At 42.9% G+C, this 144,179-nt stretch overlaps 2 protein-coding genes, 2 long non-coding RNA genes and 2 pseudogenes across 5 annotated transcripts; 3 read left to right on the forward strand and 3 right to left on the reverse strand.

Moving 5' to 3' along the window:
* Positions 1 to 3,296: 3,296 nt before the first annotated feature.
* LOC144369120 (uncharacterized) lies at positions 3,297 to 15,342 on the reverse strand. The gene is made up of 3 exons (XR_013428574.1): positions 15,183 to 15,342; positions 5,783 to 5,890; positions 3,297 to 3,582 (listed from the first exon to the last, which is right to left on the reverse strand). It is a non-coding gene; the product is annotated as an uncharacterized LOC144369120 (long non-coding RNA).
* Positions 15,343 to 48,352: 33,010 nt separating this feature from the next.
* On the reverse strand, positions 48,353 to 48,556 carry LOC144369635 (small nucleolar RNA U3; annotated as a pseudogene).
* Positions 48,557 to 52,354: 3,798 nt separating this feature from the next.
* Positions 52,355 to 82,546, forward strand: LOC144369121 (mitochondrial enolase superfamily member 1-like; annotated as a pseudogene). Its single transcript, XR_013428575.1, has 13 exons — positions 52,355 to 52,553; positions 56,415 to 56,594; positions 65,154 to 65,269; positions 67,625 to 67,711; positions 68,094 to 68,120; positions 70,306 to 70,378; positions 70,497 to 70,544; positions 71,046 to 71,128; positions 73,036 to 73,070; positions 75,550 to 75,637; positions 77,287 to 77,421; positions 81,369 to 81,410; positions 82,177 to 82,546. The product of XR_013428575.1 is annotated as a mitochondrial enolase superfamily member 1-like (transcript).
* Positions 82,547 to 87,286: 4,740 nt separating this feature from the next.
* On the reverse strand, positions 87,287 to 97,179 carry LOC144368927 (thymidylate synthase-like). The gene is made up of 8 exons (XM_078027887.1): positions 97,152 to 97,179; positions 96,079 to 96,166; positions 94,116 to 94,173; positions 93,015 to 93,189; positions 90,311 to 90,412; positions 89,380 to 89,555; positions 88,930 to 89,001; positions 87,287 to 87,591 (listed from the first exon to the last, which is right to left on the reverse strand). The coding sequence occupies exons 1-8, from the start codon at positions 97,177 to 97,179 to the stop codon at positions 87,454 to 87,456; spliced, it is 837 nt and encodes a 278-aa protein (XP_077884013.1). The 3' UTR covers positions 87,287 to 87,453.
* A 3,692-nt stretch (positions 97,180 to 100,871) lies between these two features.
* Positions 100,872 to 105,867, forward strand: LOC144369557 (uncharacterized). The gene is made up of 4 exons (XM_078029797.1): positions 100,872 to 101,001; positions 103,209 to 103,396; positions 104,881 to 105,089; positions 105,326 to 105,867. The coding sequence occupies exons 1-4, from the start codon at positions 100,954 to 100,956 to the stop codon at positions 105,625 to 105,627; spliced, it is 747 nt and encodes a 248-aa protein (XP_077885923.1). The 5' UTR covers positions 100,872 to 100,953; the 3' UTR covers positions 105,628 to 105,867.
* Positions 105,868 to 106,000: 133 nt separating this feature from the next.
* On the forward strand, positions 106,001 to 110,381 carry LOC144369122 (uncharacterized). Its single transcript, XR_013428576.1, has 4 exons — positions 106,001 to 106,718; positions 108,039 to 108,154; positions 108,321 to 109,474; positions 109,669 to 110,381. It is a non-coding gene; the product is annotated as an uncharacterized LOC144369122 (long non-coding RNA).
* Positions 110,382 to 144,179: the final 33,798 nt, after the last annotated feature.

Raw genomic sequence — 144,179 nt, forward strand, 5'->3', positions numbered from 1 at the left:
CTGTGGAGACTGGGGTATGACCTAGACTGCACAGGTGACCTTTCTGTTCTCTTTCCATCTCAGGTACCATAGGAGTAATTGTGGTGTCACTGACTCCAGCCTCTGTGGCTTTGTCTCCAGGGGAAAGAGCCACCCTCACCTGCAGGGCCAGTCAGACTGTTGGCAGCTCCTTCTCCTGGTGCCAAAAGAGGCCTGGGAAGGCTCCCAGATGCCTCTTCTAGAGTGCATCCAGCATGGACAGTGGCATCCCAGCCCAGTGGCAGTGGGTCAGGGACAGACTATACCCTCTCCATCAGCAGCTTGGAGCCTGGGGATGCTTCAGTTTATTATTGTGTGAAAAAACATACAGATTACCACAGTGGTTCAGTCTCCAACAAAAACCTCACCAGCCCCGCTGCCACCATCTTTCCCTGGGGCACAGAGGCTGCCCCCAGAGGCACCTAATCAGATATTTAGCACTTTTCGTTTTCCCCACATCTGCAAAGTTTGTGAAGGTGAGAAAATAAAACTTAATTCAAGTCTGAAATGTTCATAGTCTCCTTCACCCTCTTTTGCTTACCTGGAAAACATATGAGAGATTAAAGATGATGGGAACACTTGGTATTATTTCCCTACTTCACCAGGTGAGGATGGTGTCTCCAAAAGAGTCATAATATCCCAAACACAGGTGGAGTTAAAGGTGAATCTCTAAGTGTAATTGATTTTTAGATATTTATTTTCTATTGATTTTGACATCAACAACATCTTGCTAAATCTGTCAATGCATACACACTGTCAAACAAGGCTCCAGAAATAGCTCCAGGTTCTGCTCACATTTATTTCATAACAAAGCCAGGATAAGATGGGGGAATCTTGAACACTGTTTTTTTGCTTGTGTCCACACAAAGCCTCTCAGTTATTCCTGCTTCTCCACCTATAGAGAGCCCAGGTTTTAAAGTAGGTGGAAATTGGTGGAAGGTCAGGCTTTCTGATGAGCACATTCCTCCATCCTTCTTAAGGAGCTAACATCTGAGTGATTTGTCAGTGATTTGTCTTTTTCCTGTCACAATCCTGCATCCTGATGTTTGAAACTGAATAATGAAGAGTGTGAATACAACTGTAGCTTAACACATCTGAACATAAATTTCTTAAATAGTCAATCACTTAGGGAGTTATTTAGGAAAAATCTCCAGATCCTATTGAAGTACAATTTGCAATAAGTTATTTCAACAATGAAATGCCAAGAAAATTCCAGCTGTCCTAGCCAACAAACCTTTTTCTTCTTTTATTCCTCCCTTTGGCCAATGAACTTTTAAAGTTGCAAGCTCAGTATCTCACATGCAGAACCTAATAACTACCCTCAAAGGAGCATGTTCCTGTGAAGAGGCACCATGACCTCCTCCACCTGCATGAAGGGCCTCAGACTCCCCTTCTCACCTCCCAGTCCCCGGGGAGCCTCCTCCCCTTCCTGGAATCCTTCTGCTTCCAGTGCTGGGTAGGCAGATGTTAGCTGAGGCCTCCTGACCTCCATGCCAGCTGGTCTCACAGGAAATCTCACTCTTTTTGCAAGCATGGGTGTCCCCATTTGGCTTCCATTTGTATAAGGATTAAGGCCTGGTTGGTGTTGATTACTTTCATGAAAATGTTTGGAATCCCAGACCAGCCCATCTCCAGAGCTCATCTTTGCTAACAAGACCCCTTCCACTACTTGGCTTCCTCATGAATCTCTTCCACTATCTCCAGGACAAAGTGTCCTTGTGCAACTTCTGCCATTGTACATTTCTCATTCAGCACAGATGATGGAAACTTGTCCCTCTAGTGCTCTTCTCATGTTTGGTGAAGGAAACTGTGATATTTTTGCACAGACTCTTGTACTTGAATTTTAACATTTGATAAACCTGCCAGGTGTTTCATGATTTCACAACAGAGTCCTGGTATTTATCATTGCCACTCTGAGTTCACACAAACATCAGCTGTTTATTATATTCTGTTACCTGGGAAGTGGAAGAAACACATTTTACTTTCCTTCTGAGGCATCAAGGAGATTATGGGTTCTAAGATGTGAAGAGCAGAGCAATGACCAGGAGCACTGACTGCAGAGCTCACTCTGGGCTCCTCCTGGGCACACTTTTATTAGATCCTTAACTTCCTTTATTGCACAATAAAGATAAGAAATTTATTTTGCACAGGCTCCTGTACTGAATGTTACAGAATAATATTAAAGGAGACTGTCAAAAACAAATATATCTTTGTCTGCTTGTTTTTAGTTTGAAAAGCATAGCAGTCCATCCCAGTGTCTTGCAAGGCTGAGGCAGGAGAATCACAAGATCAAAGCCACCTTCATCAACAGGAAGTCACTAAGCAAATCAGGGAGACCCTGTCTCAAAATAAAATACAAAAGAGAGCTGGGGATGTGGCTCCCTGGCTGACTGCCCTTGAGATCTATCCGTGGAACCAAAAATATAAATAACAAAAACTAAAAGTAAAATAAGATAGCAGTCCATCTCAAATTTGTAAGTAAACACAATGCAATAATTATCAAAAGTACAATTGAGTCTTCGTTTTTTCCTTTTATTTATTTATTTTTTTGCATAATTGTCAATCACTTTTTACATTGAAAACAATAATGCAGGGGACACAGAGAGACTGAATAATCTTGCAAAACAGAAGTGTACTGAGAGGCCTCAGTTTCTGATTTCTGATGTTTTTAATTTAATTTTGTTGGCTGTTTCTCTGTGGTGCTGGGGACAGAACCCAGGCCTCCCCCATGCTTCCACTGCTCTCATGGTGACCTGACCTCAGACCCTCTCTTCTCCCTACCACAGTGCTGAGGAATGAGAGTTCACTGTTCCATGCAGACATAGCAAGAGCATTAGCATCATCCAGCCTGGCATCATCAGGACCAGACCTGGCTGCTGAGCTCCTGCTATCTCCTGCTTCCCTCTGCACATTCTGCCTGCCTGGGAGGGCTGTGGGGCAGGGACACAAGTCATTCTGGCACCAGTAGCTATACTTCTTTCAAGGAACTTGAACTTCTTACTGTCCCCACTAGGGGGCAAACCTCCCTTCAGATGCTGCTTGTGCACAGGGCTGCTGACAGTCTGAAGACCCTCAGAGAGGCAGGTTTGGGAATGCTCTGAATTCACACCCTCCCTCCCCCCCATCCCTTCTCCCTGGATCCTGGGCTCCTCCAGTGTCTCTCCTCTGCCCTCTGCCCTCCTGCCTTGGTCTTCTCTGTCCTGTCCCCTCCTAGTCTGAGTTCACCCCTGTTACTCCTCCCTTCCCACATGGCTGAACTCATGTGGGTCACAACCCTGTTTTCCTGCATAGCCTGGTTCTTGGCCTGCCTCTGACTCTACGCTTAGATTTTCATGGGAGAGTCAAAGGTGGTGCTTGGTGGTATTTAGAGACCAGAAAGGAGAGCAGCAAGTATTCAGGGCTGTACATCTGTCCACCATGGTCCACTGTGAGCAGAGTCCCTGCATCATATGAACTGTGGAGCTACCACAGGCACTTGTGTCTTTCTTCTCAGAGGAGTGGCAACCAGCATGTGTGGATAGTTTTGTCCTGTGGCCATGCAGTCCCTGAGCCATTTCTTCTGCCCTGTTTGAGGAAGCAAGCATATAGGAGCTGCCCATGCCATGCTTTAAACATAGAAATAACTGCCCATTTCTATGACACTTGCTTCTCTCTGTCACTGGAGCTCGTCACATCCCCCAGTGTCCTGAGCAATGGGAAGGTCACTGTTACAGGCAGCAGGAGGACCCTGTGCAGGTCTTAAACTTTATGGTGCACATGCTCAGTCCTGAGAGTGAAAATGCAGCCATGGGTTTAGGCAAGAGATGCCAGCTTTACCTGCCCAGCTCAAGGTGTCTGAACTTAGAGTCCCATGGGCAGGATGGCACACACCCATAGTCTTGGATACCTTGAGACTGAGGGAGGAGGACTGTAGGATCAAGTGCATCCCAGGAAAATTATAGAACCTCCCCTGACCATGGTCTCTCTGCTTGGCTCAGCCCCAGGGTGTGGAGCACCTTCCTCCCCTGTCTCACCTGCCAAGCAGCCTAAGGGCAGGGCCTCTGTTTCCCCAGGTCCTCACCACACTGCTCAGGAGAAACTCTTCTTAAGAGCCCAGGGCCAGAGCCTGCAGCTCTCAGGCAGCTCCAGCCTGAGATCATCCTGCATGAGCCCCTTCCCCAGCCTCTCCCATCTATGTCACCAGTAAAGTTTTTTCTTCATCAGATGCTCTGCACACATTACCACAATTGTCCACCTGCACATTGTCATCTTGCTAAGGAGAAACTTGACCTGAATGTACTTTTTCCAGCCCCATAGTAAAAATTTCATTGTCATCTCTCTTTTTTAAAGAACTTTGCACACGCACAGGGATATTTAATACAGGGTAAAGCTTTTAAAACTCCCCCTTTTTCATTCAGTTTACTTCTCACCAGCACCATCCTGCTGTTTGTGGTAGGAACAGGTGAGCCCTCCCAGACCAGGGCAGGAGGAAGTATCAGGGGACAGCTGATGATTACAGAAATGATGTGTAACTGAGGGAGGGAGGGAGGTGTTTGGGCTCTGACTCAGAGGTAGAGAACTGTGCAGCATGCACCAGGCCTTGAGTTCAGACATCAGCACCAAAGGGAGAAATTCAAGGGAAAAAAAGAAAGAAAAGAAAAAAAGAAGAAAAAAGAAAGAAAAGGAAAGAAAAAAAGACTATCAACATTCATTTCGATGGTTCTTCATAACTCTGAGAAAAACAAGGGTGTAAAACTTTGACTTGATTTATTTCTGTAAAAGTTACAAGAGGACCTGATGGAGGACATGAAGTTTAAATTATACGGCAGCCCTCTTGAGGTCATGAGGCATTACTAGACTTAAAAACACATGTAGTAATACTGGTAAAGCAGAATTATATACAGAATCTTGATCTTCACCATGGTTACTAAGAAGCTGACTATACCCTATATTCTCCAAACTGCAATCTCTAAAATACCTTTATTTTTTATAAAATTATTCTTTCTTCTTTCATATGATAGGTTAAGAGTCAGAGCCTGACTGGCCTTAGACCTGCTGGTCTGGAGAAGATGGGCATCATGATGGTTTTGAGTGAGCTCTGTGGGACTCTGAGGCAGGAAGGGCTGAGTCCATGGGTGGGTCCCTCCTCCCTGCCTCTTACCCATGCTGTGCCAATGTCCAGAAACCCCAAACACCTCAGTGAGTTTACACATCTTCCTCTCTTTCTGCCTTTATTTCTGTTTTTACTTCCAAAGCATAAACTATCCCCTTGTTCTGTAATGCCTCCCCCTCCTACAAGGTTCACCAACACAGAACTGTGTTTAACACACAAGGACAGGCTGTCCAGAACCAGAAAGTGACTACAGATTACCCCTCACAGCTCAGTGGGCTGACTGTGTTTTGTGGCCCCAGGGAACCATGTTCCCTCAAGCAAATCTGAGTTGCCCTGGTCTGACCTAGTACACCTGGACACACTGAGCCTGTGTTGATTGACCAGGAGGAGCCCACTCTGCAGGTGTGCCAAGCCTGCCCAGCCCTGCTGATTTACATGTGCCCAGAGCACAGCCCATTGCCCTGAGGACTTCTTAAGAGGCTGCTCACACCCTGTGCAGGAGTCAGTCTCTGTCAGGAGACAGCATGGCCATGAGTGTCCCTGCTCACCTCCTGAGGCTCCTGATGCTTTGCATCCCAGGTAAGGAGGGACAGTACTGGGAATTTACTAATCACAGTGTGGTCAGTGCTGCCTGGCTACTCAGAAAATTCCTCTTGTTACATCACTACTTACATTGATATTTCTTTTTATGTTTCCAATGTCAGGTGTGAGATGTGACATCATGATGACCCAGTTTCCATCCTCCTTGATTGTGTCTCATGGAGACAGAGTCACCATCACCTGTAGGGCCAGTGAGAACATTTAAGATTATTTACACTGGTATCAGCAGAAACCAGTATAAGCTCCTAAGCTCCTGATATATCGTACAGGCATATTGCAATCTGGGGTCCCCTCGAGGTTCAGTGGCATTGGATCTGAGACAGATTTCACTTTCACTATCAGCAGCCTGGAGCCTGAGGATGTTGCCACTTATTACTGTCACCAAGATAGCAGTTCCCCTCCCACAGTGATACAGGCCATGACAAAAACCTCTCAGGGAGCAGAAATGTGAGGCTGGGCTGTCCCAGCTGCTCCTCTTGCTGCCTCCACCTGCTGAGGGCACTGCTTGGAGGCACCAGGGTCTGAAGATCACTGGGGGTTTTGCTGAAAGGGCTCAGGGAGCTCCTGTCCACCCTCACTCTCTTTCTTCCTCCTCAGCCCCAGAGGCACTGACCTGACAATGCATCTACTGATTGAATTGGGGACATATCAGTTCACTTTTGGGATTATGGTCTCAGTCACAGAATTTACAGTTTCAAGAATGTATCTGGATTTTTCTATAAATATTGGCTGAAGTGCTTATAAAATCCAGGGTTTGATTGAGGTAGAAAGAGAGGAGAATCTGTCCCTCCTTCCACAATACCTGCAGGCTCAACCTGGTCCCAGGAAGATATTCAGGGGACTAAAGTGAGACTCAGCCAGAACTGTCAACTTGAGAGCCATTCTTTATGTGACTCTCACGCCTGTCCTCCTGATATAGTCCAAGAATTCTGCAGATGCTAAGGCAGGGAAAAGGGCCACTGCCTGTGACAGCAAAGTGCTGGAGAAACGGATTTCATTGAAATGAAGGGCATTGAACTTGCACAGGTCCTTCTATGGACAGCACCATCTCCTTAAATTAGCTCCTTCAGTGACCAGTGTCAAAGCTCCAAGGCAGCAGAAAACACGCCCAGTGAACATTGTATTGTTGTAATGAAAATTGGGGAAGGGAAGGGTGAACCATTTGCCCTGAGCCCACAGGACTATGAATGAGAGGGTGACACTATATAGGATGGGGATCCCTGGGGTACAGGGTGGCCTTCAGGACAAGCACTTGGTCTTTACGGTACCTGTTGAGTGGGACTCAGTGGCCACATTCCTCTAGGGGTGTGTTTATGATTTCAGCAAACATTGAAGGATACAGAAGTTGCTTTTGCTGGTTGTGTCCAGTAGCTGTTAACTGATGACTCCCTCATCTCCTTGCATCCTGCAGCCCTAGTAATTAAATTGATAACATCTCACAATTTCTATTGATCATACCCCACAGATCATGACTGGATGAGGTCACAAAACGTGTTCTCCAAACCAAGATTCACCCAATTGCCTGGCCTCCAAGCAACATGACTCTACAGTCCCTCCACTGCCACCTAGAGTGTGTTGACTGGCAAAACATTGTGTGGCATCTGAACTCCAGATGCGATGCTGAATCCCAATTTCTAGGTAGCTAACATCTCACTAAAAATCATTTGCAAATGTAACCACAGTCCTTCAGAGTGCATCAAAATCACATGTGATTTTTCTATCTAAATAAGCACAACAGTAGCAGAAGGTGTTTCGAATGTGCAAGACAGTACACAGCACTCTAAAACCACCAGGTGGACTGGAAACCCACAGCGTGCCTCTCCACACATGGCCACAAGAGGGCACCAGTGCACAACAGGGATGGCAGACAGCCTTCAATCATGTCCCTGGAAATCAGAGTTCATAAGGACCCTGGTGTTATAACTGTCACCACTTCACCACCTCCTGTCACACTCACACTTTCCATTGGGGAGCCATTTCACCTCCTCTTACTGCTTGTTTTTCCAGTAGACTGTCTGTAGGGCAATGAGCACTCAGGAAAGACTCAGAGAGTACTTAATGATAATTGGTGAAAACCAATAATTCTAACACAGCTAGGCAGAAGCAGCAGCTGTGTGTGTCTGAGCAGGTGCCTCTCTGAGAAACTTCACTTGAAAGATGTAGTGAAGGACTAGGAATGAGGACAAGGTCCCTGGAGTTTGGTCTGTCCTGTCCCCTTCTACTCTGAGTCCACACCTGTCACTCCTCACTTTCCACATGGCTGTTCTCATATGGGTCACAACCCTGTCCTCCTGCACATCCTGGCCCTTGGCCTGCCTGTGATTCCACCCCTTGGGTTTTCATTGGAGAGTCAAAGGTGGTGCCTGGTGGTGTATAGAGAGCAGAAAGGAGAGCTGTTCAGGGACTGTTCATGAGGCCAACAAGGTCCATTGTGAGCAGAGTCCCTGCGTCATGTGAACTATGAAGTTGCCAGAGGCACCTCTACCTCTCCAGTAGAGGAGTGTCCACCAACAGCTGTGGCAGGGTTTGTCCTGTGGCCATGCAGTCACTGTGCCAGCTCTTCTGCCCTTTGTGAGAGAAAAAACCATACAGGGGCTTACCATGCCCAGCTCTGGACATAGAAATTTTATTTGCTCCACAGAACAACTGCCCATCTCTATTACACTTGCTTCTCTCTGTCACTGGAGCCAGTCACGTCCCCCAGCGTCCTGAGCAATGAGAAGGTAACTGTTCCAGGCAGCAGGAGGACCCTGTGCAGGTCCTGAACTCCATGGTGCTCATGCTCAGTCCTGAGAGTGGACAGGCAGCCATGCCTCCAACTGCTGAGGGCACTTTTCAGAGGAAGCCAGGCCCTGAGCACTACAAGGAGGGTCAGTCAGAGGATCCAGGGGGACTCCTCTGTACCCTGACCCTTCAGCTCAGCCTCAGCAGGCAATTAGCTCACTGTATGATAAGGAAAATAATTTATTACCTGAAGAGCATAAATTAGGCAGTATCAGGGGTTGTGCAGCAAAGATAGCCTCTCCATGTATTCTACATGAGAATGTTTTAGACTTTTTTTTTTGAGTGTTGTTTAAGCATCCAGGAACATTGGAGTAAAGTGCAGCATTCTCCTGTGTCCCCTCTGCTCCCAAAGCCCCTCCACCACCAACCCCAGACACTGTTGCTTTTGTTACAATTCATCAGCCTCTGCCCATGTCTACAGGTCACACTAGGCTCACTTTGTGCATTCTGTGGAACTAGACAAGTGGACAGTGAGCTGTGTCCAACAGTGTGGCCTGGCACCGTGCAGGTCCCACCCTCACAGTGTCTGAGCTTCAGCTGCTCCTCACCCCCTTCTCTGATGCAGACCTTCATGATTTTCCATCCTGTAGTTTCACCTGGGCTGAGTGACAGGGCCTGGAATTTACAGCTTTTGTGATGTTCAGACTGGCTCTCTCCTGAGTGCTGTGCATGTAAGTTTTCTTCCTTCATGAATTTTCATTAAATGATAACTATTTACTTTTTTTTTCTGTTTTTACTTTTTTCTTCAAACTTGGTACTTAATACAGGCATGTGCAACCACTTAACTACATTCACAGTCCTCTTTTTTTGTTGTTGTTGGTTTGTTTGGTTGGTTTGATTTGATTTTTTGTTTGTTTGTTTGGTTGGTTTTGATTTTTTGTTTTTGTTTTGTTTTGCTTTGTTCTCTCTGAGTTTTTAGGTCCTGGCTAAGTTGCTGAACCTGGCCTTAAACTTGTGCTCCTCCTGCCTCAGCCTCCCAGTTGCTGGGGTTAGAGCCAAGAATCACTGCAGACTTCTTGATAGCTATGTTCTTTTCAATTCTGAGTACAACTCTATTTTCTGGCTCTTGGACAGTATTGATCCATTCCCCTAGTAAAGGGCAGGCTTGTGTCCTCCAAGTTTTCAATGCTGAACACAGTTCCTATAGGTTTTCCTGGGTAGGTTTTTTGGTTTTGTTTTTTTAGATTTGTGTTGACACATAGCACATGTTTAACATGTGTATTAAAAACAAGGAGCATGATTGCTGCATGTTTGGTAGCAAAATGCCTAGCGTTATCAGAATCTGTCATTCTGTTTTGCATGTCCTGTCTTTATCTTGGAGACAGCTTTTGGACACCCCTCAGAACACTCAGCATCGGGGGAGTGGCTTATGACTGCAGCCAGGACCAGCTCAGCTGCAGGAATGAGGCCTGGTTTCCCCTCCTGCTGCCCATGGGGTGTTTGTCCCCTCCTGGACTTCGCCATCCCTCAGGGGGGTGTTTTCTCATGTGTTTTAATTTGCATTTCCCTGGTGACCTGGGGTGTCACAGTGTTGTTTGGACAGATATCCACAATGTGCAATGGTCAGACCAAGCTCTCAATTGCTTGTCATCTGTCTCTCCTTTATGGTCCTTCTTCATTCCTGTGTTCCAAGGTCTATACTCCTATCACACATTATTTCTTTATAGAGCACTTTGCCCCCACTTTAGGGTTAGCTATGTATTATTCTCTTTTTTTTCTACACCTGAGGGGCTCTTGATTTTGCCTTTATTTCTGAAGTACATTTCCTTGGATCTAGAGCTTTAGGTCAACAGAATTTTCCTTCAGCACTTGAAAGTGTGTCCTTTCATTTGTCCTCCCTGTTTTCTGGGGAGAAATTACTGGTGATCCTCGTTGCTTCTCCCATACAGCTAAGGATTCTGTCTCTGTCTTCAGAAGCTGGCAGTCTGACTGTGAGGGGAGCTGAGAGGCACTTTCTGGTTCATTCTGAGTCCCTGTGCATTTGCCTTCTCAGGGTTCTCCCAGGGTTCTCTAGCTGGTGTGACATTTGCTGTTCCTCCTGCTGCCTCCTTCCTCTGTCTGCTCCATTAACCTTCTCAGCTCCCCACTGGGCTTTCATTGTAGTGGATGTATTTTTCAGTTCTGTAACTTTCATTTTTTGCCTCTGAACAGTTTCAATACTCTTGTTGATGCTTTCTGACTGTTTTTTATTTCTTTCAAACACATTTGCAGGTGCTCATTGATGCACTTTTATGGTGGCTGCTTTAAAATCTGTTCATATAATCCTTAGATGCATTTCAACTCAGTATTAATATGAATTGACTGAACTTTCTCATTCACATGAGTTTATCCAGGTTTTCATATAATGAAGGATGTTTTCTTTTTTACCTGGTATTGGGTCCCCTCATAGGTCTAAAATTCTTAATTTCTAGCAAGCTCCTATTTAGTGCTATTGCTTTGACTTCTGGTCAACAGAGGGCCACAGCTCACCCCAAAGAAAGGTTTCTTATCCTGCTAGGCCCAGGAAGCACATTCTCCTTGGAAGCACTTAGTCCTCACAAAAGCCTGAATTCAAGGCAAATCCTCTTAATCACTTGTGGTCAGTTTCATATCAGTGGGAAAACAATCATCTTACTTAGAGGAGAAAAAGTTTATTTAACTACATTGGTTCAGAAAATCAGTCCATGGTCAGCTGAACCCATTACTCTGCGTTCAGGTTGGCAGAACATCAGGGCAGAAGTGTGTGGGGGAGTAGAGCTGCTTCACTCTTGGTGGCCAGGAAGTACAAGCAGAGAGGGTAGGGGCCTCAGGGAGGGTTCACCTTCCAGGGCTCACCACTAGTGACCACATGCTCCAGCCACACCCCCCTGCCCTCAGTCACTACCCAGTTAGTCCGCTCAGGCCAGGAAGGACTGAATAACCTCAGCTCTCCTAGTCTTGTCAGTTCACCTCTGAATATTCCGGCATTTACACAGTAGGGGTAGAGGGTCACCTGAAATTGGAACCAAAGCAGACACTTCTGTAGACACAGAAGTGCACATGCAATGACATCAATATAGCTGTTTTGATTCTAGCAGATTCTTTTTTTCTTAAAACAGTGACTCATGGTCTAGAAACAAATACCATGCATGGCACATGATCTGAGGAAAGTATATCATGGAGCAGAAAACTAAGAAGTCCGCACTGTGCCCTTTCCCTTTCCTCTTTCCACCATTAGCCTGCCATAGCAAAGCTACAGCCTCTGCTGAGCCCTGTGTTTACAGGGACAGGAATTAAAATATCCTCCCTATTTTTGTTTCTTTTGATTGTTTCCAATTTCACTCTATCTTCCTTTGAAGCAGTTATCACCAGCTTTTGACAAGTGCATATCTTCTCAGGATCACTTGGACTCTGATTTCTTTCTTCTCCCTCCATACCCTGAACCAACCTGCTTTCCAGGAATGCATGCACACATCTTTGATAAGGACACATATCTCTTCACACAGAGCTTCACCACACACTCTTCTTAAATATGGGCTTGATAAAACATATCACAGCCACCCATCATTCTGGCTAGACTGTGGGGGCAATCACGTTATCTGTGCCATGTTATGATGCTAATGCAGCCAAATCAAAGCCTATCCATGTCCCCCTACCCCTTGGAATTAACTGATGAGGACAATCCTTGTAGTTGCCAGAATGAGCTCATGATGAGGTATAGGGTAAGAGAGAAACTTGGTACTGGACACCCGATCTCTGTACATGAATTATAAATTTGCTCTGGATCTGCTGATTCCTAGAGGTGTCATGTGTCATCTTCATGTTAGAATAAAGTGTTTTCTATCTCCTCTTTCAGTTTTTCAAAATGATATTTGGCATAAGACACCAACACTGAAAATACAAATTTGGATCTCAGTTTATGACATTTGTTAATAATTTTCACAAAGTAGTTTATAAAATTATATCACTTTTTAGTCATTTATTTTTCAGCAATGCATAGATTATGTCCCAAACATTGCAAAAAATTAATAAAAGTGTATTTTTACACTGTGGCTTCTGATAGACACACTCAACAGTTATTGCCACAAAACAATTTTATACAGGAGAACATCACATTTATAGCCTGGAATTGTGCCAAGAGTATTGAATTCAAATGTGAAAATAAGCTGAGTGAGGGGGAGCTTCTACAGGACACCAGATCTGCATGTGTGTGAGCTCTGTGCACTGGATTGGAAGCACAATATTTTCAAGTCCTATTCCACGTACTCTAGGTCAATGTAGAGCGCTTCCCCACTCCCTTCAGGTCAAAACTCAAGGAAAGAGAGCTGGAATTAGTCACCTAGTCTTGAGGCTGCTACTCAGTTCCAACTGCCTTCCCAAGATTGACCCTTGCATGAAGCACCACCCTTCTGGGTCTCTCCCTCCTCTACTTGGGATACATTAAAATTTTATTGATATTTTACACACAAGCTATCTCTGTATTACTTTTTAAAAAATCCTTGTTGCTCTTATAACCATCTTTTCCATTCCCCAATAGATATTTTTTCAACTGTAAAGGTTACTGTACCTGAAGTTTAATAGAATTCACCATATTTTTCAATATAAAGCCCAGACATTCTCTGATGTTTGAGGGTTTTAAGGTTTATGGCAGAGTTTGCTGGAACTAGTTACAGCTCTCAAATGAGGTCCAGTGCACTTGAGCCAGTGTGTGATCTAGGCTTTTATGTCCTTGTTGTTGTGGGTACCAAGCCATGAAGGAAAGAGTGGCTGCAGGAGTTAAAGTGGGCAGAATCATTTCAACCCTAATGAACTACTTGTGTGTCTGCTGTGGTGTGTGGGGTATGGAGGGTGTGGCTCTTCCCCTCTGGGAATCCAGGAAGGCACAGGGGCATCTAGAGATGTATCTGAGATGGGAGTTGGGATACCCATGACCAATAAAGAACAGCAAAAGAAAAGACCACAAGGTGCCCCTGGGAACAGCAGGGGCCCCAAGATTTCAGAAGAATATTATTTGTTGAAAAGCCTATATATATACATTTTTTTTACTTCTGCAGTGTGCAAAATAAACCAGGTCTACAGTAATTGATAACCTTTTTAAAATAATTCAAATAGAAATCACTAGTTAATTGACCAGAGTCCCCAGGTAGAAGAGCCAACATTAAAAATGCTGAAAAGTCATAAATATGCATTATATTCCTTACTTATCATTCTCTTCGTCCCTCTTCACAAGTGACTTTCTGATCGGTTTTTTAGGGTTGCCAAAAAATCTGTTTTCTTCTTTATCTTGACCTCTGCAGAGGGTTCCTGTGTAGGTGACCTTGGACACCTTCCCTTCCCCCTCCTATTTCCATGTCCTCTTTCCCCATATTATTGGCTGGGATGAGTCACAGCTATGATGTGCTGAACCTCCCCACCCACAGCAGATTCTAGAGCTCAGCCAGGGAACAAGCTCCTGACACATCCTCCCCTGCAGAGCCCCAGGCTCACCATCCTCCTGGCCTGCCTCCAAGTGAGTCTGTTCTTGATATAAAAATAATCCAATAAACCTGTTTTTGATTAAGAAAAAAATATATAAGCCACTCTCACCTGGGCAGAGAATACACTAGTCACAGGTGACCCTGGAGCCCCAGGACTCCTACAGGGAAGGTGGGGGTCTGAGCAGGGTCCTCACAGTGCCAGGAGTAGGTGCCTCCCTCGCTCAGTAGCTGCAGAGGCTGAGGAGAGAGGCCAGTATCTGGTGGCACCTGGAGATGCAGCACCTCTGGGACCTTCCCTGCTACTCCCTAGGGTCCCTGGATGACTCCACCCAACTGCTGAGTGCTGGCCCTGGACTTGAGAGCCCCTGGGATCTGCTAAGACTCATAAATTTTTTTAAATATCCCACTACTCATGTTAGACATTCACCATTTATTTTTAGTGAGTCTTTCAAAGCGCTGTGCATTTTGCAAGAGAAGGCACAGATTTTAGACATAGAGAGGCTGTGGTCCTCCCCAGCCATTAATGTCATCTGCCACAGAAGGTGGAAACCTTTACCAATGATGCCCTCAACTCTCTGGGACACGAGGGTTTGGGTGGAGATGCCCTCAGTGCTTACCCCTCCCAGGGCTCCTCTGCCCCCCCTATGGGCACAGGTCTTAGCACAGGTGCTGGGGCTGCACATAATTCACTCTACTTGGTCCCTCCTGAGCAACCCACCAGAAAAAAAGGACTGGTCAGTGTTAATGTCAGATGTCCTTCAGGAATGAAACTGATGAATAGGGTTGACAGCTGGTGGCCCAGGGTGGTAGTGAACTTTTCACATTGTGACCAAAAGAACTGAGAAGAACAGATTCAGAGGAGGGAAATTTACTTTACTCCTTCCTCTAACAATTTACTTAAGAGTCTTTTGGTTTGTTTTTTACTAATTTCTGATCCCATATTTCTACTATAATACAACCCAACAAGATGACGCCAAACAAAACCGAAACAGAATGAAACAAAAATGGAACAACAAAAAATCATTATAATAGCCCTTCTATCCTCCTGAAATGTCCATCTTTCCTTTATCCCTATCTGTTCCTCAGACACAAATAGTTTTTTTTCAGATGTGAGTGGTTTTTCTTTCGTCCTACACATCTCCAGGGACAGGCAACTTAAAACAAAAGTGAAACTAAATGAAACAAGAATCTTAAAATGGCTACCCATCCTCTCGCCCTTCCCTCAGGGGTGAGCAGTTTTCCTTATCACTTACCCTCAGTTGTTCCCCATGCAGGCCACCAAATGCCACAGTCTGACTGGGCACAATTCAGGAGCCACTTATCAAGCAGAAACGAACTTTATTTTTAGAACACACAGGAGCTCTTCAGGAATTCCCTCAGAGCCCAACTGCCACCACCGGCTTCTCACAAGCCTCTCAACTACCCCCCCCTCCTGCTCTTGATGCCAATTGGCTGGGTCATGTGGGTGGAGCCAAAAAAAGTCCCCCAATGAGCAGCTCCATGGTCTGAAAAGGCAGGGAAACAGCCCAATGAGGATCACCGCAGAGAAGTCAATCAGCTGGCAGCTGGAAGTTTGCTGGGGCTGCTTTGAGCCAATCATCAGCTGGCAGCTGGAAGTTTGCTGGGGCCCCTTCGGCTGTGGCTATCAACAACCCTCATTGTTATACAAAATTACATATAATAGGATGTGAGGGAAAAGGGAAAAAAAGCAAGAGAGAGAAATGAGTTATAATAGATGGGGTAGAGAGACAGGAGGGGAGGGGGAATAGGAAGGGGATAGGAAGGGCAGCAGAATACAACAGACACTAGTATGACATTATGTAAAAACGTGTATGTGAAACCAATGTGATTCTGCAATCTGTATACAGGGTAAAAATGGCAGTTCATAATCCACTTGAATCAAATGTATGAAATCTCATATGTCAAGAGCTTTGTAATGTTTTGAACAACTAATAATAAAAAATATTCTGTTTTAATAAAACAGTAATCAAGTCATTAGGAGATAATAAAAATGTAAAGTAAGTAATAATTGAATACAAGTGTACAAAACATGTAAGTTCTAGAAATTTTCCTGTATGCTCGTAATATCAGTGTTGGTGCAATTAATCTTGAGAATCCTGAGAACTAAGATTGTAAACAGGAAAGTGTCCCTCAGTGTTTGGAGCACAGCAGTCCCTGGCTCCCTGCACCAGGCATGTCCATGAATTGACCCTCAGTGAGTGGTGACAGGCTGTGGCTTAGAGAAGGTAGCTGGCTTACCTCAGGGGCCTCAGGACTCAGGACACACCCTGACACCTGGGTTTGGAGGAGCCCCTCTGGAGGATGGGTCTCTAGACTCAATAGGAACACATTCTCAGAAGAGACATCCCTTTGGACCCAGGCAGGGGCAGAGGTCTGTGTCTCTCCTCCTGGCCACGCAGGGGTGTGTGTGCCACTGAAAACAGTGCCAGGTCCTCAGAACACAGCCTGGTGCTGGAGTGACATTGCCAACTCTGCATTCAGCACTCTGACCTGACCACACCCACACAGGTCCAGTGCCCAACAGCCTCCCAACCCCCAGGGGTCACACACAGGCTTGGAGTTTTATAAAGGCATCTGGCATCAGAGTCAAAACCACTTTCACTGACTTTTGCAAATCCCCACATGTTCGACCTCCTTGACTTATTTGTTAAACCATCCCTAGAGTGATGCAAGAGACTAAAACTTCCTTCCCAACTCACTCTTACTTCTCCAGAAAGGACACATGGGGGAAAGAGCCTGTCTGGGCTTGAGCCCTGCTGCTCTGGAAAGAGAGGGAGCATCCTGTGTTTGTGTTGGAGAGACCAAGGAGAGAAGGACTGGATTCACAATAGGACTTCTCCTCCTCTGACTGCTCAGTCAGCCTAAGCCACTGTCAACTGAAACCCCAAATCTTCAAAGACTTACAAGTTCACTGTTTTTATCTTCATTGGTCTGTTTATACCCTTTATCTGAAATATTCTTCCTCTTATTCTAAATTCTTCCCTTATCAAGAGAATATAATAGAATTGTCCTTAGGAAAATATTAGAGCTGGGTCCAGTTGTACATGCTTGTACTCCCAGCAGCCAGGGAAGTTGAGGAAGGAGAATCTCAAGTTCAAAGCCAGCTTCAGCAATTTAGCAAGGACTTAAATAACTTAGAAAGACCCTGTCTCAAAACAATATATATGGCTTGGAATGTTGCTCAGTGGTTAAGAGCCCCTGGGTTCAATCTGTGAAACTCCAAAAAGAAAGGAAAAAGAAAGAAAGAAAGAAAGAAAGAAAGAAAGAAAGAAAGAAAGAAAGAAAGAAAGAAAGAAAGAAAGAAAGAAAGAAAGAAAGAAAGAAAAAAAGAAAGAAAGAAAGAAAGAATAAAAGAAAAGAAAAGAAAAGAAAAGAAAAGAAAGAAAGAAAGGGAGGAAGAAAAGAAGGAAGGAAAAATAAGGGAAGGAGTTAGAAAGGGAAGGAAAGAAAAAGAAGGCGAGAAAAATAATTACTATAAACCATTTTCAGAAACATAAAGACAGCAATAGGTGACTACTCAGAGGACAATAAAATGAATCTTTCCTGTGGACCCTGAGGGAAACATTTTCTGCAGGCAAATTTATACTGTTCCTGAAGACATGGGACCTGTACTGAATGACAGATGAGCCAGCTCTGTAGCTGTGCCCAGCCTGCTCAACCCTGCTTATTTGCATTTGTCCACAGTACAGCCTCCTGCCCTGAGGACTTCTTAAGACGCTTCTCACACCCTGTGCAGGAGTCAGTCCCCGTCAGGACACAGCATGGCCATGAGGGCCCCTGCTCAGCTCCTGGGGCTCCTGCTTCTCTAAAACCCCAGGTAAGAAAGGACATCACTGAGAATGTACTCAATGCACTATTGTCACTGCTACCAGCCTCTTCCCAGAAGTCCTCATCAGGCATCTTTAATTGTGTGCATCTTTGTTTTATTTTCTTGTTTCCAATATCAGGTGCCAGATGTGACATCCAGATGACTCAATCTCCATCCTCCCTATCTAAATCTGTAGGGGACAGAGTCACCATCACTTGCCGGGCAAATCAGGGCATTAGCATTAATTTACACTGGTGCCAGTAGTAACCAAGGCAAGCTCCTAAGCTCCTCATTCATTGGGCAACTAGTATGGGATATGGGGTCCCATCGAGGTTCAGTGGCAGTGGATATGGCAAAGATTTCACTCTCACCATCAGGAGCCTGGAGCCTGAAGGTGTTGCCACTTATTACTGTGTACAAGGCTAAAGTGACCCTCCCACAGTGATACAGGCCATGACAGAAACCTCCCAGGGAGCAGAAGTGTGAGGCTGGGCTGCCCCAGCTGCTCCTCCTGCTGCTTCCACCTGCTGAGGGCACTGCTCAGAGGCAGCTGGGCTCTGAAGGGCACTGAGAGGTTTTGGTAGAAGGAACCAGGAGCTCTTCTGAAGCCTCACTCTTTTCTCTGCTCAGCACTAGCAGGCAGGAAGGGAAATGCATCACCTTCTTTAATAAAGGACTTGGACCACTACAACTGAGGACATGAGTTATGGCATTGGTTTAGATTCATGCAGCACAGATGAAGTTGCTATAAGTATTCCAAGCAGAATTTTTAAAATTAAGATAATGGGAGTCTAAGTGACAGTTTCTTGTATTTTTGGATGGAACTAATAATTGTATGCATTTGTGGGTTGCAATGTGAGGTTTCTATACCTATGCACATTGTGTGACGATGTGGAAAGTCCAAGTCAAAACCATAGCAACACTGTATTTCTTTTACCATTTTTTAAGAGGAAGGTGCTTTGGGGATATCCACAATTAAACCCACGGGCACTCAACCACTGAGCCACATCCCCAACCCTATTTTGTATTTTATTTAGAGACAGGGTCTCATGGAAGTGCTTAGCACCTTCCCATTGATGAGGCTGGCTTTGAACTCTTGATCCTCCTGCCTCAGCCTCCCAAGCTTCTGGGATTACAGGCATGTAACATTGTACCCAGTAGCAATGCCTGCATTTATATTAATTATTAATTTTTATTTTTTTAAAGCCAGGGATTGAACCATGGGGCATTTAACCATGGAGCCACATATCTAGCCCTCTTAATGTTTTACTTTAAAAATGGTCATGCTAAGTTGCTAAGGGCCTCACAAAATGCTGTAAAGTTTGTTCTTCATGGTAACACAGGGCTTAGCTGGTCCATCTGGTCCTCCTCCCCTGGGTGTAAAGCTAGCTGTTTGAACATCTTTCCTGTTTTCAATGAAGGCAGCTACTGTTGTAAACCTTCCTCTTTGAACAGCCTTTGATGCACCCCATAGGCTCAGGTGTGTTATTAGTAATCTCATTTGTCTCAGCACAAAAACTTTTATTTCATTTCTTCTTTGACCATTTGGTACTTCAGGACAATATTTTAAAATCTGCACCCATTTGTGATTGTGCTACAATTATTCTGTACTGAGCTCTATTTTTATGGTATTGTGTCAGGAGAAGACACTTGGTGATTTTTCAGTCTTATTAAGTAGCCATGGTGTGTTTAGTGGTCTAATGTATGCTCAGGAGAATGGTCCATGTTTTATTGAAAAAGAATGTGTGTTCTGTTGCTGTTGGAAATGAGGTCTGGTAGATGTCCATTGGGTCCATTTGTCTACAATGGTGGTTCCTGTTTATTCATTGCTGAAAGTAGGGAACCCATGTGCCCTGGTATTATTGTATTGCTGTCTTCATTTCCCTGTGGATCTATTAATGTTTGATTTCTATGATTAGTTGCTCCAGTGTTGGGTGCATACACACTCATAATCCCAGCTTCTTTATGAACTGGCTCCAGTGTCTTCTGTAATGACCTTTCATTTCATTCCCTGTTCAGTTTTGTGCTGAAGTCTAGTTTACCTGCTGTGACTGCTGTGGTCCTTCCTCTCTTATGGTTTCTGAAGACTGCTTTCTGAGAAGAGTTGCTATTTAAAAGTGCATTTAAACCAAAATAATGATCATCCTCAAGAGCACCAGTGAGTTCAGGTTGTATAAATTAGTGTCACTGAACATAATAATGGGTTACAGTACAAAAGCCCAACCATATTGATAGATGATGTAAAATATGTGTTAATTTTTACATGTATTAATAATTTTTAGTTAAGAAATATCTTAGTGTACTTAGAGAAAGGAGAATCAGAAAGCAGAGTGACCAAAATGTTTCACTGTGAGGACAGAAAGGGAGTGCTGTTAATGATCATCCAAGAACCCTCTCAGGCCAAGAAAACACACTCTAAAGTATGACAGTGCTATCAGAGAAATGGTTAAAAAATGATATAGAAAACAAGAAAAAGTTAAGAAACAAAATCCATTAGTCTCCCAAACAAGGGATCACACTGGCCATGAAAATATGCTCTAATAATCTGGGTCTTTTCTGCTGCACAGCACCCCCAAGAGGTATACTATGCATTTGCTCCAAGGATTCCCCTTGCCCCGGGCACCTTGTGTCTCCTCTAAGCCACATGTCAACCAGAGCCACTTTCCCCATCATTTCTAGAAGTTGATATTTCATGGGATTTGGGGGAAATGATCACATGTATTTCAGCAAGAACACCCTTCTTAGCTTAAACCAATCAGTTCAAATGAATTTCTCTCTTTTAGTAACCAATCACCCCTACCCAAATTGTTCCCACCAGTGAATGTGCTAATCAGGTTTTAGAGTTGTTATTTGATTTTCCCACGGTGTGTGATGATTTGCTAAGAGATGCTATGATGCATGTGGGGGTCCCTGACTTCTCTAAAGAATGTGTAAAACTGCTGCAAACCCTGGACTCTGGGCCTCTCAGAGTCACCAGTTGCTGTTTGCTCGTGGAGGACCAAGCTAGCTTGCAATAAACACCACTTTGCTGCTTACATTGATCTTGGTCTCTGGTGGTCTTTTGGGGGTCCCGAATTTGAGCATAACACCACACCATACCTGCCGGTGTTACCCCCCTGTTAATCCATTGCAGTGGATTAACCCACTCTTCTTATTGCACCTCTCATGATATGATCATATCATCTCTGGACATTCTTGCATTTTCTCACACTTGAGCTTCTGGGGGACACCTGCTATCTAAATCACAAAAATGTCAACACTATTTTGGATAAAATGGAAAAATTCCCTTTAATTTTCATGGGGGAATCATCAGAGAACTTAATATTAAATGGATCTTGAAAAAACACAACAAACTTGAATGTCTCAATGCTGTTTTCTTTCAAAATTTGCTTCATGCCTCATATCAACACTCTCTGGTGCTGGTTCAAATGCACATATATGATCCATGGGATACAAAAGGATTTCTGTGTGGACAACTTTCATTTCATTGGGGGCAGCAAGCCAAAAAATTAGGGATGGACACTGTTTGAAAAACAGTGATCAGAAAACTGAATATCCACTGGAAAAGAAGGAGGATGGACCTTACCCCAAAACCTCCACAAAGATTGACTCCAAATTTATGAAAGATCTAAATTAAAATTCAAAATCAATAAAACTTCAAACAGAAAACACAGAAGGAAGCTTCATGGCTTTCAACTTGTCAACGAGTTCTTGGAAATGACATCAAAAGTGCAGGCAGAAAAAGAAAACACGATAAATAGGATTCTTCACACACACACACACGCACACACACACGCACACATGCACACACACACGCACACACACACACACACACTCACACACACACACACACACTCACACACACACACACACACACACACTGAATCCACATCTATGTGCACTGTGGACAGAGTGAAAAAGAAGCCAGAGACTGAAAGAAATAGCATAAGTGAAGCATTTGGTAAGGGACAGATGCTCACAATACATGAAGAGTTTCAGTTCTATAACAAACCCAGTTAAGTTGGCAACATATCCAACAGTGCATCAGACTCACAAAGTCCTAATAAATACATGAACAATGTGCAGCATCACTCATCTTTAGGAAGCTCAGATTGCAGCCTCTGTGGGATCCCATGGCACCAGAGTTAGCACGACTTATTCAAACTCCACCTAATCATCAAGCTTAGGCAGGGTGTGTGTTACTTGGAAGCCTCGGGCACGCTGTAAGTGTAAGGGTCCAGCCACAGTGGACACAGCCTGCTGTTCCTGCAGTGTTGAACTCATAACCATCACAGCCTCCTGTAAATGCTCTTCTGAGGAAGCTCCAGAGGTGGGAAGCTGAGCCTTGGGCACATTTTATACCTCTGTTCATAGCATCATCCACAACAGCCAAAGGGGAACAGAAAAAAAATCCCACGCATGGCTGAGGAGGTCAGCTACAGCAGTATGCACATCAGGCAGAGCATCACTAAGCCTGGGGAGGAAGAGAATCCTGGTACACACTACACCTGGGTGAGAGCTAGAGACAGAGAGTGAGTGAGGAGCACTCTGCCAGTCACAGGAAGATTTCCACTGAGTGACCCCACTTTTATAAGAAAATTAACCTGAAATTCCAGAGATAGATAGCTATGATAATTGTACAACGTTATTTACAACAGATGTGCTACAAGGTGTATCTTTAAAATGTTTAAAACATCAAAAGTTCTATTATTTTTAACTCATCATAATAATTAAAAAAAAAACTTAAGAAGGGGAATGATACTGCTCCATGTGTAGAACAATGGTCTAGAGCTGAGTAACTCTTACAAAGAGTTACTTAATGCATTTCAGATAATTTGCATAGCTTTTTGATCATTCACAAAAAACCCAACACCATCTTTCCCTGTGGAGCTTCTGTTATAGTGGTGACAACCAACATTTGTGCAATACTGACCTTCAGCAGATGCCGTCTTCAAAGCTCAACACCTGGTAAACTAACTACGAGGTCATCAACCCATGATGAGGACCCCAAGACGAGTGGCTTGGAGACACTTTGAAGGGGCAGATTTGTAGCAGCTGGGTTAATGGCCACTCACTTCATAACTGTGATGATCAGGCTTCTGTGTCCACTTACTTTGGTTATAAGGTGCCCAAGGATCTGGCATACCCTGGGAATGCCCATGAGGGTTTTGGATCAGATCAGCCTTTGACTTTGTGGGCTGAATTAAGCCAGCCTGCCTTTCCTCATGTGGGAGGACCTCACAATTGGGCCTAATAGAACACAGCCCACCTTCCTGGAAGTAGGGAAGGACCCCTGCTGCCTGACTGGGTCTACATTGGTGTTGCTCTGCTGAGGAACCAGCCCAGAAACAAGGGTTTCATGGACCTGGAATCTGCTGACATCAGGCTGGATCCCACCATTGGGTCTCCTGGGTCCACTGCTTGCCCACTGCTTATTGTGGGACTGCTAGGCCTCCTGAAAACTGTGTATGAAATTCTCATAAGATGACCCACACCCGTGACCACATACACAGTCCTCTGGCTCCCGTTGGTTTCCTTCTCTGGAGAACTCTTACTGACCACACACAGATGCACTGAGGGTTTCTGAGGTGTCTGACTGAAAGTAGGTGTAGGTCAATGTGATTCCTCTGGTGACCCTGGCCTTCTGAGACTCAGCCTCTGACTCAGGGAACAAGTATCTTGATCATCCAGGCAGCAAAACTTAAGCACTTATGGACCTTACCTTCTGTTCCAGGAGTTCCCTGGGGATTCCATGCTTTATCTTTTCTGATAGAGTAGTTCACCAAAGCTGTGTTTTACTGGACCATCTGCCACTTCAAAGATACAACTTTCAATTTTCTATTTCAGTAAATTGACCACCTTAAGTTTTACATTCAAAAGCAAGAAAAAAAATATATGTCTTCTTAAGGAAGTAAGAAAATAGACCTGCTGTCCTTGTATTCATCTTATGTTTCTCTGCTCAACCCTAATAGTACAGTCTCTGTAAAATGAAAAGTTCATGTAGATGTGCTGGGACACCCGTGGGCTGTGTGTGAGCTGTGAGCACTGAGGACATAAGGGTGGACTGAGAGTGCCTCTGGTTGGGCTGAAGCAATCTGTGTCCTTTCCTCACTCTGCCCATGACCCCCACATAGCACCTGGGATTGGTGTGGCCTCCAAGATGTCAATCGAGCTGCTGACTTCAGACATCAGGAAGCCAGGCTCAGCCTTCCGATTCCTACCTCCTGCCTTATTTGGAAAAAATATTCGATTGAACCTCCTTTAGTGTGCCCCCTCTATAAACATAAAGAATCCAGGTGCAAGCTCTCTCTTTCCAACAGACCCCTAAGTTAGAGAGCCATCCTGGATTTCAAAAAGGTATTTCTGTGTGTTGTATGCTTCTTTCTCCATTTTCTCAGTTATGGATCTAGCCAGACTTGGTGAACCCAGCAGAGGTGGCCAGCCAAACCAGCTGGTGATATAGATAATTTTGATGTTCAGAAGAAATTATATTGTAATGAATTTTATATATTAGTGGATATAGACAATAGATTTTTTTGCATTTGTATTTCTTTCCATAAAAGGATGTAAGGTCATCTCCTGAATAGGAAAAACACACCCAGCATACATTTTTGTCTGAGGCTCGGCTGGTGATACCCACACGGAAACTCCTTCCAATCCACCTTCTCAGCCAGGTCCAGGAGCTTATTACACTAAAAGCTGAATCACATCCCCAGATGCACCTCCTGAGGCAGTGGCCTCAGCTATCCAGGACCAGGACGTAGGTGGATACTCACTCCATTTTCCTCTGGACAATGTCAGTAGAGAATCCTCCTGGCTCAGGCCTTCAGATGGGGAGAGTGGCTGAAAAGTGTGTGCTCCATGTTGTGTCTTCTCATGGCCTCCTGAGACTTGGGAGGCTTCTGCAGACCCTGGGAAAGGGAGTCCTCCCACCTCCCTCTCTGAGGATATCTGCAAAGGCAAGCAGGTACAGGGCAGGGACAGAAGGCCCAGAGTTCACAGCCTCCAGGCTGTGTTCACACGAATCTCCCGAGCTCCTGCATCTTCTCTCTAAGTTCCGCCAGTTTTGCTGCACTTCATTTTACATGACTATAATGAAACACCATGGTAATTAACTTACAAAGAGGACAGTTTTTTTTGGCTTCATTTCTGGAGGTTCCTGTTCAAGGCCACATGGCCCCACTGTCTTGACCCCTGGGCAGAAACAGCACATCATTGGAGGTTTTGAGACAAAGCCAATCACTTACCTCAGGAACCAGGAAACAAAGAGGAGCAGGAAGACAAAAGATTGGGGTCACCAAGGTCCCTTCCTCAAGGTCCATGGCACCTCCCAACAGAACCACCCTGTGCTCAAGCCTTTAGCTCATGGTCCTGTGGGGACACCTGGTACTCACAATAGCAGATACAGATTGGAAATGTACCTAGACAGTGTCCAACAGACCTCGGGTCAGCCTGGCTCACCAGGTATCCATTTAGTCCCAGGATTCCCTGTTGTTCCCATACCATGGGTCTGGCAGTGACATCAATCTTGACATAGCAGCTTGGAGGCTGAGGATGCCACTGTCCATCACTATTGCCATGGCATGGGGCAGAATGTGTGCCTGTAAATTAGCATCCTGGTGGCCACAGATATTGTGCTGATGCTGCTTTTAGAGCTGTGCTACTCAGCTCATGTGGAGCACACTAGCCACAGGGACTCTATAAACTCAGATTCAGTTAAATTTTACAATGAACATTTCCTTTGCACTTGGTTCTTTCCCATGTTGAATCTTCCAGGCCATGTGTGGCTAAACAGCTGCCAAATGGGACAGCTCAGATACAGATCTCTTTATCATGGCAGGAGATTCTGTCGGTCAGTGTTGGTTTAAAAGTTTCACAAGGTCTTTCATGGAGCTGCAGCTCAGAACACAAATCTCCCCAGCCACTGGGCACAATCCTGTCCTTCCTCAGCTTGTATAGCTGCTGTGGTCCAGAGTCTGCTCTGGAAGGGTTCTGGGATGATGGGAATGGGGATGCATGGCCAGATCTAGACCAGGATAAAAGGGTTCCAGCCACCTCTGACAGTATTGTTCTGCAACCCTCAGGAGCCTTTGTAAATCCACACCTGTGGCTTCTCACCTGGATCAAAGTGTTCAGACCCTATTGTCCTAGGACTATTACGTCTTCTGAATATAAAATGGTCTGTTGATATTGTCTTCAATTGATGTCTGCATCAGAGGAGGGATAATTTTCTGTTCTCTACAGAATCCCTCTGGTGATGGAAGCAATAGAATGAGCTCCATCAGGAAGAAAGAAAAGATGCCAGGAAGCCCCCTTGGTACCATCTCTGATCCTGTGAAATGCAATACCAATAGTCAACCAGTAGATGTCAGAACAGACCACAATTTGCAAAGAGAAGCTTGCTCTTAGAAATGCTAGGTAAGTAATAGAGTGATACTGTCCTTTACCTACAGGGAGATCCCCAGGCTTTAATGGGGACTCTGTGTGGCCAGGAACATGTGGAGGACCTGCCTGGGAGCTTAGGTGTGGACAAATCTCTCTGTGTTGGTGCTCTGAGAGTGGATGCCCAGCCCTGCCTTTGTACCCCTCCACATAGTCACAAAGGCCACTTCTTTAGAATTAGTAAAACTGCCCCATTCATATGTTGATGCCTCACCTCATTGTAGGTGTGTTTGAAGAAGTAATCTATAAGAAGGGATGGAGGTTAAACAAGGTCATCCAGGTGAGGCTGATCCCACAGGAACCATGTCCTCCTAAATAGAGGTCCAGGGAGCTCTCTGTCCAGGGAGCCTCTCCATCTCTCTCAGGCCACACGGAGAAGCCTGTGAGGACAGAAAAGAAGGGAGCACAAGGAAGAGAGCCTACAACAAAGCTGTCATCTTCTGCCCCTTGACTTTGGAACTTCAGGCTGCAGAACATTGAGAGGACACATCTTTACTATCAGAGCCACTGAGACCAGGGTGATGTGTCTCCCTGTGACAGTCCCTGAATATTACTTCAGAATCTCGACCTTCCCTGAGCAGGAGCAGCCTCAGGACCAATCTCATGGATATGGACCTGCTGGGCTCCTCTCTCTCCTGCTCATCTGACTCATGAGGAAGGAGGACCCTCATCCTCAGTGTGTGACATGTGATGTTTCTTTGCACATGATGTTGTCCACCTGTTTGGTGTCTGATCAGAGTCAAAGCACATGGAGTGAACACTTGCTTGCTGTTGATAGTTGAGGGTCTTCATGTTACTTCTGACTTGAAGGCTAGTGGAATCCTAAAATGGACCATGTCTCTAGCTTCCCTCCTTCTGTCCCAGAAGAGAGGATCTCTATCCTCTCTAGCACCTGCCTGAGGACCAACAGGTCTCAGCCTGGCAGCAACACAAACCAGGCCTTGCTCCCAGCTCCTGCTGGCTCTCACTGCCCTGACCATGGTGCCTGTGCATCTGGACAGAGGCTACTCTGCCAGTAGCTGTGCTGTTTTCAGGGCATGTGCCTCCTCTGTCACCTCAAAGACATCAATCTCACCCAGCTGCTGCTCCACCAGGAGGCTGCCGAAGGTCTCAGGCCATCCCAGGAGGCAGGCTGGGGTCAGCTCTGACAGCCCCCCTCGTCCACCCATCTCTCCATGTGGCTCTGGGCAAATGACCCATCCTGTGAATGTCCCCTCATCTGTGAATGGAACACTAAAGATTCCAAGGTTGCCTGCAGCTGGACCATACCATGAACCATGAGATATACACACAAATTTGAGAAAATCCCCAGAGCTGTTTTGTGCACCCCTGAATATCTTAGAATGAAGACACTACATAAGATATTCCTAGTGTGTTTTCATTCTTAACTGAAAGTCCTCAGTGTCACCTAATTCTCTGGAGCCTGCTCCTGCTCTAGGCCAAGCCTTCTCCTGGGTACCACTAAGGCCTACAGTGCAAATGTAAGCCTTTTGCAACACAGAAGCATCCCTCAAGGACCCGAGTGCATTTGCCATGAGTGGAATCATCAAAGGAATAGGAACTTTGTTTCCAGGACTCCACTGGAGGCAGAATCCTGGCTTTGGTCATGCCAGCCAAAGTCACTGACCTCCTCATGTTTCTTTGCTCTCTGCCTCTCCTGGGCATCCACATGCCCTTGCCTCATAATCATTCCAATCAGAGTGGAGTTATGTCCTCTCCCCTACTGCTCATATTCCAAATAACTGTCTCATCTCTAGCTGTTGTGTGATATTTTATAGAACATGCACTGGGACAAACCTAGAAGTCTGACCTAAGGTTGACCCTGAGCCTGAAAGAACCAAAATCCTCAAACCAACAGAATATTAGACCCATAACTGTAAGCTCAGCCCCCTAAAATCAAGAGCTGGAGTGCTGACCATGAAATCAGAACACAGAAAACAATAGTAATAACTTTCAAAGATACAACTGCAGCCAATAAAGACCACCCAGGACATCATTGACTCCCCATAACCCTTAGAATCCCACTGGACAGGCCAGCAGGAAATGTACGTGTAAGCTGTCCTCCTGTCTCTATGTGGGTTGATCTGAAGTGAAGTCCTTCTCTTTGCTACATCCCCAGGCCATGTTGTGTACATGCCTGTCTTCTCCCTGTGAGGCAGTGAGCTCTGGCTTGCCATCATACACACTGTGGGCAGATGTGCACTTGTTCCAGCAGTGAAGCCTCTTTCTATCCACTCTGTGCAGCATTAGAAAGTCAATGAGATTATAAATGACCTCAGACCCTTCAGTCTTGGTTTTCTAAGCCCTATTTGTGTCATCTGATTAGGGCTGTCATAACACAGTATCAAAAAGCTGTTGGCTTAAAACAGCAGAGAGACACTCGGGGTTTTGGAGTGCAGAAGGCTGGGTCTCTTTCCATGGGACAGGCCCAAGGCACTGGTTGCAGAGCTCCTGCACAAGCCCACAGTCTTCACTTTCTGGAGGCTGCACCTCCCCTGGCTGAGGCGACATCCCCGCAGTGACTATGTCCCTGTTCACATGGCCTCCCCTCTTCCATGTTAGATCTCCTGCTCTCTTATGAGAACACCTTTAGGATCCATCTGGTTAATTCCAGATCATCTCCCCATGTGAATATCCTCCATCACATCTGCCAGGCACTTTCCATAGAAGGCAGGCCAGCATAGGGGAGGACCTGCCCTGGGGGCCCCACACTCAGTGACCTGAATGGTGAAGAACCAAGTCTTCATGTTCTCAAACCACTGTGTCTCCCTACCTGCACCCTCAGGTTTTCTCCTTCAAGGTCACCAGTAACCTCACTTCTCCAAGGGTCTCTGCACCCTAGAGGGGCTCACATAGGAAGAGCTGCTGAATGACCTGCCTGTGACTATTTCCATGCAGAGGTTAGACACAACCAGCATGGCCCTCCACCATGGGGGAGATGTGGGCCTTACAGAGGAGATCTTGGGTTGTTTCTACCTGGACCATGGATTGTTTTCAAGGCTGAAGGGAGGGAGCAGGTGAACCCTGGCTAAATTGGGACCCACCTCATGGGTGGCACATATGTTGTGGGCCAAGTGATGTCACTACACTTCCAAAGTACAAAAAGACTACAATGTTGGTTGTATTTACTTAGTTAATTTTATGAAGTAATTTGAAATGCTTTCAGTGCTTGATTAGAATCAGATTTCTAGTCCTGCCTCATCTCATCAGATGGGGGAAATCTTTAATATAGGAATATAATACCCAAAGTTTATGGTCTGGAACTCAAAAATTCATCACCTCTCCACCTGTCTCTCCTGTGCCCTTAGCTATTCTGGGGACTGTTGAAGATCCATGCCCCACATAGTTCTTCCATGATTACACTCAAGGTGAAGTTCAGGGACTCACTGGACTCTCTTCTCACAGATAACAAAAGTCCTTTCTAGTTTTGAAACTCAGAAATTCCCCATTTTGGTTTTTAGCTTAGCAGTTGGCCCCTATAATACATCCAGACTCATTGCCTTATGTGCTCCAGTGTAAACCCACTGTTTTGGACAGATAGATTTTTTTCATTCCTTGCTTCCATTACTTGGAATTTCTTTTTCCTATCTCCTGGCCATTTGTTACATTCAGTTGTAATTTCTCTTTGAGCTTGGAGCCATTCCTCTGACTTTCTGTTTCACAGCATTGTTGTTTAAGAAAACAATCCAATTTTATGTTTTATAAAATAAATCTTAGTTTGGATTTGTCTGATGGTTTCTCTTTATTAAATTGAAGCATGTGTATGTTTTTAACTAGTGATAGAGAGAGGCAACAAATAGACATTTCTTCCTGACTTTTCACTTTGCTGTATTCATAGTATTTTGCTGTTCCATTATAATTTCTGCTAAAATTAAGAGACATTGGTCAAGCCAGCACTTCCACAGCAGCTCATTTAGTTATAACCATATCTGAATTCTTGAATCATATTGATTTAAAATGTTATATTTTTTGAGGGCTGTGGCTGTGGCTCAGTGATAGAGCGTTTGCCTGGTACATGTGAGGCTTTGGGTTCAATCCACATAAAAATAAATAAAATAAAGTCCATCAACAACCAAAAAAGTATTTTTTAAAAAATATATTTTGGGATATAAAACTTAGAATCTTGATCAAAGCAGGAAAGAATGACACCAATTTGATGACATTTTCTGTAGGGAAAGGGAAAATGGTACATTTTTCCTTTTTTTCATGTGTTATAAAGAGAATAAATTTCAGTTTAGTGGTCTTTTCTAGAATCTTTGAGGTAATTATTCAGAAATTTCAAAACTACAAAAGAAACTTTTTTTAAAATAAAAAGTTGAGAAATTTTGTTAGAGTTTGGTTATTTGGGGGTAGAGGAATATTTATGTCAATCTTAATGTAAAATCTACTTATTTTCCCTGGATATTTCACTGTCTCTTACAGGAAGTTTACTAGATTTCCTTAAAGAAGAAGATGGAAAATATTTGAAGCTTCCACAGCTGGTCGATATGGCTGCTCAGGTATTTGCATATAGATATATCAACTTGAATTGAAAGTTAACATTTAAAATGTAGAATAATCTTACCTAAATAATACGGTTTATGTAGAAAAGTAAAGAAATTTTAGAACAGAAAGGAACATTGGAGATAATCCAGCGTGAGCTCCTAGTATTACAAATAATATAGTATCTAAAGACCAGAGGGATTTAAAATTTACAAAACTTGTTCATAGCAGAACATATTAAAACTAGCTATGGAACTCCCAGTTCAGTGCTATCCCATATATTATGACCCTTTAGAAAGCATTTTCACAGATACAAAATCTATTTATATTTCAACAGATAAATCTGAGAAAATTAAAATGGCTGGGCATGGTAGCTCATGTCTGTAATCCCAGTAACTCCCAAGGCTGAGGAAGGAAGATTACAAGATCCAGGCCAGCCTTAGCAATTAAGTGAACCTCTCAGCAACTTAGTGAGACCCTGTCTCAAAATGAAAAAATTAAAAGGATTCAGGGAATGTAGCTCAGTGGTAAATTGCCCTGGGTTAAATCTCCAGTACAAAAAAAAAAAAAAGAAAGAAAATTAAAATGGATGATTAGTCTTCCAAAGAAAATATTAGAAATCTAAAGTGTATGCTGAATTTTTTATTTACTATGGTCCTAAATAAGAATTAAAATGGCAATATGCTGTTAAGAATGAGTCTTTTGAGCTGGGGTTATGGCTCAGATTAGAGTGCTCGCTTAGCACATGCAAGGCCCTGGGTTCAATCCTAAGCACCACATAAAAATAAATAAATAAAGGTACTGTGTCCATCTACAACTTAAAAAAAAAAGTAAAAAACATCTAAATATCATGCTCCTTACCAAAAAAATATATATTAAAAAAAAAGAATGAGTCTCTTTAGGCTAGACAGAGTAGTACACACATAATCCCATTGAATCAGGAGGCCAAGGCAGGAAGATCACAAGTTTAAAGCCAACCTCAAAAGCTTAGGGAAACCCAATCTCAAAATAAAAGGGTCTAGGGATTGTAGCTCAATGGTTAATATGCACTCTTGGTTTCAGTCCCTGGAACCCCCCCCCCCCAAAAAAAATCTTTTTTAATTCTTCTGAATTTTTTGTTTTATTAAAGTATAATGTTTCTATTCAGATATATTATAGGTGTTCGAAGGGCCTTTTATTGAACTCAGTTGACATAACTGGTAATGCAGCTTTTACTTCTCAGTGAGCTCCCACATGGCCACAGAATCTGGCAGTTTAGAGGAACTTTATACAGAGGAACTATACATATAACACTGGCATATGCCAGGCCTTGAGGTCAAAATTCTAGATACTCTGTGTTAGAGTATCTGAACCTTTTTTTGTTTTTTTTTAAGTCAGGTACATGTTTTAGGTTTTAGGAGCCATATACAATCTCTGTCAGACCCCATCCTCCTCCTCCTTACAACTCTTTAAAAATAGAAAAACCATTTTTAGTTCTCGGGCAATATAAAAAGAGTTTGCAGGCCACGTTAGGCTGCAAGCTCATTTACTGTTTTCCACCTGTGCTTACAGGACATCTTAGGCTGTGCCTGATGCGAACTTTGATAGACTTTTATCCAGAAGTTCTAAATAACCCTGTGACTTATCTTTTCTCCCAACCACTGACACAGGAAGACATTAGGACATTGAGCTGCTAATAGTTACTAGATACACTGAGTGGTACCCTCAAAAAAGGTGTTAGATTTTTGGTGGTTGTGCTGAGGATGTGTCCAATTTTTAAAAGCTGGATTTAGCCTGCATTTTTATTATAGTGTTTTCTATTTTACCTACTAGCTCCTAAGTAATATGCCTGTTACTATCATCTCCTTTTGAGATATATGATTTTCCAGTGATCTATTAAACATTAACCAAAATTATCTTCTCCCTGGTTCCTTCTGCATCATGTTTTGTATGTATCTGTTTTTTCCTTTCCAAGATTGCTGATGGTATGGCATATATTGAAAGAATGAACTATATTCACCGAGATCTTCGAGCTGCTAATATTCTTGTAGGAGAAAATCTTGTGTGTAAAATAGAAGATTTTGGTTTAGCAAGATTAATTGAAGACAATGAATACACGGCAAGACAAGGTAAGAGTACTTTTATTTAAATGCTTGTAATCTATTGTCCTTTGTTTTTTTCTCACTTAAAACTCTTTTCAATATGCAGTTTTATAGAGTAAGAATAATTACAGGTCCTCTCAGAAGAGTCACAAAAACATTGATTTTATTCATAAAATTATATATAATGAATATTGCTGTGATTTTTTTTAAAGATAGAGAAATTTTTTAATATTTATTTTTCAGTTTTCAGCAGACACAACATCTTTGTTTGTATGTGGTGCTGAGGATCGAACCCAGGCCACAAGCATGCCAGGTGAGCACGTTACTGCTTGAGCCACATCCCCAGCCCTACTGCTGTGATTTTTTGATAGTTATTTCCTGCAAGGATTTGGCTAGGTGTTCTTTGCATTTGAAGTATAATTAATAATAGCTTCTTTACATTTATTTTAGCATATCAAAAAATAAATTTTTTTAAAAAATTTCTTTCTTTAACAAACCTCATGAATTTTGAAACTCTTACCTTAGCTTAATGGTTCTCAATCAAGGGACAGTCACTCTCCAGCCCCAAGAGACATCTAACAATGTCTGTAGACATTTTTGGCTATTACAATGTGGAGGCTGCTATTGGCATCTAGTGAGTAGAGGCCAGGCCTCTAAACATCTTGTACTGTACAGGACCCCCAATAACATCTTTTAATAAGACCTTTGTGATTATACTAGTGAAAACTGATCTTCTGTTTGCCAAACAATCTAAAGAACTTATTTTATACTGCTATGCATACATGTATAAGTAACTTCAAGATACCCATAAACTTATTAACATTATAAGTGTATAAATTCATGTTTTTATGTACCCATAATGATTAGTATAATGCCTGTGCATAAAAGTATGCACTAAATATTGGAGTAAATTAATGTGAGCTTTTAAAAGTGATGGCACAATAAAATTTTCCAGAAATATATTATAAAATTGAAAAGAAACTATGATTGAAAATCAGTAGCCATTAGAATCTAATAAAATATTCCTTTATCAGCACATAATTAGAAGATCTGCTGGGTGCCAGACTGAACTTAAAAGTTACAGATTTTATGATCCATATTTTTTACTTACTAGAGCCTCTACCTGTATTTTCTTGAATGATGTTCTGTTCCTTCCACTAACTTCCTTTTTAAAATCAGTACTATAAGGAAGAAATGTGATTCATTTTAATATAAATTTCAAAAATTAAAGAGTTTTCCTCATGTCTCTTCTATTGTTAGAATTTGACACTGATGATGTATATAGTAAGGATATTGACAAAGGATTAGCACTGCTTTTACTATAGTTATAAAAGTAGATTTTTTAAAAATTATTTGTTTGTTTGTTTTTGTGCTAGGGATTGAACTCATGGCTTTGTGCATGCAAGGCAAGCACTCTGCTAACTGAGCTTTATCCCCAGCCCACAAAGATAGACTTTTAATAAACAGTTAAACAAGATTGCCAATATGTTTTTAGGTGCAAAATTTCCAATCAAATGGACGGCTCCTGAAGCTGCACTCTATGGTCGATTTACAATAAAGTCTGACATGTGGTCATTCGGAATTCTACAGACAGAATTGGTAACAAAGGGGAGAGTGCCATATCCAGGTAAGTTTGCATCTCATTTGCTCTTGGTTATCCCATCAGTGACTTCTTTTTTAAACTAGAGATTGAACCTGGAAGTGCTTAACCACTGAACCACATCCCCAGCCCTTTTTATTTTTTGAGATAGGATCTTGCTAAGTTGCTTAGTGCCTCAGCCTCCCAAGCCTCTTGGATTATAGGCATGCACCACCACACCCAGCCCATCACGACTTTAATAGGAGTATGTTAGGAGCTAAAACATAAAAGGAGGATCTTTATTTCTCCTTTTCCAAGTCCCCATCTGTTTATTTTGGCATTGGATGGAAAGCAACCATAAGAGTCACAATCCTGAGATAGTGCAGGGGAGGTGTGCCTGAGGTCCATCTTAGCATTCTCCTTAGAATGTTTTCCACAAGTATCTTTTATCCATACCATTATCTCAGATCAGAAGCATATCACAAATATCCTGCTGTACCCCAGGTAATTGTTCTTTTCTATTAGTGTGATTGATGTATTTTTGTATATATTTGCCCTATTTTCTTCAATAGACTTTTTTTGACAATAAATGTATCTGTCATTACTAAAGGAGAAAAAATTAAAATGGCTGTCTCTTAAAAATAAGCTTTTGGGGTAAGAGGAAATTTTAGCTTATTTGAAATTCAGTGACAATTGAATATTTGTTTATTCTGTTGCCTCTGAAACTTTTCTACTGAAATATTCTAATAGTTGAGAGTGAAAGTATATAAAATCCAATCTTCAGGAAAATAGCTATGCTACTCCTATGGGTTTTATGTATATATCCTTCCTTTCTAATATCTTCAACTTTAGAGCTAATGCCATCAAATTTTATCTCCCACTTTTCCCCTTTTGCTATTATTTGCTGATATCATTCAAGTTCTCCTCACTTAATACTGACTCCCCATCACTCTTTCTATTAAAACTCCATTCATACTTTAATTCATGGCCATCTTAATACATATATCAGTTGCCCTAGTCTCTTGCAGCTTAAACTCTCCTTCTCCTCCTCCTCCTCCTCCTCCTCCTCCTCCTCCTCCTCCTCTGTAATCTTCTCACTATTCATATCTTAAAGGTTTAACATAACCAGTAACTGCTCACCTCTCAATTGCAGTTTAATATGTCTACTGTCAACTTACATCTTGCCAGCTGTCTCTACCTCAACCACAGAAATTTCTTCATACTATCAGGATATTCAATCCATTGAGTCTACCACTGGTAGCTATCCTTTATACCCCTTAAATTTCATGGTCAAGCATTATAATCTCTGCCTTACATTTACAATTTTTTTTTCCTTTGCCTTTTCTCAGTATTGTTGGTAAAATCATAACACTAGATAAAATCTAGCTCTGCTTTCTCTACATGCAATATGGTTGGAGGAACAAATACAGCATGTTAAGTAGTTTCATTTGGAATTTTTATAGATTCACATGGAAATTTCAGTACTGTATCTATGAAATTAAAAACACATTAGATGGACATAGAAGACAAGATTAGTAGATTTGAAGGTACATTAATATAAAATATCCAAAGTAATGCATAGATAAACTGCTTGGAAAAAATAGAACAAAGTGAATGAAATAAAGTGGGGCATAGTAAAATTTCAGGTCTAATTTATATGTAATTGGAGTCCCAGAAGGAGATGAGAGAAAAAGTGGAAGAACAATTTTTGAAAAAATAATAGCCAAAAACTTTATAAATCTGATAGTGCAGGGAGGTGACACAACCCACAAATTTAATAAACTTAGTCATTCTTAAGCAGGATAAATTAAAACAAACTCAGTAAATTTCAAATAATTATATCATGATCAAATTTTAAAATCAAAGCCAAACAGTCATAGAGATGTGTGGTATATTATCTACACAGTAACTAACTCTGTCAGGATATGGAAACCAGGAAAGAATGAAATGATGGCTTCAAAGTATTTGAAAACTGCTGATCTAAAACACCAACAATAAAAGTATCTTTCTGATTTTATAATGCATGAAAAAATACATTCTATGACCACACAGAGGACAGGGGGCAGGGCAGAGGTAAAGGAATAACAGGTGACTCTTCTAAGTTTCTTTCATTGTTTGGAAAGCATCAGAGTATTTATTTAGAATGAAGAATAATAAACCAAAGAAATGTTATCTTGACAGTGACCACTAATATAATAAGAAAAGGTAAAGAAAAAAGCTAGGAAAAGGACTAGGGTGTAATGGAGTACTATTTAGCATGCACCAGGCCTTGGGTTCAATTCCTAGCTCCAAACAAAAGCTAGAAGAAGAGGGTAAAAAGAAAATATGAAAACTGCTTGCTTGCTCAAAATATAAAGCAAGAGAGGAAAAAATAGATGGGAAAAAAAGTAAATAAATAACAGAATGGTAAAATTAAAACTACCTATGTCCATAATTACATAATGTGTAAGTACACTAAACATTTTAATTAAATGACAAATAAGCCTGGATTTTAAAGGACAGAAAAAGTTATACTGTGCAAATAAATGCTAAGCAAAAGATAGCCTGTGTAGCAGTAGACTTTAAGGCAAGAAATATTAGTAGAGATAGAAAGGGGCATTCATGATGAGAAAAGGGTCAACAGGGAAGAATAAAAATCCAAAATGAGTTTACATCTGACTACATAGCTACAAAATACATAATAAAAAATTGATATGGTTGGGATATCCTGGTTAAATTAAATGTTCAGACAAAACCAAATACAATTTGTAGATTGGCTTTTTTTTTTATGGTGCTTCGGATCAGTGTAGGGTCTTGTGCATGCTGAGGACTTTCTCTACCACTGAGCTACACCCCAATTCTCAGCCTGCCAGCCTTTAAAAAGAAGCAAAAGACACTATATAAGCATCATTGTCTTGGATGATTTGAAGAGGATTCACGTGTAACACAGACCAATCCACTGCAGGCTCTTCTCAAAGCAGACTGTTCATTGTAAAGTGACAGCTTGTTTGCTAGTCTTGTTGTAGGATTGTAATAAACCGTGGCAAAGGCAAACAAGTACGAAATATTTAAATTTATTGACAGAGTGCTAAATATTTCCCTTTAAATATTAACAATCTTAGAATCTTCCTATCTCCTTTTTTTACTGAGATATCGGGGAGAAAGAACTCTGTGCTATGTTCAGGGAGTTGTATTTCATTATGAAATTCAGAAATTCCTTTACAGGAAATAATTCTCTTCCTGAAGATAGTATTTATTTTTTTATATTTATTTTTTAGTTATAGGTGGACACAATGTCTTTATTTTATATTTATGTGGTGCTGAGGATCGAACCCAGTGCCCCATTCATGCTAGGTGAGCGCTCTACCTCTGAGCCACAATCCCAGGCCCCTAAAGATGATAGTATTTCTACCAGAGGCCATTTCTGCCATATTGTACTTATATAACTGTTGTCATAAAATAATTCATTAGTTGTGATTGTCAGAAAATTCTGAAGGGTAAAGTTTTAAATGAAAGAGTTTATTGATAATTAGGGCTGGGGATATAACTTAATGGTAAGAGTACATGCTTAGCAGGAGCAGGGTCCAGGGTTTATTCTTTAGCACCTGACAAAAAAAGAATTATTGGTAATGGAAGGTTACTTTTGTATAGGTTCAGGCTTATTTAGATTGATTAATATTAACAATGTGTTAAGCATAAAATTTTTAAAAAGGCATAGAAGTGGGAGAAAAGTTCACCAATTATAAGTAAGCCCTCATTGAATGTTAAGTACCTGCTCCTTTGCTCCTCCTCCCAAAGAACTTCTACTTATATTTCTGTGTTGGGTAAAATATAGTGGATTTCAGTTATTACAATCTGCTTACCTAGATGAAAATCACAGAAAACTTCTTTTTCAAGTGTTGGACCCCAAAGTAATAGTTATGCAGTTTCTTTTAATATTTTTTAGTTTTTTAAAGAATCACTTGTTCCTCATATTATAACTAAAAATAGAAATAGAGATAATAATTTAATCTCATTACATTGTTTTAAGGGAATCATAGTCTATGAAAAATCTCATTGCTAACAGTTTAATATTGCAGAAGATATGAGAAATAGCTTGCCTTGTGGACAGGCAGGAAAGAGGGGGTGATATGGGAGATAGGAGGAATGATGGGTTTGCTAATGTGGTGAGACAGCCAAGCCTCTGCCAATACGCAGTGAGTTGCCAGTGGTGGAAGAGGGAAGTTTACAAAGGAGTAGAAGAAAGGAACTGTATGTAATAACAAGAAGAAAGTCAAACAGATATATGAGATAAGGGAAACTGTTTCAGGGAGGTGACTCAATATAATTATGTAGTTAGTATATTTAGGAAAACCAGGACTGAAATTCTTGGAATTCCTATTTGAAAGTTCTTTCAGACACCATCTGGCCTCCATTCTTCAAGTGTGCCCAAGTTAGGCATTGTTAAACATTAATATCAGAAATTATCTTACTTCAAAATGGTACCTTGAATTCTCATTAACCAAATGGGATTGACTTTTGAAGAAATTAGTGTTGAAAATAAAATTTTAGGCAGAATTAAAAATTGAACATGTTTAAATATAGATTAGCATTTTCTAAGTTTCTCTGGATATACTCTGATGTCTAAATTGTATTTTTTATTAAAAGAATCTTTTACTAAATAAACTTTATATACCTTGATATACAGCTAGTGGTTGGGGATTTATTCTGTTTTGCTAGTGATGGTTAGGATCATTATTTTAGGATTTTTTTTCTTTAACGTTTGAATGTTGTGTGTTAGGTATGGTAAAACATGAAGTTCTGGAACAGGTGGAATGAGGATATAGGATGCCCTGCCCTCAAGGCTGTCCAGAATCTCTGCATGAATTGATGAATCTTTGCTGGAAGAAGGACCCTGATGAAAGACCAACATTTGAATATATCCAGTCCTTCCTGGAAGACTGTTTCACTGCTGCAGAGCCACAGTACCAGCCAGGAGAAAATTTATAATCTGGATTGTAATCTGGGGATTATAACCTAGTATCCTATTTTATATGCATAAGTCTGCCAAAATGTAAAGACTTGTGTAGAATTCCTCACTTTATGTACAGGAATCAAAAGAAGAAAATCTTCACTCTGCATGTTTTAATGGTAAACTGGAATTCCAGATATGGTTGCACAAAACCACTTTTTTTCCCGAGTGTTAAAATCTAAAGTACCAATGATGAATTTTCCAACTTATTTCAGGGTCCAAAGAAAATCTAGGGATAATATAATGAACAGTATGGGTAATAGCATGGTAAGGAAGCACAACAAGGCTACTCTTTTCTTCGCCAAACTCAGATTGTTAAAAAAGAAAATTATTTATTGTTATAGACAAAAATTGAGAGGTAAAATCTTATACCATAGTAAAATCTAAAATTAAGGAACGTTGTGGGACCAAATGATTCCATTCCAGTTTTGAAGACTTTTTTGTGTTTATTATTCTCAAGTTTTTTTTTTTTTCCTATGTGAAACAGTCGATATAAGTCTTAACATATGCCTCCTTTTGCTTGGAAATAGACCATAATTTTCAAAAGCAAAAAGGTTAACACCTAAAATTTGATTAAATGTTAGACCTCAGCAGTGGAATTTGAAAGTATTAATGCACTATGTTCATACTCAGATTCATGGAACTGGAAAGTAGAAAAAGAAATTTCTCAGTTCATTTTTGAAATAATTCACATTTAGGAAAATGAAAGTAACTGTAAACTCATCTTTTGTAAAGTTACATTTTTTCCCAAAGGCAATATGTAATTGAAATTTTATTATCCAATCGAAGGGGAAATCTTTTAATCTTTAGCATGAAAAGTGAGACCCAGAATTTAAGCAGTCCATTTTTAAAAATAGACTTGGTACTGTAAGATTTGCTAATATGTTCTTATGGTGATGGGTGCCACAAATAGAAAATATCACTAGATCAGGGACTTGAACGCACTTTTGCTTGTATTGAATATAGACTAAGAGAGGAAAATGTATTTAAAAAAATATAAGAAAAGAAAATGTGAAAGTTTTACAGGAAGAGGGGTGGAATGTGATATTTAATGCTGTTGTATGGAGTAGCAAAATGGCTTTGCTGGCACTCAAAGCTCCTCACTTAGCTGTTTCTGAGACTTCAAGAGTTATAAAGTATGACTGTAAAACTAATTTTCTTAACATACACATTAAGTGAGTGTTAGTTACATCCTCAAAATAGTGAAGTTAAGGCTTCACACTAATTCTAGTGACATAATTTTTATGCAGAACAATTTTAGAGTTTTCAAATCCATGTTTAAATTTCCACTTTTTAATTATACTTAATGATTATCAATTTTTCCTTTTAGAATATAGTTGATTTGGGGAGGAAAATTTATTCTGCACAATAACAATCATTAAAAGGGGACAGTTTTTGCCCATTTAAAGTGCAGAAGTGAAAATACAAAATAAAGCTGATTTTTTTTAACTTGTAAAAAAATTCCCAAGAATGAATTTCAATAGCAGCATTACTGGCTAAAGAGTCTAACAAAGGAAAAACTGAATCTGATAAGTAGAAGTCTAGTATCTGTATTTTGAAATACTGTACTATAGTTTCACTTTAAAACACTGTATCAGGTTCCCATATTTTCAGTTTTAACTATCATCACTTAACCTGATTTAATCATTAAATTTAAAATTCTGTGCCATGGTTTATATGTTCAAATTCAAATCATTTTAAAATGTGACAAATGAATTTCATGCAAGTTGGCAATAGTTCTGGTACTAAAAATTATGGTTGTGTTTTCTGTTGACATAACCTATTTAGTATTAATCCCTGTGTCTAGAGGGCATTCCTGCGAAGAGTGCCCTCATTATTATCCTTAACATCAACAACCTGTGACTTGTTTTTTAAAGGGCTTTATGTGAACTATGATGTAATTTTTCTAAGTATTTTAAAAAAGGGTAACAAAAATCATGTACTAATTCTGATCAGAAAAATAAGCCAGGAATTTGATGGTATTCATTAGATTTTAACTAAATGAAATAGTTCCTAATGATAACAGTTATATAGTAAGGATAAAACACTAACTTAATGTGTATTCAGTTTAAATTGTTATGTATTCTTAAATTGCCAAGAAAAACAGTTTTGTACATTTGAAAAATTTTTTTTCCAACAGCTTTCATCTTCAATGTCTTAATATAACCCTTACCAAAAAAAAAGGAGTTGGCAAAAACAGCCTTCTAGCACAAACACTTTTTTTTAATAAATAGTAGCCTAAAACTTAATATTTTTATAAAGTATTGCAATATTGTTTTGTGGATAAATGAAATAAAAATTCTTGTTGAATGCACCTACATATCTTTTCAATTGCTGTTCATATTTCTCATTAATTTTTTAAAAATTGATACGTTCTGAATTTATTCTTCCATTGGGGAAAAAATGTTCAATTACTTGTAATTCCTGAACAGAGTTAAATCAGTTCTTTGTTAAGTTTAGAATACTACTGAACCTATTCTATGTGGTTAGTTTTCCATGTCAGGTGAGGGACATTTTTACAAATATTTTCTTGTTTTAAAATAGTACCAGCATGGGGAACACCTGTAAATCCCACCAACCCTAGGGGGCTGAGGCAGGAGGATTGCATGTTCAAGACCAGCCTCAGCAACTTAGAGCAAAATCCCTTCTCAAAATAAAAAATAAAAAGGGCTGAGGAATGTAACTCAGTGGTAAAGCACCTCTGGATTCAATTCCCAGTTAGTGTATTACATAGAAAAATGTTAAGTAATTTGAGTGAAGCTATTTACAACCTATGTGAAGGGAACAGAATGACCACTTTTGACCAGTAAAGGTCTTAATTTTCTAAAAATCTAAAATCTGTATATTCATGTGTGTTTTGCAATTATTTTATTACAGGTTTAGCAAAAATAAAATTATATAATTGTAAATGGCCAATCAAATGCATTTATGTTTTTTCAGTATTGTAATTGTGTTAATTACCATTACTATCATGTCATCAAAAATTGTTATTGGCCTTTTTCCTGATTTTCAAAAAATAACATTAAATCAGCACACATGCTTCCTTCAGTAAACATTCATTATTTTTGTAATATGTAATAGTTCCTCAGCTTAAGGATGTTTTCTAGTTTGCTGTTTGCCTTTTAATTTTACATGTACTTTCTGACATTTAAGTTGTACATTTGAATGTTGTCAAAGCTATTTATTATGCTAGAAAACACTTAATCCACCCCAAATTAAATGTTCATGTCATTTATATTATAATTTATGATTTTGTTTTTTAAATTTCAATTCTTGTGGAAGTTATTTAAGTTTAAAAATGTGTCTTTATGATTTAACAACTTTTTCCCATATAATTAATTTTTCCAGCACCAATCTATTGATTCATCTATTCACACCTCATTTGACTTTCTTCCTTGAATATATACATATTTACAACATCTTTTTTATCAAATTAACTTAATATTTCTGCCTTTCACATAACCTCTAATTACTTTCACTGGGTAGTACATTTGAATAATCAGTAAGGCAGCTTCCCTTTTGTATTCATTTTTCTTTTTTTTTTTCTAATCTTGGTTTCCTGATAAATTCTTGATAAAGCATAGACTTCATTTATTCACATTCCAAAAAAATTCAGGTGAGATATTGGTTGGGATTGCATTGTTTATAAACTAGTTTAATAAGAATTGGCCACTTCCAGCTCAGTCTTTCCAACCCATTTATGTGAATCTTCACTTATAGTTAAGTCCTACAAGTTTTCTTTCAGGAATTAGAAGAAGAATCTCATCCAGTGTCTGACCACATTGCTCTAAAGCCAGATCCCTATCTTGTTACAAAAGACACCAACATGCAGAGATGGTGCATAAGGCCCAATAGTATTTATTTCCTCAAAATCAGCTCCTCTCTTCCCTTCCTCCAGAGTATATACTCTCCTCTTTTTTTGTGTTTTGTTTTGTTTTGTTTACATCAAGTTGAGTTTTTGTCACTGGCAACCATAGTCCTGATTCAAATTATTAATAGAGAAAGGTATACTCATGATTAAAATAAGCAACCAGAGGCTCAGGTAGAAGGATGACAAGTTCAAAGCCAACCTCAGCAGTTTAGTGAGACTTTCAACAACTTTATCTCAAAATAAGAAAAGATGGGATGTAGCTCAGTGGTAAAAAGTGCCCCAGGGTTCAATCCCCTGTACCAAAAGCAAGGGAAAAAAAATTTGCAACGTGTGTCAAATTCATCCCTTTTCCCTCACCATTTGGACTGCCCTACTTCTGGAAGGCTGATCAGTACTTATTAGGCTATTTCCTTGCTCTCTGGATTCCTGTTGTGCCAAGTAAACAAGAGGAAGGTAAGAGGAAGCTAGAAAGAAAGGTCAAGGTATTTATTCCTCTGGTTCCCTTCCTGTAAATTTGGGCTGATGCTGAAGATTCCTCTCAATAAATCCTCCCCCATACAATCTCCTTTTGGAATGCTGAAGATTCCTCTCAATATATCCTCCCCCATACAGTCTCCTTTTGGAATGCTGAAGATTCCTCTCAATACATCCTCTCTCATACAGTCTTTTTGGAGACTGGTAGCTACAGTTCTGTATCTGACAGTGTTTTTGTTACTAACTACACTTACTGCATGAGTCCTTGTTCCCCTATTCTGCCCACCTCTTTATAAATATCTTTGATTTACCTTAGTTTGAGTGTGCCATCTATTCCAGTCAATCCATGACTGGTATTTGTCACAGGTATCAGTAGAAAATAGAAAACTCAATTTTTATAAAAGTGGCAATTTAAACAAAACAGCAAATTTTTCAGTACAATAGCAAAAAAGTATTTTTCAATTACATTTATGTATTTTTTAATCTGATAAAACTCCATTAGAGTATTTGATTAGCTGTACCACTCCAATTAAAGAATGAATGAATTATTCAATTCATGGATGAAAACAATAGGAATAGGAAGTAGAGGTGATAAGAAAAAGAAATGGTATAAAAAGAAAAAAAATATATCTTGGTGTGTAAAAATTATTTGCAAGAATGGGCCCCTTAAAATTGGTCAAAAAAAGGGCCCCAGATCTCTTAGAAAGAGATGCTGAATATTCAATTTTAAGGTGCATGCTGGGTCTTTCTTACTCCTTCCTTCAAATGGGGTACACAAGTTATGGGTCAGAAACGAAATTACTAAGTACAAGAAAGGGTAGATTTCATGCTGTAGTTTAAAAGCAGTGAAGAAATAAACAATTCAGCAAAAAGAAAAGCTGATTGAGTATGAGAAAAAGAAATTCACTAAGTACTTTTCAGAGATCCTTGATGGAACACTGGATAACACTCATACATGGAAGAGCTTCACTTAAACCTTAAAGGTCAAGTTAATTTGAGGAAGCTGGAGGACTTAGAAAATGCAAAGGAAAAAAGTGCCTCTAGACAATTTTTAATAATATGAATGGCAGAAATAAGAGGTAAAAGTTGGCAGCCAAAATGATTGACAGTTATCCTAATAAAAATTAATATTTAAAGTGATGTGTTCCTTAAAGATTATCAAATTCCATTTACTAATAATTGTACTATTTTCAAGGAAGCTTTAGTCTCCTAAAACTAGGGAATATACTATGGAACTGATGGCAAGTGAATATATGCCTTGCTGTGACAAAATACCTAAGAAAAACAATTTTAAGGAAAGATGTATTTTTGCACATGGTTTCAGAGATTCAGTCCACAGTTGTTGGCCCCATCTCTGTGGGCTTACAGTGAAGCAGAACATCATGGTAAAGAGAGTATGCTGGAGCAAAGCTGCTCACCTCAATGACAGGAAGCAGAGGGAGGAAGGGACTGGGGCAAAGATGTAGAACACAAGGGCACACTCCCAAGGATCCATTCTGTTCAACAATGTCCCACTCCTACAAGTTCCACCACCTCCCAGTAGTCCATTCAGCTATGGATTAATCTATTAATGAGATTAGAGCTCTTGTGATCCAATCACTTCTGAAAAGTTCCACCACTGTATTGGAGTGGGAACCAAACTTTCAACACATGAGCCTTTGGAGGACATTTCATATCTGAACTGTAATAATTGGTTATTTCTGTAGTCCTTAACTTGCTAGAAATTAGAAAAGGGTAGAACCAGCCTGGTAGAAATTTTAAGAAACTCTTAGAGCCTAAAGAAACCTAGTCCAGAGAAAATAAAAGCCAGGTGCAGTGATGCTTGCCTGGAATGGCTTGCCAGGAGGCTGAGGCAGGAAAGATCACAAAGCCAGCCTCAGCAACTTAGTTACACACTGTCTCAAAAAGGGCTGAGGATGTGCCTTAGTGGTAAAGTAACCCTGGGTTCAATCCCCAGAACCAAAAAAAAAAAAAAAAGGTATTAAGAAAATACAAGAGGAAATTCTTCAAGTACAATTCCAGAGATTTCAAACTTAGAATCAGCAAATTCAAAGAGGTTGAGGGATCCTTAAGAGAACTTTAAATTTTTTTTTATAATTTATATATGATAAAATTCACCATTTTTATAACTTTTATTTATTTGTTTTTATGTGGTGCTGAGGATTGAACCCAGGACCTTGCATGTGGGAGGCGAGCGCTCTACTGCTGAGCCATAACCCCAGCTCCAAACTTATCATTTTAAGTGCACATTTAGATAAGTTGACAAATATTTCAGTCACAAAACCACTACCATTCAATTGTGATATAAAACATTTCTGTCATACCAGAAAATTCCATCATGTCACTTTAGAGTCTTCTCCATTCACTTCTTAACCCTGGCAACCACTGAGTACTTTGTCACTATGGATAAATGGAATAATATGTAATCACTATGTCTGATGTCTTTCACTTAGCATAATACGTTTGAGGTTCATCCATATGCTCGGTGAATGTTTCACCAGTTTAAGGCTATCATGAATAAAGCTGCTATGGATATTCAAGTGTAAGTTTTTACTGTAAATGTAGGCTTTAAATTCTCTTGAATACTTTGGAGTAAGATTACCAAGTTGTATGGTGCAATTAACTTTAACTTTTCTAAGAAACTGCCAACCTGTGTTCTGAAGAGTCTGCCATTTTGTACTCCTATCAGCAATGTATGAGAGCCCATGCTTGTCAATACCTGCTTTTGCTAGCCATTTTAATTGTTACCATTCTGGTAGATATAGTATTGTTATGGTGGTTTTAGTGTTAATTTCCCTAATGATTAACATATTAAGAGTCTTAAGCATATTTTGAATTCATGTATCTTTTTTAAAAATATTTCTATTAGTTGTTCGATGGACCTTTATTTTATTTATTCATTTACATGCAGTGCTGAGGACTGAACCCAGTGCCTCACAGGTTCTAGGCAAGTGCTCTACCACTGAGCCACAACCCCAGCCCAAATTCATGTATCTTTTGTGATGAGGTGTCTCTAAAACATTTTACCCATTTTTTGGTAGTGAGTTGTCATTTCAGCATTCTGGGTACAAGTCCTTCGTCACATTATGTTTTACAAATCTTTTTATCCCAATCCGCAGCTTGATTTTACCCTGACTTTTACACAAGAAAACAATTTTGATGAAGTCTAATTTATCATATTTTTCCTGTTATGCTTTTTGTATCATAAGAAAATATGGCTTGGGGCTGGGGTTATGGCTCAGCGGTAGAGTGCTCACCTTGCACTACAAAAAAATAATAAAAAGAAAAAAAAAGAAAAAAAAGAAAATGTGGCTTAATGGGGCGCTGTGGTGCATCCTGTAATCCCAGCCACTCAGGAGGCTGATGCAGAAGGATCAAGAGTTCAAAGCCAGTTTCAGCAAAAGTGAGGTGCTAAGCAACTCACTGAGACTCTGTCTCTAAATAAAATACAAAATAGGGTTGGGGATGTGGCTCAGTGGTTGAGTGCACCTGGGATCAATCCCCGGTACCAAAAAAAAAAAAAAAAAAAAAAAAAAAAAAACGTGGATTACAAAAATTCACAGATTTTCTCTTATGCTTTCTCTACAAGTCTTATCATTTTAACTCTTAGTTTTAGTTTGTATTCCATTTTTAGAAATTTTTTCATGTAAGTCTTGAAATCAAATAGCTTAAGTTCTTCAGCTTTGTTCCTCTTGAAAACTGGCTATTTAAATTTCCACACATATTTTTGTCCATATACATTTTAGAATTAACTAAAATGTCAACCTTTGTTTAAAACCCCTCCTGAGTAGGGGATGAGGATATAGATCAGTGGTAGAGGGCCTGCCCAGCATGCCTGAGCCCCAGAGTTCAATCCCCAGTACCACCAAAACAAACAAAAATCCTTCTGGAGATTCAATTACATTGCATCATATCATCAAATATATACTGAATTTCCCAATAATATGAAATTTCTCCACATGTTTAGGTCTTCTTTTTGCTCAGCAAAAAAAGTTTTCAGTATACAGATCTTTTTTTTTAAAAGGAAGAAAGTAGAGAAGAAAGGAAGGAACACTTTTTTTTGAGAGAGAGAGAGAGAGAGAGAGAGAGAGAGAGAGAGAGAGAGAGAATTTTAATATTTATTTTTCATTTTTTGGCGGACACAACATCGTTGTTTGTATGTGTTGCTGAGGATTGAACCCGGGCCGCATGCATGCCAGGCGAGCATGCTACCGCTTGAGCCACATCCCCAGCCCAGTATACAGATCTTGCATATTTTTTTGTTAAATTTGTCCCAAGTATTTCATACTTTTTATGCACTTGTAAGAGGCATTGGTTTTTGTCTGTTTTGATTTTGTTTTTAAGACAGGGTCTCAATACGTTGCCCAGGCTAGCCTTGAACTCCTTGAACTCAAGTGATCTTTCTATCTCTGACCCTCAAATAGCTAGAACAGCAGACACACCCCACCACACCTGACTTGATGTATTAAGTTCTTATTTCAATTTCCAATTCTTGATAACTAGTGTATCAAATATAAATTGGAAAAGCCCTAAGTTCAATCCCTCACCCTAAATAAATAGACCCTGTATCTTGTGAACTTGTTAAACCTAATATTAGTTCCAGTAGCTTTTTTGTAACCTTTGTTTTCGTATCAGGGTAATATACTAACTTCTTTTTACCAAAATCATAACAGAAACCACTCAGATGGTGTCCTCTTCCTGTTATTCCCCCAAAGGGAGAACAATGGTCAGCAGTGGCAAATAGCAGCTGGAATAAAGCAAGGGCCAGCTTCACACTCAGGAAAGGACACTTCATCTCTTTCTTGTCATTTCCCATACTCTACACATTCAAATTTCTCTAGAAACAAACTGTAGAAATGATCCCTGAAAGTATTGTCTTCTAACCACTTTTTTAAAATGAGATGTCTCTCCTCTTGTATTTTCCACAGTTTACGTTAGGATTCAGTTTTAGTGTTGTACTTTCTGTGGATTTGTAACCATATATGACATTAAAATGTAAAATCTCTGTTCTGCAAAAAACACTGCCAAGAGAACAAAAAGACAAGCCACTGACTTGGAGAAAATATTTGCAAAAGACACATCTAATAAAAGGCTTGTTATTCAAAATATACAAAGAACTCTTAAAATTCAACAATAAGAAAACAACCAACCATATTAAGAAATGGCAAAAGACCTTAATAGATAGCTCACTAAAGAAGATATAAAGATGATAGGTAAGCATAGCAAAAAATGCTTCACTACATATCTGATCAGAGAAATATAAAACAAGTTACCACTACATATCTTTTGGAATGGCCAAAACCCCCAAACACTGATACAACCAAATGATGGTGAAGATGTAAAACAACAGGAATTTTTATTCATTGCTTATGGGATATAAAATGGTAGAATCAAGTTGACAGTTTGGTGGTTTCTTGCAAATGAACATACTTTTTCCATGTACTCTAAAAATCCTGCTTCTTGGTGAATACTGAGAAGCCCAAATGAGTTGAAAATGTATATTCATCCACACAAACACAGACACATGAATGTTTACAGCAGTTGTACTAGTCCATTTGTGGGGCTATAACAAAATACCACACACTGGGTAATTTATAAAGAACAAAAATGTACTTCCTCACAATTTTAAAAGCTGAGAGTCCAAGACCAAAGCATTGATGAGGGCTGCTCGATGCTTCCCTGATGGTGCTTTGTTGCTGCATGCTCCAGAGGGGAGGAGGGCTGTGTCCCCACATGGTGAAAGGCAGAAAGGTATGACAGCCAAATGCTGCATGAAACCTCTTTGTTAAGAGCCTTAATTGCATTCATGAGAGAGGAGCCCTCATTACCTTCATCACCTCTTAGAGGCTCCACCTCTTGAGGGTCATCACATTGGCCATTAAGTTTCAACATCTGAATTTTGGAAGGTACATGTTCAGATTAAAGTAGTATCATTATTCATAATTACCAAATCTTGGAAGCAACCACAATGTCCTTCAGTAGGTGAATGGATAAACCATTGTATATCCAGATAATTATTAATCAGTGTTAAAAAAATGAGTGGACCAGGAATATAGCTCAGTGGCAGAATGCACATTTAGCCTGCATAAGGGCCTTTGTTGAATGCCAACCACCAAAAAAATTAAAAATCAAAGAAGAGAAATATTAAGCCAGGAAAAACTACAGAGTGAATGCAGATGTATATTACTAAGGAAAGAAGCCAATCTGAAAGAGACTAGGTACTGGATGTTCGACCATATGACCTGGAAAAGACATAACAAAAGACAAAGTTCAGTGGTTGCCAGGGGTTAGCAGAGAGGGAGGGATAAATAGGCAGAATACAGAGGATTTTAAGGGAAATTATAACATTCCATATTTCAATTTTCAGGTGCTAATGTAAATTGTGTTGTATTTAATTTCACATTCCATTTGTTCATTGGGACAAGTGTATAAGAAAGTGACTTTTATATGTGAACTTTATATGAAAAAACTGTATAATCATTTATTAGTTCCAGTAGTTTTTTGACTCAAATTTTTCTATAGATAATCATCATCAGTGGAACAAAGATAGTTCTATTTCTTTCTTCCCAACACATATACCTGCTATTTCCTTTTTATGTCTTATTAGATTATCTAGGTCTTCCAGTACTATGCTGGAAAGCAGCAATGAGAGGGGACATTTTTGCCTTGCTCCTTCCTGATCTTGGTGGTAAAACTTCTCAACACTAAATATGATTTTAGCTATAGGAGCTTTTGTAGATATTCCGTATCAACTTATGGAAGTTCACCTCTAATCCTAGTTTACTGAGTTTTTGTTATGAATGAGTGTCAAATTAGATTTGTCAAATGCTTACTCTACATTTATTATCACATGATTTTTTTTCTTTAGCCTGTTAAATGATGGATTGATTTCCAGTATTGAACTAGCCTTGCACACCTGGAATAAAGCCTACTTGGTTGGGGTCTGTAATTCTTTTTATTCATTGTTGGAGTGTTTAATTTTATTTTTAGAGATTAGGGATTAAATCCAGGACCATTTTACCACTGTGCTATATCACCATCCCTTTTTATTATTTTGAGACAGGGTGTCCCTAAATTGCAGAGGCTGGCCTCAAGCTTTATCCTTGACTATCTTTCTTTGCTTTGAAGTCTACTCCAAGTGAAATTAATATAGCCTTACTTGCTTTCTTTTGATTAGAGTTAATATGGTGTAACTTTTTTAATTTTTTAATTTTTTTTAACTTTTTGATAGACCTTTATTTATTTATTTATATGTGGTGCTGAGAATCGAACCCAGTGCCTCACACATGCCAGGCAAGTGGTGCTACCACTGAGCCACAGCCCCAGCCCAATATGTTTTTTTTTTCTACCTGTCTCAGTCTGTTTATGTTGCTATTACAAAATATCATACATTGGATAATTTACAAAGAACACAATTTATCTCCTCACAGTTCTGGGAGCTAGGAAATCCAAGACAAAAGCACTAGTCAGTTTGGTATCTGGAGAGGACAATGGTTTCTATTTCCAAGATAGCTTCTTTTTTCATTTATTTTTTTTAAAGAGAGAGTGAGAGAGTAGAGAGAGTTTTAATATTTATTTTTTTGTTATCGGCGGATACAACGTCTTTGTATTACATGTGGTGCTGAGGATCCAACCCGGGCTGCACGCATGCCAGGTGAGCGCGCTACCGCTTGATCCACATCCCCAGCCCCAAGAGAGCTTCTTGAACACTGTCCTCACAAGGAAGAAGCGGTGAATGCTATTCCTTCCCATCCTTTTACAAGTTTACTAATTCTACTCATGAAGGCAGAGTCCTCATGATTTTAACAACCTCCTAATCCCATGTCTTAATACTATCATATCAGTAAATTTCAACATGGTGGGGGGACCATTTACTTGTAATCTATATTTGTTTTAACATAGCCATTTCTGTCTTTTAATTGGTGCATGTAGACCACTTATATTCAGTTTTTATTAATATCTATTACATGTGTCACTATTTTTATTTGTTTCTTTGTTCTTTGTTCCTATTTTTGCTTTCCATTCTTTTCCCGACCTTTGTGAACTGAGGATTTTACATGATTGTATTCTCTCTCTTAACATACCAGTTATACTTTTCTTTCCCACTTTTTTAAGTAGCTGCCCTGGAGTTGGCAATATATATTTACAACCAATACCAGGTGCCTTTCTTTCACTAGCTGTAAATGGAGTAGGTAATCCCTACTAATTTCTAATTTGTCCGGTGGCAAAAAGACTGAGGGCGTTTAACGAGATCTAGGGGGACTGGGGTTATATGGCTCAGCGGTAGAGCACCCATTCAAGGCCCTGGGTTCGATCCTCAGCACCACATATAAATAAATAGTATTTTCTAGTCCACTACCCTCCTGGGGACGTGCTGTCTGGAGCGGGGCCAAGCCACTGGCCCACACCTGCTTCCAGGTCGAACTTGGTTTCTCCCTCTCGGGCGCGGCTCCTGGCAAGTCCCTTCCCTTCCAGTCCAGGCGGGGCAGGTTTCCGCCGGGCTGCCCGTGGGACACGCACCTCCTTCTCCCCCAGGCGCCATCTAGACTGGGAGGGAACCCTCGCATAGGCCGCGCGGGCCAGCCTGAACCGCAAACTCCGAGAAAAGCGGGCGAATCCGGGGGAGCTGAACTTGCAGCGCCCACGAGGCCAAGTCCAAGTGCGCGGCCGCGCCCCCCCCCCCACGGGCGACCAATCAGCGCTCGCCTCTCCGCGAGGCTGCCCCGCCCCGCCGCTCTTCTGCGACTCTCGGCGGGGCGACCGCAGCTGAAGGCTCCCTGGCACCGGCAACATGGCGCTCGGCAGGATCTCCCGCCTCTCGGTCCGGGACGTGCGCTTCCCCACGTCGCTCGGGGGGCCACGGCTCAGACGCCATGGTAAGCGTGACCGACCGCCCTCAGGCGCCGCCAGGACAACACCCAGGCCCGCGACTCGCGGGCTTTACCTGGCTTCAGTACAGTGAGAACTGGAAGCGCAGGGAAGGTGGACGCTTTTTCTATCTCTGAGGAAGCAGCCAGAAACTCTCCACCTTTCCGGTTTATTTTTCCCCACTTATTTATCGTATTTTATTTGCCTGCGTTTGAAATGTCTTGGTTTTACTTTTTTGATTCACGTTTTCTTGGAAAGGGGAGAGTGCTTATTATGCAATAAGTGCAGAAGAGTTTTGTAGGGTCCCCACCAAGGAAACCCGAGAAAAAAAGTGCTGACAGCTTCCCCGAGGAGAACTTGATAGGATTTGAAGTGACAGAGACCAGGAAGTCTGGTGCTGGGAGTCTGGAGTGGTGATCCTGCCCCTGCCACAACTTTGCTGTGTGCCTTGGAGAAGACCCAAACTTCTCTGTGCCTTTTGGGACTATGAAACGAAGGGGTCACCATTGGAATGAGAAACTAAGCACCGAAAAAAACTCGAGTCACATAGGAGAACACTCGTGAAATTACTGTACTTAGAAACTTGGTTAGGAAGGTTTTGTCACTGTAAGGAGTTATGCAAAATATTGAAGGGCTTTTTCCCCTTAATGAGAATGTCAGAGGGACCCCTCTCCCTATCCCAGCGCCCCCACCTCCCAGCTGTCTCTAGTGGTGTTCCTAAATATAAAAGTTCTGAGCAGGATTTTGTTTTGGGGATTTTTCCTCCTTCTGCAGTGCTGGGGAATCCATCTCTGGGACTTGTGGCATACTAGGCAAGCACTCTACCTCTGAGTACATCCTCAGCCTCTGAGAAGGGTCTTCACGGGAACTGTGCCCCACTTTGCTCCTCTGGTGAGATGGCCATACTAGAAAAAGTTGACTCCATATGTAGGGAATGTAAAGAAACTTGCCCCAAAGTGAGAAATAACCAAAATTAGGAAAATGTTTCCTTGTAGGGATGAAGAGAAAATGGGGTGAGGAAAGGTACCCAAGTACTCTTTATTCACACTGTGATGTTTTACTTTCCAAGATGGGTAGATGGCAGATTGGTGTTCTTTACATTTTTCTCTGCTCTTTACGAACCTGAAATTCTTTGTAAAAGAATTTTCTAATAGTCCTCTCAAAACATGCTAAATAATGTTATTAAAAAAAGTATTCCTTATTCTGGCATTAGCATCTTACTGCTTTTCAAAATTCCTACAAATCCTTTCACAAATTATATTATGATAAATGACTTTTTGTAAATCCAGTTGATGATCCTCTGTGGACCTCCAAATAAATATTTGAAATTTTACTGATTTGTAAAAGTGCAAACACTTAATTGAGTGCTACTGCATTTGCCCCACTGAAGCTTGACAGCTCTGGGTAAACCACACATTCTAAGCCTAGGCTTTCTCATCTATAAAATGAGTACAGTGGTGTCTACTTCATGCATGTAAAATGAGATACCTGAAAAGAGCTGACAGAGAGAAGGTCCTCAATAAGAATTGGCTATAATTACTATTTACATAAGAAGAAACTGAAAGCAGAAAGAACTCTGACCTAGCCCTGAGCTTTGAATTTGTGAAGTGTTATGATAAACTATTTTATTATAGGAGGGTTTAAGAAATAGCATTTGTTTCTGGGACTGAGTGGTGTATGACCCCTAGGTGAGGAAAAATTATCTGATACCTGTATTGCAATTTCATAAACACATAAGCATTTCTCCTCAGGAGATAGAGTGTATGTTATGTGCTGAGTCTCAAGTGTTTAGCAGAACACGCTGCTTTGCAGTTCTCCATCGTGATTGCGATTGCTTCATTTGCCCTCTGGCCAGCTGAACTCAGCACTTCAGCTTCTTTTCAGCATTTAGCAGAGCAAAACTTCCTGATGAGAAGTCTGATATTTTTATAAAGAAGTCCTGAAACTCTCTTCAAAATCTGTTAAAGCAGAAGTTCCTGATCATTTCTTTCTGCCCTTATTGGAGCACTCAGCCTGCATGTATTTACTAATTTCTTGCTTCCCAACACTCATCAAGCACCCAGAAAGCCCCACAGCTGTGAGCTCGCATCTCAGCTCAGCTGCCCACTGGCCACCTCCTTGCAGTATTTTCCCTCTTATTTGCTCCTTATCTGTGAGCTCCCTTAATCCCTAGTCCTGTCCTCCCAGCAGTTAGAAGATGTTGCCTACTGCATCACTGAGAAGACTGAAGACAGTCATATGCTTGGCCCCATCTCTGCAAACCTGTCTCCAAACCAACCTCTTCTCCTCTTTCCCTTTATTCTTTATCATGTCCTGCTCCAAAGCTAATCCATTCTCCCTCCCTTATTTATTCTCAAGGCTCCCACTTATATCCCTTTCTCCTTCAGTACTTCCTTATTTCCTTTGGTTCTCTTCCATCCCACATGGACAGAGCTTTCCCTTTAGAAGAGTCTGAATTTGATCCTCACACCTTTCTAGCTCCCTTTGGTTTCTTCCTCTCATCCTCAAACTTCCTGCTCTAGGTCTGTTGCCTTATCCTTTACATCTCCTTCCTTCTTAATCTGAAATTGACTACTCTTTCCTTCCTTCTCTTGGAATTGCCTTCAGTTTTTTTCTCCTTCCAGTGACCTTTATGCTCCATGCATTTCATACCATCTGCTGTCTCTTCCTTGTGAGTCTGTCTAGCTCCCAGCCTCAGCCTTTCTGACTACTCCTTCTTCCTGCACTGGCCCTCTTCTTCCCTCTCCAAGGCTTTCTCATCTCACTGCACACTCCCATTAAGACTCTTCTCTAGCCAGGCTTGATGGCACCCAATTGTAATCCCAGTGACTTGGGAGGCCGAGGCAGGAGGATCAATTGCAAATTCAAGACCAGCTTTGGTGACTTAGTGAGACTTTGTCTCAAAATAAAAGAATAAAAGGGCTGGGTATGTAGTTCAGAGATAAAACACCCCTGGTTCAATCCCCAGTACCATAAAAAAAATAAAAACAATAGAAAACAACAACAACAAAATGGGTTAATTTGTCTTGAAGCTTTACTTCTTTTTCTGCCAGTGGTCTCTGAACTTGCACTGTTATATTTATCATCCCTGCTATAAACTATTGCAGTGAAGATCAGTCCAATTTTATGTAAGAGCTTTCTGAAACCTTGGCTTGTTTAATTTTAAGCTACTTGCCAACATAACTCTGTTCAGTGAGCTGTGATTGGAAATTCTTGGGTTTAAAATTGAACTGAGACCTGGAGACATTGCACAGTGGTAGAGCATTTTGGTAGCATGTATGAAGCCCTGGGTTTGATCACCAGCACCATAAATGACAATAACGGTAATGCCAATGATAATAATATAAAATTGAGCAGATGACCTTTTTTTTTTTTTTTCCTTGTACCCGGCGTTGAACCCAAGGGCACACAACCACTGAGCCATGTCTCCAGCCCTTTATTTAACCTTTTTTTTTTTAATTTTGAGACAGGGTCTCATTAAGTTACTCAGAGCCTTGCCAAGTTGCTGAGGCTGACCTACGATCTTTCTGCCTCAGCCTCCAGAGCCACTGGGATTACAGGCATGCATCACCACACCCAGCTGAACACCAATTTTTTTATATTGCAAATTGGCATTAAAAAAATGTGTACATCTGGGGCTAGAGGTGTAGCTCAGTGGTACAGGGTATGCTTTAGTATGCTCCAGGACCTGTATTCTATCCCCAGCACCAAAGGAAAAAAATATACATTGTATTTGTTGAACGGATGCGAACCATTCAGGACTTTCCTTTGGTCCATTCAGATCTCCTGCATTTTCTTTGGGGTTCGTCAACTCTTCCATCAGATTGGATCTCTTCTTGACATGTCCCTTATTGCATTTTCTGTTTCAGGTGTCATTGTCATGGTTATTTCTGGGTTTCTTACATTTGCATTTGGGGAGTATGGGTCACCTTTCCTGCAGCATACAGACCCTGACTACTCGTCTGCCTATGTTGTCCTGGAGACTGATGTGGGAGATGGACTCAAGGGATATGGAATTACCTTCACTCTGGAAAAAGGCACTGAAGTTGGTGAGTTGATGATTCTCTTGAGATTCTAGAATGCTTCGTTTTTCACTTAGACTCCAGTTCTGACCTATTTTTTTTTCTGTATTTATACTTCTCAAAGAGATTAAAAACAATACTTTTATTTTGCTGGGAGAAATTAAAAGGTGCAGGGGCTGGGGATGTGGCTCAAGCAGTAGCACGCTTGCCTGGCATGCGTGCAGCCTGGGTTCAATCCTCAGCACCACATACCAACAAAGATGTTGTGTCCGCCGAGAACTAAAAAATAAATATTAAAAATTCTCTCTCTCTCTCTCTCTCTCTCTCTCTCTCTCTCTCTCTCTCTCTCTCCTCTCTCACTCTCTCTTTAAAAAAAAAAAGGTGCAGCATTTGGCCTCTCCTCTTACAGCCATCTATAGACTGTGGGAAAACCCTTGACTCTGGATCTGTTTCTCTGTATTGAATGGTGACTACCAGAATGCTATTCATCTGCTCTTAATTCTTGGCTTCTGTAGATCTTTGAGGACCTATACTAGGAAAATGACCAAGGGTGGTGGAGGGAGCAGATGTAAGTTCACACAGCTAGGTTTATTGTGGTGTGCACTGTGAGTCTACCTAGTTTCCAAAATATTTTACACAAAGTTGCTTTGAGGGGCCAGTTCTTTGTGGGGGCATATTGAGCCATGTTTAAGTGATTCTTCTCCCCTCCCCCATTTTCCTAAACTGAAGGCACTGAACATAATGTAACTTTTCTCAGCTGGCCAAGAACTTAGAGACAATGTTGAGCCCCCTCATTTTTTTTAGAGATGAGGAAACCGAGGCCTAGAGAGCTACTCAGCTGCTTCCTAAAGCACTTGTTCTCTAGAACATTTAAATGCAACTTTTTTGTATGCATACATGCACATGCTATAAAATTCAAGAAGTACAGAAAGGTGACCTTTGCCAGATAATTTTCAGTGGATCATTAGAGGCTGAAGCCAAATCATGATAGGGTGAAGAGTAACTATCAGGGAAAGGGGTAAAACAGGTTATCTAACTTTTGTGGCAATATGACACTTCCCTCATGATTATTTACACCATCAGCATTCTAGGTAGCTGAAGGATAAAAGTCTTGCACTACGGAAAGATTTTAATATTGTCAAGCAGATGAAGGAAGTGTGTGTGCGTGTGTGTGAATGACAAGAAGTGTACAGATTTATTGAGGAAACAGTCACAAAAGACAAAATCCAGCTGGGTGCAGTGGTACAGACCTGTGATCCCAGCTACTCAGGAGACTGAGACAAAAGATCATAAATTCAAGGGCAGCTCAGGCAACTTAGTGAGATCCTGTCTCAAAATAAAAAGAGCTGGGGATGTAGCTTACTGGTAAGAGTGCTCCGGTTTTATTCCCCAGTACTACAAAAAAAAAAAAAAATAGAATCATAGTACAGAGTGAGGATTGTTGCAAAGTGAAGGGGTTACTTTGGGCAAGCTTCAGAGCAGAGGTGATGCTTTGAGGAAAGGCTCTGAGAATAAATAGGCACTTACTAGGCAGATGGAAGAGACCAGGCAATGATCTGCCTCCCTCCACACACACCATTAACAATTTAGTGTAAAAGTTTTCCCCAAGACAGTGACCACTGACCAGGGTGGTTTTTTGATTGTTTGGTTGGTTTTTCGTAACAGGGATTGAACCCAAGAGTGCTTAACGGAGCCATATCCCAAGCCCCTTTTATATTTTATTTTGAGACAGGTCTCACTAAGTTGCTTAGGGCCTCACTAAGTTGCTGAGGCTGGCTTTGAACTTACAATCCTCCTGCCTCAGCCTCCTGAGTTGTTAGAATTACAGGTGTGTGCCACCAAACCCAGTTCCAGGGTAGATTTATAAGCTGTATTTTAACTCCTCTGAAACTTTAATCATCGTTATCTGTACATTGAGCGCTTTATGAAGCTACTGTCATTCTTCATACTACAAACTACACAGCATGGCCCCTGAAGGTTTTGTAAAATGCACAGTAAACTTACAAAATAGGGACAGGCCCCTGGAACCATTCTCTGTTAACAGCTAAGACTTTGAGTTTTGCTACTGTGGGTAGGTGTACAATGGAAGCACCGTGAGCACAGAGATAATAAGAAGCTCTTTTCCGGTGTTGCTGAGCTCAGTGTTTGTTCGCTGACATCCCCCCATACTCTCAGCCCCACCCGCTGTCCTGAGGGACATCTTGGGCAGCGGCGAGTCAACTCTCCTGTCTTTATGGCATGGCTCTTATGTGCTAATGTTGTTGGCTTCCTCCTTTTTCAGACCACAGCCGGACAGAACCAATTTTAACTTTGACCTTGCTATATATTTCACATGACTGACTGCCGTCTCATTCGAAAAGCTACATGGCCCTTGCACTAAAGATGAAAAATTCCATTAGCTCATCTCCGTTCCCCACAGCCTCTGTCAGTCAGCCTAATCATTCTTTTAGAATGGAGCAAAAAGGAAAAAAAAAGTATTTTTCTTATTCCCATAAAGAGTGTTCATGTGTGTGAGAGGTAGGGAGGAAAGGTTGTATTATAATGTATAGAATAGATCAGTGTTGTTTTTCTTGGGTGGTTTTTAACTCATATTTTTATCAAATTTACTTAATTATTATTAATGTCTCCTGCTTTCTTTATATATATATATATATTTTCTTTTTAAATGACAATTATTTTAGAGTGGTTTTAGGTTCACAGCAAAATCAAGCTGTGTGTACCCGCCCCACACACCCACAGCCTCCCTCTTATCATTGTGTGCTGCTGGAGTGATTGGTACCTTTGTTATGATTAGTGAACCCACATTGACACATGATGATCCCCAAAAGAATATAGTTTACATTGGGGTTCACACTGGGTATTGCACATTCTGTGGGTTTAGATAAGTGTATAATGATGTGTATAATGTAATACCAAGCTATTAAAAAAATAGAAAAGGAAAGAGAGGTTAAAAAGGAGAAAATTTTTTTAATATGTATTTTTTAGTTGTATGTGGACACAATACCTTTATTTTTTTTTTATGTGGTGCTGAGGATTGAATTAGTACCTCACACGTGCCCTGTGAGTGCTCTACCACCGAGCCCCAGCCCAAAGCAGGAAAGTGTAAATAAACAAAAATACAGTCATGCTACCACTTGGGCTCAGACATCCATGGTCATCCACAAGCTTTGCTGAATGAACTTCCAGTGCTGAAGGTTGCCACAGAATCAAGGTCTAGGAGAAAACCCTTGGGTTTAGTCAGCAAGAAGCTGCCTTTCAAAGGCCAATTTTTCCAGATGGATTTCCACCCATCCCAATAGACACACAAACTTGAATTTCTCCATGCTGAAGTCAGACCACTACAATCCAAATTTCTTTTTTTCCTCCTCTTGCCTTTTATTAGTGTTTTTGCCTGAGTACATCAGTATCAGTCACTACTGATGCTTCATAAAACTATAGTTTTTTTAATCCTACAAATTTTAATTTCTTTTTTGTTCATTTTCTTTTTTCTGTTATTAGATACATACACTTTTTTAAAAATTTAGTTGTTGATGGACCTCTATTTTATTTGTTTATTTTTTAATATTTATTTTTTAGTTGTAGTTGAACATAACACCTTTATTTTATTTATTTATTTTTATGTGGTGCTGAGGATCTAACCCAGGGCCTCACACGTACTAGGCAAGTGCTCTACCACTGAGCTACAACCCCAGCCCACAGATTTTAATTTCTAAGCAAGTAAATATCCATCTTCATAACCCACTGACACAAAAAGCTTCCAGACTCTTTTCTTATACTTCTTATGAAAGTCAAAAATATCCTGGAGGTCAAAAAATGAGATGCCTACTGGCAGTTATGTTCAATTGTGACTGCACCATTTCTTGTCCTGACTACCCAAGGAGCCATTTTAAGGGAATTTCAAGCATCAGTTATATAAGAGGCTGACTGTGGTGGGTTTTTGTCCACAAGTACAGAAAGTTTTTGGTGGTAATCTGTTGGACTCCCAGATAGTACCTTTGATGGTTTGTGATGGGTGGTTGTGGTCTTTTGAGATATATATATATATATATATATATATATATATATATATATATATATATATATATATATATATATAGAGAGAGAGAGAGAGAGAGAGAGAGAGAGAGAGAGAGATTTTTTGTTTTGTTTTGGTAGTTTTTTGTTTATTTTTTGGCTTGGTTTTGTTTTGTTTCAGCTAGTATCATTAGTTGGTGTTCCTGTTTGGGATGTGTAGTGAGAGCAGTCAGAGTAGTGTAGTACTTACCGGGGTCCAGCTCCTGCTATAAGACCACCTTCATGGACTATTATCAGGTCCTGATGGACATCGAGCAGGGTGGCTTTGCCCAAATGAAACTAGTCCACCACTTCCTCACCAGGACAGAGGTGACGGTGAAAGTTCTGCCAAAGTTAGAGCAAAACATCCCATCCAAACTATATATGCTGATGGCCATGGAACGCCGAAGTGTGATCCACCTCTTTCAGATCATTGAGACCATTGAAAATACCCAGCTATGGCATACAGCTATGGCATACACCTCGTCCTGGATGTTGATGGCATGCAGGAGGAGGCCAAGAGACCATTCAGGCAGATTGTGAGTGAGATTGAGAAGGGCATTGAGCACCTAGATCTGAATGCAGAGAACATACTGGTGGGTGCCAGAGGCAACAGCAAACTCTTGAACTTCAGCCTGAGCACCAGCTTCATGACGGGGCAGAAGCTGAACAAGTTCTGGGTCACTCTCTAATACCTTGCTGCTGAAGTCATCTAGAGGAAAAAAATATGAGGGCCCCCTGGTGGACATCTGGAGCCTGGGTGTCTTTTGTACTTGATGGTGCCAGCAATGTGCCCATTTATGTATGGAGCTACTGCTAAGCAGCTGAAGGAGGTAATCATGCATGTAAGGTGCACTATTCTCCAGCATATTTCCACAGGAGCATGGAGCCTTGTCAACAAATACTGACAGTGGACTCCATGCAGAGGCCCACCGTAGAGCAAATAATGGGGCACCCATGACTGAGCCAGGGTGAAGAATATTCACCCAGTTGTTCTAGTGAGCCAATCCCCTAACACCCAGACTCTGCAATTGTAATCATCAGTTTTGACATGGATTATGACCCATAAAATACCTGAGTGTTCCTGGCAAATTGAAAATACGATGAGGTGATAGCTTCCTACCTGATACTCCAGCACCAGATAACCCAGGGCACAGGCTGCATGTTCCTGGTGAAACCTGTGCATCAACAGGATTGGGCCTTGCCTGGACCCCAGGGAACTTTTCTTCCAGTGTCTTTCCAAAGAAGAATGCCAGTCAGCCTGCCCTTCCACCTTCACCTTACCTGTGAGCAGTAGCTGCCTACGCAGGCCAAGAAGGCAGGGCAGAAGGGCAATGGGAAAGCCAGCATGCCTGCTTCCTATTTGCAAAGACCTCCACTCCCAGCACAGTCTCCCTCGGCGACCCTGTGCGCCACATGCCTAACCCCTGGATGATGCTTAGTAGGTGGGTCACAGGGCAATCCTATAACAACAAGAACTGCACCTGCACTCAGCAACTGCCTTGTGGGCCAGCATTCAGAAAAAAAAGTGGTTCTAATGTAAGAAGGGCAGAAATGGGCTAGATTCAGGAACAGAGTGGGCTCCAGTGAAAATGGAGAGCTGAGATAGACAAAGCCAACAGACAGCCAGAAGACCCTGTGCTCTGTGATCCTGACATCATGGCATGGGCATCTGTGTGGACTAAACAGTTGCAGGAGTGTGGTGTGCAAACTGGTTCAGGCTTCTCTGCACAGGTTCTAGACAGGAGCACATCTGGATCCACTAGAATTCTCTTCTGCCCCAACCTAGGAGAGGCATCAGAGACTTTTTTTAGTTGTAGATGGACACAGTATCTTTATTTATTTATATGTGGTGCTGAAGATTGAACCTAGTGCCTCTCACATGTAGCTCAGTGCTCTGCCACTGAGCTACAGCCCTAGCCCCATCAGAGACTTTCCCTAGGACACTTCTTCCTGCCCTGCTCTTCTCTGTCCTTTCTCCCATACTTCTAGAACAGCAAAGATGCTTCTTGATAAATTTATGTTTCTTACAAATTATATAGTAAAATTGGCATTTCAGAGATTTTTTAAGGCAGATTAAAGAGACGAAAAAAGGAGAGAAGCTTCAGGGCAAAGGCAGGAGCCCAGCAGGTGTCTTATGCAAGGCCTGGACCACTGTGCCTCCCCTCTCTTATTCAGTTGAGATACTTGCCTCAAGCCAGTATAGATGGGGACTGGCTCCTCTTGACCTAGTGTAGACAGAGATTCTTCCCTTGAGCTAGTATAGACTTGATTCACTTTGAGCTGGTTGCTTTGGCCAGAAGGAATCCCTCTCCTGGTGTTTAGGCCCTTTCTTGAGGTGTGTGGAGAGGGCAGGTGGCAACTAGGCTGCTGTTGGCTCTTGCAGGCTGCTTCTAGCAGCACTCCTCTCCAAAGTTTGCCGTCTCCTGCGATATTGCACTGTCAGGGAGCCAGCAGTAACATCACAACCCAAAATTCTACTGAATGCAGCTAGTTTGAGTTAACTTCTTACAGTGCCTTTATGTCAAACAAGAAAAATCCACATAGATAGCTGAATATTTCAGTGTGGCCTCATCTTTTAGAACCATAAAGGATGAGCTCATCCTTAGCGTTTGTTATATGCATCTTCTGTTTTGATGCAAACCACAGGCTCCTTTAGTCAGTGAATTATAGCAACAACAAAAAACATGAGGCCAAGGTTTGAGGTAGATAATAATATACCTCACTATGAGTCACTGTCTTACTCTTCAGATTTTTTTTAAAATCCGAGAACCTCATCCATCAAGGAATGAGGAAGATTCTGTCTTCTTACAATTCTAGGGAAGGAATATCTGAACTGGAATGATTGTGGATCCCATTAACAAAAGGCCTAGAGAACCCAGAACGGCTAGTTCAGCCCTAAATGCTACATCCATTAGCAATGTGCAGTCATCTGAGAGCTGTCTCACACAGGCCAGGCACATCCTAAGAGCATGTGGTACTACTTTCAGAATGTCTTTCTCATAAGATCTGATTGATAGTAAACCCACATCCCTTCAACTATCCTATTAAATGACCTAATTTTTTTTCCATTGGAAGCAGAGCAATACCAAACTAACTGGTCAAAATGTTCTGTAATAAATTAATAGCTTTGGGGCTAAGTTAATGACTTGAGTTGATTATCTTGGTGATGTACATATAAACTACGTTTTATAGAATGAGTAGAGGATAAGAAAGGCCTTTCTTATACAATTTGTTATTTATTCATCTTTTCTTTTTTTGGTGATGCTAGTAATCAAATACAGGGCCTCACACATGCTAGGCAGGCCCTATACCACTGATCTACTTTGTATGCAACCCCTCTTCAGCTTAAATAACATAACAAAGCTATTTTCAATATTTATTTTTTAGTTTTTTAAAAGTAGACACAATATGTCTAATTTTTTTTAAAGAGAGAGAGAGAGAGAGAGAGAGAGAGAGAGAGAGAGAGAGAGAAAGAGAGAGAATTTTAATATTTCATTTTTAGTTTTCAGCGGACACAACATCTTTGTTTGTATGTGGTGCTGAGGATCGAACCCAGGCTGCACGCATGCCAGGCAAGCGTGCTACCGCTTGAGCCACATCCCCAGCCCTCTATTTTTATTTTTATGTGGTGCTGAGGATCAAACCCAGTGCCTCCCGTGCTAGGCGAACACTGTACCATTGAGCCACAACCCCAGCCCCACAACAAAGCTTTTTAAAGCACCAAGAGTAAATAATTGATGATACTATTGACCCAAATTAAGTTTAACCTTCAAACTGTGTATGAAAAATATAGTATATCCTAAATAAGCCAATATAAGAAATTCAGTGTTTATGTATGTATAAATATTATACTAGTTGAAAATTCATTTAATTTTTAAAAAATATTTTTAGTTGTAGATGGACACAATACCTTTATTTTGTTTATTTAGTTTTTTTATGTTGTGCTGGGGATCGAACCCAGTGCCTCACACATGCCAGGCAAGTACTCTACCACTGAGCCACAACCCCAGCCCTCATTTAATTTTTAGTAGTGTATTATGCTTTTATAAATTGAAGATATTTTCAAAACTTGTCAATAATGAAGAGGCATTTTCTTTTTTTTTCTCTCTTTTATTTCTTTAAATTAGGGTGTTCTTATTCCTTAGGAACAATAAAGTACTAGGGTTTGGCTTTGAATCTGATTGAACACCTTACAAAGTGAATATGAAAATAATTTTTAGAACATCATTTAATATTACAGATCTGTGGTTTTGTTTTGCCCATGTCAATCAATCAAACATATTTACTGTATTCAGGAAATTTAACTCAATATGTAGATTCAGCTATTTTGCTTTGGGGGAATATTAGTTATGACAAGCACAGAATAAGACATGCACATTTTTGGAGCAATTTTACAAAACATTTACCTTTGGTACTTTAAATTTTTTTCATAAAATGTCTACATTAGTTTGTGGTATTTTTCTCTCAATTTATTGGATACACTAATATGGTTTAATAAACATCAATAAAAATGGAATTCTTTCAAAATAGTTGTCTTTGCCGTAAATGCCCTTGCCCACCATGTGCTTCACAAGGACCTCAAGTACATTGTCAGTGACTTCAGAGGCTTCTACTGGCAGCTCACCAGTGACGGGCACCTCAGATGGGTAAGAGACCTATTTTGTAAAAAGCTTTTATAAATAAGTTACTGTGGTCTAAGATGTCCTTTGATTGCAGCAAATGTGAAAATAGTAATGGCTGTACAATTTCTAAGTAAAGCATTTCATTCAAATAAATTAGGGCTTCAGTCATTTAGATAATCAGTATTTTGAGGCAATCAGTTCCTTTCTGTAAGGCTTAAAGCTTTTTGGCTCTTATCTACCTCATTTTCCACTCCCTAGATTGGAAACAGTGGTCTAGAGGATAAAGAGCTGAATGGGCAACCTTTCTTTGGAAGAGAGAATGTGAACAATTCTGGTATTGTGGCAGAGATTATTAAGAAGTAAAATAAGAGCAAAGTTAAAAAAAATAGGGTGTGGTGGTGCATGCCTGTAATCTAAGCCTTAGCAATTTAGTAAGGCACTAAGCAATTTAATGAAACCCTATCTCAAAAAATAAAAATGGGCTGGGCCTCAGCCCATTTTTATTTACAGACCCTGTCTGTAAATAAAATACAAAATAGGGCCAGGGATGTGGCTCAGTGGCTGAGTGCTTCTGAGTTCAATCCCCAGTACCAAAAAAAAAAAAAAGAGAGAGAGAGAGAGGAGAGAGAAAGAAATAAAGAAGACCATAGTACCTAGCCTGCTTAATACTGTTGAAGCATGAAAAAAAAAAACTAAGTTTCTAGGCGAAGGTTTTTTTTTTCTATACTCTTTCGACACTTCTTATTGGTACATTATAGTTGTGATGGAATTTGTTGTTTCATATTCATTCAGGCATACGATATAACTATAATTTGGCCAATAATCATTCCCCAGCAATTCCCACCTCTTTCCCTTTCTCCCACTCCCTGGTCCCTTTCCTCTAATCCTCTCCCTTCGATTTTTATGAGATCCCACCTCTCCCCCATACCTTTTTCTTCCTTTTTCCTCTCTAACTTCCACATAGCAGAGAAAACATACAACTCTTTGCCTTCTGAGTCTGGCTTTAGAGTAAGGATTTTTAACACAGTAAGATAAAGCCAGTAATCTAGACTTTGCCCTTGTCTCCTGATGACTGGTTTGTCTTGTCCAAACTCTGCTAGTCTCCCATCCATGCACCGAGAAGGGCACAAGAGAATGCACTTTCCATATTGCCTTGGGTTTTATGTTTTACTTTCTGCAAAGCAAGTGTATCTTGCCTTGAAAGGTGTCATCTTGAAGAAGCTCCCACTGGCCAAATGTGGGACAACTGTAACATTAGAATAAATACGATAGCAATGACATTTAAACTCACTGAGTGAAATAAGAATCTATGAATCTATTCAGATAATAAGCAAAGGAAAACTTATCATTAGAGTATAAACTAACGAGTGTGAGATGAATGATAACATTAGAAACTCACCATATTTCAACCATCATAGCCACAGTTAATTGAAGCAAGAGTCACAAGTGTATGCTTAAATTTGGGGTCAATAGTAATCTTCTTATTTAGAAAAGGAAACTGGTATCTTCAGAGTAGAGAAACCAAATGAACACTATCTTACTCAAGTGGTGAAAGTTAATAACCCTAATAATAAAACAAAATGACATAATTACTTATGCAGCATTTACGCCAAAAAAAAAAAAAGAATAAACTGAATCTAATCATGAAGTTACTACAGACTGACGCATATAGCGGGGTACTTGATAATATCAAATGGCCTCTACTCTAAAATGTCAATATCATAAAAAGAAAAAAAATTATTCCAGACAAAAAGACATTAAAGAGCCATGACAACTGAATACAATACGTGGTCCAGGATTGGATATGGATCAAGGTAAAATAAGGTACTATTGGGAAAATTGATGATATTTGATTATGGATTATGAATTATGATTATGGACTATCTTTTAAATACCAATATCCCATCAATATTTTATTTCCTGAATATGACCCTTATGCTGTGGTTATGAAGAAGAATGTCCTTGTTTTTTTGGAACTATACACCAAAGTATTTAGGAGTAAAAGAACAAGCTGTCTGAATCTTTACTCTCAAATGGTTTAGTAAAGAGAGAGATGAAAAGACAAGTTTTTATACTTTCACGAATTTTCTGTTGATTAAAAATTGTTTTCTGGGGCTGGGGATTTGGTTCAGCAGTAGAGCACTCTCCTTGCGCATGTGAGGCCCTGGGTTTGATCCTCAGCACCACAAAAAAATAAATAATAAAGGTATTATGTCCAACTACAACTAAAAAATCAATACTAAAAAAATTGTTTTCTATAAAGAATAACCTTTAAATGAATTTCCATTGCTGTCTTTTCATTCTTGAAATGTGTCCCTGGCCAAAGGACCTAAGTGTCTTTTTCATGTCTAGGAAATGCTGCTATGTTTTCCTTCCCAGATTGGTCCAGAGAAAGGGGTGGTGCACCTGGCAACAGCAGCCATTCTGAATGCGGTGTGGGACCTGTGGGCGAATCAGGAAGGAAAGGTAAGTCATCTCCGAAGCACATGTGTAGCTCTGTGGCACAAGAGGACATATGACTTTCTCTATAAGCAGCCTCAGAAGACCAAAGTCAAGTGTAACACAGGTGTCCAAAAGGAAATACTGAAATACTTGATTATTTTCTTCCCTGAGTGATATTGACAATAGTTAGGAAATTATAGGATTAGATTATAAAGGGCCAAGAAAGATGGAAAGAGACAGCAAAGGGAACAGGTTAAGAGGCAGCAGGAGATAAGGGTAGCATTAGAGGTGAGTGGGTGGTTGGGGGAAGCAAAGCTCTGATAGTGGGAGTTTGCCACAAGCACATGGGACAAAAATGGGTACTTTATGAATGTGCTTTACATATCTTTTCTTTTTTTTCTTCAAGCCTCTGTGGAAGTTACTTGTGGATATGGTAAGTAGTTTCTTTAATGTTGTAATCATTTCTTTTTTTTTTCATATCACATTTTTTTATTGGTTGTTCAAAACCTTACAAAGCTCTTGACATATCATATTTCAAACATTAGTTTCAAGTGAGTTATGAACTCCCATTTTTACCCCAAATACAGATTGCAGAATCACATCAGTTACACATTCACATTGTTACATAATGCCATACTAGTAACTGTTGTATTCTGCTACCTTTCCTATCCTCTACTATCCCCCTTCCCCTCCTCTTCTCTTTCTATCCCATCTACTGTAATTCATTTCTCTCCTTGTTTTTTCTTCCAATTCCCCTCACAACCTCTTTTATGTAGTTTTTTATAACAATGAGGGTCTCCTTCCATTTCCATGCAATTCCCCTTTTCTCTCTCTTTCCCTCCCATCTCGTGTCTCTGTTTAATGTCAATTGTTGTAATCATTTCTAAATGAAATAGATTTTGTGGATTATTTGCCTTTTGATAATCAGTAAGTATGTTCAAAACTATGGATCTATAGTCTATAGGTTACTGATGATAAAGCAAAAACCAGTAAAATATAATATTCCCTTTCTGATATGTGAAGTAGCAGTTCTGCTTATGTAGGTGGGGTGGTACGTCAGGAGGCAGGGAGTTAAGGTATTCCCCTGCTGGGGACATATAACACGGGATGCAAATCCTCTCCACCTCCACTGCCTGTGAGGACTATGAGAAGAAGATCATAGAGCCTCTGCAAAGTCCCTGAGTTAAAGACCAAATGAGAAGAGCACCTCCTAAACTCCTGAAAGCCAGGTACTACTGTTAAGACATCATCTGGTCACTTTGACCCCAAAAGCAAGATCATGGCAACCTGTGCTGTGCATTTCCAGCAGGGAAGGACCTTCACACTGATTCTGAAGTTACACACTTGATGTTTTCTTTCTCCTTGACCTATTTAAAGCAAGGTGAACACCTGGCTGCTGAGAAGGAAAACTCCATGCAGGTTAAAGGGGAGTGAACCTCTGACCCAGGCAGACCTAGCTCTGTGTGTGTTTTTCACTACTAACTAGCTGAGTGACCCTGAGTGTATTAATTAGCCACTGTAAGCTGCAGCTGACTTAGTGTGATGTCTGGTGGTCCACAAATTATTATTTAGCAGGAAAATTAATGAAAAGCAAAGAACACAATGGCCTTGAAGACATTTGGGCCAGGAGACTTTGTTCCCCTCTGAAGGCAGGTGAAGAGAGGCGGCTGTCACATCCATCTGATATGGCCAAGGGTGGCATGGGTCAGCCTTTCATCCAGGGTATATTTAGTGACCACCACAACAGAAGGATCTGAGGAGTAACAGAAAGGTGCCTGAGATCCCACCTGAGAACTTTCCATTTTTTGGAACCTGTTCTCCTTTTCAATGCTACTTTTCTGTTCATAAGAGAATCTCAGGGTTGAAAGAGCTTTAGATTTTTAGCAGCTCTGGAGGATTATTATGATTACTGTATGACATTAGTGGGAACAGAGCTGCTAGTTCCTTTTCCCCTGACTGTTCGGTGGGGTCGGGAGAAGACCCAGTGTGAGGCCTAAGTTGACCTGCAGCCAGAACGCTAAGCGGGCAGAGGAAGAAAAGCTGATCTGGAGCACAGTTGGCCATTGTCCAGGAAGGTCAACGCATTCCCATTCCACACTCTCTTGCTGTCAGGGAAGGAAATTATCTCCACTTGGTAGGAGAAGAGATTGCCAAGGCTGCAGGAGCAGTGGGCCTTGGATGACCTTGGGTGACCCAGCTCTCAGAGCAGCTTTCTTTCCTCCATACCAACCTGCTCCAGGACCACCTTTATCCCCTCAGCAGAGTCAGCCTAGGGGTTGAACAGGTATATAGAGGGATGTCAGGTACCGTCTGTTTGTTTTTGTTGTGCCAAGTGTTTGTTTTGTGCCAGGGCCTCTTGCTGGGAAGCCATGTTTTTTGGAAAGAACAAGGCAGAAGCAGGGAAGGTAGGATCAGGGCATGAGGGATTGAGGGCTTTCCAGGGCAATCAGTGAGCCTTTGAAGGACTCCACATAAGGAGTGACAGGACCAACTTTACACAAATCCCAAAGGTCCCTTCCTGGAAAGGATGAGCCCGATAGATCAGAATAAGCAGCATCTTAGAAACATAATCTGCCTGTGAATTGATTGAGGCCTTCCTCTTCCTGTCCCACTGCCAGGATCCCAGGGCGTTGTTATCCTGCATTGATTTAAGGTATATCCCTGATGTCCTGACTGAGGAGGATGTCTATGGTGAGTCATGTGCGAGGAGTGGGCCTGGAAGCTTCCTGGTTTACTGAAATGTGTACGCAGCAGCCATAGGCCCTGTTGGATGGATGAAGAAGTGAGTGATGATTTTTATTTTTTGCAGAAATAGCAGAAATACTGAAGAAAGGTCAAACTGGTAAAAAAGAAAGAGGTAGGTTATAAGAAAATTTTCTTCCTTGCTTGTTCTATCATTGTTCACTTTTGAATGTCCCTGTCTTCCATGGGTACACATTATCCTCAGATGCACTGTGCCAACCTGGGTGACTCGGGGGATTAAGGCATGAGGATCACAAACTCTAGGCCAGCCAGATGCACTGTGCCTAGCAACTAAGGCCCAAATCAGAATTGTGGGTCTAGGTGAAGAAGCCACATAGGTATGACCTCTGGCTGCAGGGTTCACTTCAGCCACTGCTCACAGAAAGTTTGACTTTAGGGTTCCACTGTAGGTTAGGGGGACCCTTGGGGAGTAGGGCATTCGGAGAGGGTATCTTGATCACCTGGAATTGATACCCCAATTGGCTGAACTTGTGGCAGGGTGCATGTGAAGGGCACTCAGAAGAGCTGGATTCTCTGGGCAACAGTTTAGCTGCAGACAATTTGAACCCAAAGTTCCCTGAAGGTGCAAGATGTTGACAAGTGTTGTGTTTTCTAGAAGAGCAAATGCTGATGCATGGCTTCCCTGCCTACACCCCATCATGCGCCTGGCTGGGGTACTCAGATGACACACTAAAGCAGGTGGGCTTTTTAACCTGGTTTTGCAGGCAAGCTGAAGGGGGAAAAGTAAACTGGCTTTCCATCTCCACTTGCACCTCTGCAGTCATACATCACCTCTGACACCAGATGTGGACAGTTCTCTCCTTTACCAAGCAATTCTCTAATCTCGTGGGCACCATGGATGGCCTACAACTAAATTCTAACTCTGGAGTTGGCATCAGACTCCACAGGTTATTGGCTCAGGCTCACAGGACTTCCCTACTTCAGATGCCAGTCATGCAAGTCTAGGTTGTCACTTGAGTTTTTGACCAACCATCTAGAAAATGGAGGTTTCTATAGAACCCAACCAACCCACCTCCTACTCCCACTGCCTTTGAATTTTATTATTTGCTAGAATGGCTCACAGAACTTAGGGAAACATTTGCATACATTTACTGGTTTATTATAAAAGATATAATGCAGGAACAGCCAGGCAGAGGAGATATATAGAGCAGAATATGTGTCAGGGGCATCCAGACCAACCCTGAAGCTCTCTGGACCCGTTTCTTTTGGGTTCTTCTAGAGGCTTCACCTAGTAGGCATGTTGATTACATAGTTGGCTATTGGCAGTAAACTCAACCTTCATCCCTTCCCCTCTCTAGAGGTCTAGGGTGGGGGTTGGAAGTTCTAACACCTTATTAGGGCCTGGTCTTTCTGGTGATCCGCTCTGATGTTCATGTCATTAGCATACAAAAGACACTACTCAAGAGATCCCTAGGGTTTGGGGGAGCTGTATGCTCGAAAAATGGGGCAGGGAAGTGGAAGAGGCAGATACCAAATCACACAGGCTTCCCTGGGAGAGATTTACAATTTTATTATTAGGTTTTCCAAATCCTCAATCCAAGGCTTCCTTCAGAAAGTACTTATATATGAATGAAAGTCAAGCCATTCACTTGTGAACCCTGGGACTCTGACATAATCATCCCAGCTCAAATTCTAGAAGGTGAGAGACTAATATTGATAATAAAGACTAATAGAACCATGTACCATTTTGCAGGTGACTTACCCATTGCTGAGCCCCAGTTTTCTCACTGTGAAACAGGGAAATAACAGCCTGTATCTCAGTGGGACAGTTTTGAAGAAAGCTGTAGGTTAGCATCCGATGGCTGATGTGTGGTATACAGATAGCACATTATTTATTTATTACTCTTTTGTTTTTTAAAAGATGGACCCAATATATTTTATTTATTTATTTATTACGTAGTGCTGAGGATGGAACCAGTACCTCACAAGTGCGAGTCAAACGCTCCACTGCTGAGCTACAACCAAGCCCCTACTCTTTCTTATTACATTGTACTCACCTAGAGTCGAGAGAGAGAGAAAGAGACAGAGCCTGCTTTTGTTTGTTGCTCTTTTTATCCATTAGTTCGATGGCCATCACAGAAAATCCTGGCTAAAAAAGGGTCATTCATACTATATTCCCCTTCCAGGATTGCTGTGACAGTTTGAGAAATAGTTCCCGTAGAGACAAGGATCACTACCACTAGAAAGAATAATGCTATGTTGGCCAAACTGCATCTCCTTTTAATTTTAACAATACATAATTGTTTTTCTGATTTATGCTATGACTGTTATGTTTATGAAACTCAGATCAGAAATGACTGAGGTACCTAATGTCAGGCAAGGGGAGCTCAGTACCTTATTCCATCCCAACTAACTTTCTGCCACTGGTCTTGGTTCTTTTTTTTAATATTTATTTTTTTAGTTGTAGTTGGACACAACACCTTTATTTCACTTGTTTATTATTGTATGTTGTGCTGGGGATCGAACCCAGGGTCTTGCACGTGCCAGGTGAGCGCTCTACTGCTGAGCCACAACCCAGCCCAGGTCCTGTTTCTTCATGGCATTTCTAGGAGCCAGTACCAACAGGTACTCCTCTTTCCCCATAGCTCTGTGCAGCAGCGCTGAAGGACGGCTAGACCAGGTAAGTTATTTGTGTGGTAGTGGACTTGACCTTCTCATCAGCAGGAAGAGACTCATTGGAGAAGAGCCAGGGACTAAACAGCACCAACAAGGCCAAAAGCAATATGGCACATAGGCACACCAAAGCTCCAATGTAGACCAGGCTCATTCTCCAAAGATAAGTCCCAGTTAGAATGTTAGAACATCACATGAATAAAATAGAACTTGGAGACTGTCCACTTTAAGCAGCTATTGAGAATAGAAATCCATTCTATTAGATGAATCACAAGACTTGATTCAGCATTTCTGGACAGCTCCCAAGGCAGTCAGCTTAACTTTACAAAGCACTTTTCCATTGCTTGAGGCCATTAAGTATTGGAAAGGTCTTGAATATTGGCAACCCTTCACTTCCAACTAACTTTCTGCCACTGTTCCTGGTTCTTCATGGAGTTTCCAGGAGCCAGGCTTCTCCTCTTCCACTGGAGTGACAACCCTCCCTTCCCCAGACTGCCTCCTGATCAGATGGAACACCTGCACTTCTCCCTCCTTCATATATGACTATGGACCCCTGAGACTCCTACGATCTCTGAATGAATTGTGGTTGTCAACAACTCCAAATCCTTACATAGAGTAGGAAGCAGAGACTGTCTTCCCTCTTGATCCAGCCACTATAAGCCCATGAGTGTAGATCAAGGTGGCACCTTTTACCTGGCTTGTGATTGATCTGGCTACCAACTCTGCAGATTCTCAAAGTGTGGTTCATGGAGCATCAGCACCTGGGAGCTTGGGAGCTTGTCAGAAATGCAGAGTCCCAGCCTCTCCCCAGTCCTGCTACATTGAAAATGCATTATAACAAGATCCCTAAGTGATTGATGTGCACACTAATGTGGATTCTTTTTAACTTCTCAGCTAAAGATAAAAAGGAGTCAGCATAAAGCAATAGAAAGAGACTTTGGCATATGATAGAACTGGAATCAAATCTTGCCTTTCCCTCCTCATTCCCTACAAACCTGTGTGATTCTGAGCAAATTGCTTACTCTTGCTCCACTGCATTTTCTCTCTGTATAAAATGGAAATAATATTAATTGATGGTTCTCAAAGTTGCCATATGTGACAAGGACCAGCATAAGGTAGACTCAGAGCAGGTGCTCAATGCAGGCTTCCTGCCCTCCTCCAGACTCAGGAGTCCAGAGCAGTGAATCTGGTGAGTCGGCCAGGCTCCAGGAAAATTTCATGGGCCACCCAACACAAGAAGCCTGACATGCAGAGGCTGTGGCCAGCAGCCCTCTCTCAAGCACCACAGATCATGTAGTCAAGCTCCAATGTGTGTAGAAATGTCTTTAGAGAGTATAGTACTGCGCTCAGGAAGAAAAGGGCAATAAGTGCCTGGGTGCGTGTGAGCTGGGGATTTTTGTAGGCACTTAGGGAAGCAGAGGAAGGAGCTTGGGCAGTCCAGGCTTGGTCTGGAGCAACATCCAGCAGCCATTGCTGGCCCTGAGTGCAGCCTTGATGCCAGGATTGCACAGGAAGCAGAGGCTGATAAGCAAGAGAGCTTGCCAGTGGCCTGGCAATGTGTCCCCTCCTCCACATGACAGTGCCCACATTCCGGTCAATGACACTCTCCTGACAGCAAACTCATAGGGAACAAATGTAGAGGCTTTTATTTCAAGAGCATAATTGAACCTCAAGACAGATTAGGGAGCTCCCTGCAAATGTCAGATGTGGTGTGAAGGAGATCTCTGCAGGGAGCCTGAGGCCACACTCTGCTGTTCCTCAGTGCTGTGGCCTAGTCCTTTTTCCCCTCTGGGGCTTAGGCCCCTGCACCAGAGGGAAGAGACTAGTCCCAAGGCCTTCCTCTCTTAAGATAAGACCCTCTGTGGGAAGGATAAGCAAATGTAGGTGCTTTATAAATCAGACTCTTGATTTGTGATTTCTCAGGGTGGTTGTCTTAGCAAACCATATCAGCCCCACTGTCCTCTTCAATTCTGACTGTGACATTTTGTAGTTCTAGGGGAAGGGTTGAGAGTGAAAGTGAGGCTGGGTAGGTCAGGAGGTGTGGTGTTGGATCAACAAGGTAGCAGGGAGGAGGGAGGTAGTAGTGGCGGTAAAGTTAGGGAGTGGAATGAGAGAGTGGGGCTGGGGCTGGGGCTGGGGCCCGGCCTTTAGCACATACACACACCCAGTTTTGTTCCTTTTTGATCTTAATTTCTTTTCATGACACAGTAAAAACTCAGTTAATTATATTAGAGATTTAACTTCTCTCTCCAGTTCCTTAACTGCAGGTAACTGAAAAACATTGCCCTGATCCTGGGTACTGAGAGATGCAGTTTACAGTTTTATTTTCAAGCTGCATGTCTAAAGTTTGACTAGAAAATACCAAGAGGTTACTGGAAAATGTGGTCTGTGGATTATTGACATAGAGAGTTATTTCTGTAGAAAATCCAGGAGATTTTGCCAAGTCAGAAGACAGATCCAAACTACCCAACCAAATGTATTTATAGGTTTAAAGTAAAGGTTGGGGCTGATCTCCAGGATGACATGCATCGATGCCACCTCATCAGAGACATGATTGGACCAGAGAAGACTTTGGTAAATATCTTCTTACACCACTAAGAAGTGGCCACCTTGCCACTTTGTTCAGGGCCAAAACACATTTCAAGCAAGAACTCGTTTCAAGCAAGAATTAAAAACAGTGGGAATTTTAAAACTTACTGTCAGAGGAATTATGATTCTGTGGCCTTGTAGTAGGTGAACTCTTTTTTAAAAAATGGAGGCTGATACTTTTTAGTTTTTGAATTCTGCAGAACAAGCTAAATAATACCAGGGTGATAGATTGGTCATCTTGCTAATATGAATAAACTCAAGCAAATGGGTCTTCCATTGGCGCCCTGATGTGTCAGTCATTAATTCCCTACATAGCTCATCAGCTAGGTGGCTCTCAGGGAACTAGTGTGAAGAAGTATTGAAACTCTGGCAGAAATAAATGTGAGGATTGGTCATTCCTGACTGCTCATTGTTATGAAACAGTTATCATGTGTAAAATATTTTTATGAAAGGAGGTCACCATTGAATCTCTTTTTAAATTTCTTTTTTAGTTATACATGGACACAGTATCTTTATTTTGTTTATTTACTTTATATGGTGCTGAGGATCAAACCCAGTGCCTCACACATGGGAGGCAAGCGCTCTTCCGCTGAGCCACTCCCCAGCCACCTCGAATCTTTTTTTTATAAAGTTAAAAGGTTTCTTTCATACATTAAAATTGAAGTTTGGATTCCTTGAAGTGGCAGCAGAATCAGAAGTCCCATTATTTATACATGAGTTAATTTAGCTGCTTTTGTTTCATGAGGTCATCCTTGTCCAAATAATCTATGATGAAAATTGATCCTGAGTGTACTGTCTTCTGCTTCTCACCGTCTTGTGAGGGAGCTCACACACTTAGCACGTTCTATAGATAGATTTCCTTTTCTGTCTTCTCCAAGCATGGGAAGGCTGGTGGTAGTTGGGGTGGAAGGGTCTTGCTCAAGTGCTGCACACCCAGCCCCTGGCTTCCAGGCAGGGTGGCAGCACACACTACAGAGATCCAGGGCTGGGAAAGTGAGGCCTGGATCTGAATTCACCCTTGACTTACCTTACTGTTCTTGAGTAAGTTACTTCTCTGCATTTCAGTTCTCTATTTATAATAGGTTAATATGAACTGCCTTGTAGGGTTTTTATAAGGATTAAATGAAACAAAATCCATGAAGTTCCCAGGGAAGCAGGTATTTCATTAAGTAGATATTTATTAATGTGCCAGACACATGGTCGGTAGTAGTCAATAAATAACTCTTGAGCAAACTCAATATTGACTGTGCATATGATTCAGAATGATAAAATGGTTCCAACAATCTAACCAACACTGCAAAACACACCTATTTGTGGGGGTGTGGGGGCATCTCAATGTAAACTGGGCCTGAGCTTCAGGGTCTAGCAAGTACTTCTTGTGACCCAGCCCAGGGCACTTTCAGACATTCCAGGGTCTTCATGAACAATTTGCATCTCCTCAAATAAGACAGTATCTAGAGCCAGAGTTCTAATTTCAGTGGCTACTCTTTGGTTCTTTTTGTTTGGGCTGCATGTGCTTGTCCTCAAAAAAGGAAATGTCAGGTGAATCTTCCTTAGCAGTTGGTGGTACTGAGTGACAATGTCTCCTTGTTGGGAGTCACTCCTGCAGCAGAGTGAATGCCCTTTCCTTACAGAAGATGGATGCCAACCAGCGCTGGGATGTGCCTGAGGCAGTGGAGTGGATGTCGAAGCTGGCTGAGTTCAGGCCATTGTGGATTGAAGAGCCAACGTCCCCTGATGACATCCTGGGGCACGCAGCCATTTCCAGGGTGGGTAATCTGATGCTTCTGCTGCATTGGCCATTTATTTTTTTGTTTGGTTTTCCAGAAGGGTCATGGAAGATGCCAAAATTTCTTTGCATTTTCCCTTTTACATTTCGTCATGTAATATTTGAAATAATTGTAACATGTGACAAGTAAGTATGGGAGCTGCAGACTGTACTTCCATTTGTTTGAGAAACAAAGTTGCTGAAAGTTGAAAGGCTACCTGCCATCTGAAGATTAATAGATATGGTTCTCATACTTTATAAATATAGAAATATGACTGATATTTAGATATAGATGGTCATTGATTTAAAATGGCTCAACATATGATTTCCTTACTTTATGATGGTGCAAAAGTGATAGGCATTTAGTAGAAACTAGACTTCAAGTTTTGAATTTGCATCCTTTCCCAGGGTTCCAATATGCAGTACAACACTCCTGTGATGCTGAGCAGGAGCAAGCAGAATCAAGTAGCAGCTCCCACTCATCCACACGATCACTAGGGGAAATAACCAGTGCTCTGCAGTGTGCCGAGCTGCCAAGCTAGTATGTTCCATGGGTGGTGTTTGATGAGTTTTCTACTTAGTATCCTCTCCACTTACAATGGGGTTTATCATTATCCTTATTGTAAGTGAGGAGCATCCTCACTCATTCACCCAGAATGAAACAAAAAGTGTAGACTTCTCTGGATGTCTCAGAAGGAAAGGTGTGCTTTGTTAATGTCAATGTCAAGCCTCCCTGAGAAGGTTTCCTGTGTTTTCCAAGAGCCCCTGAGAGAAATCCACTCTAATTGGGAGCCAGCCCCACTCCCTTTCAGGTTCTGAAAGAACTTCATATATTAAAAGAAAAGAAAGAAACAACAACTCATACATAAGGATATCCGAGAAGTTTTGTCTGTTTTGGAGGGCTTGCTCAGATTTATAGCATTGACCTTGGCAAGAATGCCAGTTGGTTAATTCATAAAGAGAACTAGAACTCTTAGGTTTTTCATCTTCAAACCAGCACAAACTCTGTCAGAAGCTGTATTAAGCCAGAGCTGCAGGATGAGTATGGAATACTGGCTAGGACTGGCTGTGGAATTTGTAGATGTGCTGGCTTCAGACCACAATGGCCCAGCATAGCTATCACCAAGCTGATATATTTGCTACTGGCAGCAGAGACATTGAGACTCAAGCCTTGTCTCTTCCCCTGGGAACATTTGCCTCTGACTTGTGTTTTCATCGAATAACCCTTTTCCCCTGTACCCTGTGCTATTGAGTTATTACATTCATTTGGTTTCCAGCCAAGTCTTGCCCCCTTAGGAATCATTTTCTCCCTGAGGTGACTTTGCATAACTCTGCTCTCCCCTATTAGGATTTGATCATTAAAAGTTAATTCTGAGCCAGGTGCAGTGGCGCACACATGTAATCTCAGTGGTTCGGGAGGCTGAGGCAGGAGGATCACAATTCAAAGCCATCCTCAGAAAAAGTGAGGTGCTAAGCAACTTAGTGAGACCCTCTCTCTAAATAAAATACAAAAATAGGGCTGGAGGTGTGGCTCAGTAGTCGAGTGCCCCCTGTGTTCAATCCCCAGTAACCTCTGCCCCCTGCAAAAAGCTAACTGTGATGGAGTAGTCTTAGTTCCAGGTTCTGGGAGGAACACTTCTACCTAAACTCACAGGTCTTACAAGTGTATGAAGTCAGAGGCTCAGAGACCTGTTCTTCCAGTTTTCTCACTAAATCAGCATATGATCTACTTTAGGTGGGACACTCATCAGAAACCTGTTTCAGGAATTCTCTCCTTTCCTTACTTACAGCCTCATGAAAGAGAAAAACCTGAGACATGAAGTAAAGTTGAATGGGATCCTGGGCCGAGTGCAGTAGAAAGAAGTGGGAGAAGGATGATGAGTGTGGTCTTATGTGAAAGAGGAAAAAAGAAAATCAACTCACCAGCTGGGGTGGATAGCAGAAGTGATAATGTAGGGAACACCACACTACAGGGGAGGGAATGAGAGCAAGAGTCATGGAGCAACTGGGGCCTCTTTGTTTAAAGAAAACCCAAACTTTCCAAGGAATAGTTCTGAAATGGGCAGCTCTGGATGAGAGGTAATGGGACAGCAAGACTTTTCACCCGAGTCCCACTTGCCTTTGCTTCTTAGAGTTCTTTAAGGGTTGCTGCTCCCTAATGTATGCTGTACGCCTCAGCCCTCCAGCCCCCACCTCTGCCCACCTGGAGGGTCTCCTTAGAAACTCTTCTGGAATTTGATCCTCCCAGGTTTTGCCTACACAGGTGTGGGGATGTCATTTCCTCAGTAGGCATCAGAGGAAGGGGGCAAATGAGCCAGCTACAAGGTAGGGGTGGTATGGAGATACCTAAGGGAATGCAGGATGCATGCTGGGGAGGTGCTGGGAAGGCAGTAGCTGGGGCCAGAAAATGGGGTCCATTGCTCAGAGAATGCAGCCAGAGGGAGCCACTGGAGGATCACGGTGATGGCTGGAGGAAAGGGCGAGTGGACTGGTATGGCAACAGAAGTGAATTGGGGGTGGATTTGTGGAAGGCGAAGGATGGGCAGAAGGAAATAGGATGGGAACTGGGAGGCTCTTGCTACATCCAGGGGAGATGTAGAGTAGAGCAGGTTGAAGAGAGCAGACTCAGGAATTAGTGACAAGGAGGTACAAAAACTTGGTACATAGTCAGTGCCACACATAGACCATCTTAGAGTGGTAGAATGAGTAACTCAAATGGATTTCTCTCCTTACCTTTCCTTTTCTCCCTCTCTTCTAAGATAAAAGAACCAAGCAATCTTAAATTAGAAACTTCAGGAAGCATTAAATATTGTGTGAAAAGGCTCTTGAGAAACCATCTGTTGAAACTGAGACCTGCTACAATTAGGAAGCCAAGGCTTCAGGTGACTTGTGCATAACTTGGCCAAGTTCACACATCCTGCTTAAGGCAGGACAAGTGCTAGAGTAAGGGACACTGCCTTCTAAAATAAGGGCTATTTCTTCTGAGAAGTTGGCTTAATCTAGTGATTCACACATAAAGTAAAGTTGGGTGAGATCTCAGGCCAAATGCAGTAGAAAGAGCCTCTTCTGACTCTGGAATTGGCCTAAAGTTCAAACCAGCTGTATCATTCTAGTTTTGTGATTGGGGCACAGTTCTTACCTTGCACCTCTTTTTCTTCACCTGTAAAATGGGGCTACTGATGGCTCCTCTCCCGCTGGGTTGTGACTAGGAGTGATTGACATCAGTATTTTACATGGTGCCTGACAGGCAGTAAGAGCTCAGAAAGTGTTGGCTCTGGGTGTCAGTGATCAAGAGATGGGACCAGACAGGAGCCAAAGATGTCTGAGGTGGGCAACTGTAGAATCTTAGTTCAGTGCAGAGGAGCAGCTTAGGGCCTGGTGGCTGGTGAGTGAGGTAGCTTTCCAGGGCCAGGCAAGAGGATAGAGTAGCAGCATCATGTCTTGGAAGATTCCAGCAACTCACCAAGTGAAGAGTTCGCAGGTGAGCAATGGTCTCAGCCTTATCTGTGAAGTAGGATCTCAGTCATCCACATACCTGGAAAGGAGAGGATTTTGGAATTGACAGCGGCACAAGAGGGTTCTAGAATAACCACTGAAAAAAGGAGAAAGGAAGAGGTAACCTGCAGAAAGCAGAGGTTGGACCCTGTGTGTCCATGAAGAGCCACTGCTGAGTGACCAGGTCTTCTCCCAGTTCCACACCACAGCACAGGCCTTGGAGCAGGAGAGCCAGGAAGGGAACCGATAGCAACTGTGAGCAGTGCTTGCCTTTGCTCTCTGGACATGCGTTGGTCCCTCCACACACACATTCCCCTGGATATCTTCCTGCCAGTCTTTAAACTTCCCATGGTCCAACCCCAAGGATGTCTCCTTCTTCAGCTATAAATATTTTAAACACAAGGAGTTGTTTCAAATCTTATGAAAATGACACAAGACTGGCTTCTCTTGTAGGCACTGGTTCCATTAGGAATTGGCGTCGCCACTGGAGAGCAGGTGAGTGACATGTCCTTGACCACGGACTGAGGACCCCATTGTACATTAGGCTTCCATACCTGTTGCTTTGTGAGCTGGGAATTTTTGTTATTTTAAAAATCAACAGTTCCTTAGTGTCTGCAGTCAGATGTAGTCAAAAGGTTGCAGCTTTTTCTATAATTCATGGGACTCAGGACATTGATTTTTTTCCACATCAGAATGGACAAGGCAGCAATTTAAAGTTATGATCACAAGGGCAAACAATGGCTTCAAGAAAGCCAGCTTCCAAATTGAAGAAACATGATGGTATTTGCTTTCTGTGCTTATAAACTAAGCTCAAGTGCCTCCCAACACCTGCTGCAGCCAGCCCACGAGCCAAGCAGTGTGAGGAACAGATTCTCAGTTTTCCCATCAAAGGAGCAATACTGCTCTGCCATGGTTCCGTTTTGTCATTGTGCCACCTGCTCATCACTATTTCTGTACTTCATCCTGATGCTCCACTTCACTCCTACTTGCCAATCGACACAGCAGTTATTCCTTAATAAATGGCGGGCTGATGTGATCTGTACCTGACTCACACTGTCACATTCACAGATTTGTAAAGAAGTGAGCCCAAAGTCCCTGCCTGCACTGTCAGGGCCACCACATGCCAAGTGAGAATAATACAGCCCAGGCTTGCTGAAGACCTCTGATGAGTCACAGCTGGCATGGAATCACCATGTTGCCAGGCTTAGGGATCCTGAGGGCTAAGGCTGACTCTTTGTGTTATTTTTAATTATATTTCCAGTGCCACAATAGAGTGATATTTAAGCAACTCCTACAAGTGAATGCCCTGCAGTTTCTCCAGATTGATAGCTGCAGACTGGGAAGTGTCAATGAAAACCTCTCAGTATTACTGATGGCCAAAAAGTTTGGAAGTAAGGGCCCTGCAGAGGCTGCAGGCCAGACCTGTTTCTCCTGCCATCAGACCCCATGGTTCCCTTGGGGATCTTTGCAATTCACATAAGCCTGTAGTTTGCTGTGTTGGTTTCTTTCTAACTCTTCATTTAGCCCTAATCAAGGAATCTTTGATGATTTTCATCCTGGAATTTCATTCAGTATTAATGAATGGTTTAATCACCTTTGGGTATTAATAAAAACCACAGGGTTCTCTTTCATTCCTTCCTTTCTTTGTGCTACCTTTGGCATTAAATAGAAATTTCTTCTAGTTCCTGTTTGCCCCCATGCGGGTGGAGTTGGCCTCTGTGAACTGGTGCAGCACTTGATTATATTTGACTACATGTCAGTCTCTGCAAGCCTTAAAAACAAGTCAGTAATGTGCCATTAACTCACTTTGCCCCTGAGTAGTGCCCCTTGGTTCAAGCCACATCTTCTATGATTCTGCTCTCAAGACCAGAAATACTCAGAACCCGGTGCAGTGTTACAAGGGCCTAAAATGGCTTTAAGAAAGCCAGCTTCCAAAGTGAACAAACATAGTAGCATTTACTTTTTGTGTTCATAAACTGAACACAAACTATAACACAAAGGCTTTTAGTCTTGCTTGACTGTCCACATGGGGCAATAACAATGGAGACCCACCGGAGCAGAGTCATTGTTCCTTCTTGAAAGGTAAGCTCTTGGTAGCTGACTCACTTTGGTAAGTGTGTTGGGGGTGGAGTTTGAATCCAGACCTCCTCTCTCAAAACCAGCTCCATTTTCTGAAGCCAGCTTTCAGCACACATGCACTCTCCACTTCCATCCAGTCTCCTCTTCTGACCCTGGAGTCCTGTACCACCTGGCTGCAGCTTTGTGTAGTTAGTTCATCTTCTCGGCATGCCCAGGGGAACTTTATCATCTTGCCATGGTGAGTATCAAACCCCAAGCTTTGCACCTGCCAGACAAGTGCTCCACTGTAACCTCAGCCCCCAGGTGAAACTGAGATGGGATCCTTCCAGTCACTGCATCCATAAAGCTTTGCTTACTGTGCTTTTTGGTCTCCTAGAATTAAAGGTGTCTTAAAAAAGCTCAATTAACATGATGCACAGAGAGGGCATGAAAACAGGCATTGGAAAGGTAAACACCAAAATGGAGCCAGCACAGTAGTGCACACCTGTAATCCCAGCAGCTCCGGAGGCTGAGGCAGGAGGTTCAGAGTTTCAAAGCCACCCTCAGCAATGGCAAGGCACTAAGCAACTCAGTGAGACCCCGACTCATTTAAATAAAATACAAAATAGGGCTGGGGATGTGGCTCAGTGGCACCCAATCCTCAGTAACCCTCCCAGCCAAATAAAGGGATCTATCTGGGCACATAGCAGGGGTCCTTTATAATTGTAATGGTTTCTTTCTTTAATATTTAGAGTGAGTTCCAAAGGTTTTGTCACTTATATTGTTAGGCCAAATACTCAGGTGAAAATTGTTTTTTTCTTAAGAAAAAGGAACTAGGTCAAAAAAATCAGTTACTATTTATTAGCTTTTAAGTAAGTTTCCATTGGCAGATGTAACTGTGCTGTTTGTTTTAGTGGTCACATTTTGTTGACTGAGGGAGCACAAAATGCTGAGCAAAAAAAGTGGGAATTTATATACTTATATACTCATCCCCGCCCACCTGCCCAGAACCCTTCCCTAAACACTGGAGCATGTCCTCTCCACTCCAACATGGCATCACACAGAGGGCCTGTCTGTCATATAGGAATGCTCCATACATCAACCTTTATCAAGAGAGTACCAAGCTTAAAAAGGGATACTAGATATCATTCTTACCTGAATTTTCAGTGGCTCAGTGTGACTCAGGTAAGCTCTTGGTAGCTGACTTGGGACACCTCAGTATCCCTCAGTGCATTTCCCAAAGAAATAAGTAATAAAGTAATGAGTACACAGGTACTTCCTATTAATATGCCTAAGCAATTTTATACTAAACCTATCTGTTCATCTGGAAGATGGAGGTTGACACCAGGTCATCCCCACTCCAATGAATAGGCTGATTCTAGCATGCAGAAAAACCACCTTCATAGGTTATGTTGCTTTTGCTGCTCTCATTTCAGTTCCTGCCCATGGGAACAAGGGCGGTCCAGACCAACCTTGAGAAGTCCCAGGGGTCTTGAGGGATAGAAATAGTGCCACCAGTGCCTCAGTGCAGGAAGTTCCTGGTGCAATACTGGCAGTGCTGGAGGAAATGCCCGTACACCACCACACCGACAGCGCACGCCAACCCCACATGCTTTGTCCTTCTTTGCAGGGAACAACTATTCCCTGCTTATCTTTCAAGGCCCAACTGTGCTGTCTCATGTGGCTGTCTTCCTCCACAACCTGTTCTTAACACATGACACAGCACAGTCAGTGGCTTAGTGCCTGTGTCCACCAAAACCATGAGACTCATTTGCTAATTTCTTCATGCAGTCCCAGCACCAGGCTGCGCACTGCCTGCCTGCCACAGCTATTAATGATCAGGAGACTAAAGCAGCTTAGGTTACCTGTCCCCCTCCACCCCAAACATAAACACATCCCACCCTCCCACCACAAAACTAGAAAGTGGCTGACAGACTGACCCAAACCTATACTCTTCTAAACTAGTTACATAGCTGGAAAGAGACTCACTTGGTGATTTAATCTATTCATCTAACTTTGGGATATAGGCACCCAGGTGATTCCAGATACTTCATGGAATCTAAACTGATGCTTTTAGGGCATCACAGAACTTTTAGTTACCAGGAGCTTTGTGATTCACCTCAGCCCCCACATTTTACAGATAAAAAGCATCCAGGGCACAGAAGGGCTTTGCATAGAAGCCTTTGAAATCAGCTAAGCCATGATGGAGTCCATTTTTTAAGGGAAGTCCCCCCTCTGCCTTAAGAAAAGCATTATATGGGGCTGGGGATTGGCTCAAGCAGTAGCGCACTTGCCTGGCATGTATGCAGCCCGGGTTCGATCCTCAGCACCACATACCAACAAAGATGTTGTGTCTGCCAAGAACTAAAAACTAAATATTAAAAAATTCTCCTCTCTCACTCTCTCTTTAAAAAAAAAAAAAAGAAAAGCATTATCTGATTTTGGGCATTATTGTCCCAATTTGATTCCCTCTTCTAGGATGTGTGAATATGTGGACCATCTGCATGAACATTTCAAGTATCCTGTGGTAATCAAGCAGGCTTTCTACATGCCTCCTAAGGTAAGCTGGGACTTGGGACACCTTAGATGCTTCTAGCCACTAATGTGCCCACGAACATAGGGCACAAAGCTCTAACTCCCCAGAGTTTATTTTCATATCTAGAAACAAATGGCTTTTTAAGAGATCAGAATCAAATTCCTAAGACCGGAAGGTTAGCATGGAGGTTAAATAGCTTGACAAGAATTCTTTAAAAAAACAAAAATTGGTACCATCTACAAGTTTGTGACCTAAAAGTTTCTGACTACGACGGTATTACCTGGGCCATTTGTCCTGGTCAGGTTCAGATTGTGGCTTATTTTCACCAATAGGTGTTGTGCTATCAAAGGAAATTTGATTAGTTTCTGTAACTAATCCTACTGAGTACCCAATAAAGTATGCCCCCCAACCCCCAGTCTGAAAACTTTTTAAAATATTGAATTGCTTCTGACTTACTGGCACTATTAGGAACAGTAGGCATAAGTAACATACATATTTTTGTTCCTGGTGGTTATCCACACAAGTGACTCTGTCGTCTTTGCTAGGACACTGGCTACTCAACAGAAATGAAGAAGGACTCTGTAAGGAAACACCAATATCCAGATGGCGATGTCTGGAAGAAGCTCCTCGCTGCTCAAGAAAACTAAGTGTTCATTTAGCCCTAACACCATTTTTTCTTAAGTGAAAAGACTTAAAATTTCCTGGGTAGTTTTATAAAAATAGAGAAGAAAAAAATATTATCCTACTAATCAAGACAAGTTTCACTCAAGAATTAGCCCAGTCATCATTTCAATTTGATTATTTTAACAAGCCAATATATATTCTATTTAATCCTTAAGTAGATTTAGATTTACCTAACCCAAAGCCCAGGAAGATATTCTTACCAAAATTTCCATCAAGCGCCAGTCTGCAGACATTAAATCATACTTTGAAAATAAGCAACACATTGCATAATTTGTTGGAACAATCCCTTATTTGTTCTAACACTTGTCATAAACTAGCAGAATAAAAATAGTTCTCCAGGACTCCAGGGGATCTGTTATTGCATCAAAGGAAAAACTATTAGCCCTGATGTGATCTAGCCTTTTCCTGATCAGTAAACATATTAGAGAATCCATACCACACTAACATAAATGGGGGCAAAATGGTATTTCATGAATTATTTTTGTAATCCTTAAAAAAAAAAAAACCTCTGTCCTAAGTGGTGTTTATCTTTTTATTTATTTATTTTGGACAGCATGCCTTTATTTGTTATGTGATGTCAAACACTCTGCCACTGAGTTACAGCCCCAGCCCCCTAAGTGGTAATTATCTTTTAATGTAAAATGCGTCTAGGATGAGATGAATCATGAAAAAAAAGGTCAAAATATAGTTTAGTCAGAATTTCTAATATATATTCTCACCCTCTAAGCAGCATCTAAACCAGAATCCAGCACACGCTTGCTTGGCTTAGGTGCGTTTGTTTGGGTGAATCTCTTTTAGGCAGGCACTGAGCAGATAAATGACAATACAGAATGAAAAAAAAATGGACAAATGCAAACAGTTCTTTATTATAAAAACATAAAACAAATAAGCATTCATAATGCACATATATTATGATGGATAGGTTACTTCAAAATTGAAGGGAATAAATAGCTTGTACGAACAATGAAATTCACAAGTCTTAATGAAGCCAAGAGACTGAAATGCTATGTATTTTTGCTAAAAGTATATGAACTCCCACTTTCTTTGCTCAGCATTTTGTGCTCCTTCAGTCAACAAAATGTGACTGCTAAAACATTCAGCACAGTTATATCTGCCAATGGAAACATACTTGAAAGCTAATGAATAGTAACTGATTTTTTTGACCTAGTTTCTTTTTCTTTAGAAAAAAACCAATTTTCACCTGAGCATTCAGCCTACCCCTACAAGTGACAAAACCTTTCCAACTCCTTTGAAAGCACTCTAAACAGCCATTTCTATTTTAATAGTTGGATGTGGATTGTACCCCTCAATTTGAAAGTCTTCAACTTTGAAGTCATCGATTTTCTCAACCTTTCGAAGGATTTTGAGCTTTGGGAAAGGTCTTGGTTCTCGCTGAAGCTAAAAAAAAATCAGATCATTATTTTGCCATATTTGTGCAACCTGCTTTTAATTCTGCTTCCCATGGAACAAGAACACAGTATTTGGGCTGGGATTGTGGCTCAGCGGTACAGCGCTTTTCTAGCATGTGCGAGGCCCTGGGTTTGATCCTCAGCACCACATAAAATAAATAAATAAAATAAAGATATTGTGTCCAACTACAACTTAAAAAATAAATAAATACTTTAAATACTGTGTTCTTTTTTTTATCAACAAAATATTATTTTACAAGTGTCTAGTACTGTGGGTGCCCTAACCCTGGTTATACACTACTACTGCAACATGCCCAATTGTTTCTGTTGCACAGATCAAGTGTAAAGGGTATCTTGTACCAATACAAAGCACCAGGTGCCTGGTAGCCCATCAGGTGTGAGTTATGGTAATTCATGGTAATTATTAACACTATGACACAGTCTTTTATTTTACTTTTCCATCTATACCTCATAGTAACATGCAGTATAGTTTCTTGAGTTTCACTGTCCCTAACCCAAATGTCCCTGGCAGAAAGGGGAACAAAAGATGGCATCTCTTGACAAGTTACAGAAAAAGGCAAGCCCGGACTCCAGTATGAGTACTTGTGGCAGTGAGGATGTAGAGGTCATGACCTTTTGTATCTGTGTCCAACACAAGTGCAGACAGCAGAGAGAAGCAGCTGAATAAACCTGTGGTCACCCTCTATTTAGGCCAAGATCCGAAAAAGCAGTAACTTACAATCTAATCTAGAATAGGATAAGAGTAAAAGTTTTGGGTTCTAAAATTATTTTTTTCTTGGGGCTCATGAAGGCACAGTCACATTTTTATTCCATTTCAAGTCATCTGTTGGTCAGTAATAGGGATTTGAACAGACTAGGCTTTTGAGAGTTCAGATCTAAGCATTATATTTAGCATAAAATAAAGAGAAAACATGCACTTCAATTCCCCTTCAAGTAAAAATGAATTGGGGAGGTTGGGATTGTGGCTCAGTGTACAACACTTGCCTAGCATGTGTGAAGCACTGGGTTCGAGTCTCAGCATTGCATATAAATAAATAAAATAAAGGTCCATCGACAACTAAAAAAATGAGTTAGGAAGGCCCCAAATTCCCTGCCCAGAGTGTGGCTCTTCCTTTCTGTTACAGGTGCTTAGTGCCTCACAGCTCCTATCACATCAAGTATCACATCATCCCTGCCCACATAAACACTGGAGCATGTCCTCTTTACTTCAGCATGACATCACACAGAGGGCCTGTCATATAGGAATGCTCCACAAATCAACCTTTGAGTACCAAGTTTTGAAAATTATACTAGATATAATTCTTACCTGAATTTTCAGTGGCTCAATGTGATTCAGGTAAATATGTGCATCTCCCAAAGTATGTACAAAGTCACCTGGCTAAATAAATCCCTCAGAACAATCAATGTTTTTATTTCAATTCCTTTAAACACATCACTTAAAAACACATTATAGAATATGTAGCTATCTCAAGGCTTTTGAAAAAAATAAAGAATTTAACCAGTACAGCTTTTGAGAAAAGTTAATTTAGGAAAGTTACAATATAGACAACCTGCGTGAACTTAAGTTTACATAGACAACAAAGGCAGGAAAGCCCGATGAAGGCTCACGAGGCAAGCCAGTTTATATCTGTCTTATGTATATCAGATTTTAATACTAATCAGAGATTGAATTCTCCTGCTAGTTTTTCCAAATTAAAGAATCAAAGAGCTCAGTGCAATAGGCTGGCTATAAGAGCGCTTTCCTAGGGCAGCTCACCTGCAGGCCCGTGATGTGTGCAATCATGTAGGTAAGCAGGGAATAGCTGGCAATGTTGAAGGGCATGCCCAGGCCCATGTCACCTGATCTCTGGTACAGCTGGCAGGACAGCTCCCCATTCACCACGTAGAACTGGCAGAGGGCATGGCATGGAGGCAGTGCCATCAGAGGAAGATCTGAGGAACCAGCGCAGAGGAGAACAAGGAGGGGTATATGGTTTTAAAGAGCACAGCTAAAAGCATGGTAAACCATTGGAGATCATGAAAAAAGCCATCAGGCCCCAGGGAAGTCTGTAACCCAGTCCTTTTCATCATACAAAAATCAGACCATTGTCCTACCCCTTGCAGCAGTGGCCTGAAGCTGAAAATTTGTGCAGATTTATTTATGCTGAAGCAATGTTCTCCTATTCGAGCTGAAATTAAGGATCTATGCTATTTTTATGGCACCAGACTGCAAATACAGGAGGAATGAATTACTTCATTTGCAGGGACCACAGGATATTGGTGCCTTCAGCAGACCCTACTGTCTTCATTATAGATCCAAAATCCCATTCTGGGGAGACTTTATTTTTAACAATTGTGTTGTAAAATTATTAGTGAGAGTGGATTAGTGGTGACCGGAAATGTCATCTTCTCCAAATAAAACGTTAAGATTTTATGTGTATTTTCATAGGCAATTTAAAACTCTTTTTTTGAAAAAAGTACAAGTATAAATGCACAAATTAAGATGCTCTGCTTTCAACCTGATGATCCGAGAATGAAAATGAATTGTGATTTGCTGAGGTTAACAACAAACCCCATGGTTGGGACGAGCTCCCAGGGTCCCACCTCTCCGGGTCCCACCTCCCCGTGGTGCCTCAGCAGTGTCACATGTCTTTGTTTTGTGCTGACCATACACTTAACAGAAAAGAGGATGACCAGGATGGTTTCACCTTTTGGGTTCCAGGCACACATGATGATCCTTCTGTCATCAGGGTTGGTTTTGATGGTGTCAAGCACTTTTTGCAGTTGGTCTACTCCTTGACCAGAATAATCTATAGAATTGTTAAAGACACATACACAAATTAATCAGAGCCTCTCATGGGATGGCCCTGCCATCATCTATTACACCCTTCACTCAATGTCCCTTCTTGACCCATGGTCACAGAATTCTGTGCAAATTTCTCATCTCTCTCTGGGTTGAGTTTGAGGTCTTAAGCTTCTAGTCCTCTGGAGTCATAGTAAAGTCTGTTTTCTATACATGAATTCCTTAAATATTTGTCCTATCACAGTGTCACCTCCTCCTCCTCCTCCCTTCCTCCACTGCTAAGTGCTATGGTTTAAACATGGTTTGAGTGTGTCACTCAAAGGTTCATGTGTTGGGCTGGGGATGTGGCTCGAGCAGTGGCGAGCTTGCTGGGCATTCGCGGAGCGCTGGGTTTGATCCTCAGTACCACATAAAAATGAAGATGTGTCTACCGAAAACTAAAATGTCACAGGGCACAGTCCCCAAGATTAAATCTTGGTGGCTTATTTTATAAGAGGGAGAGAAACCAAAAGGGACACGTATGTGCTCTTCTCATCTCTTGCCATGCAATTCCCAGCTACCTCAGAACTCAGACTGTACGAAGGCCATCACCAGATGTGGGTCCTTGAGCCTCCAGGACCAGGAGCTAAATAAACCTTTATAATATTATCCATTTTCAGGTGTGTTGTTCATAGTTAAAACAAAAACAAACAAACAAAACCCTCACAGACATATACACTTATCTCAGTAATCTTAGATTTTTCCAATGTTTTCCATGGACTCAGCTTCTAACCCACCAACCCTTCTTGTCACACTTTAACTGACACAACCTGGTTTATCCTTGTCCCACAGAACATATTGAGTCTGAAGTAGAATATAGCATTGCATACACATTCCAACTAAAAAGGGACTATGGATTCCTTTCCACGACCTTGACACTAACTTAGCCACATTTCTACCCCAAACTATACTCGAGACTGAGCAGCTAAACAGGTATTTCCTATAAATATAGGAAAACTCTATAATGATTACATCATCTTTCTTTTCTCCCAATCCTGTTTTCTGGAGTTTGATTCCCTGCTTTCTTTCTGAGATGGAACTGGAAGCTGAGAAGTGATTTGTTAATGGAGACAGAGAGCTTTGGACTGTCTTCTTGTTAAAATTCCAACAGATGAGAAATGTTCCAGACCAACAGTTCTGACATCTTGTGGGATAAAGGCCTCTAACTGATCAACTCTGGATTGTACTAATGTTAATTTAAGTAAGAGTATTAACAGCAGCTATCACTATGGGCGGGGACAGGGTGAAGGGTACAGAGGAATTCTCTCTACCTTTTTTTCCCCAATTTTCTGTGAATCTAATTATTTCAAAATGAAAACTCAGAATAAAAGAAGACAAACTCCTCTGCTGACATCTAGCAGCCTGTACTCATCCAACTAAGTCAATACTTTTATGACTTGGCCCCTTAAGCAACAAGAAACACCAGGCAGGATGTAAAACCCCTTGCCAGGGGAGAAGCCTGACATCTTCAGGAAGGAGCCCTAGGTCAGCAATCACATACCAAGAAGCCACTGATCATTCACCTGCAGAAAGTCTGGCCTTGCGCATGCTAGACAAGCCCTTGTTGTAACCATTTTTAAGTATGCAATTCATCAGCATTAAGTAATTCCTATTGTTGTACAACCACACAGTATCCACTTCTAGAACATTTTCATCTTTCCAAACTAAAATTGCATACCCAAACACTAACTTTCCATTTCCCCACAACCCAAGCCACCATTCTACCTTCTCCCTCTTCAAATTCACCCATTCCTAGTCCTCCAGCATTTTTTTTTTAATTCTTGAAACTGCCAACATCAAAAAAGGCCTTATGACTGCACATAAATGCAGACTTAGTCTTTCACTGAGGAATTAACACCAGGCCCAAATCCCTCCAGCCAGGAAATTGTTACTCCTGCATGTGTGCACACACACACACAAATACACCCTCAGGTGGTGTTTGCTTTGGCCACCCCTATCCTAAGAACAGGTGAGCTAGAAAGAAAGAGCCAAAGGCAGGAGTGGGAGGGGGGGTTGGGCTCTGTGACTCAAGCAAATGGTGCCACTAACAGGACAGGAAATCCTGGAGTGAAATGTTTCATCCTTCCTCTATTCCAGCAGAGTGTGGGGGAGGGGGACCCCAATGCTATGCTGGATCACACCAACACCACCTACTGCACGCTAGAGGTTTAGTCTCTAGCTGAAGAAATAAGCTCCCACAGATGAACTTTCTTCCTACCCTATTCCCCAACATGGACAACAATCCTGCAGCTATCTGCCAACAAACGACACAGGATGGCACAGATAAGGAAAATTCCAAGAATTCATAAGAACCCCATAAATGCAAATCACCAAGAGTGTGATCTGACCTTCATGGGGCACTGTCTCTCAAAATGTCAAAGTTCTATATCAGCTCCTGGGACAGAACCCAGGACCTCACACATGCTAAGCAAGCACTCTACCACAGAGCTACACCCCGGCCCCAACGCTGACGCTGATTCATTATGCCCTAGACTTTATCCAAAACAATGGAGCAAACTCACGCTAGGAAGAACATTTGAGAAATCTGAGGAATTGCTCTGTCTCCTCACCTGAATCCATATCTTTGTATTCTGCCCCAAAATGTCTCCACTGGAAGCCATAGACTGGGCCCAGGTCCCCTTCTTGTCTGGTGGATAATCCCAGGCCATCCAAAAAGCCTTGAGATCCATTGGCATCCCAGATTTTCACTCCCTTGGAAGATAGTTCTTTCGCATTTGTGGATCCCTAAAGAGATGAGAGTATAACAGGCACACAAGTGAATTCTGAGCCATCTGGGTTGAGGCCCCCAAAGTCACCCACTGCTCAGCCTCTAGCCCATGCTGACACGCTGGAGGGCGGGCACTTGATCCTGTCCATGTGAAGCCTGAACTATCTGTAAGCAGACTGGACCCAGTCCTAACTTTTGGAGGGTGGTGATAGGGTGGTCTGACCCCTTCTTTCGATCCATCTCTCCAATCTTTTCCTATAGGGCTGGGGGTGTTGTTCAGTAGTAGACTGCCCCTGAGTTCAATTCTCGGTACTGTTTAAAAAAAAAAAAAAAAAGACCTGAGATTTCTGAAGATGCATTTTAGAAGTTCACTGACATTTAAAAACCAACACAGAACCCACCCCAAGAACACAGAACTGAGAAAGACTGAACTGAAGCCAAATGTCAACCCTTTCTAGGTCTGCCTGGATGGCCCAAGATCATAGAAGCCACATCAAGAGCTTTATAGATGGGATCCAAATGTCTAGCTTGTCCTAGAACCAAGCCCATCTCTTCAGAGGGTTCTGGTCAGTACTAGACAGAATATCACTGGTTCTGGACCAGGACACTATACAAGGAGGAGCCTGGTGTCACTGCCACCCATCTCATGGCTCTCGAGCTCTTTTCCAAACTACCTACTACCTTTTGCTCTCTTCAGCATTCAAAACATGTTGAGTGACTAGCACATGGCAGTCTATGCTCCAGGTCCTGGGGGAACAACAGCAAAAAAGTGACTAATTCTTTGCTCTTGTGGAGCTTATTTATTTGTCTGTTATCCCCCTACCCACAATGGGGGCAGGGTGGAGAGGAAAGACTGTGGCATTACACATCAGATGTTCCCTCTTGAGAAAAATACAGGAGTCAGGGGAGAATTATAGTCTTTGACTGGAAGGCTGAGACTCACTGAGCAAAGACTTAAGGAGGTGAAGGAGTCACACTCCACGGGGGTGGAGGAGAAGGTTCTAGAGAGTGGGAAGCAAGTCCCAGAGGCCTCTGTGGGAATGTCCTAGTGTGCTCAAAGATAAGCAAGAGGGTTAGGATGGATGGTACAGAGATGCAGATTTCCCAGAGCTGGAAGGCGCTCTGATAAGGACTCTGCTTTTTACTGAGTAAAATGAGAACTACTAGGGATAATGTCTAAGGGCTGTGGGCCGAAGAGTTACATGATCGGACTCTTAAAAACCCTCTCTATGTTGAAAACAGACCGTCAACTTTCAACAGAAGCAGCTTTTTTACCTTGATAAACCACGGTAACTCCTCCAAAACACCCTTCCAGAACACACGTTTGGTTGTCAGCAGAGGAAATTCATCTGAAATACAGTTGGCCGTACAGTTTGAACATGGGAACAGAGAACACATCTTCCAACCTTTCCTGTGGAGGAAAACTGTCCTGGGACGTAAATTCCTAGAGTGACCTTAGGAACATCCAGAAAACTGCAACTCCTGGGATCAGGGAGGAGCTCCAGGCTGCAAGGCAAATCAGTGACACAAGTCACACAGGCACAGCCCCTCCTGAGCCCTGGCGACTACCCGACACAGCAGTTCCACACAAAGACATGGAGGATGCCCCTGTAGAAAAGGGAAAGAGCTATCACCCACTACCCAGTCCTTGTGAATCCTGTCACACAGGTGTGAAGGCAACACTCAAAATGTTTCCCAGGAAACAAGCAATTCCACCACTGTCAAGAATAAACTTAAGTCAGTGCAGGGGAACAGATGTCACACGGGTGAAAACTTCAGAATAGTTTTTCAATATTTGTAAAGCAAATAAACATCAATTATTTTAGTGTACCAAAGCCAGCAACTGTTCTCAGAATGGGTGTCACGAGCAGCTTCCCGCAGCAATAATAACCTAGAACTCCAGTGAGACTCAGGTGGACGAGGAATAGAGAGCTGCTTGGCCTCATCTGCTTTTCTCCACCAAAGTTGACCCCATTTAAAGCTGTCCTGGAGGAGCAGGCCAGTCCTGGACAGAGGTGGCTCCAGGCATCCCCAGAAGGCCAGCTGCCCTAAATCAAAAAGTGAGGCTAGGCCAGGTGTGCTGGTGCAGGCCTGGAATCCCAGCTACTCAGGAGGCTGAGGCACGAGGATCACAAGTTTGAGGCCAGCCTGGGCAATTTAGAAAGCCCCTTACTGAAATGTTATTAAAAATCGCATTTTAGGGCTGGGGTTGGGGCTCAGTGGTAGACTGCTTGCTTAGCACACATGAGGCACTGGGTTCATTCCCAGAACCTGATAAAAAATACTAAATACTAAATATTGTCCTTCTACAACTAAGAAAAAGTTTTTAAAAATAGCATTTTTAAAAAGGGGGTGTGGATGTAACTTAGTGTAACATGTGTAGGGCTCTGGGTTCCACCCCCAGTATAAAAAATAATAATAATAACTGAGGTTGGGGTTTATCTAGGGCTTTGGGGTCCAACTCCTGGGTATGCACCTTGGTTGTGCATCACTGGAAGAGTGACTTAACTTCTCTATGCTTCAACTCACCACCTATAAAGTAGGGATAGAGAAAGTTCCTACATCAAGGATTGTGGGTGGGATTTAATAAGGAATGGTTAACACACTTGGGTTAGCATTAGCCACCAGCAGCCACGACTCTCACGCTGTCACATGCAGGGCTAGGCTCAGGGATGAAAGTGGCTCACTCGTCCCCAGGGAGCTGACAGCCGAGTGCTCTTAACCCAGCCTCTGGCTCCTCTCTGCTTCCCTCCTCCTCAGTTCCCAGAGAACCCCACACCCTTCACATGAGTTATATCCCTGGTTCCAGGTTGGGAGTGTTTGAAGCTCCCACGTAAGACGGCTTTCCATCGGCTTGACCTGGGGAACCACCCAAGTGCAGCCACCTCATGCCACGGCCCCCTTACCTCTGAATGCTGATGATGACCCTTAGGAGCCAGAGGATGCTCGGTATCAAGACAATATCCAGGATCTGCTGACTGTTGTATTTTCTTGCTGGTAAGAGACACAACCCTTTAATAATGCGCTTCCTCAGTCTCTGCCCTGGGGGGACTGGGACTGTGGGTCCCTGGGCAGTGATGCAACTTCCTGTCAAGATGGGAAAGGGGGCTGGGAGTGGGGCTTAGTGGTGAGCGCTTGCCTAGCATGTGGGTGGCCCTAGGTTCTAGGCCCAGCACTGAAAAGAGAAGAGAGCAATGGTCTGAGCACCAACGAAGAAGTGCTGCCTTGAATCCGGAACCATCCCTACAAGTCAGAGCCAAAGTGAGTGTGGAGGCCAGGCTTCCCTGTCCCCAGCCCCCAGCCCCCAGCCCCAGAGCTGTGTGAGCAAATATGGACTGTCCTCAGGAAGTGGCTCCAGTTCTAAAGAGCACATTGCAAGCGAGCCTTCCTCCCCCAGAATTTTTTTCATCAAGTTCCCTTAAGAAGTCTTAAATAATCCCACGCAGGGTGGAGGTAGGTGTGGTAGGAAGAGGCGGGGGCAGGGTGGGTGCAGGCTCCTGCTGTTGGGAGGACTTGGGTGGGAGGCCAAGGCAGGCAGGAGATGGAAGGGTAGAGGGCAGCCCCGAGACACGGCCCAGTGTTGGAGAGATGACCAGGTAAGAATCTGGTGTGATGGACTTCTACAAGCGAAATCCCTAAAATACTGCATGGCTAGACACACACAAAGGCACCATCCCTCTCAAGAGCATTGGATATAAGTGTGTGTGTGTGTGTGTGTGTGTGTGTGTGTGTGTGTGTGTTTGTGTACACATAGAGGCATATATTTCCTCCCAGTGTTGGGGATTGAACCCAGGGCTCCACACACCGGATTAGTGCTCTATCACTGAACCACACCTCCAACCTGAATACGGAACACTTTTAATAATTTTCTGGTGTCCCCCTTTCTGGCCCCCAAATCTCCACAGTGCAGGGTGGATTTTCAACAGAGAACAGAGTAAGCACCTGGTCTTCTGTGAAGCCTAGAGCTGGAGGCACTGACCTGACTGAATGGTGGCATCAGCCACCATGGCCATCAGGCTGTGATGATGATCAGCGTGTCAAACGTAATGGCAAAAGCAAAGTCCATTAAGAATCAAGTGAGAGGCATGTCAAGCTCAGGCTCTGATGGGTCCCCAGAAAACTGAACCAACAGCTTATGTGAGATAACTAGCCAGTGCTGAAATTCATTTCTGGAACTTTTAGGTCACTGCATGGGAAGCAAGAAACACTAGGCTTGAACCATCCCATGATCATCCATTGGCTGCTCTGAGTCACCCGCAGAGATGCAGGAATCACTAACCCATATTACTTTGCCTTCCACAAAAGTCTATATTGGTGAAGAACATTTTTATTTTTCTATTTTTTGGGCACCAGAAATTGAACCAGGGGGTGCTTTACCACTGAGCCACATCCTCAGCCTTTTTTTTTCTCCATATTTTATTTAGAGACAGGGTCTTGCTGAGTTTCTCAGGGCCTTGCTAAGTTGCTGAAGTTGGCTTTGAACTCACCATCCTCCTGCCTCGGCTTCCCAAGACACAGGCGTTCACCACTGTGCCCATCCGGTGAAGAATACTTGCAGAATGCACAGTAGGTCTTTCCTGGTATTAATTTTACTATGTGCATTACGCTTAATGGAAGTAGAATTCATCGTGCCATGACTTTCCTGACAGTGGTGCTAAAGAAGAAGAAAACACCGACCAGGTCCCCCAGCCACGTGCACTTCGGGAGAAGTTTCCTGGCACTAAGAGCAGTGGTCACAGGGGTCAGACCCCGCCTAGCTGTGCACCACCAAAGTCAGTCTGCGGCTTGCATCTCTGTGCCCTGCAGAGCTCGACACACAGCAGCTCAAGACGCACCAGCTGGTGCACAGCACCAGGGCCGAGGGTGGAGACCAGCGGCCTGGAGAAGGGAAGGCTCGTGGGAGACATGTCCACCGCCCAGGGGAGGGCTGGCCAACAGCCCGCTGGCCAGCCACACAGGCTGAGTTTCTGACAGTGAGGTTAGGGAGCGGGCCAAGGAAGCTGCCAAAGGAATTGCCTCCTTGGCCATGATGTTCTAGGATGCCTGGCCTTCATCCCTAGTCTCATGACCTGAACGCCTAAGAGCCCTGTCCCTCCAGTGATAAGTGACAGAGGTGGAAGGAGCATCCTTCGCTATTCATCACAAGCCCTTTTTCAACCCCACCTGAGCTTAATGAGGTCGCCCTGGGAAAGCCCCTCAGGATGGGGATGTTAATCGACAGGGGAACCTACCAAGGGATCAGAGAGCTAGAACTTTCAGCCCCACCCCCATCCCTGCCCCCTACCTCTGGGGAGGGCAGAGGGGCTGAAGATTGGGTTGATGACCAATGGCCAATGTGTAATCCGTCATGCACACATAACGAAGCCTCCACAAAAAAAACAATAGTGTTGAGGGAGCTTCTGGGTTACTGAGGGGCAGGGAAGGGCGCACCTGGAGAGGATATGGGAGCTGTGCACCCCATTTCCTGCACCCTGCACCTCTCAGTCTGGCTGACCTGAGCTGTACCCTTGTACAAAAACCAGAAATCTAGTAACCGAAGTGTTTTTCTGGTCACCTCTGATTTATAGGCGATCAGTCAGCAACACAGGTGTTAATCTGGACATTCAGTTGGTGTCTGAAGAGAGGACAGTCTTGGGGACTGTCCTCAGTCTTGGCTCAGCCCTCAACCTGTGGTATTTGATGCTAACTGTGAACAAATTGTGTCCAAATTTAATTGAATTGCAGGACACAAAATTGACGACCATAGAGTTGGACAGTTGGTAGGTGTGAAAAAAAATAACCCACACTTGGTGTCAGAAGTATTGTGAGTGACCATAGGTGGGATAGGGGTAGATCACCAGGGGTAGATCATTGGGTTGATGACAGCACAGAGTGGGGGGAAGGGAGGGGCTGGGAATGGGAAAGGCAGTAGAAGGAATCGGACGTAACTTTCCTAAGTTCATATATGAATACACGACCAGTGAAACTCCATACCACCAAGTTCAACCACAAGAATGGGCGATTATGCTCCATGTATGTATAGGTCCAAATACACTGTACTGTCATTTATAACTAAAAAGAACAAAAATATTTTTTTAAAAAAGAAGTATTGTGAGAAATTAGAGAAAAACATTGGGCTTCCTTCTTTTAAAGATCCTTCCCAACTCCAGGATGTCAAGGTCTGTGGTTCTCATTTTAATTAGACAGTTCAAATTGACTTTGGGAAATTCGGCCTTTACCCACGCAGAGGGTTCCCCTCCAAGAGCTCATTATAAGATGCCTCTACACAGGTGGAGCTTGGAGACCGGCATCCATGTCTCTGAACTGTGACAGGAAGTCCCCTGTCCCCTCCCTAGGTCACACACTCACCAGTTCCAGAACTGCTTTCTTTCAAAATAAACTCTGGGCTCATGCGTGTAGAACTTCAGGAGGATCTCAAGAACTACAGAGAAAGGAAAAGCCACTCGGCTAGGAGATGAAGGGGTTCTTCTCATCCAGGGCAATTAACATGGCGTTGATTAGAATGACGACATCATAAACCCAGACAAAGATCATGCCTTGGGGGGAGAGAGAGACCCTGTCACCCCGCATTTCAGCGAAACTAGTGCGATCCTCTTTAGGGCCCTACCTGAGAGACTTTATTTCTCAGCATCCCCAACACACACCACTCTTCACCCAGAAAGGTTCTAGCAGAGCTGGAATTCATCTGCCTCTGCTACCCTGGTGCAGCCTTCCTTTCCCAAGAGAAACCAAGGAGGGAGAAAGGTGCAGCTTCCCCAGGCTCCCCTAGGGGGCAGCACCTGGGTCAGATGAAAGCTGAGGCAGAATCATGGGGCAGAGAGGTGGTTAGGGTTCAGTCCAGGATGTCCCCAGAAAAAATCGCAGCCTTAAATAAGAGAGCTTCAGAAAACCTACTCCCCATGCACACCTTCCAGGTCTAGCTTCCTAAGTTTGGAGACAAAGTGGGTGAACAAGCCAGCCTGCCAGCCCCGCTTCAGCTCCCCCTCCCAGCTCCTGCACAGCTGCCCCAGGTGTTCAGGTGCCCCAGGGAGCCTGCCATACGCACAGGTAGGGGACAGCATGGAGAGGCCACCCTAGTGTCCTCCCCTGTGAGGAGCACTTCTGTGATTCAAGGTTGGAATCGACAGAAAAGAGTCTCCGTGTAAAGATCTTTGATAAATTCCAAATGCAGGCAGCTAACAGGGACATTCACCTGTCTCAGGGGCTTCGGAGCCATTTGCTTTTATAAAACATTAAATGTAAAGAAAACAAGAGGCCACTATGGCTGAGAAGGCCGCACACATTGAAAGTAAGGCCTTAAACCAGGATAAATGGCTCTTTTCGGAGGCCATCGGCTAGAAAATTAAGGGATACACAGTCCTCCTTTAGCAGTTATCCCAACAAAGCTGACTCATCAGTCCTGACCATAATTCACAGAATCAAAGTGCCAGGTTTGTGTCAACTTCGTGTTTACGCTGGTGGGACCAGGACCTCCTGAATTCAGAGAGGGGTCAGCTTCCCTGGCTCAGGGGAAGGTTGTGGTTGCATGTTGCCTAATGCAAGTTATTGAGTTGAAGTTGCATTTGTTAATTCTAAAATATGGAAGGAAGTATGGTGTTTGGTCCACTTGAGGATTCACTCAATAGAGTATCAGACTTTGTTTCTTTTTTGTGGCACTGTGGAAATGTGAATGAGAACAAGTTGGTTACATCTTTCAGGTGGAAGCATTGTCCGAGGACGCACTCATCAAGTTGGCCAAGAAGCCATTTTGTGAAGCCCCTGTTGTCTCAAGGCTTTTGACGATGAATTCATGTGTGGAGACGGTAATTCTTCATGGACCTTTGCATTTGGTGAGTCACGGAACGTATCTGAGTAGATCATCATTTACCAACATGTCCACAATAATCTCACATATTATGCATAACAGGTCATGGCTGGGTAAATATTACCATTTCCTTATTTTCTTTTAAGAAAAGTAATAATGACATTACATTTTCTCCTTTTTTTGCCTTGAAGTATGTCAGTGTCTTAACCAAGCATGATTGTTGGTAGGTAGGCTAGCAAGAACTTGAACTCAGGGATTTTACTGTCATGTAAATCTATTGTTTTTCATTGATTTCTATTAATATATCCAGGTTGGCATCCATTACCTTTTAAGCATTTCACTTTCCCAATTGTGGGCACCCTGACAGCCCTCAACCTTCTGTAAGCACAGACAACTCTATAAGGAACCTGAGGATAAATTTCCCTGTGCATGTCCCCTTGTGAAACTGCTTAAGCACCACCTGGTTTACACACAGGTGGCATTTCTAGATCAAAGTGTGCATGTTTACTTCTTTGACTAAGCACTGCCAGGTGGCTCTTCTGAATAGCTCTACCTGTGGCCAGGATTGTATTATCTAGCTTTCTAACTTTTGCATGTGGAGTAGATACATAGTGGGAGCACACTGTTTTTGTTGGTATTTTTCTTGGTATCTATTCTGATGCTTTTCACTGGGGGATTTTCTCCTGTGAAAATGGGCTTCCTCTGGATGCCTCTGCCCATTCCTCTACTTGACCTTATTTTCTTCTTCTTTTTAAAAATTTTTCAATGTGACTTTTTAATTTTAGTTTTATTAAAGACATTGTCCTTTGCTTGCATAGTCTATACCTAAACACTAATCCTTGCTCCAAGGCCCAGCTTGCTCTCAGCTGCCCCGGGAGGGGAACGGTCTTTGGTGATAGCCAAGAGACACCCCTGTAGGGGGCACAAGTGCTCTGGCCCTCTGGTGTCTTGTCAGCAGTGCTTCCCATGCTCACAGAGGGTTTCAGACATTATAAAATTGAATGAGTTCATTCAGAAATTAGAAGTTCTATTGAAAGATATTTGCATGAGCCAAATAAAACCTATTTCTAGGCATCCTGGTGAAGACAAGGTTTTATCTTTATGTCTATGTTTTTTTCTATGTTTTGTTGTTGTTGTTAGAATGAAATTCATATGTTGCCAGACCATTCTAGCAGATGTGTAACTAGATGCCATTTAAATTACCCACTTTTAAATGGTAGACATTTTTTTAATGAACACTGCCCGTCTGCACCTTTTTTAAAAACAGGACTGGGCTGAGAAGCCCAAATACCAATGGTTAGCTGGAACATATTTTTCATTTGGCCTGTCAGTATTCCCTGAGGTCATCTGTGCAATCAGCTTCGTTACTCCTGCTCCCTCACTGGATTTCATAGAAACCATATGCTATGTATGAATCAGAGACACCAATCCCTGATTAGATGCTACCCTACTTTCTAGAAAAGACTGGGCACACCATGAGTTGCACAATGATGGGACCAGGGTCCAAAGGCTGCTGAGAGGGAAGGACTGGTTGTGAATGCATTTTTGAAGGCTCCAAGCTGGAACTCTAGAGGCACCAAGCAGGGCAGATGCTGGTGGGGGTATTTGGGTAGTTGTTGGTGAACACATGCACACCTGAGATGGGTAGGCATGGAGGAGAAATCAGCAGCCCATAGGGCTTTTGAAAGTGATCTTATGTGAAAAGAGGCTCAGGTATGGGCACAGGAAATGACATCATTGCCTTGACAATGGATCAAACAGAACATGGAACCCTGGTATCCAGGCACCCACTTAACTGACCGAGCTCATTTGGTTGGAGAAACTGGAGTGAGAAGGATGTTCCCCTGTCCTTGCAAACAATGCCGAGCCTCAGGCTCCCAGGAATCTCAGGGGGGCCAACTAGCCCTTTTGTGGATGCACTGGATGAGGCTTCAACTTAGACGCCAGATCCTCTGGCAATTGTCGCAGAGGAGCTCAAGAGTAACAGTGAGTAGCACAGGGCAGGTGAGCCCAGCAGGCCCTCTAGTCTGATCCCTGATGAATGGCCCAGGACTCCTATTCTGACTGTGTGTGTGTGTGTGTGTGTGTGTGTGTGTGTGTGTGTGGTGTGTGTGTGTGTTTGTACTGATGGGAACTGTCCCATTGTGCTTTGACTCTAGTGTATTGGCACAAGTCATTTTTCTGTTTGTCACCATTTCCATTTTGAACCCACCATTCTTGGTCCCAACCCAGGGTGAAAATGATGAGAACACGGAGGAGCCCTTCAGGGTACAGAGCCTTGAACCTTACAGGCAGGACCAGATTAGGAATGAGCTCCTGCCTGTCATTTGTGGGAGGAACCTACATTTCAGCAGCAACATGGGGTTAATCTCCTGGGATTCCATCCCCACCCAGCAGGTGCTGGATCTCTTGTTCCCAAGGTAAGCACCAGACCACCAAGCCCAAGTGTGTAGCCCCCTCATGCCTGGGTCTTGGGGCTGCCATGTACCTCTCAGGGACCCAAAGGTTTGTGATACCTAATGAGATAGAGGACCACACTCATAGTGGAATTTCAGCCCCGAATGTGACGAGTCCTGGAGGTGCCTGCCACAGCCTTGCAAGGGGAGTGAACTTTCCCTCTTAGGCAGAGAAACCATCCTGACTCCAGCTGATCCACAGAGGTCTGTGGAGCAGTCCCCACACACCTGGAACCACAGCTCAATGGTGTGCACTGAGCTCATTCCCAGGTGGACTCAGCGAGGCCAGGTGGTCTTTCTGGTGTGATATTGGCTTCTTGAAGAACGTAGATCTGTGCCAGAAGCGTCTCAAAACTCGGGCCTTGGGAAAAGCACTTTTGGGTTAATAAAGACATGTTAGTATACATAGTGGGACAGAGCGTTCTAGCTGGGACATAGCTGGACAGGGGCTTTGGACATGGCAGCTCCCATACCCAGAGAGATGTGGAAATCAGCAGTTTGGGCTCATTCACTGATGAACATGGAGAAAGCACCCACTGTGTGAAAACACGTTTCCAGTCACATTTCATAATTCAGTGAAAAATGGAGTGCAAATGACCGCCATTGTGTCCCTTTTCATGGGGGTCAGCCTAAAACCGCAGGTGCCATGAGTACATATCCTACATGTGACTGCATCCCTGACTCCATGAGGCATAACTGCACGTTGTCCTCTTCAGTGACTATGGTGGACCCCTGGACCAACTTCAACATAGAATGGGCTTGGGGTCAAGAGGGTGGGCTCCTGTTTCCAGAATAGGGACCTGCAAGGTGATTTGACTTGGGAAGGCTGAGGAAAGACTGCTCTCCCCAATTCTGTGTTCTGCCTGCAGTGTAAGGTGTGGGGCTTCAACAGTAGGAGGGGTAAGGCGGGGAGTTGTAGGTAGTCATGGTCCACTGGGGAAGCCCCTGGGACAATGGATCCCCCCACACCACACCTCCCTGTTCTCCCCCAGGGCCACAGAGATGTGGTCTGCACTCATGGGAAAAGAGAGGTCCACCGCTACTCAGGGGGACTCAGTGAGAGCTCACAGAGAATGAGGTAGCATTGCAGCCCACGCCAGGGGAGGAAGTGTCTCTTGAGCCCTGAGAAGAGTGGGCAGGAGGACAGACACTCCTGGAAGGTGCATTCCAGGTTGGAGAGCACGTAGCCAAGAGGAAGAAGAGTGTCAGGCCTGCCCAGAGGAGGGGAGAGCTGGTCATATCATGGATCTAACGCTCCTTCCTTGAAGGTTCTTTGCCTGTGGCAACCTGTCCTGTCCCTGCCTGTACAGCCACTGTGTCTGGTCTGAGGTGGACTGGTGTGTTCAGAACCAGGGACAGTTCAGAAGTGTAGGGTCAGAGGTTTTCTCTGGAGGCCATGGCGAAGGCAAGGCCAGGGTTTTGCTGACTCCACACCTGCCTCCCCACAGTGCCTCACCTTCCTTCCTGGGGACCTGGATTAACTTCTACACCGAGGCTTCCCATCAGCCTCCAGGCTCTCTGAGTCTGCAGCAGCTGCTGCCATATATGGGGCTCTTGCTGGTTGGTTTGTACCTGGAGCATCAAACATACCACCTCCTGGCCACAACTGAAGATGGCATATCAAGCCAGGCAGCGCCTGAGAGCCAGGCGGACCGGGGTGAGTACCTAAGGGTATATGAGGAGAGGTCTGACTCTTGTCCCACTGCAGGGAGTCTGTATGCCTGGTGTTGGGCTGGAAATTAGGATAAGCCTTTGTCCATTCAGGAAGTGACCCCAGTCTGCAAAGAGGTCCTGTGTGGGCTAAGGGCCTGAGTTCTTCCTGGCAGCAGGGGTATTATCTGTCTGTGGGAAGGTCAGGGCAAGGCAGTCATGTTGGCATCTTTTCTCCTCTAGCTACAAGCTCAGTTTCTGTCACGGCTCCTCAGCCAACCCCAGAGCCAGAGCCTTCTTCCAGGGAAGGGGCAGAGCCAGAGTCCAGGACATCAGGGGTCTCCACTCGGTACTCCCCACGGCCCCAGTACAACAGGCGGGTGAGAGGCAGGTGCCTCATTCACGTCTACCTGGAAAATGAAATGACAACACAGTATAGGAGCATCCTGGTGAGTCTTCGAGCAGGGGAGTCTCCTGGGAGCCCACAGTGGGGAAGACCGAGTCCACAGCAAACACCTTGGACTAGGCCTGTCTTCTTGAACTAGAGCTTCTGGAAGGTCAGGAAGGAGAGCATAAAATGAGGAAGAGGGAGGCGGGAGAGCAGCAGCATGCCAGGTCTGGGTGCGAGTGGGCCTGAGTGTTTTGGGGTGTGCAGGTCAGAAGTGCAGGAGTGAGTGCTGGGTTCAGAGGAGGTCAGAGAAATATCGAGGGTACAGGCCATCCTCTACTGATCTTGGTATTGAGGAGGAGTATATTGAACCGTGGAGGTTGAAGCAGAGGAGTTGGCAGTCATTTTCTTGTGTGTGGGAGGGGATATGTTGCTGGTTGAAGGGAAGGGAGCCATTGTAGAATGATTAGGGTGGGTAGGTGTGGGTCACAGACAACTGGGGGCCTTGGAGGCGCCCATTAGTGTCCTAGTTTGCATGTATGTGAATAGAGATTTAGCGGCTCTCTCTGCAGAATTTTCCTGGGTGTGGAGTATCCATCATGAGACTCTGGTGTCCACCTCCAGGGGAACCATGTTGAACCACGGCACCTGCTGAGTCCAAACCTCCTGACACCCCAGCAAGCACTGACACTCTCGAGCCCAGCAGCTTCCATGCCTATCATTAAAGAGTCCTAGTGTGTGTTGTGCCCTGGCTGTCAGGACCAAAACACCTAGGGTTTGTGCCTGGTCCACACAAAAATGCAACTGCATCCCAGACCAGAGCAGGGATATGGAAGTCCACTGGACCATTCCTCCCATCTTGATGGGAGTAGAGTGTGTCTGTACAAAGCCTTTTGGTCCTTATTCCCTTGTCCCTGTAGGGCATAGCAGGTTGAAGCAAACTCTTGTACCAAGATTGGACTAGAGGCTCATAGGAAGACCCCACATGATCACATGAAGGCCTCAGGTAGCAGGGTAACAAGATGGTGCCCTTGTGTTGAGAGCTCTCTTGTCTCTGATTGTCCTTGAGCACTGTCCTCTGGGTAGCTACTCCCAAATTCCCTCTCTGATGAGCTTTCTCCAACCCTGCTCAGGTGACCTGCCAGGACAGCACTCAAGTCATCATCCGCAGGGCCTTAGATGCACACTTGCTCCAGCAGGAGGATCCAGAAAACTACGAACTTCTGCAAATTGTCTCGAACCATCAGAGTAAGTGGAACCATCAGAGGGTAGGGAGCAGTGAGTCACAGTGGGCTCAGGATAACTGGGAGCCAAAACACAGTGTGCATTGACCCAATGCCCAGGAAGAGTATGGTGGGACTTGTGCACAAAACAAAGTGTAATGATGGGGCATAAATCTGCAGGTTCTTCATGTTCTCCAGGAGCTGTGGACCTGCCTATCATGTGTTCTTTCCTTGGCCTGAGGAGGCATTGCAAAGCTATTATCCACAAGGGGCCAAGAACACAGGCTTCTTTGTCTTGTGTTAAAGAAGACAGACAACCACAGGATACCTACTTTGGCAGCCTTTCCTGACCTAGACGAGTACATGAGAAAAGCAGTTCAATGAACAATCATTTCTGGCTTCCAATCTTTCTATTCCTTGCAAACTGAGTCCACTTAGGACCAGAGGCCATTTCTAGAGAGAAGTGTGTGGTAGAATAGAACCCTTCACAGCTTGTAAACCCTTCTTGGAGAGAGAGAGGGGGGGAGGGAGGGAGGAAAGAAGAAGGAGGAGGAGGAGGAGGAGGAGGGGGAGGAAGAGGAGGACGAGGAGGAGGACGAGGAGGAGGACGAGGAGGAGGAGAAGGAGGAATAGAAAAATGAAAATAAGTTGAAGGAAGAGACCATGAATAAGAAGGTCAAGATGACTATTAGAAGAAGCATGAGGAGAAGATGAAGAAGAACAAGAACAAGAAGGAGAAACACAAGCCAAACAAGAAGTATAACAATAAATTGATTAAAAATGTGAATGAGAATTATACTCATGAGGAGGAAATGCAGAAGTGGGGAACTCAAGAGAAATATATTGCTCTGGATGGCACAGCCCTGCTGTGGACATCCTCCACCCACGCTCAACACACCTGCAAACCACACCCTCAAATTAGTGTAGCTTTGTATGAGTGGATGAATCCACTGGCAAGGTGGAGGCACCCACCATCAAGTGCTTTTCCCCAAACCCACCTGTGATCATTGCTGCAGTGGGGAGAAAACCTTGAACACATGAGTCTTTGGGGACCAATCCAGATACAAAGTCTAGCTGTTTGTCTTTGGTGGGTCCAACATGAACTAAGAGGGTCTGGGGTACAAGGGGCTATTTCCTTGAAAGGTGTTCCTGTAGGGGACCTCCTGTGCATAGAGGGTCCTCAGGGAGGAATCAGTGGGGAGTCTTTGGTGGAACAGTAGCTGGATTCGGGGGCTCTCAGGTCTGTGTGTGAGACCTGAGCTGGCAGAGGTTCTCAGTTGTGGGGGATGTTGGGTAGTATATTCCTTGATTGTCACCTACCATGCCTCTGCCCCTGCCTCTCCAGAGCTGAGGATCCCTGCTGATGGGAAAGTATATTACGACCTGGATGGAGGAGTGGATTATAACTTTATTCTTCGGGAAACAGCTGCCAGCAAGTCGTTGACGGTCAAGCCAAATGAGGTAAACAGCCACCTTCTTCAGTCTTTACTCCTGGTGCCACTCCACATCCTCCAAGGGGTCAAGAACCTCAGGTTCTGGATGGATGTTGTAGAATGCCCACAGAACCAACTGCCAGGCTGGGTGGGGTGCAGTTGCTGGGCTTTGCTGATGTTGTCATCCCCCACAGTTCTTGGAGCCTTCTGTGGCAGTGGCATCCAGGACCCCAGCAGCTGTGAGCAGCAGCTCTACAGTGGCTGCAGGATCATTGCCCCAGGCCACCCAAAGCAATGAGTGCTGCATGAGAAAAGTCACCAGTAGCAGCTCCTCACTGCTTCACTCCAGCGAGCAGGTGGAAGACAGCCACTTTGTTCACGTCCTCCTAGAGGGACAGAGCCTGAGGGAGACAAAGTGCATCCTGGTAAGCCCGACAGCAGGGCTGCCTCTGGGTGTCCACACAGCGGAAGGCAGGAGACACAGCCAACCCTGGGGCTATGGTGGGAAATAAAGAAGAGAGAGGTCTGTCTTAAGGGCTTGACCTGAGGAGGGAGAGCATCAGCATGCCCAGCTCCAGTGGTGAGTGGGCCTGTGTATTGTGGGTTTTGCATTTGCAGGCCAGAAGTGCAGACGGAAGTGCTGTGGACAGATGAAGGCAGAGATATGTCTAGGGTGTAGGCTGCAGTGCCTAGAACTTGGTATTCTCAATGAGTGAGGTTGGAGCAGAGGAGGTGGCAGTGATTTGTCACATGTGTAGGAGGAAATGTGTTCCTGGTGGCAGGGAAAAGAACCTTCTTAGCATGACTAGGTGTAGGAATTTGGGGTCGGGATCACCTGGGGGGTCATGCCAAAGCTTCGGAATGTTAGCCTTTGCATGTATGTAAATATGGAGCTAAAGGGGTTCTGGGCAGAATTTCTATGGATGTGCAGTAGACACTCTAATGCTGCAGGTGTCCAGCTGCAGAGGAGACATGTTCAGTGACTGCCAGTGCTGAGTCCAGTACATCATTACAACCAGACCCGCACCGAGCTTCCAGAGGCCAGGGTCTTTCAAAGCTCTCATGAAGCACTCAAGTGCACACTCTTGTATCTGAGTCTGTTTTGTGTAGTGGCAGTCAGGACCAAAATTTTCAGTGCATCTGCCTCTTTTTCTCCTGAATGTTTGACCACAGTCTTCTGGGTAGCTCCTCTAAAAGCCATTCTCTGATGACATTTGTCCCACCCTGATCCAGGTGACCTGTCAGGAGACGGTGACAAGCCTCATCCGCAGGGCCTTGGACCAAAATTTGTTGCAGCATGAGGATGTGGACAACTTTGAGCTGCTGAGTATGATGTCTGAGGATGAGAGTAAGTAGGACAATCAGACAGTGGGGAGACATGATCCACAGTGGGCTCAGGATAACTCACAGCCAAGAGAAAGTGGGCCTTGTCCCCAAAATACCAAAGTGTGGTGGGCCTGGCAGAGACTCTCAGGGGTTGTGGGTGTTTTGTGGTATAATCCTTGAGTGCCACCTAACAATTCTCTCCACTTTGCTCTGCAGAAATCAAGGTCTCTGACCACTCACTGGTGTGTCTGTCCATGAATCCGGGAATAAAATATTTCATCGTGAGGAAACGCCCCCAGGTCAAGGGAAAGGAGGTAAACACCTACCTTATTCAAGCTGTACTTGTGCTGCCATTCCACTCCCACCTGGGAAAATAAGAAGCCTGAGCACCTGGACATATGTGCTAGAAGCCCATAGAGCCAACTGACAGGCTGGGGTGGCTTTCTGTTTCTGGGTTTGCTGATGTTCCATCCCCCACAGTTCTCAGAATCAACCTGCAAGTCCTCCAGGCCGCTTTCCCACAAGCAGGTGGGAGACACCTGCTTAATTCGTGTTCACTTAGAAACACAAAGTCCAAAGATGGCCAAGACTGTTTTGGTAAGCCTGGGAGCAGGGGTGTCCCCTGGTGCTTACACCTGGGTGGGGAACAGACACTGGTCCAATACCATAGACTACTCATGCCCTCTTAAATTTGGAGCTTCTGGATGATCAGGAGGATAGAGGGGAATCAAGAAGGGAGAGGTCAGTGTGAAGGGCTGGAGCTGAGATGAGGGAGAGCAGCAGCTTGTCCACTGCCATGTCTGAGGGAGTCTGTGTGTCAGGTTGCAGCATGCAGTCCAGAAGGGCAGGGGCAGGTATGGGTGACAGATGAGAATAGGATAGGACCTAGGTTGCAGGTTCCCTTGTATGGGATGCTGACATCTATTGAGGAGGACAGCAGTGTGAGGTTCTGCATGTTCCTTGGACAAGGAGCTGAGAGAGTCTCTCTGCAGAGTCGATATGGATGTGGAGCAAGCACATTAAATGTCCAGGTAACCCAATGACCACCCTTGCCGGATGAGGTGCCCTCCTACATCCCAGCCAGCACTGAGCCTCTGGAGGCCAGGAGCTCTTTTGGCTATGTTTCAGCACTCCTGTGTGTTGTCATGTTCCTGGGTCTGTTTTTGGCCCTGGCAATCCAGACCAAAGCCTCTAGGTTTTGTGCCTAGGCCATTCCCAATGCCGCCTGCATCCTCGGGCAGACCTGGGATCTTGGAGGCTATTGTCCCATTCCTCCCAACTTGTGGGATGAGATTGCATCTGTATGCAAGTAGTTGAGTCCTTTCACTTCGAGAGGAGTGCAGCTCCACAAAGAGCAATGGCAAGCCCAGGAAGTCCTATGTACAAGGATTGGGCTAGTAGTCTATGGGAAGAGCCTACACGATGCGCAGGAGGTCACCCTCAGGTAGTAGGGTCATGGATGTTGCCCTTGTATTTAGAGTGGAGGTGCCTCCAGAATGACCCTGCCCACTGCCCTTGAGTAGTCACTTCAAGGCCCATTTCCTGAAGGCCTGTCTCCCATGCTGCTCCAGGTGACCTGCCAGGATAGGGCTCCTGTCGTCATCCGCAGCGCCCTCGACCTACACTTGCTTACTCAGGAGAAACCGGAGGATTATGAGCTGGGCCAAATCATCTCTCACCGTCAGAGTAAGTGAGACAATCAGATGGCAGAGAGTAAGGATCAGGATGTGGACTCAGGTCAACTCTTAGCACCAAAGAGTAGTCTCTTACCCCCAAGAATACTCCAACAGGGTGTGTTGGGTTCTTGCACAAAGACAACTGCACTTCTGCTGGTGGAAGTTCTTGAGGTCTAATAGTGTACCCCAGTGGATATTGCGGCTCCCCACCAGGTGACCTGCCCAGGACATAAACAAGCATACAAAGCTGACATCATTGAGGAGTGAGGAGGAAAGCCTCTTTCCAGGAGCAGTATACTTTCATGGTCTGGGATAGGAGTGGTTTCAAAGAAACGTGGGAATGCATGGGCTAACGATGGAACTGGCATTTTGTGGACTGAAGCAGTACTATTGAAAGCCTTCTGTGTGACCAGAAATCCACTGCCTGGGCAGAGCATTGCCAGGATTCTAGCAAGCAGTAACAGGACGAAATTGGGAAGAAAACACAGCCTGGGAGACAGCCTGAATCATTTGTTTTTGCATAAATTCCATGGTCTTCCGCACCTGAGTCCACTTGCCAAGGAGTGATCACAATAGCCGGGTTGTGATCCCTAACTAAAGTCAGATGAGGGCTTCCTGAGCACGTAGCCACAGAGCTCATCTGATAATAATGCCAGTGCTTTTTTGTTGGTTGGTTGGTTGGTTTTTGTGAGCCAAACACCACAGCATCCATTATCCCAGCCTATGTACACTGAAGACCACCATCCCAATGACTTCTAGGATCACTTGTCTCCTATCTTAACCTTCTGTTAGGTTAGTAGAGTCTATGGAAGAGGAAGTCTGTGTGGGGCCTTGGTAGCCTAAGAAATTCATAGCAGAGATCCCCACATCCAACCCAGAAGGGATGGATAACAGGCTCTAGGTTAGAGGAGGGTGACAGGAAAGAGGTGTTCAGAGGAAGGAGAAGCGGGCTGTTGTATTCCCCCACTCGGGGTCATGGCACCACTGGGCCATACACCATGTTGGAGGGAAGCAGTCCCTTTGCTGGTCTTTGGAACCATTGTTCTCAGTAGGGCAGCATTTGGAATGTGGCCTCCATTCTCAGAAGCCTGGTTCACATGGAGGCAGGCTCCACCAACACAGAAGCATGGCTCTAATGTGGTATCAGTGCTGGTCAGCCTGTCCTCACTGTGGCCATACTTGAGGAAAATAACTCAGAGGAGGAATCCTAGGCCTTTTCTCTGGGTTTCATAGCTTTCTCTTTGGTTGTGCACTGAGGCTGTCCATAAAGCTCTAGTGTGTGGCAGTGGAGAGCTCCTCAGCCCTTGCCACAAAGGCATAGACTGGGAGAGAGAGAATGAGGGTGGCAGAGAGGGAGAGAGAAAGATGGAGAGGAGGAGGAGGGCCTCTACTTGGAGAATGAGGATTCAGTGGAGCCAACAGGAACAAGGTACTGTTGCCCAGGGCGCAACCCTGTTTAGGTCTTCCTCCAACCATGCTCAACCTTTCTTCCAGTCCCTCCCACCTCCCAGTAGTGTATTCATCTTGAATGAGAATTTCATGTTGACATCAGAGCACTCACCATCCAATGCTTCCCTCCAAACCCACCTATGAAGATGGCTCATGTGGGGACTGAATCTTCGGCACAGGAGCCTTTTGTGGGAGATTTCAGATGTAAATCTAGTGGTGTGCTTTGGCAGATGCAAGAGGACCTGAGATGTTCTGGATTCCAAAGCCTTTGGTAGGACAGACATTAGGTGTGTTGAAGTGCTCTGCCTAGTTATTCCTCAGGGAGGACTGTGGAGGCTGTCTTGTTGGTATTGGTGCTGAATTGGAGAGCTCTCAGGTGTGTGGCTCTGGCCTTTTCTGGCACAGGCTCTCAGATGTTGGGGTGTCCTAGGGAGCACCTCCTGAGTGCCACCTTCTTTTTGTACACCCCTCTCTCCCCAGAGCTGAGGATTCCAGCGCAGGCCAATGTATTTTATGCCAAGAATCCTCACAAAAAATCCAACTTCGTGCTGAGGAAAAGGAGCCTCTCCCAAAAGAATGATGAATGGATCCAGCCTCAACCTCCCTCTCGTCCTGCAAAGAAGGCTCCAGCCCTCCTGAGGATGCTTGCAAAAATCTGCTGCTGTGTGCCTGGGCGGCACTGAGGCAGCCCAGGAATATTTACATTGATTACTATTTGCTTCAAAGTTTGAATCTATAGTTTGCCATTGTCTTTGACCTTGTTAGTAACACAGTTGTTACTCTATCCTGTATTTTTTGTTTCCATTAATATATTATGATTTTAAAATATATATGTTTTTGTTACCTAATCTACTCTGATGATTTGAGTATACTAAATGTAGCAGTGTTTCCTAACGGACACATCCAAACCAACAGGAAGGAATGTTTCATTCTATCAGCAAGAACTTCGGTATTTAGGAGTTTGGCAGATGGCATTATCTGAGTCAGTTTTCCAATGGGGGCAATGAAGTATCAGCTATCATGGTACAAACACAAACAAAAACACACAAACACACACAAGAGCGCACACACTCACTGAGAGATAGATAGACAGATGGAGTTGGTCCCTGCTGAAATACTTTGGAGACGTGGTTCTGATTTCTCCTATTTTGGGGCATTTTCAATTGCCCAAGGTATCTTGCAAATGAACCCATGTCTGAGGAAGACATGCATGTGTACTTCACATGCCACTTTTCACATAGCAGGGAGGTCATGTCATGTAATATTTTTCATGCAGCTGTGTTTTGACTGTGAACCATCCCATGAGGTCAGCTGTGGAATTTTCCACTGGTAGCATCACAATGGGGATCCACTCTTTGGATTTGAGGATATTTCCGATTTTCTTGATTCAGATTGGAATGATATATATATATATATATATATATATATATATATATATATAGTTTTTGATGAAAATTCTGCATTTGATGGTAATGAATGCCATGCATCTAGGAATCTGTAGACTGCAGACAATGAATGGATGCCTACTATTGCCTGGACTGGTCTGAAAAGTCCTGTAGCATCTGAGCATGTGTGAGGGCTGTACAGGTTTTGCAAAAAGTCCAGGTCAGATGATCCTGCACAAAGCTGAACTCCTAGTGGTCTCCACAACAGTGTAAGGGCCAAGGAGAAACACACTTCCACACAGAAGTTGGGAAGCTACCTTATGAAGGTGATCATAGGTACGGGATCCTCTTGGTAGGACCCATTTTCCATGGGGCCAGAACTGTGCTCTGAATGTGGTTGCTGAGAACTTGGAATTTTCTAACTGAAGCAGTTCGTGCAAGCTGCTTCCACTTGCAGGAACAAAGTGTGTTCTCGTTGAGCACTTTAGGCTGTCCCTGGTTGAACTAGAGTGTCAGAAGCACTTGTAATGATTGGCATTCACAGTTTTACATTGAAGCCTCTGTGCCATCTGTCAACCACTGATGGCTGCAAGTGGGGAATGGAAGCCATTTGCTGCAAGCAGTTTTAACTTGCAGGACTAACTTTGTTGTAAGTGGGCACATGGTGTTTTTCCTGTGTGAGCTAGAAGAAAGCAAAACTGCTTCTTACAGGTGACAGGCATGCTTTCACATTGAAGCTTTTGTGCCATTGATCTAAAACAGTTCACTCATATGGGCACCTGCACTTCAACTGTATGTGGTAAACAAGTGTGACAAATGGATGTCAGTGAGACTTTGGAGAACGGACCTTCTCAGCTGGTCCTCTTTCCTCCTGCAAGTTGGTGATCTCTTTCTGTCACACTTTGTGTTTCATGCCTGAACTGTGCTCTGAATGTGCTTGATGAGAACAGTTTAGAAGTGCAGAAGTGAAGCTGTTTGCAGAAGCAGCTTCAAGTAGCACAAGCTAACTTGTTCTCAGTGAGCACATGGAGATTTTTCCCTGGTTGAAGCAGTGTGAATGAGAATGGCTTCTCAGAGCTGGTAGGCATGTTTGCATTTGGCAAACATTGCCATCTATCACCAAGAGTTCCTTGCATGCAGAAACCTTCTTTTTAAGTGTTCTCAGAAAGGTCTGATGAGTGGATTTCCATGGAATTCCGTGGAATTGATCTTTTCAACAGTCCTCATTGGCTTCTCAAAATTGGTGATCCTGGGCGCAAGGACTCTCTTGCTAGCCAACATTGTATTTTGGGCCTGACCTCGGCTCTGAATGTGCTTGCTGAGAGTAGTTTGGGAGTGCAAAAGTAAAGCAGTCTCTCAGCAGCTTCAACATTCAGGAGCTCATTTTGTTCTCAGTGAGCACATTGGGGTTTGTCACTACTTAAACTAGCGTGAAGAACCACCGCTTCTCAGAAGTGGCAGTTTCCCTCTGAACTATCTGTACAGTTGGTCAATGCGAGTTCAATGCAGGCAGGCACTTGGATTTCAAGTGAATTCTGTGACAAACAATTGAGCAATGGATTTCAATCAACCTTGGGCAATTGCTCTTCCCAGTGGGCCCACAGTTCTCCTCCAGTTGCTGAACCTAGGTCCAAGGGCTCTCGTGCTAGCACTCTTTGCATATGGGCTGAAACTGTGCTCTGAGTGTGCTTCCTGAAAATATTTTGGAAGTGCAAAACAGAAGAATTTTGGCAAGCAGCTTTCATATTAGGAAATGACTTTTTTCTCTTCATGCCCATTGAGCTTTGTACCTGGCTGGAGTAGCCTTAAATCCAATGGCTTCTGAGAGCTGGCAGGCCCAGTTTCCATTGGAAGCAACTGTGCTCTTGGTCAATGGCAAGTTGGTTACTGTCAGGTACCTGCAGTTTCAATGAGTTTTTAGAAGAAGGAGACCAAGGGGATAAGATGAAACTTGTGCAATTCATTTCCTAATCAATGTTGGTGATGCTAGACCAGAGTGGACTTTTGCAATGATACTTTCTCATGTTTTTTGCAGGAAATGTGTTCTGAATGTGCATCCTGAGATGCATTTGTAGGGGGCAAACAGAAAAAGTTTGTGCACAAAGTAGATTTGTTCTCAGTGAACACGTGGCGGGTTTTCCTTGGTTGAACATGCAGGAAGCAGAACCTCTTGTCAGAGCTGATGGCACCATTTCACTTGGAACCATCTATGCACTCAATATTAAGCAGAGGTCATTGCAGACAGGCTCATGCAACTTCAAGATAGTTTTCAGAATCCGTTTGAGGAATGGATTCCAAAGAATCTTTGAGGTATTGACCCACCCATCAGTCCTATCACTTCCTCTCTGAGCAAGTGCTCCAAGGTACAAGGGCTCTCCTGCTAGCACACTTTGGATATTGAGCCTGAACTGTTCTCTGAATGTGCTCAATGAGAAGAGTGGGAAGTGCAGAAGAGAAGCAGGGTATACAAACAGCTTCAATTGCAGGATGTAAATGTGTTTCTAGAGAGCATATTGGGATTTGGGCTTGGTTGAACTAGTAGGAATTGGAATCCTTCTTAGAGCCAGCAGTTACGGGCTTTACTTAGAAGTTTCTGTGTCTTGTATAAAGCAGAGTTTGTTGCTCATGGGTACCTTCATTTCCAGTGAGTTTTCAAAAAATTTGAGAAAAATATTTCAATGAAACTCTGGGCCATTAATCTTGTCAACCTTCCAATGTTCCACGTGAATATTGGTGATGTCCCAAGGGATCTCTGGGTAGCACAATTTGCACTTTCACGTCGTCTGAACGTGCTGGCTGAGAAAAGCTTGGAAGTGCAGAACAGAAGCATTTTGGGCAGGCAGCTTCCAATTGAAGGAACGGTCTTGTTCCCTGTAAGCACATTGAGGTTTGTTTCTGGTTGAAGCTGCATGAAGTGGAACCATTTTCAGAGCCGGCACTCTCAGTTTCTCTCTGAAGCATCTGTTCCATTGGAAATGTAGATTCCCTTCAATAGGGCCTCATCTAGAGAGCCTTCCCATGTGTCTCCCACTTGATTCAAACTTCTCCAGTGCACTTGTTGTCAAAGCAGGGACTCTAGGAGAGAGGGGCTCTACATTCTCCACACTGAAATCTCTCAGCAGGGAGGACTCCTCCATGCTTGGATGGCAGGGCTGTGATCACCTGGGAAGGTGGAAATAGGAGGCTTCCAGGGGGCTGGTGGTGTTCCTAGCCAGGATGCTGGTCACTGCAGTGCATTTAATCTATGGATCTCAAGGAGACTTATGCTGCAGATTTGTGTAATTCTGCATCTGTATGCACACAGTTCTTCATGTGGGGAAAAAGCAATGTTCTCAAAGTTTTCTTTACATTATACTCAACTGGTAATTTACAAACCCCAGTGTCCCATCTTAGCCCAGAGCCATTCCATCAGCCCAGGGCCAGTGGGTAGTCCAGCGGTCAGTACTATGCACAGCTCCCAGGTGGCTCCAGTGTGTAGCTGAATTTGACAGCCAGTGTACTGTAGGATTTGCCCTTGAGGTTAGAATTTATTGACTTCCTCTTATGTCATTTGACTAGTCAGGATGTCTCATTAACTATCTGTGAAATCTTCAAGTTAGCAATCTCTGGTCATTTCTACCCTCTGAGGCACTGGTTCAACAGTTGGTCATGGTCATGGGTAGTCCTGGGTCACAATGAGGGAGAAGAAGACAATAATGTAGAATGGTGGTGTAGAGAGTCAGGGTGGGGCCAGAGCCCACACTGTGGTTAGGGTAGGGAAGGGATCTGAAGAGACTACCTTGAAAGTGAGCTCTGGCTGCAGTTAACCAGGAATCAGGGCCTGGAACTGGAAGCCATGACAGGGCTTCTGACTAGAAAGGACACATCCTTCTGGGCTGAGTTGGAGGTCCATCCAGGCAGAGGCAAACAGAGATGATGCAGGAGAGGGGGATGGTCTAGATCACAGAGCAGCTCCATCATCATATAACACAGAGTGAATTTTTTTCTTCCAGTTGTTGGTAAATGCTGATTTATTCACGTGATACATTCACATCTACCTTGTCCATTGGAAAGGCCACTCAACCACCACAAGCGATGATATCTTGCTGGATGTGTGCATTCTAAAAGGAGGTGAGGTTGGCGCCAATAGAGTGTGTGGGCACTCAGGCATTGGCAAGCTTGCTTTGGAGAGTGAATCCTCTAAATGTTATTGGGCTGGCTTTTGAGAGCTCCTATGGTTTGGCTAGATGTAGAATTCTTTCACACAATTTAGCATGGTGTATATTTTAGAGAGCATGATCACTGAGGGGCAGCTTGCCGGTTTGAAGCCGTGAGCATTAACATCTATCAAGTTTCTCACCTGGAGTTGGCTACCTACAACTGGTGACAGTGTTTTGCTACTGCTGAGCAATACTGAACAAGTCTCTGGGCCAGTAATCCATTGCTGAACTACATCACCAACAAAAAGACACTGAGTGAAGGTGAGGACCAGAAGAGCCCGGGAACCACCAGACAGCAGCCTTGAAGTCCTGAGCTCTGGCACATCATATGCCAACTCAACTGGGTATCAACCTCTTCCTGGGCTCATTAGAACTGTGTGCTTCAACTTTCAGAAGCAAATGCAGAATGATAGAATCTTCTCTGAGGACACTTTTCTAAGTCTTGTTTGCAGCACATCTTCTAAGTCTTATTTGCAGCATGTCTTCACTGGAATGAGTAGGCATTCGGCATTCTGTTGTACTTAAAATTCATTCTACCCCTACTTGGTAGGTTGTCTGAAAGTGACTTGGCCTGAATGCATTTTACATGCCACAATATGGCTTGTCTTTTCTCCTAAACTTATCAGGGCAGTCAGAGCAGCCAAGGAGTACTATAAATTCAGGCATAAAATGGCCAGATAGACTTGGATCACTGTACATCTTTCTAGAACCTTCTTTCATGCTCTGGCTTCCCTGAGTGTGGGGACTCTGTGATCCAGATTTTTTAGCAAGTAGTTTCTTGGAAGGCGATGCTAGAAAACTCCAGGTGGGAACAGGAAGTGATTAGGAACTGGAAGACAGGGTGTACCAGCCAGTTGTTGTCACTAAGTGAGTAAACACAGTTCTGATAAGGAGTGCTGGAGGTTCATGTAAATCATGTTATTAATAGAACCCTTTATACAGGTGAGGGAGCTAGGGGTTCTCCAACCATTCCTGCCAACCATGGCAGGATTCTGCTGCTGGCCTTCACTGTAGGCAAATGGGCCATGGTGCTGGGAGCTCTAGGTCAGCTGGGGTGTGAAAAAATGGCATAGTGATGGACAATGTCATCCAGCTTTGAATCCCCAGACTGGGATCTTTAGCAGGGCAAGGTCAGAGACTGTACTCAATGCAGCATCTACTTCTCAGCATAGTGCCAGGCACACAGCAGAACTTCATCAATACCCGTGGAATGCACTGGCTCGCCCCAGCCCTGCTCCAGGCCTCTCTCAGCTGAGCTCTTCCTGCTGGTCCTGTCTGTTCTAGTATATTAAGCTCTTGCTTCTTTGTATTTCACTTTCCTGAATTATGTCCTCTTTTTCCACACTCCTGTGGTCACTCTTTCTCCACACTCCTCTGGTTCCAAATGGCTGTCTGGCGGGGCTGTGGCAGAGAGATCTCATTACTACCAGAGATGGAGTTTTTAAACCAAATAAGACACGTGCTCTGCTGCTTAGGATTGTCTTCAGCATAACGTGAGGTAGAAGGTTTGAAATTAGGATTGTCCTCCCAATCTTAAGGCATGTCATCCCTGCGTGCACACCAGGAAGTACCCTGGGAAGAAAGGCAGGTGTGGGTTTGGAATCAGAGACCAGCATGAGAAGAACACTTTCACTGCTTACTAGACAATGAGCTTGGGCTTGTTCTGTAACCTCTTGGGACCTCAGTGTTTGCATATCTGAAATGGGGATAGTTGTATGCCTGACTTTAGGAGGTGGGTAGAGAGAATCCTAGAAGTAGAGGAAGAAAACACACAGCATCTGTGAAGCACCCCGCCCCCATCTTTAGTCTTTCCATGATTTTCTAAACGTATGTTGATTGACTGTTGTTTACAACAGCCTTTAGATCTACCTGTGGTCCCATCTAATCCACACAGATGGAGAAGCTCACCTTTGCTCAGTTGCCACATTTGCAAGGACACCTTCTAATAGAATCGGATCTAGGAAGCTGGGGTCCCTTTGCAGAACATACAGGATCCACAGCAAAGTTCAAGCCCCTGAGACAGAGGGCTTCTGCTGGTGTCCTCATGTCCTCATGGGCACTGCAATGATTTTCTCCACAGATGTTCATTGAGAGCCTGGTCCAAGCCAGGCAGGGCTTCCTGCTGAGGATGTGGCAGAGAATGAAGCACATGCCTGGCTGGCTTGTAGGGGAACATTCGGGGGCAAGACAGGCCAGTGATGGTGAAGACAAGACCAGTTAGTTGACTTGTCTGAAGGTCTTGGAGCCAAGCACTCTTCTAAGCACCTTATCATAAAATCTTCCTCATCCCTCAATAGTTGCAAGAGGAACAGTGCTTTGGTTGTCCCCATTTTCCATAGGTGACAACTGAGGCACTGAAAGATCAGGTCACTTGGCCAAGGTCATGGAGATAGCACAGGGGGAAGTGTTGGCTGCAAACCCTCCCAGGTGGCTACTGCTTTGGGCTCTTTATCACCTGCAGCCTGCAACCTCTTGGTCATGCTGTGGCCCCTGTGACTGGTCTGTCACCAAATAGTGATTCACTGCAGGGCCTTTCCCGAGTCCTCTTCCATCTCAGAGTGCCTGTGTCTCACAGAGAGTTAACCAATTTCCTGGGCCCCACTGGAGTTCCTGGTTTTGCCAATCTGGTGCAGAGTCTGAGAATGTGTGTTTGTAACAAGGTCTCAGGTGACCCTGAAGATGATGGGTCTCAACACAGGTGACTTTCCCCCTCCCCTTGGGTCATTCGATAATGCCTGGAGACCTTTTATGTTATCACAAGTCAGGGGTACTGGTGCAAAACTCAGGTAGAGGCCATGGGTGCTGCTGAATGTCTACACTGCACGAGGAAGACCTCTACAGACTAAGAAGGATATGGCCTGATGGGCCAAGGGCGCCAAGGTGAGGAACCCAGTGTGGAGTACAAGCACATGAACTTGGGTGTGTGAAGGTATGGCCTTGGGGCTTGTTTCAAAGGTGGCTTCTATCAGTGCAAAACTCCAGCATCTCTGAGTGGCAGCGTTTCTGACAAGCTCTGAGCGGGGATGCTGGTGCTGCTGACCAAGCCACCCCACTTTGAGTAGCCAAAGTGAAGTGGAGTTCTTAGGACACCATGAACTTCTCAGAAATGCAAAGTGGACATCTCCTGTGTTATATCAGAAGAAAAGAAACTCTGAGTTGGAATAAACCCTTTCAACTCACCTAGTTGCAAGTTTGCCCCTAAAGCAGCGCTGAGACAGCGGGGCCAGGTGGGGGACAGAGCTCCACTTCTCTCCTAGCCGCAGGCAGAGGCCTGCTAAAAATGAGGAGGGTGCAGAGGTGGGTGAGAACTGCCTTGCTTCGGTCCCCAAGCATCCAGTCAAGTCTATTGTCATCTGGAGTGGTGGCTTCTTCTCCAGGGCCCACACTAGCATTGGGGTTTGCATCTGCCTGACTTTCAGTTCTGTGAATGGAAGGTGGGAACTGGCTGCTTGAGACATGGTTGCTATTTTTGGAGAGGGTATGGGAGAAATGACAGGACGCCCAGCCCTCCAGAGCCCGCACCCCTGCCCCTGTGATAAATGGCAGCATTAACAAGGTTTGGTTGAGAGGGTCTCCCAGATTTGTGACTTCCCATGTCCGCCAGCAGATGTCACTATGGCTGGCAGAACAGAAGGCCTTTCAAGAGTGAGCTGGGGGGAGCAGAGAGGGGAAAATATCATCAAATAGAAGGCAGAAGCCAAAAGTACCCTTGGCCTAGCGGGATATGGTCCATACTATCATTTTAGGAATGGGGGACATTCTGCAATAAACCCACTATCAGATCGTGTCATTGAGGTTTAGCTTCTGAGATTTAGGCAGAAACTCTCCAATGAAACACACAGTAACTGGCTTCTCTTAACTGAGAAAGTCTCCAGGTTTTGGCTCCTGGCCTATATGTATCAGGAAACATTTTCTTGAAGGAAACAAACACGTTGCACTGAATAAACATATATTTGTTGTAGCTTACCCTGATACATCATATTGACGGGATTTAAAAATTGATTCATTTTACAAATTCAGCAGCTTATTCTGAAGTTCCATTGCCCTCAAAATCCCTTATGATTGGCACATTAGCCAACAAGCAGAATTCTCTGAAGCCCCAGCAAGAAAAAAATAAAGTCAAATTCCTATTTGTTGACATTTGAGGAAAACAAGGGAGAAGCAAGGGGCCCCACTCACTGGTGACAAGGTCTGGTTGAACATCTTTTATCTAATGCTTACCAAGAATGGTAGCAGAAACAGCACCGGTTCCTCAAACAGGGCAAGAGAGAGGTTGACACAGATGAAGAAGTACATGGCCATCCACATGGCCCAGTGATTATGAAAATGGTAAAGTCTGGAGAGGAAAAACAGTAAAGGTGGTTTTAACCACTGAGCAGGAGTTATATAACACTCAAACTTCTGTGCTAAGATGAACAGGGGCTGGGGCTGGGATGGCAGCTCAGTGGTATAGCAGTACCCAGCACTCACCAGGTTGTGGGTTCCATCCCCAGCACTGCCAAATAAACGGGTAAATAAACAAATAAATAAATAAAACTCATGATGGGTCACATGCCCTTTAGGTTCTCAGGAGCAGAGTGATATTACTTGAGCTCAAACTTTAAAACACTAACAGAAAACATCAAGACGATGATCATATCTCAAAGCACACTTGGTGGACAGTCTCGAGCCAGCTTAAGCACCTTCTTCACGAAGTTTTTGTGACAGTAATAAGAGAACACTCTGAACCAGAGACTGACAAGGTGAACCCTCAGTGACCTAATGCCATGTGGGCGTAGCTGAGTCCAATGTGAAAATGTGCACAGCCCGTCTCAACGCGGTATACTCAGGACAGATGTGGCTGCCACACGCCAGATCCCTGCAGGGTGGGACAGTCCCCCACTCCTGCTTGGCAGTCTGGGCATATGAGGTTTTTGTTGCTTTTGGAGACCCTGACACCGAGCGCTGATGTAAGAGAGGGTTTTTCCTTACTCTAGCCAAGGGCTTGGTCTTAGTTGAAACTTTAGGGGGAGATAGAAAAGGCTGGATTCCCAGGAAAGGAGTGAATGTGTGGGTAGCATTATGAGGTGACAGAAGGGAAAAGAGAAGCCCTCCCTTGCACTCCAGGTAACGCTGGCTAGGAAGAAAGGTGGCCATGTGCATCAAGCTTGGGCACTCCATCTCCTGGCCCTGGTGGTGTCCATTACCCCCGATCTGCTCTTAACTGACTGGTTGCTCCCTGCACGTGGGACACTGTGCTCTTAGAACTTAACCCAAACCACCAGGCTCAGGGGCTGGGCTGCAGCTCCGTGGTGGAGCGCTTGCCTAGCACAGGCCCGTCTCTGGGTCAACTCCCAGCACCGCAGAACAAAACACTCTTGGGTTTTACCCAAATTATGTGCCGTACCTAGACCCCTCTGAAAAGTTTCTGTAGAAAGAATGCCTCCAGGTTTGTCTCAATCTCTAGAACTTAAGGTGGACAAGTGGACAGCTAGATGATAAATTACCTGATAGCCTGAGGGGAAGTTTGGAATGAAACGTTTCTGTTGTACTGGGCATCAGAAACATAGGCAGCTCCAAGAGAAGGTTCTGGAAGGGAGAAAACGTCAGCACAGGAACTAAACTGCTTTTTCCTTGTGGGAATGCATCAGGCACGGAGGGGAGCCCTGCCCCTCCACCTCCAGCCCGGCTCCCTAGAGGTTGCCACCATCAGCAGGGCCATAGGTGCCTTTTCTGGTAGGTCCCCTGGGACCAACGATCCTGCAGCAGAGCTGGCCACGTGCACACTGCATTTTCTAGAACTCAAATACAGGTTCTCATTTGAGGAAGGAAAATAAGAAAGCACTGAACAGAATATGTACATGGCTTACGTGGCATATTTACACATAAATAAAGGTTGTGTCTGTCCAAATATACATATGAGAATATGCACACAAACCCAAGTATAGAAACCCCAAATTATATTTAAGCCACTTGGTGGGTGATTGAAGGGATTTCTGAGGCGAAATCTGACAAGTGAATTATCCATGTCTTCCAAATCTACTTAAGGTAGATCTCTATACATACATGGAACTGAAAACCAGTCACAAGGCTTTCATGTAACTCATGGTGGACACATTTCAGCCAATATATTCTGGACTTTATCCTCTTGTCAGGACACAGAGTTGCATTCTTCTTAACAAGCAACTTATCATTCAGATAGTACTCATTTTTTTTCTATTCAAACATAGTTGCATTACATATTTTTATGGGGGTGGGTACGACAGAACTCAGGGAGCTTAACCACTCAACAACATCCCCAGTCCCCCCCCCTCCCCACCTTGAGACAGGGGCTTGCTAAGTTGCTGAGGCTGGCTTTGAACTTGCAATCCTCCTACCCCAGCCTCCAGGTGCTGGGATTACAGGCGTGTGCCAATGTGCTCAGCTCAACATTCTTTTGTATATTATACACACACACACACACACACACACACAAGAATATCACACGTGCACACATAAATTTCTTGGGGCCCTATGAGTGTTTTTGTAGGATTAAAAAAGTGCATTACTTCTTGATGAAAGAAGACATAGATATCCCACAGGCTGCCAAATGGTATGGGAAAGAAGACTTGTGCAGGTAAGCATGCGCGCGCGCCCAAACACATACACACTTGCGTGCACTTCTCCTGCTTGTCACTAAGGGTGATGTGATTTTAAACAGTGTCTAATACCGACCAGCCAAAGGGGCTTCTAGAGACTTTGTTTGCCTTTCCTTAGGACCAGGACTGCTGCCTCCCTGTGTGATGATTCACATTCTGATTCTGCATCGATGAGATAAAAACATACACACACTGACCAGCTATTTAGCCCTTTCCATAGACTTCAGAAAGAAAAATATAAGCTAATTGACTGCCTGAGCTATCCACTGTAAACAGAAGCCATCTTCCTGCCTGTTTTGAATGGGTGTGTCTTACTGGTCAGGCAAGTTAATCTTAAAAATGCATCACGTATTCATAGGGTCAAAAGATTCCCAACTGTATGCAGATGGTCAATCATAGTTCTATAAAGCTGTTAAGAATTATCCAAACAGAAAAGAAATGCTTGAATTAAAAGTTGATGCAGAACGATATCCTTAGAGATGGCTTCACTGCTGTAAGAATGGATTGCTTTTGGAGTCTCACACATTCCAGGGCAGGAGAACACTTCACCAGGGCACATTACCAAAACCTCAGATGCACTATATATGTTTTTGACACATTATACATTTTTCTTTAACATATCTAATAAAAACAATAATAGAAAAACTATTAATATCAATTATTTTTCCATCAAGCACCTTTAATATTGAGCAATAAATAGTTTCCCAGTATACTCTTAGAATTGTTTTAGGTAAAAACATCTTGTATCAATAAGAGTTGATTTGTTTCTAGCTTTTTCAGTGCATGCACATCAACTTTAAGAAAATTCTTTACCTTATATAAATGTTAAAATAGATTCTACTGTCTTTTATGCCTAAAGAAGAAAAAGAAAAAAATAAATATATATTTAAAAAATAAAGTCCTATTAAACCTCAGAAAGATCATACTGGGGCAGCAAAGAATTCTGAATTTTTAAAAAAGTATTCACAGCAATATCTTTTTAAAGTTGCTGCTGTTCCTGGTTTGAGAAGATGGCGCAGGGTTTGGTGTAGAGTGTGTGCTCAGCGTGTACAAAGCCTGGATTTGATTGACACCCAGGAAAAGAAATTTAAATAATGAAGCTGTTAACATCCTAATTACTGGACCCTGAGACAAGAGCCCTTTGACATTCACAAGCTTGAGGTAGACCATTCACAGGCCCTCCAGAGGGAGGATGGGGAAAACCACTCCCACCAACCCTGGGAGCCAGGCCAGGGGGTTATCTCCCTGAGACATCACCCAGACACAGACCTTAATGAGACCAGCACAGGTTTCCCTCCAGTGCCCCTGGCCATGCGGACACCCCTGGTTGTCAAGATCTGCTCAGGCTCTGTAACACCAAGCCTGCTCCAGGACAGCCCACAGAAGTGCTCTCGAGGTTTTCTCTGCCTTAAGAGAAGGCACATTTCTGACATCTGTCTCCACTTGCAATCTCCTCTACTCTGCCTTCTGGGACTACTTCCCTCCTTCCCGTTACTGTGCAACTTCTTTCTCCTGCCCATTTCACTTGGGAAATGTTGTTCTCAGCAGATGAACTGTAGTAAGCACGCTTACTTGTACTAAAGCCATTTGTGTCTTCCCAGAAAACCAATTCTTTTCATCCAACCCAAGAATGTGACCTATCTTAGACACCCCATTCCAACACTTTATACTTTTCAAGTTCATATGATGTATTAGTTGGCTTTCTGCCACTCTAAGACCTGAGGTTGCTCATTTATAAAGAGAAAAAAGTTTATTTGGCTCACAGTTTCCGTATTCAGTTCACATTTGATTGACCCTGTTGCTTTAGACCTGTAGTGAGGCAGCACAGTATGGCAGGCAATGCATGGCAGAGCTACCCACTCACCTCACGGCAGCTGGGAAGTAGAAAGAGAAAGCCAGGAAGGGACCAGGGTCCCAACATGCCCTTCAGAGGCACACCCTTAATGACCTAAGATCCCCCACTGGACCCCACCTCTTAAACATTCCACTACCTCCCAAGAGAGTCACAGGCTGAGGATGGAGCCTTTAATATATGGCACTTTGGGGAACATTCTAGATCCAAATGATAGCCTTTGGGAACCACTGTCAGTATCCACCATGAAAATGGCAACCACCAAATACAGATGCTCCCCTGGAGGCACCTCCTACAGGCTGCACCAGCCCACAGAGGGCCCTGGTGGACACAGGGGTTCTCAGTCCCCAAGGCAGGGGTCCACTCCCTGGGGAGCTCTCAAAGACCCTGGTGCCAAGAACACCCCACACCAGCCATGTCATAACCCACAGGAGGCGGGACCTGGGATCCGGTTTTTAAAGTTCAAATGTGACTTGACGGTCCAGTGACAGTGGGAAGCAGGGTCTACACTGGCCTTTCCCTGCAGCTTCCCTCCTGAGGTTGGTTCTCACTGCACCGTGAGGGATGCACCTCCCCGACTCCCTTGTCTCCTCTTCTCATAGCTGTGACGTTTCCTCTTCTCCTCGAGATTGAAAACTGGATTTTGAACAGTTGTGTTTCCTCCCTCCCCTCCTGACCCAACTTTGAAAGCCTTAGAAGGGAGGGGAGAGCACAGAAAGGAGGCACAGATGATTCTAGACGTTCTCAGGGGAGAGCAAGGACGTTCCTTCCAAATGCCCAGCAGACACCCTCTTCAGTCTCCCCTGCCCTAGGAGTGACCACCGCCAGCCCCAGATTCCGTCAGGCAGGCAGGCGACAGGAGCCGGGAATCTGAAGCTGCTGATGGAAGTGCTTTGAAAACACACTAACATGTCTTGATGATATAGATAAGAAAATCAGCAAAACTAGCCGAATCTCAAGGTCAAGAGAAGTCCCCACACGTCTTAACTTACATTCTTCCACTCGGGTTTTTCCTCCCAATGCCAACACTCCGTCTGTCACTACAAACAGTCTTGCCCCCATCTTGCCTGACTCCACTCCTGCCATAAACTCATCCTACACATAGATAAACAGAGCAGGCCCCTGTTTCCCAGGGCCCCCTGTGCAAAGCTGCCAGTGACTTCTCTTCCCTTAGAGCTACTCTCCTTTGCCCAGATAACCAAGTGGGAAATCCTTGGCTTGGCCTTTAGGGGCCCCACAATCCCTTCTCTCCAACGTTCTCTCCCTGGCTTTCCCTCCAGGAACAACATTCTCTGGAAAAAACAGATGGGATTCCTTGTCCACTGCCCTCCACGGGCTCCCCCTCCACGCCTGATCTCATGCTCACGCGCTACCCTCGCACTGTCCTTCCTTGGACTCCATCTCACACTGCAGTCTCTCCAGGAGGACGAGCGATCCCACATTTCCACATGGAAAGACCACCCGGAGAAGCTGGGGCAGTGCCCGTACAGTGCGCATCCCGTACAGACAGCAGCCACAGTTGGAGGGCACCAGCCACTCTGGCAAGAAGGGTGAGTGAGTGAGTGACGCAAACAGGCATTAGGACAAACACCTGGTGTCCTTCAGTATAGCCACTTGCAAACCAACAACCCACAGGCCAAGTGCAGTCTAAAGGTATGTTTTGTTTGGCCTGTAGAATGTGTTTACAATGTTGGCTACTAATTCAATTTTTTTCAAAACTGGAACTTACACAAAAATTTGAAATTATGATTTCTATTTAAAAGATGGATAACATCTGGCAAAGTGGGGCTGTGTTATGGTTAGTTATTGCTGTTCGCCCCAATACTTCATCACCTGAACTTCATTTTTTCCCGGGTTCTGCGGGTCAGCTGGGCAGTCCTTTTGGAGTCCACTTAGCTGATCCTGAAGGTCATGAGCACTGGGTGTTCTAGGAGGATCTTGCTCACATCTCTTGGCCATGTGCGTCCAGAGCATCCAGAGAGCAAGCACCAACACTCATGGGCTTCACACACCTCTGCTTGTGGACATCTGCTAATGTTCCATTGGCTAAAGCAAGTCCCATGGCCAACTGCAGGTTCAAGGGCTGCAGAAATGGACCCTAAATGTATGGAAAGGAATGGCAAAGTCACCTTGCAAAGGGGCCTGCATTCAAGGATCAAAAGACTTGGTGAGCATTTTTGCAATCTATGATCAACCCCATGACACAGCTGGAGGTAGGTGACTGTGCTTTTTTTAGGGCAAGGGACATGCCCTCCAGATCATCACAAGCCCTGTCCCCTCTGTCACTGAATCATTCCCACCTAGCTGGCTGGTTTTATGTTGCTCTTGAGGGCACTGCAGATTAAACCCACACTGCTCTCTGGTGAGCCCAGGGAGCCCTGGCCAGCCCTCTGCAGGCTTCTGGTAACTGCCATCTTCCCCTGACACGAACTTCTCTGCAAATGGCTCTAAGGTAACACCAGGGACCCAAGAGCTTGAAGACAGAGTAATCACAGACCTGCATGAAAAAGTTGAAGAGTGAGAACATTCAAATAGAAGCACACAAAATATCAAGAGGTGACCACAGAGGACAGTTGACAAGAAATAGCATGGGGCACAGGCTCTCAGCCCTGGCTGCACCTCTGAATCCCCCAGTAGCCTTGAAGTTACTGGTGGCATGAGCCACATCCTGACCAGTAAAATCAGAATCTCAGGGGCAAAGGTGAACAAAGTACCTTCCGAAAAACTTCCCAATGAGTCTGACCAACAGTGAGGTTGGGAATCCCTAGCATTGGGATATTTCTATTTCAACTCTGAAAGTGATGGATGCTGATGCATTTTTCAGGGACTATGCAGTTTCCTGTTCTGTGACCCAAAGCTAACTTACAAAAGATTAACCCAGTAAACTAGCCACCCACCTCCCCAGATCTAGATGTTCTGCCACCTCAGAAAATATGGGGCTCTACTGAGGACTGTCTGTTGGTACCAGGTGCATTACCCTTAGTACCTGCTGCCTGGAGGAGGTCTCTTAAAGACCTGTAGTCGCAAAATCTCTGGCTTCTGTAGACATGTATTAAACAAAACGGCTCACACTGGAATCAGCCAGGACTCTGACTTATTTTCTGTTCTTCTTCTATTTGCTAAGTTGCTGAGGCTGGCTTTGAACTTGAGATCCTCCTGCCTCAGCCTCCCCAGCTACTATGATTTCAGGCCAGTGCCACCATGCCCAGCTGTATTTCTTGATCTCTCAAAGTATTAGTCATTTGCATGTGTCTCTTATTTAGACAAAGAAATATGAAACACACAGAGGGAGGGCATCAAGCATCTCTAGCTAAAATGATTTTCTCTCCACTGAAGGCTCTCATGATCACAAGGAAGCCTGGCATTTTGTAGATGCTGGGACCAAGGGCAATACTGGGAACCAAGAAACCATCTCCTCCTCCTGTCCTTTGCCTGATCACTCATTCATTCACCCACTTACTCACAGAGAGGACTTAGTAGAATCCACCTGTTGGAAGGGGCCTGACTTCTGTGGGAGAACAGCAGGCCAGATGGGAAGCCCAATGTTCCACCCCACACATAAGGGCCCTGTGGACTCTCTCCAGCAGGCTACTAGCCCACTGGGAAGCAAGGGAGCAGGAGATGCCATTCAGCCCAGAGCTGAATGGCAGGGCCAGCCCAGGAAAGATGGGAAGCGGGACTAAAACACTCTGACCTCCTACACACTTGCATGGCCTGAAGGAAATGACCAGTGTCACTGTGTGCCAGACACTGGGCTGGACCCAACCTGCGTGGTCATCCCCCAAGGTGACTGAGATTTACCAATCCCACCTTACCGAGGCTCAAGGAGGAGACCAGCCCATGATCTGGAAACTGCTCCATCAGAACAGGGGTTCTTGCCTCTCTCTCCACCCTCTGTTTCTTATCCCTCCAAAGGACTCAGCCTAAGAGCAGCTGCTTGGAAGCTCCAAGTCATCCAGAGGAGCCTGTCTGTCACAGGAAACACACAGAGCTCACTGTGGAGCTGGGTCCCACAGGCTCAGGAAAAGCCAGGGCTGCAAAACCCATCCTGCGGTGGGACCCTTGGTTATTTTTCTTGTTGGTACACAGCGCAGTGTGCAGCTCTGGAGCCAGGCCAGCAAGACCTGGAATCAGGTCTCCAGGCAATCCAGCTCAGTCCCCGCGGATGGGAAGCCTCTCCTGTGGCACAGGCTTGACAGCTCCAAGTGACCCCCAACTCGCAGGGCTGCCCTCCAGCCCACTGTGTGCTTCTTGGCTTTGCAGCTCTCCAGAGCAGCCGGGGCTCTCAGGGCCTCAGGGCGCAGAGGACAGAGAAAGCGCCCCAAGCAGAGGGGCTCCCTGCCCCATGTCCCCACAGTGGCCTTCGTTCGCAGCAGCCGGTGCTGGCTTTTAGCCGGTTCTGGCTTTTAGCCGGTTCGTTTTCTCCCGGGGGCTTTTCTCTGGGGAGGCATCTGGCGAGGGGAGGGCGACCAGACGCGCTGCGATCCAGGCCCCTCGGGCACCGGGGACTGCGTCCCTTACCTTTTGGGCGAGAGGCTAATCGCGGAGCTCCAGATGTAAGCGACTCACCCCGGTGGCTGGGCCGGTCCGGGCCATCGCGGCTGTGGCTCACCAGAAAGGGATGCTCCAGTGTCTGGGCCGCGCCAGCGGACTCTGCCCCCAGCAGGCTGGCGGAAGGCCCCGGTTGCACTGGGCTGTCCAGGTGACACAGTGGATCGGCCCGGGGGCGAAGGACCTGCTCTGGCCAGAGGAGGGAGCTCCGGAGGCCCCTTCCAGGACGCGCTGGCGGGGCGGAGCGGGGTGGACCTCGTGCGGGGCTGCGGGACCGCGCGGGTGGCCTGGTCAGCAGCCCTTGGCCCAGCGCGCAGACTGTGCACCCCAGCGTGACACTGTGTGTGCCCTGCTTTGGGATCAGCGGAATAGGAAGGGAACCTTCCTCCAGAGCTTCTTTGGAGAATTAAATGATTTAATATATGCGCAGGGGCGGCGGCTGCTGGGCGCTGGTAAATATTGGTTCCCTCTTGCCCTGGTGGAGTCCCCCAGAGATGGGGTGTGGACTTTAACTCGGCCTCCTGTGGAGGATGCCCCCAGGGAAAGATATGTGGGTCCTCCTTTCTTCTCCTGGGGCTTCCCAGTACCAGCCTGACCTGGAACTCTGGGTTGCCAGAAATGCTAAATTTTCAAGAGAAAATGGAAATGTGAATTTATTTATTTATTTATTTAGTGTACTAGGGATTGACCTCAGGGGCACTCAACTGAGCCACATCCCCAGCCCTGTTTTGTATTTTATTTAGAGACAGGGTCTCACTGAGTTGCTTTGAAATTGTGATTCTCCTACCTCAACCTTTGGAGCTGCTGGGATTATAGGCATGTGCCACCAAGACCAGCGGGAATCTGAATTTTCATGATCCTGTTCCTGAGTTTTTTTCTTCTAATGTTGGCTATCAATTTAAAATAATGATAAATCCTTCCATGCCACCAAGGGCCAGCAAGGGCAAGTGTTGCTGGACACCCGTACCAACCAAATCCCTGGTCACCTCCAACAGAAGGGCGAGGCCTGGAGAGGCTGTGACTGGCTCTGTCACCTGTAGGCACCTACTGTCCTTCTGGATGGTTCAGCAGGAATCTGCTAGGTCCTGATGGCTGGCAAGGTCAAGGCCAGAGAGAGAAAGATGGGCAGAATTACAGCCCCAAGAATTCTATCCCTTATCCCTGGAAGTGTATAATCTATTTCTTTTCAGACAAATGAGAAGTTTACAGATGTAATTCAGGTTCCTAATCAAGTGACTTTAAAAATAGGGAGGTCACCCTAGATGACCTGGGTTGGCCCCATGGAATCCCAAGGGCTCTTAATGTCAGCAGAGGAGGGAAGGGGAGGTGAATCTTTCCAAGCCCATCAAGGACCCTGGGCAGGTTGGAAAGCTGTTACCTCCACCTGCAGGGGCAGCCCCAGGCCTCCAGGAAGGAGCAAGGCTCAGCCTGTGCATTTATGGGCACCTGTGAGACCCCACTCAGAGGATTTGGCCTTGCCTCATGGACCTCTGGCAATACAGGCTGTGTGAGAAAGCACTTCAGACTCCTCAGTGTGTTAAGGTGGAAACCTGACAGAACGCTGGCCTGCGCCTCAGAGCTCAAATCATGCTCCAGTCACAAGGCTGGCCCGCAGAGCTAACTGTGTGGCCTCAGCTCCTTGGGGGCGGCCAAATCCCACATCTGCAGCCCCACCTTTGATTGTTCCCACCCAGGCCCCACCTCACATCCCCTCTGAGCCCTTCCTCAACTTCTCAAGGCCAGCGGATCACATCCTCTCTGGTCCTGACTCTTCATGAAGACAGCCAGGTGGCACTTTGCAGATGTAATCCCCCCCATCCCTCAGGCCACAGCATCTGTCAGAGGAAGGAGACAGGCAGGCTCTTGACTGAGAATCTGTCTGATCCTATTCCTTTCTTGGTTGGTAGGCTTCTATTTTATTGCTTGAAATTGATCTGTTTAAAATTTCTTTGTCTTCTTGATTCAATTTGGGTAGTTCATATGTCTGTAGAAAAATGTTGATGTCTTCAAGATATTCTGTTTTATTGGAGTATAAATTTTCAAAATAGGTTCTTTTTTTAAAAAAATATTTTTTAGTTGTAGTTGGACACAATACCTTTATTTACTTATTTTTATGTGGTGCTGAGGATCGAACCCAGGGCCTCACGTGCTAGGTGAGTGGTCTACCGCTGAGCCACAACCCCAGTCCCAAAATAGGTTCTTATTATATGTATTTCAGTAGTGTTTTTCATGATATTTTCTTTTTCTTCACGAATTTTAGTGATTTGAGCTCTCTCTCCCCTTTTCTTCATTATTGTGGCTGAGGGTTAACAATTTTATTTATTTTTTCAAAGAACCAAAATTTTGTTTTGTCAATTTTTTCATTTGTTTCTTTTGTTTTAATTTCATTAATTTCAGCTCTGATTTTAATTATTATTTCCTGTCTTTGACTACTTTTGGTGTTGATTTTGTTCTTTTTCTGGGGCTTTGAGATGTAATGTTAGGTCATTTATTTATTGACTTTTTATTCTTTTAATGAGTGAGCTTAATGCAATGAACTCTCCCTTTAGCACTGCCTTCATAGTGTCCCAGAGATTTTGAAAAGATTGTTCATTTCTTTGGTTTGTATCTCTGTGCCTTCGTCTATTCCAATAAATCTTAAATGTGGTCTTTTATGTTATCCCATTTTTCTTGGAAGTTCTGTTCATGGTTTCTTACCATCTTCTTTGTGCGATTGACTTAATTTCCAGAGTATATATTTTGTCTTCATTCTTGAAGTTCTGTCTTCTAAGTGGTCTAGTCTGTGGTTGATGATACTTTCCATTGAAATTTTAATTTTGTTCATTGTTTCCTTAATTTCAGGGATTTTGGTTGTTGTTTTTTTCCACAATCTAACTCTATTGAAATGATCTTTCACTTCCTGTATTTTCTCTTTGATTTTACTCCTTGTACTACCTTTAATTCAGATCAGCTTAACTATGTACATTTTAAATTCCTTCTACTGTGTTATCTATGGATTCTATTGTTGGAACATCTTGGTTTGTTTGAGGTGCTTTGTTCCCTTGTTTTTTCATGTTGTTGTTGTGTCTTCCGATCTTGTGGTATGGATCTGAGGCAGTAGTTTCTACCCTGTAATCTTATAGTGTCCCTGAAGGCTTCTAGTACATTACCTTTAAGGGAGAGACTAATAGTAACAGCACCCAGTGCAAACAATATACACTTTTAAACAAAATAGTTCCTATTAAGGCTTCTACAGTTTTGTTGCAATAAACAGAAATAATATGTTAAATTATTGTCTACAATATAAAGAGTAAGTCTACTGAAAGGGTTTACAGTTTCTAATGATGGACAGTGAAGGAACAGAAGTAGTGTGAGATGTGATATTTATGAGGGAGAAAGAAAGAAGATAAAGGTAAAAATTTATAGTAAGAACAAGGGGGGAATTAATAGAGGTTGGCTGTTCATATGAGAGAAGTAAGAGAATCCAGGGAGACAGGTAGGTGAGAGAAAAAAATATATACAGATTTTAAAGAATAATATAAATAATCAAAAAGTAAATATATAAGAATACACAGAAAATCTGTATTATACTATTCAGCCATTCCATTTCTCAATAAATTGATGCATGAAAAATATTTAAATTCTAAGATGATAGAGATGTGAGAGAGGGGGCAAAAGAAAAAATAAAAGGAAAAGTCTCAATGGAAAATTGAATGATAGCTTCCTTTGGCTTTCAAAAAATTTCTCAGATTCCCTTCTTTGATGATAGGTGGAGTTGTCTGAAGTTTGATGGTAGGTCCGGTCCAGTTTCCTGGGACCTGTTGGGTGGTGAGCCGATAGCAAGATACCCTCACGCCCTTTTCCAGTCTTCTCCACCATTGTAGCTGGCCTTCTTTGTCCCTGTGCACTTCAGGACTCACTAAGCTATAGACAGCCCAGTTCTCTCCAGCTGAGTTCCCCGCAGCAAACTGCCCCAAGTCTCTGGTGTTCCATGGGTTTGCTAGACCCAGACTGACCCACATAAGCCCAGCTACAATCTGATGGACTTGGGCTTCAGATTTCCCCAGGCTCTGCCTTGCTACAGACCCTCAATCTCAATTCCTCTGTTTTAACTTGCAAGGAGAACACCAGGAATGTGCTCACACAAAGGAACAACACTACAAATAGGCAGCCAGAAGGCGGCCACTAGCACACCCAGCAGAAAGACCTCAGATGCAACCAGATTTGCAGTTCCCTGACAATATATCTCCAGGCCCTGGCTGGTGTCTCCAAACTGAAGCCCCACCGCAGTGGCAAACTTGGAGGCCCTAGATGGTGTCCCAAAATGGTGGTGGCCACGTGTAATCAAACCTGTGGGTACTTTGTCATTAGACTTCTGGGTAGTGGGCAGCGGGTGATCCACTGGCAGTCTGCGGGCAGTCTGCAGACAGGAGATCTGCAGGTGGACATCGGGCTGTGGGCAATGTGGAGGCAAGAGGTGGGCAGATAGGCAAATGGCTGATGATAGGTAAAAGTCATCTAATGATCTGTGCTCAAAAGGTGAGGGATTTGCTGGTAGATGGCAGGTGATCACGGAGGGCAAATGAGGGGTAGCCAGGGATCAGTGGGCAGTAAGGCTGCCTTTCAGAGGAACAGTATTTCCTCTGGTTGAATCCAGAGTCATGGAGTGACAAGGAATGTAGCCTCTCTCTAAGTCCACCATCTTGGATCTCCCTGATGGTGACACTTTTGAAGTATTTTTGAATACAGCTAGTAGTGTCTGCCTACCATCAGCATATCAAAAAATAACTCCTCACTAAACTCAGGCAATAATCATATTTTTTTTTTTTACTTTGGAGTGGCAGACCTAGTACTAAGCTAGTAGCATTAATAATCAAGTAAATTCAAATAAGCAATCTACTGGAGTCTGATATAGAAACTGTGGTTTGATTTGGCAGTGACTTGTAAATGTTAAGAGAAGTAGAACTTAAATTATTCCTAAGGACAATTATCCATTTACAATAAGTGGGTTATGTTTATTTTTTAAGTTTCTTATTCTGTAAATATATGTCTAGAATTATGCTTCTTAAGCACTCAGTACCTCTTATAATGACAGTATGTGAGCAATTTATATGGCTATCTGTTCATAAGGAGAGCTAGTCCCTGGCAGGACAATCTAGCTCCCCAAAACAACTTCACACCCAAGAAGGGAGAGGATGGATTTTTGGTGGACAGTTAGCTGTGTCTGCCACAGGTTGGGACAGGAAATAACCTATCAGTAACAGTTAGCCATCTGTATGAAAATACACTAATTTTATAAACAGAGTATTTTTTTTAAAAAGTTGGCCATAAGTGAACTTCCTTATTTCAGGCTTCAGTATTTCTAAAGAAGTAAACTATGTATGATAGAAGACTTCATAGCTCAGACCTTCTTGAAGTTTGTTTTCTAAAGCAGAGTGTCTGATAAATTTAATTTTGTATTTTTAGGTGGGAAAAGGATCTAGAAAGATATTAGTTGTTCTTATTTTAACTTAATTAGAACCAATAGAAAAAATAAGCTAGTGATATCTAAATTCTAGAAAGAATCTTTGGAGATAAGGGGCAATGTCATCATTATTTTTATTAAAAGTATCAGGGAAGAGAATTCTCTATATACTATGTGTGCCTTAGATTTCAGGAATCATGAGAAAAGCAGTAAGAATATGATGTAAGATTCTAATAATGTACCACCCAAAGAAATGAAAAGTCTAAAAATGCTCCAAACATTTTATAGGTAAAGTACAAGCACTCTGGTGGGAGAGGGAGTTCAGAGTTAGACTAGGACTGTTTCTGTATTTACTCAGCACTTCTGGTAATTGAGGAAAGACATTGAGTAGTCATATCAAAGAATTTGATGGGGGTGATAGCAGGTAGAAATTAATAGTGAAGCTGACATTCCCTCTCCCCCACCATGTTACTTCACCACCTTTCCTTTCACTACTCCATTAGCTACTCCTACTGGGGCTTGCTCTGTTGTGTTTTTGATGAATGTAAATAGGAGGAGAAACTTATAATAAAGTCAAGTAGAAGAGAGGGTCATAAACCTGTTAGTATATATTTTTAGATATATTTGTAGTTGTAGTTGGACACACCACCTTTATTTTATTTATTTATTTTTATGTGGTGCTGAGGATTTAACACAGCGCCTAACTCATGCTAGGCGAGCACTCTGCCATTGAGCCACAACCCAGCCCCCTGTTAGTATATTCTTACAGTACAAATACGATTTTTAGAATGACTGCTGTTTAGGAGAAGGAAAAACTAATAATAAGAGAAACATCATAGATCCACAGCATAGGATAATAGAAATAATAGACGACAGAGAATACCTTGTACTGTAATGATTAAAATCATTTAACATTTGTATCAAGAGGTTGCTCTTTAAATAAGAAAAGTTAAAACAAAGATAAGAAAATAGTTAATAAGAGAGCATTTAGCTTTAAGTTATTTCAAGTCTCTCGGTTCGAAAGAATTATCTTAAGTTTCTGAAAGACTTTTTTTATATTCCCAGAGCCACACCAGTAGTAGAGACATCATGGAGATAGGTAGACATTTCAGAAAAAAGTAAAATGATTAAAGGGTAAATTTTAATAAGTGCAGACACTGAAGTTGCCTTTAATTTTTGATAAAATTCTAGAACTGTTTATTAAACAGATGTTTGTGATAGTTTTTAAGCAATTAGGAGATTATAGACGTATTTTTAAGAATTTTTTATTAGTTGTTGTTGAACCTTTATTTATTTATTCATATGTGGTGCTGAGAATTGAACCCAGGGCCTCCCACACACTTGGCAAGTGCTCTTCCATTGAGCCACAATCCCAGCCCCTATAGAATTACATTTTTTAAATAGTTACTTGTCCAGCAATGCCTTATTGACTCACTGAACCTCTATCTCTATAGAGTTGAGTAAATGCTGCCTACAAGATCATCTGTCAGTAGTACTTTCCTGTGCCATTCAGTGGTCAAACCTGAGAGGTTCCCTTCTGACAATAAGATCTAGTGATTCCTTTTTTTATCTTTTGGGGAGGGTGTGCTGGCTCTCTTTTTATTTTTCCCACATCCATAATTATTCTAATGACATGATAAATTGATTTATCTTTTTTGGTGATATTAGAGCCTGGAATATTAAGAGCTTTAAGGCTCATTTTATATCTTTCCAGGTGTTTTGTTTTGCTCTTTTAGGAAGATTGAATTGGAATAATATATAAGCCTGCTTATTTATTAATAATATCTGTAAAATTGTTTTACTTTTGCTAGTATGTGAATAAAGATACCTTACTTTTCTTTCGAGGTAGGGTCAGACAGGTCTCAAACTTATGGGTTTAAGCCATCCTCTCTCTGCCTTAGCCTCTCAAAGAACTAGAACTCCAGTGTGCACCACTGTACCCAGCCCCTTAAAGTTACTTTAATTTGACTTTTCAATTGAAGCCTACTCTACATTTTTCCAAATGGTGAATTGCTTTGTCAGTAACCTTTGCCAATTTTTTTGATTGATTTTTAGAAGCTCTTAATTTATTGTGGATATTGATTCTTTCTATGTCTTTAGGTTGCACTTTCTCCATATCTGTGCTTGTCATTTCTTCATCTAATTCTTATATCTTTTTTTTATTTTTTGGCACCAGGGATTGAACTCAGGGGCACTCAATCACTAAGCCACATCCCCAGCCCTATTTTGTATTTATTTAGAGACAGGGTCTCACTGAGTTGCTTGGCGCCTCACCATTGCTGAGTCTGGCCTTGAACTCAAGATCCTCCTGTCTTAGCCTTTAGAACTACTGGGATTACAGGCATAGCTACCGTGCCGGGCTTTCCTTATATCTTTTTTTTTTAAAGTATGTTAAAATAATTTTCCTCTATGATTATGGATTTTCTGTTTCAAGAATACTTTCTCTCAAAATTTTTATCTGTCTTTTTATCTATCAGATAAGATAAAAATATCTTATACATAAGAATCATTAAAAAAATTCTATTATAGGTTTGTATTTTGTTTCACAATGTTAATTATTTAGCTCTTTACTCTGGAATTTATGTATGTTATGAAGTAAGGATCCGTTTTTTTTCCCTTCAGATGATAAAGCTTTCCAGTGCTAGTTATTAAAAGCTTTTTCACACCCGTGGCATTTACATTTTTGTTTTTTAAATACCCTTGGGTCTGGTTCTAGACTTACCCCCCACACCTCGCCCTTTTCTTTTCCAGGAACTTCAATGTTTATTCCTATGCCAGTACCACATGGCTTGATGCTGAGAACTCTGACCATGATAACAGTAGCAGCAGGGAATAAAATGTATTGAGCGTTGACATGTGTCAGTCCCAGTGATAAATGCTTTGATGTAGTTTAGCTGATTATTTCTTACAAAGCTCTTATGAGTTATGTGCTTTTAATATCTTTATTTCTTCAGGTAAAAAAAGCTTCAAGAGATTTAATTTACTCAAGTTACCAGATTATTCTATAACCCATGTCGGTTGGTCTGTGTGTGTGTGTGTGTGTGTGTGTGTGTGTGTGTGTGTGCGTGCGTCTCTCTCTCTCTCTCGTCAGTTTTTAACAAAAGCAACTTTAAGAATACACTTTTCACTAGTGTTTGCATTCATAGTTTCCTAAGTACATATTATTATTTTCTTTCTTTTTAGATATACCTGACAGTATAATATTTTTTGACATACATACATGAAGTATAACTTATTCTAATTAGAGTTCCATTTTTGTGGTTGAACATGATGTGGAGTTATACTGATTATGTACTCATATATGAACATATGAAAGTTATGACTGATTCTTTCTACCTTCTTTCCTCTTCCCATTCCTTTCCCTTCCCTTCATTTCCCTTTGTCTAATCCAATGAACTTCTGCCCCTCACCCCCTTGTGTGTTAGTGTGTTAGTATTCATATATCAGAGAGAACATTTGGCCTTTGGATTTTTTGGAGATTGGTTCATTTCACTTAACATTGATTGTTTCCAGTTCTGTCTGTTTACTGGCAAGTACCATACTTTTATTCTTCTTTATGTCTGAGTAATATTCCATTGTGTATATATACCACATTTTTGAGCATTTTTTTGTTACACTTATTTATAGATATTTGTATGTGTACTTAAAAAAATGTTAGTTTAGAAATAATTTCAAAGTTGCAAAAGAGTTTCAAAGAACTGGATACCTTCACTCATATCTACCAGATGTTAACTTTTTGTCTATGTATTCTGTGATCCCCTACTTAGATACAGGTGTATGTATATGTGTATCCCCCTACACCATTTGAGAGTTAGTTGCAATCATACTGTCTTAATACCCTTGAATATTCAAGGTGTATTTCCTAAAAATAAGGACATTTTTCTTATATAACCACAATATACAATTATCAAATTCAGTTAAGTTTTTAGTATCGCTATAATATCATTACCTAATTTCTAGTTGTGGTTATTAAATTCTATTCTATTTTTTGTATCATGAAGTTAAGTTGAAATCATCCTGAATTAGGGTGGGCCCTTGATTCACTATGACTGGCATTCTTACAAAAGGAATACACCATGTGAAGACAAAGACATCAAGGGAGAATGCCATATGACAACAGGCAGAGATTAATGTGATGCAGCTATAAACCAGGGAACACCAAGGATTTCCAGCCACAGTCAGAAGGTAGAAGGAAGCACAAAACGATTTTACCCAGAGTTTTGGAGAGAGCATGGCCCTGCTCACACCTTGAGTTTGGAGTTCTTACCTCCAGAACTATGAGAGAACACATTTCTGTTTTAAGCTTTTTTTTTAATAGCAGCCTTAGGAAATATTATAACAGACCATAGTCACAAATTTCCAATTGTCATAATTCCTTTTATAACAAAAATTTAGAATCCAATCTAGGAGCACATGTATTTAGTTATATTTCTTTAGTCTTCTTTAACCTGAACAGTTCTTCAAATCTTTCTTTATTTCTCCAAACATTGATGTTTTTTTAAATCAGACTACTTGTTTTGTACAGTGTGTATCAAGATTTGTCTGATGTTTTCTCATGAGTAGATTAAGTTTACAAATTTGGGGCAGGAATACAGCATAAGGGGTATTGTATCCTTCCTCATATAACACATTAAGAGGCACACTATGTTAACCTGTCCAATTATTGGCAATATTAACTTGATTGCTTAGTTACAGTGATATTTGTCAGGTTTCTTCAGTGTAAATTTAGCATTTTTCTCTTTAATTAGTCAATTATATGTGGGTAAAGTTTTAGCCTCCTCTGATGATTCTTGCCTTAATTCACCTGAGTTAATTATTGCAATGATGGTTACAGAATAATATTTTTCTAACTCTGTATTCTTTTTCTTTGGGGCGACAGGTACCTGGGGTTGAACTCAGAGCACTCAATCACTGAGCCACATCTGTAGCCCTGTTTTGTACTTTATACAGAGACAGGGTCTTACTGAGTTCTTAGTGCCTTGAGGCTGGCTTTGAACTCTGGATCCTGAGCCACTGGGATTACAGGCATGTGCTACTGCTGCTGGCCTGTGTTCTTTTACATTTATTAGTTGGGATTCTGTAAGAGAATATTTATTTATTATCAGAAGAATTTATGGAGTTATTTTTAGTTAGCATGTTATAATTTATGTATAGTATGACTATGCATTTTGGTTCTCAAATTTATTCTAGTTTTGGATAGCAAGAGCCTCTTTAAGCTGTCTCTGGTGTACATTTGATAGACACCCAATATTTTTTGAGTAGTACTTTATTTATTTTTGGTATATGATGTCCCAGGTGCATCTCATCTTTGCCTTGCTGTAACTTTGAAATCTGCCACTTATTCAAGGAGTATTGGTTCTTTTTAGCAGGTGTGAATGGTTTTCAAATGGTTCATTTTTAAATTAATATATTATGGTACACACCTATAATCCCAGTGATTTGGGAGGCTGATGGAGGAAGATCACAAGTTCAAGGCCAGCTGCAGCAATTTAGAGAGAGCCTTAGTGACTTAGTGAGACTCTATATCTCAAGTTTTTTAAAAAAGGACTAGGGATATAGCTTAGTGGTAAAGTACCCCTGGGTTCAATCGCCAGTTCTACCAATCATTCAGTAAAACTTTAAATAATCATATTATGCAGAAATAATGATTATAATCCTATTTTATTGCCAGTATTTACCCATCTTATTTAAAAATGTTTTCAAAATAAAAAAATTGTTACACATTTTAATTAGACTATTTCTAGTATTTACTGTTCCAACTATGATGCCAGAGTTTGAGCTTTAAATATAGATATATAATATACAGAAGATTCTTCTATTTCATGAGTTTTTATTTTATTAAATGTAGCAGTAGATGTTGACTTAAATAATTTTTCTTGGCTTTTATTGAAAGAAATGCCTTTTCTTGTTTTTTAACGTGTTGATGAGCAGACTAATGATTAGTAAACCATTCTTACATTCTGAGAATAATTTTTTTCTTCTCCCAGTGGAGAAGGATAGAACAGGGATTATGAGCATTTTCCAGTGTAGTATCTACCAGCTAGGAGAAACAGTTGAGCACTTAAAGTGTAGCCAGACCAAACTAAGATGTGCTATAAGTGTAAAATACACGTGAGATTTTAAAGACTTAATATAGTAAAAAATAAAATAAAACAACTTGGTTTTAAAATGTTGATTACATTTTGTGTATATTAGGTTAAATTAGATATTTTGTTAATCTTAACCTGTTTTAACTTTTACCCTAAATGTTTCTACTAGTTTTTTGTTTTGTTTTTTTGAGGGGGTGCGGGGGAGCAGTAGTGAAGATTGAACCTTGGGCCCTTGCACATGATATTTGAGTTCTGTACCCCTGAGTTACATCCCAGCCCAGACACCAGAAAATTTAAAATTACATGTGTAACTTATGTGGCTCTCATTGTATTTCTGTTGGACAATCCTGCTCTAGAGCCATACCGCAGACACAACATCTTTGTTTGTATATGGTGCTGAGGATTGAACCTGGGCCGCACGCTTGCCAGGCGAGCACACTACCACTTGAGCCACATTCCTAGCCCTATTGAACTGATTTTTATTTGCAAATTATATAGGAATTTTTATTATAACAATAAAATTAAAAGAAAAGGTAATAAATTAGAAATATAAGTGGGAAATTCCAGTATGTTTACAAATAAAACCCCCTTTTTTGTTGTTGTTATTTTTCTCTAAATTCTAAATATTTAATTCGTTTGCTTATATTATTTTGTCTTTAGTAAAGTTACATGGCTTTGAATTTTTTATGACTACAGCTTTTGCTATAGCTCATTGATGTATAAAGTTGTTATTTTATAATTGTAGTTTTTGTTTCTTGTTTGACATAAGAGCATTGGATCATGAAAAATTTTCATCTCACTTAGGAAAGTTTGAAAAAACAGCTGTACAATTTTTTTAGGACTTCTGGTCTATATTCTGTTTTTATTACTCAAAAAAATGCTAATCAACACTATGAGGAAATTGTTTCCAGTCAGAATTAATTTCAGCATGTAGACATGAAATTTTAAACACCCATTCCTAAAACAAACAATATAAAATATGGACAATTGTATGACAAATGTTCCTACAATTCAGTTCAACAAACTTCTATATACTTGCTCTGAGCAATCAAAAACTGCTAGTAGTATTATAACAGTCTGGTAAGGGTATAAAATAGTATCAAGATTTCAAATGTTGTTAACATGTTGAATTCTAATATAGTTTTTCATAGAACTTTGTGTATTTCTAAATTGGAAACTTTCACACCTTTATGTGATAATTTGGAAAATCAAAATGTTTTTCATTTTTAATAAGACTTTTAAAATGTTGACATTCATACACATACTTATTATGTACATGTTTTTAAAAATTATTTCAGGCTTGAAATAGTACAGCACAGAAGTAAAGAATATTTCAGAAATATTAAACCAAGATTGTTTCTGGCTTTCTTTGGTCATCTTTAAGAAACTAGATACTGAGTATAAATGATCAATTATATAGCGTATGGTAAAATGCTCCCTATAAAGCATCAGCTTTTATGTGATGA

Source organism: Ictidomys tridecemlineatus, chromosome 12 (genome assembly GCF_052094955.1).
Source record: "Ictidomys tridecemlineatus isolate mIctTri1 chromosome 12, mIctTri1.hap1, whole genome shotgun sequence".
Lineage (NCBI taxonomy): Eukaryota > Metazoa > Chordata > Mammalia > Rodentia > Sciuridae > Ictidomys > Ictidomys tridecemlineatus.

Bases quoted from the DNA above. Each gene is read 5' to 3' on its own strand.
- LOC144369557 (XM_078029797.1), top strand. From the start codon at position 100,954: ATGAATTCATGTGTGGAGACGGTAATTCTTCATGGACCTTTGCATTTG. The intron at 101,002-103,208 runs GTGAGTCACGGA...GTCCCAACCCAG, and splicing joins TTCATGGACCTTTGCATTTG to GGTGAAAATGATGAGAACAC. The intron at 103,397-104,880 runs GTAAGCACCAGA...GCCTCCCCACAG, and splicing joins CTGGATCTCTTGTTCCCAAG to TGCCTCACCTTCCTTCCTGG.
- LOC144368927 (XM_078027887.1), bottom strand. From the start codon at position 97,179: ATGGTGGCTGATGCCACCATTCAGTCAG. The intron at 90,413-93,014 runs GTGAGGAGACAG...ACAATTCTATAG, and splicing joins ATACAAAGATATGGATTCAG to ATTATTCTGGTCAAGGAGTA. The intron at 89,002-89,379 runs GTGAGCTGCCCT...GGATTTATTTAG, and splicing joins CACACATCACGGGCCTGCAG to CCAGGTGACTTTGTACATAC.